Source organism: Trachinotus anak, unplaced genomic scaffold (assembly GCF_046630095.1).
Source record: "Trachinotus anak isolate AG129_WGS33_773 ecotype Australia unplaced genomic scaffold, CSIRO_AGI_Tana_v1 ptg000025l, whole genome shotgun sequence".
In the NCBI taxonomy this organism is placed as follows: domain Eukaryota; kingdom Metazoa; phylum Chordata; class Actinopteri; order Carangiformes; family Carangidae; genus Trachinotus; species Trachinotus anak.
The window spans coordinates 937,169-1,080,485 of NW_027273876.1; the positions used below are offsets into that span (position 1 = coordinate 937,169).

Here is a 143,317-nt window from a genome sequence, read left to right on the forward strand (position 1 = left end):
TTGCTGACTCCTCCCATATGTTGAAGTGTCAGATAAAAAGGAGGAGACCCCCCGTGGAGAGGCGCGGCAGCTGTTTTCAGAGATGACTGATGCAGACGGATCCACACGCTGACAGATTATCAGCGGTCACAGAGGATGATGTGTAGGAAACAGAAGCTGCTGCAGCTTCGGGTTAAATAGGATCGCTCAGTGATCAGATCAGGAAAAATCAGTCGTCAGTGAGCTGGCTGAGCTTAAGCCTGTTCACGGCGAGTTTACACTCCACACAGACGTTACACAACAAGTACTTTAGGTTATATCTTAAGTGGGTGTATCCTCTTTCATTGATTGATTGATTGCCATAGTATCGTATGTTAATGAGGGATTATGTCTGTAATTATTAAAGACAAACGATGCAGTCAGAGCTGTTGTTTACCCCAAAATAGTACAGTAAATGTACTTGGTTACTTTCCACCAAATCCACAATTAACAACTATTTCTTTAATTGATGTATCAATTGGTTAATTTCATAAATTGTCTATTGATCATTTGTTCTGCCAAACATCAGAAAATAGTGAAGAATCTCTGTTGTAATTTCCCACCGTACTCGTCAACCTCTGCAAATTACATGTTTTATTCAATGAACAGTCTAAAACCTAAAGATGTTTAATTTACAGCTGCAACAATTAGATGATTAATTGATCAGTTGGTCAACACAAAATTAATCAGCAACTATTTTGATCATTGATCATCAGTCATTTTTTAAAGAAAAAATAAAGTCTTTGGTTTCAGCTTCTCCTCTGTGATTATTTGCATGTTTCCTTTGAGCTGTTGCTTGGACAACAGAAGACATTTGAAGACGTCGTCCAGGACTCTCTGAAACCGTGATGGACATTTAGACAGAACAGAAATAATCAACAGATTAATCAATAGTGAAAATAACTGTTAGATGCAGGCCTATTAAAATTTAACTTACTTTAATCTACAAAGACTTAACAAAGACAAACACAGCTTCTCACCAGGAACCAGAGAATATTTGTCATTTTTGTTTGATAATGGACTTAAAAGATAAACCGTATTATAAAATGTTTCTTAATTCATTTTTTCGTTAAAGGACTGCATGGTACCGACTCGATGCGAATCCTCTCGGTTTTGGTACCAGGTTCCTCAGATAGCAAAACAATTTTTACCCCCCCCCCGTTTCCATGGCCTTACAGTGTGATCGTCAGATGTTACCTCCACATCTGGACCACTTCTGGCACACACACAGAAAATCTTCCAGCTGTCAGTCAGTACAGGATAAGAGCATCTGCCCAGATGTGAAAGTATGTGGGCAGACATATGTTGGGCCAGACGTTTTATTTTACAATCTTTTTCCTCTGCAGGTAACACTCGTCAATGCAGCGTTGTTGCTATGGCAATGACACAAAGCTACCAAGACGTTATCTTCATACACAACACACACGAACCATGGAGGATGTCGATGGGAAACCAAACAGAGAAATGAAGAACGAGAGCTGGAAAAGGGCTGAAACTGTTTCCGCTAAAGTGAACTGTTTGAGCTGGAACATGAGTGTTTCTGAAAAGGACATTTTGGTGATTTAAAATTTTTACATGACAACAGCCTCGTCGATCTCATCATCGATCTCCAGCTGTCAGATACACGTAGAGGAGTAAAAACTCCTGAAGGTCCTTCTGAGATCTGCTGAATGAATAAACCTGAATTTGAATTGGTGCAAATGTTCTGCTGTTGTTGGTAAAATGCTGGTATTGTCCTTTAAAAACACAAGTGACTGCGAACAGCAGACAAGCAGGAGGACTTAAAACTGGAGCCATGAACAGGCGGGAAACCTACTTCACCTCGGACTCTGTGACCCACAAAGACTGAGGACAAGACAGGAAAACAAGAGCTGAAAACCACGTCAAGGAGCCAAGTTTCCCGCTGTTAACAGAGGAGAGAAGGAGGAAGGGAAGGAAGTAAGGAAGGAAAGGTGGAGGAGAAGTGGAGGAATCAGCTTACCAGTACAGTAGAGACAGCCCATCGAATCTCTCAGCCTCCTGAGGGAGTAATGTCATCGCACACACACACTCACTCACACACAAACAGCAGCCGCCATGAGACAGCAGCGGGTGTTTCCGCGGAGGAGACGGGATGAGATGAGACTGCGGCGGCGGTTCAAACCAGGTCGGTGTGTGTGACTGGAGAGAGGAGGAGAGGGATGGAAATCCGCCGAGACAGGGAGAGACACACGCTTACCTTTACTCACTAATCCATGCTGATACCCGACCGTCTCTCACACACACACATGCACACACACGTTGCAGAGGAAGCACGTTGTAGAAAAGGCTGCCTTTACTGAAGGCTCCTTTCTCCGGCTCAAAGATTAGAGTTTTATGGTAAAAAACGGCGGAAGGAGCTTAAATGTCTTGAAGTGTTGCCTCTTTGCATTTTCAGAAAGATGAATTACCTTTAAACATCGACACTGTGGAGTCTGCAGTGAAGCTTTTAAGAGTATGAAGCTACCAGACAGTTCAATCCAGTGCACATCCACTGAAATTCAAATTTTATTTGTCTGAGTACACAAATCATCACCGAAAAAGGCTGGGATTAAAAAGACAGACGGAAAGAAAGGGAGGAAAAGAGGAGGAGAAGGGAGTGAGAGCTGCTTTAGCTTCAGTCGTGGAAGGCAGAGAAGTCCTGACCCAGTCATGAGGATCGGTATCACGGCCAAATCAGGACATGCTTTACAGACCCCTCAATGAAAATCAAGTTAACCTCGTTAACATGTCCACATGGTGTTTTTATATGAAACAAGGCTTATCGCGAGAACAGCAAGGAACGCCATGACTGCGTATTCCACCTTGGACTGCAGTGATCCAATGACAGCCTAAAGAGACGATTCAGACAGCCAGGGATTCATACGTCACAAACTTAAGGAACCAATCTTGTCGGCTTGGGGGGGAGGTGGGCAAAAACCCAAAACCCTGTCAGTACAGACAGCAAGAGTTTGGATTAGCACAACCACTGATACAGCCACACAGAAGATGCGCGTAATTAACCCATAAAAAACTTCACCCAATGAGAAGCTCTTCACCCAATGGGGACAGTTGTGTCATTTGTGTTTAAGGCTGAGCTTTTCTATCTGTGTGCCGGAGAGCGTCTTGGAACTGGACTCAGACTCAGGAAATGGGGACTCCACTCTGACTCTTCCTCTGTGACTCACACTTGGACTTGGGTCTGAAAAAAATTCAAATTCCTCCTCTCAGCTGGTTTTCTTCATCTGAATTAGATTCAGTATTGTGAATATTGTAGTTTAATTAAAATCAGTTTTAACTATGTCTGCACTAAATGAAGCCAAGTATTCATGAGTCAGAGAAATTCAGACTCATGAATCATACAGTTATGTTATTGATAGAGTTATGTCATTGTGGCACACAGACATTTCAAGAGACACAACATCAGCTCTGGAAAATAACAATATGCTGATGCGTCACACACACAGCAACAATGTTAATTCTGCGGTTACAAAACTTCCCCAATTCTTTGCACATTTGTCTCTAGAAAGGAAGCCAATTTCAAAATCCTCCTCCTACGGTCCGTCCTGTACCTGGATGTGTCATCTGATTATACTCACAGCTCCAGTTAAACTCATTTCATGGGCTCAGTTCACACACCATCAACAAAAAACCTACTGTCCCACTCACCTCCGGCCGTGAACATGCAGGTGGCTCCAGAGCTGCTGCTGCCACCTCGGGACCCAGGAAGTGATGGAAGTTCATTCATCAGCTGTAAACACAGATGAAATAGATTTAGGGGAAAAATCAAAACGGCCTTTATTTTTATTTATATTTTCTTAGTGACACACGTTATTCCACAGATCTCAGCAGCTAATTTAACTGTGGTTTTCATTAGCTCTTATGATGGCTAAAGTTAGCAGCTAATCTGTCATGAACTTCTTAATGTTTGCCTAAAACAAACCATTTTAACTTTATATTAGCACTGAGCTAAGCTAGCATTGTGTTAGTATTTTGTTGTCTCTGTTGTTTAATGTTTGGTTACTAGCATGTAATATACTGGTATTTTAGCATAAAGCTAGCATACATGACGAGAGTTAGCAGCCAACACCACAGTTTAGTCTTAGCTACATGTCTGTCTTCACATTAGTTAAACTTAACAGCTAGCATCGGGACATGCTAACACTGCTGCAGCGAACCAAAGCTAACTGAGCGGTACTTGATTCTGTCAGGTTCATTACCTTTGGCCTTTATGCTACAGTTAGCTGCTAATTTCATGATCTGTAACTTAAGGCCAGGGGTGAAGATTAGCGGTAGGGCCCGGTACTCGCCCCACTAAAGGGTTCAGTGCCGGTACCGGGAGCGGGGAGAGCGGCTGCCTGCTAAAGCCGCACTTTAGGCCAGAAAACAGATCTGCTCGCAATAAGCGGTGTTGAACATCACTTTGTCTGTTTCTAAACTGCTTTAACTCGGTCCGAACTGCTTCTGAACCGTCCCTGCTGTGTTCAGGTCCATGTCCTGACACCTCTCTTCTCCAGCAGAATCAGCCGCTGTGTTTCATGTTACTTGGTTCAACTTCAGCGACACAGAGCAGCTGGAGCACGGCAAGTGTGAGCGGCCGGTGAACGTGACTGCGCGTGCGTGCAAGCGTTCGCTATTCAAAAACGTTCACACACGCCAGAACCCTAAAAATCTAAACTAATATTTTACCATATACATTGTCAAGTGTTTCTCATTTCTGTCTACTCCATACAGGTACGGTAAAGAACTGAAATGTTTTTGTTTGGTTTTTGACTTTGCTTTTTAAAATGCATGAAGTGAGGAGAGGTGAGCAACATGAAGCCATGAAGGCTTTGGTAAGAGTGAAACTACTTTCACCCCTGCTGCTGGCTAAAGTTAGCTGTAAACATTGCTGATATTTTACAAGCTAAATGTTAGCCCTTATGATGACTTGGGTTATGTGACATCGTGTTTTAAGAAATAAAGTTGTAGCTTTAGCATTAGAATGAATGAATGAATGAGTGAATGATCCTTTATTGTCACTATGCAAGACAGTACAATGAAACTCTGTTGGGCCACTCTCAGTCAATTCAGTCCATCAAACAAGTAAAATCTCAACCAATAACAAGAGTCACAACTCTAGCAACCACTAACTAACTAAACCAGCAGCATGTGTAAAATTATACTTATAAATAAATTAATTAATAGATTAAATAATGACATAATAGATTAAATAATGATATAGATGACAATATGTTTAGCAATGCAAAGTTAACTAAGCTACAAAGCCAGCAGATTAAATGTTGTTGCTTTTCATCACCTGTAATAATTAAAAATCTCATAATTATTCATAATATATTTCCATCGCTGGTGTTATTTCTTATATTTGAAGTTGATTTGATGTATTTTACCTTCTTCGCTGTGCTCCTCTTCTTCTAAAAATAGCACCACTGCACTTGTGCAATGCCTTGAGAAACTGGCTTTACGCAGGATTTTTTAAAAAAAGTTCAACTGTGAACCAGTGGAAATGTTGTAAGTGCCTGACCAACAGCAAACATGATGGCAGAAACACAGGAACACCCTCCTGTAAGAGACATAAATACAGGAACAAGATCATACATCCCTCCATTCCTTCCTCCAGCTGTTCATGAATTAAATCCTTCATACATCTGACTGGTGAGTAATATTAATATGATTCACTCTATTATAAATAGTGATTATTATTAGATATTATATATATATAGTTAAATAATATTGTTGGATGGTTTTCTAATGTAAAATATGAATGTGTTTAATTTGATTTGTTGGGGTTGCTGTATGGCATTTTCATAGATTTTTTAATGATTGGATATTAACAGGTTGTCAGTCAGTAATTTTTTAATTTGGAAATTGAACATTATTAACATGAAATTTCTTGTCAGTCAGAAAGAACAAATGTCCAGGTGCAATTGTAGAATATCTTTAAATATTAAATATCTTTAAAAGTGCACTTTAAATAAAAATAAATTATTATAATTATTATAATAAACCACATAAAAACTTTAATTGTGTTAATTGTTAATTTAATTTTGTTAACTGTTCATTTTTAGATGAAATGCTTTCTTATTAGAGTATTATTAGATATTACTGGGTTCATCTTGTGTGTCAGGATGGTGTCATACCACTGTTTTCTGAGACTGTACTCTCTGACCTCTGGAAAGAGGAACCGGTTCATGTCCATTAAAAGCGTGTTTTCTGTTTCTTATGCACAGACTTCATGCTACAGAAAGAAAGGAAGAAGGTGAAAAGAGGAAGCAGCAAATTTCCTGAATCTTAAAACTTTCCTTGTTGTGGTCATTCGGTTTTTTTCTTCTCATTCATATCCTGTTGTTAATAGCAGCACATAAAAATTACTTATTACATACTCATACAAAAAATTTCCACCAAACTGATTCATCGTTTTGTTCAGACAAACATTTACTACATCAAAATGCTATCAGAGCAAAGGGAAAACTTCACCACCACAATTTTAAACTTCACAACTCCGGCCCCTGCTGGCGGCAGAGGCGGTGGCTGCCCACCAGTTGGTATTCAGCTGGAGGGTGTGGTCCTGCCCCCGGTCCTCACCATTGATGTCATACTGGGGCTGCTGGGAAACATAGTCGCCCTGTGGATCTTCTGCTTCAAACTGAAGGCCTGGAACCCCAACAACCTGTTCCTCTTCAACCTGGTCATCGCTGACTTCCTCGCTCTCGTGAGTCTGCCGCTGAGGATCGATGCCTTGCTCAGGGGCTACTGGGTGTTTGGCGATGCCTTGTGCCGGCTCAACCTCTTCCTGATGTTCTCCAACCGCTCAGCCAGCATCGCTCTAATGACCGTGGTGGCAATTTACCGCTACTTCAAGGTGAGGAACTCCCGTCTCCCAGGAGACTTTGATCAGTGACTATAAGGTCAAAATGATGCATCATCACTGTCCTCTCCTTCCAGGTGGTCCACCCTCACCACCGGTTCAACCGTATGACCAAGCGGCAGGCTGTGTTCGTGTCGGCGTTTGTGTGGCTGCTGGTGATCAGTCCTCGGGTTCCCATGCTGGCCTACAGCCACATCAAGGGCCGCGGCAACGGCACCCAGTGCTTCTTCTTCACTTCTTACAAAGAGGCGTCCCGCGGCATCATCATCCTGGTCGGCATGCACCGGATCCTGACGGTGGTGGAGTTCATCATCCCGCTGGCCATGCTGCTGTTCTGCTCCGTCCGGATCTCCAGCTTCCTGAAGGGGCGGCAGATGGGCAAACCGGACAAGGTGCGAAAGGCGATGCGAGTGTGTGCCGCCATCGTCGTGGTATTCATGGTGTGCTTCCTGCCCACCACGGTGACAACCATCGGGGTGTGGGTGATCCGCTCATACCGCCCGTGGGACTGCACCGCCTTCTACACCTTCACCCAGCTCACCATCGTATCTTTTGGGCTGAACTTCCTGAACTCGGCCCTGGACCCCATCGTCTACGTCTTCTCCAGCTCCATGTTCAGGAAGGCCCTCTGCAGCTCACTGCCCCGCGCCCTCCGCTGCGGCCAGGACGCCGCTGAGAATATGTTGTCCTCATCAGGAACTCAATCAACCACCCAACAGGAACTGAAGTCCATGAGAGCCAGCAGAGGGAGTGAAGACATGTCTTAGCTTTTCTAGTGTTTTGCTGAGTTTCGTCTGTTTTGTGGTTTTTTGATACTGTTGAATGACATCTGTGATTTTTGTAAACACATGAGAAAATTTCAATTATGATCATTTGTTGCATATGCATGTAAATATACTTAAACAACAAATACAAATGTGGGTTTTAATTAAATGTATTATTATGTGTATTATATGTATTAATTGATTCTCTGAGGAGCTTAGAAAACTGTCTGAATGTATCAGATACATATTCCAGCTCTTCACTGAGGCCTCGAGATGATTTTAGACACAGCCAGGATTCATCCCACAGTATTCGGTATCTTCAGAAAGATGCCATCTCGAGTAGAAATAGAAAGTTCTGGGGGGGTCTGAGCTGTGAGGTGAAACCAGGATTCACTGAAAAAATGGCTGAAGAAGCGGCAGTGAGTCAGAGAAAAAAAAACCAGCTGCATTTTTAGTCTCAGTTAACACAGAAAAGCCTGAATGTGAACTTTCACTACACCTCACTCAGAAATGTTCCCTTGCTCGTCAGATGGTGATGGACAGAGTCCTCCATCTAGTGGACAAATCATCAACTACATCAGCTGATCAGTGAGTTCTTCCTACAGCTTGGTTTGGTTCGGTGATGAGCTGATCAGATGGACACAGACAGGAAGTCCTCATCATTTCCTCTCATGGTCTGCACTGTGAACAGATTCTGTCCTATAATAATATGATAATAATAATAATTAATATAGTAATAATGTCTCATCTGACTCTGAGTCACCTTCACACCTTCCTCACTACATTCTCTGAGCCTGTTTACACAGCACAACCATGTGCTCCTGTGTCTGTAAGCTCGGTGCCACACATGTAAGGATTACTGAACGGGCCCCTTGAGGCTTTGGGCCCCAGAGACTCTCTTTGAAGTGACTTTGACTCAATAAAACCACAAAGAGACGCAAAACAAGCTTAAAGAGAAACACAACGACCACAAAGAGACGGAAAATGGGTGGGGGTGGGGCTCTTACATGTCTGTGCCCAGAGGCCCCGTGTCTCATCATTCATCTATGGAGACACATGATTCAGTGCAAATTCAGTTCACTATAGTTAAGCTATTATTATTATTATTGTTATTATTGAGCTTTTATATTCATTTTGACACAATTACATTTTTGATTTGTAAATATGAATATGATCATATTTGTCATGATGAAGTCATGTGACTGTTCTTTCTTATCTATATCAACACAGTATGAATATGTGAACTACATGCATAAACAAGGTCATGTTTCCCAGCAGTGTGACTGTGATGAAAATGTGAAACTCCGAGACTCACAGACTCTCATAAGCAGGAGCACCTGAATGCAGCATCAGACCTGTGGTGCATTCAGGGTACCCAGGTCTCTGCTGCCTTTCCTCGTGTCTTCTCTCTCTCTCTCTCTCTCTCACGCACACACACACGCACAACCCTGCGCAGACTCAGAACACAGCGCCCCTGCTGCACAACACAAGAGCTGTCTGCAGAGCGCAGAGGCCGGGAGTGCGCTCGATTTATGTCCCTGCAGTGCACGACTGAGAGGGGCCTCCCCATCAGAGCTCAGTGGAATTTAGCCAATCACAGTAGCTGTTTTGTGTTATTTCTGGATATTTACTGAACAGTAAACACAGGATTTATTGATGAGCACAGTTGTGATCATTGTGTTCACTTTGTGGATGTGTTAACCAGGGGTCCGAGCAGTCAGGGGCCCCTGAGCCAGAGCCTCTGTATGACGTGACTGTTCAGGTTTGTTGTTTGAACGTCACAGAGCTGAGTTCAACACAAAGACACAAAACAACCACAGACGACCATACACAGACTTTTAGTCCTGTGTGGAACAAGATAGATAGATAGATAGATAGATCGATAGATAGATAGATAGATAGATAGATCGATAGATAGATAGATAGATAGATAGATGACTTTATTCATCCCTGAAGGGAAATTAGGTTGTTACAGCAGTCTGGTGTATTAGAATACAAAAATACAATAGAGTAGAATATTGAGGTAGACAGAATAGAAATAAAAATACAGAATGGCAAGATATAAATACCATATATAAATACCATAAATAAAAATATACTATGAATATGAATTATATATAACTCCTAAAAGGGCCCCTACTTATATATAAGTAGGGGCCCTTTTACCTGTCAGTGCCCAGGGGCCCATTTTCTGATAATCCATCCTGATGCAGGAAACCTCTTGGTTTTAAATCGTCCTCATACTGTTCAGGATAACGGGGGAGCAAGTGGAAAAGCATAAAAACCATTTGAGCAGCAACGATCAGTCAATTTATTGTTGACAGGAAGTTGATTAAATCTATAAATGTGTTGGAATGAATGAATCTTCAGTAGTTAGAACATATTTTTGTATTAATGTGCCAACAGGAAATGGGAAGCACAGTTTGAGGGAGAGAAGAAGAACAGGAGCTGGAACCTAAAGCGATGTCTGATTATATTAAACACTGTTTGCTTTCATGCATGAGTTTTAATTCATCTTCTGATGGATTGACCTGAAATCACTGATTGTAATTTTATGAATTTTAGTTATAAGAAAATTCAAAATAATTAAATAAATAGAACAGAGCTCTTATCAGTAACGGGATGATACAGGTCTATAAATCATTATAAAACGCACCTTGTATATATTTTCTCCATAAAACATCGCAGGCCTGTTTGCTTCTAGAGGAGATGATACAAATCTTTTCACAGCCCGTGTTTTCTATGAGGAACAGTAGCTCCGCCCGCTCGGCGGAGCCAGGCCGACAGATCAAGCCATCCTCAGTGCTTGTTTGGGGGGGGGGGGGGCTGTTCCGGACATCGGCCCTCCTCCCTCAGTCAGCAGGTTCATCTCGTCTCTGTTCATCAGATCCGCGTCTTTACCTCCGTTTATTACACCTCTGTCCCTCCGTGTCGGTCTCTGGGTCCGGATCAACCTGCCGCCCTCCCCCCTGAAGACCCGCTCCCGGGCGCGGCGGAGGAGGAGGATGGAGGGCCGGACCCGTGTGCCCGCCAGCCGGGGATGATTTGATTCATCAGCCGCGGTATTCAGCAGTATCCCGGTGAGAGCGCCGCAGGGAGTCTCTCAGGCCCTTTGTTGTTTCAGGCCTTATTCTGATGTCCACTGCAGTGTCCCCACGGTGCTGGAGACCTTCTAGTGTATTTATCCTCTTTTATAGACCCTCTGTGCAGTAATGCACTGCTGCTGCATTACATTAAACCTGATTCATGTTGTACTGCACCTCCACAACATCTCAGCTTTATCCTGTCATCAGATTTTTACAGGGACCTGTACTGTGTTATTACATGGCCTCTCTGCAAGATATAGATTTACGGTGTTTTTCATCTGTGTAATCTCTGTATGATCAGTGGTGGAGAGTCAGCTCATTCAATCAGTATTTCCATTTTATGCCAGAGCTCCTCCACTACACCTCAGAGGGAAAGGTTGGACTGACCACTGCACTACATTTAACTGACAGCGGGTTTTCATACCACACGAGCTCATTTTTAATCTGTCATTTTAGTTTGTAACTAAGTCCTTAATTCTTATTTATTAACAAAAGGTTTCAGGTATTTCCTAAAATCAACCTTCATTTTTTCTTAAATCTAGTATTCTTCTCTGAGCCCCTCCCACTTCAACCCAGTGGGAGGGGCTCAGGTGGGGATGTCACAATGTGATCAAACGTCACACACACAGTCCTGATAACGAAGATTAGATTCACAGAAATAGAAAGTTAATAAGAAAGAACTAAGCCTGTGAAATGTTGCGTCTTTATTTTTAAATCACCCATAATCCTCCTGCTCTTCTGTCGTCTGGTTTCTTATAGGTTCCCGTCTCTCTTCAGAGACCGCGTCCCGTCGTTCTGAATGGCCTCAGTGGCTGCAGGGTTCTGGGGTTCAGCCGCCTGCTGTTCTCACTCCAAACTCTCCAGAACCGGCAGCCTGAAACTGGGACGAGGCCGTTCGCCGCCGTCCATGTTGTCCGGCCGGAGATGTTCAGGAGTGTCCGGTCTGGGGGGCGGAGCCGTGTCCCCGGGGCCTGTGGTGGCAGAGGTGGTGGTGGAGCCCGGCGGTGGTGGGACGGGGGCCGGTGAGGCCAGCAGGGAGCTGTTTGAGGCCTGTCGGAGCGGGGACCTGGAGAGGGTTCGTAAACTGGTGACGGCCGAGAACGTGAACAGTCGGGACACAGCGGGGAGGAAGTCGACGCCGCTGCACTTCGCTGCAGGTGATGGTGATGTTTTATAAACCTTATTCTTACCTCTGTTTCCTCCAGATTCCAGAATGAAAGCCGACTGTGATCTCTTCCTCTCCTGGAATCAGAGCTGGACTCTCTGTATACGCTGACGACCTCCTCCTCTTTGTGTCACACTCTCACAGCTCACTTACATTTATCTGCGTTTTGGAAAGACATCAGAGAATCAAGTACATTCATCAAAAAGCCTTGTTGACACGTCACTTTAATCTGTTCCATTCATGGGGACACATGCTCATATCTATGTGTCTGAACAGGAGTATTAACAGTTTGTTAAACACATGGAGCAACGCTCAGCACTTTCTTTGTTTCTGGCTTCCAGAGTAAGATCATTAAAGTTCAGGTGACCAGCAAGGAAATCAGACTCCAGCCTCCCCAGTAATCTGATGAATACATGTTTCACAGCTTCACAGCAGGATGCTGAGCTGTTGACCTGTGTGGTGGAAGACGTGTCAAAGGGGTGATTGATAAGTTCAGGGCCCAGGGTAGAAGGAGAGGAGTTATACAGCTCTTTCATGCACGTCCAGTTCAACTCCAAATAATTCTTAAAGTTTGATGTTGATAACTTTGGAGATATTTCTGTTTCGGGCAATCAAAAGCTGCAAGAATGGACAACATCAGCCTCCATGCAGTCAACCTCCACCTCAGTCTCGGGGGATAAACACACATCCACCTGCAGAACAGTCCTGTAGGTTTCTGTCGGTGCTTCTCCACCTTGAAGATAATGGTTTTATTGTTGAATCTGCTTCATCCCTGTGAAGCCTCGTTAGCGGCTGCAGCGCTCTGCTTTCCTGTAAATTCACTGAATAATTTATTGTGACAGAACAAAACGAGACACAAAGACGTCTGAGGGATCAGACAGTGTATGAATAATAAACCGCAGAGCTCTGTAATGTTTTCTGACTCTCCCTCTGACTCCGCAGGTTTTGGTCGTAAAGACGTGGTGGATTTCCTCCTCCAGAACGGAGCCAACGTCCACGCCAGAGACGACGGAGGGCTGATATCCCTCCACAACGCCTGCTCCTTCGGCCACGCTGAGGTACAGCTCACCACCCTGAGCCTGTGACCAGCTGTGACCCAAACTTTAAAGACCTTTATAATGTTGTGTTGTGTTGTTTTTGTGCAGGTTGTGAGTTTGTTGCTTCATCACGGGGCGGACGCAAACGCCAGAGACAACTGGAACTACACTCCTCTCCATGAGGCAGCCATCAAGGGCAAGATCGACGTGTGCATAGGTACAAAAACACTCCTGATTATCAACAGTGGACAACAGTGTGTGCACCTGGTTGTGTAGATGTGAAGGTAGTTTTACAATAAGAGTTTATTTTAATGTCAAAGCAGCTGCAACTAATGATTAGTGATACTCAACATGATCTGCTAGAGCCCAAGGTGACATCCAACTGTGTGTGTCTGTGTGTGTGTGTGTGTGTGTGTGTGTGTGTGTGTGTGTGTGTGTGTGTGTGTGTGTGTGTGTGTGTAGTGTTGCTGCAGCACGGTGCCGAGCCGACCATCAGAAACACAGACGGTCGAACTGCTCTGGATCTGGCAGAACTCTCCACCAAAGCAGTGCTGACAGGTGAGGAGCTCATGGAGACGTTAACGCAACTTGGTCATTTCAAGCTACAAGACAGACAAATGCTGAGGAGACGCTGCACAATGATTGGACGTCAGGAAGTGGATATGTGACCTCACTGCGGCTGAGCGCAGCCTCACAGAGCTGCTGCAGACTCGTCGCTTTGAGCTCGACCTGGTTCAGTCTGAAACTTTGAAGAGTGTCGATTATCTAAATGAGCTCAAACTCTTTGAGTCATTTTTCCAACACACGCTGACAGTGACAACATGTTGTGTCTGATTTTGTGTTTTTCAGGTGAATACAGGAAAGATGAGCTTCTGGAAAGTGCGAGGTACAGTCACGTTCATTCAGTCTCTCATAAATTCTGTCATCACGTTGTTTCCTCTGACGGAGAACATCACAGATGGATCTGCTCACACAGAACTCAAACATGAAATGAGTCTGATGAAACAGTTACTGTCTGTGATGGTCCCACACGTTGCTGATGTTGCCCCCACAGGAGCGGGAACGAGGAGAAGCTGATGGCTCTGCTGACGCCGCTCAACGTCAACTGTCACGCCAGCGATGGACGAAAGGTGAGCAGCAGCTTCTACAGCCAACGCTGTGGAGCGGCCGTGTTATAGATCAGGACCGAGAGGTGACTGAAAACATCGTCTGACGTTGTTAGCATCAGCGTCTAATGGAGAGCTTCAGGCAGCTGTGGTGACATCACTGCAGGATTTCAACATACAAGAATCTTCCAGATGTTTCTGGAATCTGGATCTGATGCAGCTCCAGTTTGGAGGTCTCAGGCCAGATGTGGGCCGGTGTCAGCATGTGGTTTGACCCCCAGCCCCTCCTGTCCACACGCAGAGGTCAGACCAGCACCTGGTCTTCAGTGTGGAAAGGGCTCAAGCCTTTCACTGACAGCTGCCTTGATTCAGTGTAACTCAGTACTCGCTGTACTTCATGGTTCAGTCACACGTCTGCCAGCCACACACACTGCATCACAGCTGCTGTTTGGCTGAAGGTTCACTCTTTTGTTTCCTGTTTGGGTTGTTTTTCAGTCGACGCCCTTACACCTGGCGGCGGGCTACAACCGGGTCAAGACCGTCCAGCTGTTACTGCAGCATGGCGCTGACGTGCACGCCAAGGACAAGGGGTGAGTGTGTTCCTTTGCAGGGTTTTACCAATTTGACTCTGACAGTTGTCTCTTATCCAGCCGCCTTTGTCTCAATGAGAGAAGAGAGCAGCTGATGAATGTATTTACCACCACGTGTCCACAGCCCTGAGCTTTAAGAGCTGCAGCATTATGGGATTGTTTAATTCAATTCAATTCAATTTTATTTGTATAGCGCCAAATCATAATATACATGATCTCGAGGCTCTTTACAGGGTCAGGTCAAGACCTTACTTTGTTACAGAGAAAAACCCAACAGTTCCCACAAAGAGCAGCACTTAGCCCCGAGTTTCACCTCTCAGGCTACAGCCAGAGGTTAACCATGTATAAAGTGTTTACTACTGCACTTCACACGTTTCTAATTTCTGCAGCAGCAGTAGTAGTCATACTAACAGTGTGTGTGTTTCAGGGACCTGGTTCCTCTCCATAACGCCTGTTCATATGGTCACTATGAAGTGACTGAGCTGCTGGTGAAGGTACGTGTCACTTCATGTCTCTTGACTCGTGTTATTTCTGTCTTCATCTGGTATGACTGTGTCCTGGACAGGGATTCCTCCTCTCTGCTTTCTCCCTTTGGATTTTTTCTTCTCCTGCTGAACAGACGTTTGTCCTTGTTCTTATGAAAACAGGTGAAGTGGCGACCTGTGAAGGTTTTTAAACCCTTTGAGTTAAATTTGTTATTTTGGTCTGATTAAACAAAATGTACTTGACTTGTTTGTCTTGTCTTCTCCAGAAATGAAATGTTGTGTAGGAGGAATAATAATTACCAGTAACTATTTCAGTGTTCATGTGGGTGTATCAGTGTTTTGAATTGAAGACAAGCACAATGAGTTCTCACGATGCACATTTGACTGTGCAGGAAAAAACGATGTATCAGCAACTAGAACAGCACCAGTCAATCCTGCAGCTGTCTGTCAGTCACAGCTTTAACATGTCTGATGCTTCACATCAAGATCCAAACATTATTTCTTCAGAAATGTCTTGTCTCATAATGTCAGACAAACAGTTCAGTAGTTGTTGTGTAATCCTGCTGACAACAAATAAAAAAACAGACAGACAGACACAGTGATAACACAGCCTCAGGTTCCAGATCAAATCTACTTACAGTAACTCAGAGCGACCACAAGAGGGCGGCACACTGATGATGTTTCCCTGTGTGTGTGTGTGTGTGTGTGTGTGTGTTCAGCATGGAGCCTGTGTTAATGCCATGGACCTGTGGCAGTTCACTCCTCTGCATGAAGCCGCTTCCAAGAACCGTGTGGAGGTAACGTTTTGACAGCAGCAGTGTGACCTTTGACCTCTGATCAGTTTTTTATTCAAGCTAATTCAACCACAGCGCAGTGAACAACACAAACACTTGACTGTACCTGTGTGTCTGTGGTCAGGTGTGTTCTCTCCTGCTGTGCTATGGAGCCGACCCCACCTTCCTGAACTGTCACAATAAAAGCTCCATCGACCTCGCCCCCACCTCGCAGCTGAAAGAGCGACTCGCCTGTACGTCCTGTTTCCTGCTGAGTTCTCCTGTTCACCTGGAGTTGTGTCGAGGCTGAGCTCACTGATAACACACATCACAACACACATTGTAACACACATCACAACAACTACACAATAAGAAATGAAATGAATCAGACTTCATTTAGTTTATTCACTTTAGCTCCACATTTCTAAACAAACTGATCCTGGTTCAGTTTGTGAGGCTGGTTTAAGGCGGGCTTTTCACAATAAACCTGCTTCCTGTTTGATGTTGACAGATGAGTTCAGAGGTCACAGACTGCTGCAGGCAGCCAGGGAGACAGACATGGTGCGAGTCAAGAAACACCTGAGCCTGGAGACCATCAGCTTCAAACACCCACACACTCAGGAGACGGCACTGGTGAGAGAGCGTGTTAGTGTTTGTCACGTGCACAACATCACAATTTGATCATCGAAAAGAAAAAGCATCTGTTCTCTGGTGGGAGTCAATAACTGACAACAAACTGTTTTATTACAAACTGATGCGTGTGCGTGTGTCTGCGACTCAGCATTGTGCGTCTGCCTCTCCATACACGAAGAGGAAACAAGTGTGTGAACTTCTGCTAAGAAAAGGAGCCAACGTCAACGAGAAGACGAAGGAGTGAGTAAAGAGGAGTCCGATGGTCCAGCTCTGGTTCAGCTCTGGTCCAGCTCTGGTCCAGCTCTGGTCCAGATCTGGTCCAGGTCTAATGTGACCTTGTTTCTGATCCCATAACGTCTGTGTCTCCGTCAGCCTCCTGACTCCTCTCCACCTGGCGGCAGAGAAATCTCACAACGACGTCATTGAGGTGTTGGTCAAACACGAAGCCAAGGTCAGAACCAGAGCATGCTGGGAACATGAGATGCTGTCGACCTCTAACATGTGGCTGTTTGTTTGCGGCTCTGCAGCCTAATGACTGAGACACTAACCTCTCCTCCTTCCAGGTGAACGCCGTGGATCACCTGGGTCAGACGCCGCTGCACCGCGCCGCTCACTGCGGGCACCTGCAGACCTGCAGGCTGCTGCTGAACGCCGGCGGCGACCCGCTGCTCACGTCACTGCAGGGCTTCTCTCCCTCACAGCTGGGCAACAAGAGCGTGCAGGAGATACTGCAAGGTGCTGTGCTGATCACCCATCATGCAACAGTGTTATCAGAACCCATCAGTAAGGCAGACAGTATTTCCACTATGTAGCCAAAAGTATGTGGACACCACTGTTTACTCCTTCTGTGGAGGGAAATCTTAGGGATGTTTGAGATGAACTCTTCCTGTTCAACATGTGAGAGCAGACCTCATCACTAACATCAGTGTTCAGTCTCACTCGTGTCTGCAGTGAATCTTTGCAGCAGCTTCAGCATCTGCAGAGCCAGAAGAGAGGAAGCTATTAGAGCAGCACATTAATGACCAGTGTGTCCACATACTTTTGGCCAAATGGTGCACATATATAACAGTCTTCATTTATTTAATTGCATAAAAAAGAAAATAGGATTCTTAGAAATCTGTGATAAAAAAAGAATGTAGTTTTCTAATGTTCTGCGTAGAACCGTCACCTCACTGTGTCTGTTCCTCTCAGCAGAAGGAGTTCTCATCGGGAACTCTGAGGTCGACCGACAGCTGCTGGAAGCCTCCAAAACTGGAGATCTAGAAACTGTCAAGGTTGTGAGACTGTTTCAGATGTTCTCTGTGAAATGTTAAAGCTCTGACAGTTTCCTGCTGCAGCAGAGCCTCCATAGTTACAGTGACTGAATCTCTCCTCCTTTATTTATCTGTTCAGGTGCAAATAAAATAATTTCACTTCCTCTCTGCTGCTTGTTCCTCTGTGACTCACTCTCTCTCTCTGTCCACTATTGTGCATCTGTGTCTCTCGCCCGCTGTAGAAGCTGTGCACCGTGCAGAACGTGAACTGCAGGGACGTGGAGGGTCGACAGTCGACGCCGCTGCATTTCGCTGCCGGATACAACCGTCTGGCCGTCGTCCAGTTCCTGCTGCAACACGGAGCTGACGTGCATGCCAAGGATAAAGGGTGAGGGGAGTGGGAGGGGGAGGGGACTGTGGTGAACTGAGGTCATGTCTCTGTTGTGATGGGGAAGGAGAGTGTGTTAGTTTTTTGTGTGTGGATCAGACTGAAGTTTCTTCACTGTGACCTGAGCTGGGAATCAAATCCGTGTTGTCTCAGTACTGATTGAACCCTGGGATCATGGTGAAAGGCATTCTGGGAAATCTTGAGGTAGACTGTCTCAGTGAGATTCAGTAACGTGACATAACCATGACTCAAGATGAGAGTTTCCTTTGTCTTTTCTTAGCTTTTATTCTGAAAAGCTGCATCTTGTGATAAAAGCTGCTTCTTAAATAAAGTGAATAATTATGATTATGATTATGATTATTATTATTATTATTATTATTATTATTATTAGGGAAATTACATGTAAATGTACCAAGAGAGTAAAAGTAACAAAATCATGGGATGATAAACATGTAGAAATTATATTTTATTTATATATAATCACCTTCAGAACAGGACGTGTTGAGTTTCATTCACTGGAGCTAAACAGAGAGAAAACAGAATAGAATCAATCAGTGTGTGTGTGTGTGTGTGTGTGTCAGAGGTCTGGTCCCGCTCCATAACGCCTGCTCATACGGTCACTATGAGGTGGCTGAGCTGTTGGTTCTTCACGGAGCCGTGGTCAACGTGGCCGACCTCTGGAAGTTCACCCCGCTGCATGAAGCCGCCGCCAAGGGCAAATACGACATCTGTAAACTCCTGCTGCAGGTACGCACAAACACACACACACACACACACTAGCTGAGGCTTCAGGTGAACACTCTCAGTAATGTCATTTCCTGTCTCCAGCACGGCGCCAACCCCACCCGGAAGAACCGGGATGGTAACACCCCCCTGGACCTGGTGAAGGATGCCGACACGGACATCCAAGACCTGCTCCGGGGCGACGCTGCCCTGCTGGACGCCGCCAAGAAGGGCTGCCTGGCCCGACTGAAGAAACTCTGCACACACGACAACGTGAACTGTAGAGACACACAGGGGAGACACTCGACACCGCTACACCTGGCAGGTATGAGAACACACACCTGAACAACCAACAGCACTGTGCATGGGTTAAACTGAACACACGTGTGACCTCATCAGCACAAATAATCTGATTCAGTAGAAAAGAGGGAAGAGAAGGAAAGAAAACATCTTCTCAAACAAATATCACTTGTGTAGGGAAATAAACCCCCCAATGTGTTGTGTGTTGGGGTGGGAGGGGTCACACCTCCCTCGTGTATGAAGCTTGGTGACCTGAGCAGAGGTGGAATCAGCCAGAGTGACAGGAAACACCTGTGAAGGTGTGCAGGGTGTTTAAGATTCCTGTCGCTGAAACGAACGCACCTCCACCTGTTAATCAAAGAAATGATCTGAACTGATCCTAGGGGCCAGGGCCTTTAATTTATATGTGTGTGTGTGTGTTACAGCGGGCTACAATAACCTGGAGGTGGCTGAGTACCTGCTGCAGCACGGAGCTGAGGTCAACTCTCAGGATAAAGGAGGACTGATCCCTCTGCACAACGCTGCCTCCTATGGGGTGAGGAGGGGAGAGCACACACACACACACACACACACACACACACACACACACACACACACACACACACACACACACACACACACACTGTTCCACAGTGTCCTCTGATTGATGAGCTGCTGATTGAAGAGACAGGAAGTGGACACACAGTGATGAAGGGTGAAATGTTTGTGACACTGGAGACTCAGTCATCATCTTCATCTCTCCTCCTCTACATCTTCATCTCTCTCTCTCCAGCACGTGGACGTGGCAGCTCTCCTCATCAAGTACGACGCCTGCGTCAACGCTACCGACAAGTGGGCGTTCACGCCGCTGCACGAGGCGGCTCAGAAGGGCCGGACACAGCTGTGTGCGCTCCTATTGGCCCACGGTGCCGACCCCACCCTCCGAAACCAGGAGGGACAGTCCCCCCTGGACCTGGTCACGGTGGGTCTCACTGATTTAAAGTGACAGTCATTAAACAGACGATACTTGCTGGTTCTCATTATCTCTCCTCCTCCTCCTCCTCTTCCTCTCACTCCCCCCCCCCCCACCCCCCCCACCCCCCACCCCCCCCACCCCAGGCTGATGATGTCCGAGCCTTGCTGACAGCAGCGATGCCTCCCTCTGCTCTCCCTGGTTGTTATAAACCTCAGGTCATCAGCGTGGCAGCGCCAGCCTCCAGTTCTCCAACCATTGCTGTCATCCCGCCACTTCTCTCCTCTTCCTCTTCCTCCTCCCCCTGCCCCGCCCCTCCTGTCCTCCTCCTCCCCTCTTCTTCCTCGTCCTCCTCCTCCTCTTCTGGTCTTGACACCACAACAGCAGCTACGACCAGCAGCGGTGCCACCACTGTTCCTACTGCATCAAACTCCTCATCTTCGCCGCCGACGCCAGCACCTTCATCATCCTCTGCGTCTCCTGAGATATCGGCGCTGCTCTCAGCCGGCGAGGGGTCAGTGGGCGCTGAGAAGAAAGAGGAAGGTGGGTGATGATGATGAGGATGGAAAGTTAAGACGAAAAAAAACAGTTTCTTCCAAAATGAGCCATGTGACTGTGTGTGTGTGTGTGTGTGTGTTTGTGTGTGTGTGTGTGTGTGTGTGTAGTTCCAGGAGTGGAGCTCAGTATCTGTCAGTTCCTGAAGAACCTGGGACTGGAGCATCTTCTGGAGATCTTTGACAGAGAGCAGGTGAGATCAGATTCATCCTGTCACTTCCTGTGAGTGGATGATGTAACACGTACTGACACATTTGAACTGAAACCAGCTCAGGTGTGACGTCATCGTTCACAGCTGCAGGACGACGTCTCCTGTGCGTCAGGTCACAGAATAAAATAAAAAATAAGAATAAATAAAAAACAGCTCCATCCATCCTCACAGACAAGATACTGTGAAGCTGCTTTTGTTGTTAAATGAGAGATGAAATAATTTAAAGTTGTCGGCAGCTGGTTCACCGATGTCAGAGTGAGAGGAGACATTTATATAGAGAACACATTATTGTAACAGCTTCCTGCTGCTGGAAACACAGACTCAACGAAAACTAGGAGCTAAAAGAGGCTAAAATGCTGCAGAGCTGGAGATAAATGTCTGAGGATTCATCACAGTGAGCAGCAGCTCTCACTCATCCTGAATATGAGAATATTGATCAGAGCAATTTCAACAACTTAGTGGGTTTGATGAGCAGAATTTAAACCATTGAGTGTCTTAGACTGATATGAAATAGGGACTTGTAATTCAGATACTGTGTGTGTGTGTGTGTGTGTGTGTGTGTGTGTGTGTGTGTGTGTGTGTGTGTGTGTGCAGATCACTCTGGATGTGCTGGTGGAGATGGGTCACCGCGAGCTGAAGGAGATCGGCATCAACGCCTACGGACACAGACACAAGATCATCAAAGGAGTGGAGAGGCTCATCAGTGGGCCGCAGAGTGAGGACACACACACACACACACACACACTTAAACACACAAGCCTACATATTAATCATGTCCTCCTGTAGCTATGACTTTTTTTGTGAAGTAATATGTTGCGTTATGATTCTGTGTGTGTGTGTGTGTGTCAGGTCTGAACCCTTACCTCACGTTGAACACAGCCAACAGTGGGACCATCCTGATCGACCTCGCAGCCGATGACAAGGAGTTCCAGTCGGTGGAGGAGGAGGTACACCAGCTGAAACAAACTCAATCTGACCACAGAACAAACGTAGAAAGAAACTAGAGAAGTGACGACGTCCTGTTTTCTCTCATGACCTGCAGCTGTAAACACTTGCTCTTGTTCCTGTTGCTCAGATGCAGAGTACGATCAGGGAGCACCGAGACGGCGGCCACGCCGGAGGAGTCTTCAGCAGATACAACCTGATCAAGGTAACAGCCTGGTGCTGCAGGTTTGTACGAGACGTTCACGTTCAGACGAGGGAGAGTTTCACTGGAGCTGGGAGAGTATGGTGTGCAGGAGGGGACAAGGTCAGGAAAACTGATCTGCGCTCTGTTCCCTGGTGTTCCAGATCCAGAAGGTCTGCAACAAGAAGCTGTGGGAGAGGTACAGCCACCGCAGGAAGGAGGTGTCGGAGGAGAACCACAACCACTCCAACGAGCGCATGCTGTTCCACGGTCAGCGTCAGCACCATGAGGAACTCCTGTAGTGATATTATCATCACTGTTTGTACTGATCATACTGACTCCTCCCCCCAGGCTCTCCGTTCGTTAACGCCATCATCCACAAAGGTTTTGACGAGCGTCACGCCTACATCGGCGGGATGTTCGGCGCCGGGATTTACTTTGCCGAGAACTCGTCAAAGAGTAACCAGTACGTGTACGGGATCGGAGGGGGGACGGGCTGCCCGCTGCACAAAGACCGCTCCTGCTACGTCTGCCACAGGTGCACCACCAGGACTCCGCCCCCTCACTCATCTACAATTCCTACTCATTTAGTTCATTGGTTTCAAATTAATAATTCAAATATTTAACTTCTTTCTGAACTCTTGTTTTTTACTTCTTTAATCTTTTATTTTGACAGATTACATCCTGTTTTCTCCCGTGATCACAGTCTTTGTGCCTTTTGCTTTTCTTGTCCCTCCCAGGCACTTGTTGTTCTGCAGGGTGACTCTGGGTAAATCCTTCCTGCAGTTCAGCGCCATGAAGATGGCTCACTCGCCGCCGGGTCACCACTCAGTCACCGGCAGGCCGAGCGTCAACGGCCTCGCTCTGGCCGAGTACGTCATCTACAGGGGAGAGCAGGTCAGCAGCTTCAGCTCTACGTTAGTGATCACAGTTCACTCTGGTGAACACAACATGTGATTATGCAGCTTTATTTCATCAGCCTTCAGGGTCACCTCTCTCCTACCTGGTGGGCTTTTAATGTGAAACATCTGCAGGAAGTGTTGAGTCTTAACTGTGATTGAAAAAATGTCAAAGTAGACGCAGCTGGAATCAGTTAATGAGAAACTTTGACTTTTGATCGTTCAAAGAAAAGAAAAATCTTTTATTCTACTTTAAACACGTGGACGCGCTGGTTAATTTATGTTGATGGCAGCAGTCGGGTCCAGTTCTCCTGTGAAGGGCAGAGTGGTCGCTGCATGAAGGAGCAGGATGACAGAGACTCGTTGTTTAAGTGGGGGGAGCAGCTTATGCTCAGACGATTGGACGTGTAATGTCTTCTGCCGTTCAGAAGTGGCACTTCACAGTCCGCCATGAACAGACGTCCACTCAGGCAATCAGCGCTGCTATTACTGTGTGAAATTACACGGAGCGTTTGCTTTTAAAGCTGATGGCTGGAGAGTAGCAGGACTGATGAAGATGAAGATTATAGCAGAGCTGCGGCTGCTCTTCACTGAGCCCGGTTATATCATCAGATCCTGCGTCTGTTCCTGACAGCGATGCTTCTCTCACACTGGCACAAATTGGAGGAAATTTGGTCGAATGGTCTCTCTCAGCCTCGACGATTAGACCCTAAACAAAACCAGAACGACACAACTCGACCTGAGGCTTTGACCCGGCTTTGACCCGGTGTCATGTCAAACTGTTTCCCCTTAAAGGAGTTTTTGCATTCTGGGAAATCCACTCGTTCCCTTTTGTGCTGAGGCTTCAATATTCAGATTGATACCACAAGCAGCAGCAAGTTAGCTAACGTTATATCTTGTTTGTTGCCTGGCAACGAGCATGATTTAATGATTTTAATCATTTTTTGTACCTTGAGTTAATTGGTCCATCTTTAAATACAGATTAAATCTATTATTATCTTTATAAAACTGATGAACTGATTGTAAATAAACAGTGTAAAGGTCTGTTGTCACACTCCAGGCTCCACTGGTCGTCATATTTTGTATGTTTTCCTCTGACCACAGACTCTTATTTCTGTATTCTTCTTCCTGTTTAAGCCTCAATACTGAGTAGATTCAGCTTAGAATATTAAAAGTTTTTGATTTTATTCATTGATTAACTCAATTGGTCTTTATTTCAGTCTTTACGTTCGAATGTCACATTGTTTTTACGGAGTGTCAGTGAACGCCTCTCTGCTGCCCACAGGCCTACCCAGAGTACCTGATCACCTACCAGATCATGAAGCCTGACTCTCCTGCAGACGGATGAAGGAGGAGGAGGAGGGCAACGTGGAGCTCATCTTATCTGTTGAGCCTTTGCTTCATTAACTGCATGCACAAAAAAAATTTTACTTATACAATGTATAAAACATGTAGGTTTTTATCAGATGCCTGTTTTTTTCTATTGTTTGTTTTCTGCACTAAACACAACCACAAGTTGTATCATAATGTGACGTGATGTGACTGTTGATTTTATCCTTTTCCCACTCAAACTGTTTGGTCCAGTGGTTTCAGGGTACAGCTGTTTCAGAGAGGACGAGTCAGTTTCATCACACGTCAGAAACTGTCGCCACAAAAACAAGGAAAATAAGAAATTTTAAAAAGAAATCTACAGAGACAAATAACTTTTTAATTTGACCACTGTGAATTTATGCTTTCAGAGTAAATTATTTTTATTTATTATATTTGTCTGACCATCAGTCAGAACCCAGAAACTGTGACTTTCTTATCATAGAAAACTGAAAAAACAGCAAATATTAACATTTGAGAAGCAGGTCCTGATGCTGTAAATAGGGTAAATAGGGGTCCAACAACAAATTGTTTCCCTGGGGCCCCTCAGTCCCGCCCCGTTCTCAATCCATACAACAGCTTGTAACTTTTAAACTGATGATGATGAAATGATCAAAACTGCAGTCAGATGTTTTCAAGCATCTATGAAATACGTCGTAGACCATGAGCACTGATGCTGGCGGTTCAGCCGGAGACGCACTGATGTGTGGAAACTGACTCATCGTCCTCTCTGAAGAGCAAACACTTGCTCAGTCTGACAAACATTTCCAAAAACAAGTCTATGTGTTGCCTGGCAACGTCCTAACGAGGTGAAGTATTAATTTTATTCTATGAAGATGTTGTGTATATTTATTTTTTGTACAAGCATGTAAGTTTATTAACATTTATAATGTGAGAAAAATGTCTCTTTGTTGGTTTTGGAGGTGTCTGAAGAGCTGATATTCTCTGACCAGTTCACTTCCTGTTTCCTGTATCAGCCTTAATGAAAATCAGTCTCTGATTGGCTAGCATTGTGATGATGATCAGTCCATGGTGCATCCAGACCATGTCCACACCACTGTCAGTCAGTGATCAATATTTCAGATCTGCTGCTGATCAGCTCATGTTCAGGTTGGAGCTACAGGTTGTCAACATTAAAGGAGCTATATGTGAGTTTTGCTACTGCTACATAGCTAACACTAGCATTAAAAGCTGTTTACTTCCCTGTGTAGTTCATCATCAAACTTCATCCTTTAATCACCAACATCTGTCTCCAGAGGTAGAAAGCAACTCTCTTATCTTCTCTTTGCTACTATTTCTATCACTTTTCTTCTACTGAAGTTAGCATGCTAACCAGCTAGCCCTGGCCCAGCTAATACCGAGTCACTGTGGCATCCAGTCCAGCGCCGCTCAGAGGACGTATTACAACCTCTGGTGTTGTAAACACAATGAACCGAAGCTCCTGCAAGACGAGAAGATGTAGCGATAGCAAAACCTGCAAATAGCTCCTTTAACTGGATTATCTTAATTAATGCTAACGTGGAATCATTTAGTAGCTGCCACTGAAAACTGCTCCCAGGACAGCTGATCACAGATCTGAACTCAACCTTTATTTATGACTTATTATACTTATTTATAACTGACAAATGATGAAAGATAAACTTCATGAGAAGGATTCAAATTTAGTAAAACAAACACTAACGCTACTGACTGAAGAGTTTTTGTTCTGTAACTAAATTAAAACAACTTGTACAGTTTTGTTAATGTCCACACACACATTTTATTTGTTTTCCGGCTGCGGTGACTCGGAGGTCTGGAACCAGGCGAACTCCAGTCTGGGTGAATCCTGGATTAAAGCGACGATGAAGTCTGGGATCTTAACAATACTCTCCAACATCACATTAATCACAGTATTCGTTTTGACCACATCTCCACAGCCTGTCTGTCAAGTCCAGTGTGGGCGCAGCTTGGTGTCTGTGTCCAAACAGCAAATCAGAGACAAACCTGATGTAATCACCCGCCTGTGGTTTTCTTCAGTGGGGCAGTAAAACCTACAGAGGAGGAAAAACTAAACTGAATGTCGTGCGTGTAAATGTACTGTGACTGTGCTGCTGTCGTCAGTCCTGTCTGTGATGTGACGTTGATGGGCTCTAAAGCATGGTGCCGTGGTGCTGACTGGCTTTCAGGGCAGAGCCAGCAGCTGAAGGTGAAGGGCTTGATTCCAAAGTGGGACAGTGAATAAAAAAGGTGCTATTAAAGAATTTGACGTCTGAACTGTTCATACTTACGACTCTGATCCTCTACGAGAGAAATATAAAATAAACTTCATGACAGGATTTGAGGCATTTAGCAGACAAACTCCTCACAGTCGAAGAGGAAAATATGAACAGGGTGTGTGGAGGGACTGCAGCTTTTTATTTCTACCCTGAATATACTGGTGCCTTCTGACGTTGAAGATGGAGCAGCGTGCTAACAGCTAGCTAGCAGTGAAACACGCAGTGATAAAGGATGAAAACAAAGCATGGTGAAACTAACTGATATCTGATGTCGAAGCAGGTGGGTTGTGAGTTGAAACACCAAACAAATGACTTCTGTTTCTATTCATGTCTGTAAATTAGACCAGACCTGCCACTCAAACTATATTATTTCCTGTTTTGTTTGGAAACCATTTTCCTCATCTGTCGGGGGGTCTCACAGACAAGCATCTTTATCCTGCTCATCAGGTACAAAAAATAAAAGAAATTACAACTGAAAATAAATTATTAAAAGAACATATTTGTCCAGATTGGCTGCCACAGTTTCTGAACGGTTTGAAGCCTGATGAAAAGCCTGGGTCCAGTCCCTCCACAGCCTGAAGTTAGGGAAGTGCCCTGAAGACCAAACCAACATGGACGCCACGACGGTCCGCCATGACCTGGAGGTCAGAGAGGCGGGCTTTGGACAGGGGGGCGACATGCTGGGCAGGAGGAGCAACTGAACACTTTCCTCTTCCCGTGAGAAAGATATTGTTGACGTGGGGTTGTGTGAGTTACTTTTCAGTATATTTTCAACCTTTCACCACTTTATCTTGCACTATCCTGAACTACTTCCTGGAACTACATTTCCTCAACCGCTGCACTACCGTGTTCCTACGCACAGGCGCGCCTTGGTCCTGTCTGATTCAAACGGCTGATGTGCGCAGTGATATAGTGCGCGCAGTAACGAGGCCTGTGCGTAGGAACACGGTAGTGCAGCGGTCCACACGCTGTAGTTCCGCAGTAAAGGACTGTCTGACGGCGGGTGAAGCGGTGAACATTTTCAAAATAAAGCCAACTCTTCAACTGAAATTAGCCGTTTTTCTGTGGACATATATTAAAGCAGTTTCTGTGGATGAGCGCGTTCACAGCAGCTGTGCTCCCGCTGCAGGTAAGTCACTGAGCACAGGTGAGGGCCTCACACAGCCCCACGTCAAGCACACTACACTAACCCCCTCGTTCGCAGGACACGGGGTTGGTCGTGTTTGTTGGACCTGACGACAGATGAAAAGATAAAGTACATTTCACCTGAAGGACAAATGTGAACCTGCAGGTGGAGCAGGAAAGGTCAGGAGGACTCATCCTGCAGGATTTTTTCAATGGCGCCACTTTTCATCATCACTTCATAAAACCACAGCAGCTAATATGGGTCACAGGCCTTCCACCCAGGTTAAGCTTAGAAAACCAGGTTTTAAACAACTTCTGTTTGCAGGAGAACTTTGTGTTTGAAGTTTCTTCACAGGATTTTTCAATCAGAAAGCCAGTTACGCTCCTGTCTGATCTCCATGGTGATGAGCAGCCTGTCCTGTGGGACGTTCCTCAGACACGCAGCATCAGCGAAAATCTGCTTAAGGTTTCTGTTAGAAAATCAATTGTTCAGTTTCCTGCAAAAAACAAACGAGACAAACACTTCACAGTGAAATAAATGATTCTCATCAGCTGAACTTTGCCTGAAGCGTCAACTGTTTGACCTCATGGTCCAGTTTCCTCACTGAAATCCTGTTGGTTCGCTCTTTTCCTGCTGTTTGAGGCTCAGCTTCATGCTTTAACACATGAATCCAGTTCTATGCTCTGATTAAGGCTGGAGGGTGACCCAGCATATGGAGTCAGTCTTTAAACTGACATGTCTGGTTAGTTTAGTATATTTTACTCAAGTTTTTCAAACTGAAATTTGCTTCAGTCCAAGACAAATTCTGCAAAACCCTGGATCACATCATGTCTTAGCCTCCTCACTGCAGCAGTTTGCTTCATGTTGATATTAACTGGGGAAATTTCAAAGAGAACTTCCAGTGTCAGTAAGTCAGTACCGACCTGTAGATCAGATATTGTGCACAGTACTTTCCACTATATTGACCTATGGTTCAATGAGGTCACTGACAAGTTGCCAACTTGTTTTTCCTGATAATTTAAACCCTAATACTACAAACCATTTAAACTAGCCTCTGAAGTTTTAAAAGTTCAAGCCTGACATGCAGAGGATCCAGCCCTGTAAACACTGGATTCAGTCAGTGTTACAGCAGTTACATACTGACTGAAGTCAAACAGTCAGGACAACAGGAACTTCAGAGTAAGAGCCACAAGCAAAAGTTCATTGTAATTTTTTATTTTAACTCTTCAAAAACTCATTCAGATGAGAGAACTGGTTCTACAAGAATCTGGGGATCCGTCACTGAGGTTACCCTGCAAGACAAGAGGGATAAGTGTTAGTTGTAATGAAGGTTTAGAGCAGCTCACACTTCAGTTTGACTTTTACCCAAGTAGCCCTTTCCTCCTTTGGACCCGGTCATTGGTGGAAGCTTGCTTGGAACTTCGGGTTCAGCAGGAGCGATGGGTGGCAGAGGGTACTCTGGGGAGTATTTCATGTGGGAGAGGAACTCTCTTGCACGCAGGTAGCCATTTCTGGTCTGGATGATGTAGGACGAAGGCAGCAGCGGGGACGTCTCGCTGACACTCTGCGGTGCTCCAGCCTGAGCCTCCCAGGCGCTGAAGTCTGGGAAAGGACGAGACGGCATCCAGGCGCTCGGGTTGGGGAGCGAGATGGAGGCTTCTCCTGCAGGCTGCACTTCCCATGAAGGAGAACCTCCACTGGATGGGTTCCCAGAAGAAACAGGGCCATCAAACCTCCAGGCTGGAGCGTTAGCATAGCGGGGGCTATCAGACCTGGAGGTGGCAGCCATATTACCAGCAGCACCAGGACCAGGCAGGGGCTGCACAGGCCAAACAGGAGGCCTGATATGTGAAATCTCAGCTTGGCTTCCGGGAGCACCGGAGGAGCTGGAATCGTAAGCCATGAACCTGTTTGGCTTATAACCCACTGAAGAGACTGCAGGCACACTGGGAGCTCTAACACCAGATGAAGAGCTGGTCTTTTTGGCAGGTGCCTCAGGCTGTGGCATGGACATCAGGGGAGGACGTGACCCTCCAGAAGGAAGGTTTGATGATCCAGGGCCACCACTGGAGGTGTAGGGATATTTATAGTCTGGACAAGACAGACAGGTGAGTCAGGAACACTTTAAGACCAGACCTCCATTAACTTCACAGCTTTTTAAAAATTTAACTATGGAAGCAGAGGAAAGTCATGTTTCCACAGAACATAATGAACTGAAGACTCAGGAGTAAATCTGTTGCATGTTTACTGATTTTTAGAGAATATGCCATGAAACTCAGAAAATTACATTTGTTCTCTCAGGGTCCTAAAAACTGTTCTGTCAAGTGAAGGAATGAATTTACCTCCTTTTGTTGCAGGAAAACCAGCAGCACTGCTGAAGAGCAGACAGATCCAAGAAACCCTGAAACACAGAGAGAGAAAGTTACTGCTGCTGCTGAAGGTTAGATTGAGCTGCAACTTGAAGATTGTTGAGAAAAGGGTTAAAGAAATAAGAAGTACACTGACCTTAAAGCGAGTCCAGGTACCATGTTTGACTCCAACACCACAGTTTGTCCTCAGCAGCTGATGAACTTGTAGACTGAAGGTCTGGTCTGTCAGCTGCAGGTAACTGCTCTGGTTTTATACTGCTGCTCCTCATGGGCTCTGCTGCAATTACACTCAGTAAAAACACCTGGAGCCCAATCAGGCCCAATCAGTCTGAGTCTGTGCAGAGAGAGAGAGAGACTTTAAAGAGCTGTATCACTGAGATCAACTTAAAAAACTTTTTGCTAATTAAATTTAGATGAAATATAAATGTTGTGGAGATAAAAGTACAGTGTTTAATTATAAAATGTCTTGTGTTGAACATTACAACTTTCTTGGCTGCACATCACAAAGAACTTCAAAGTAAAAGACAAAAGCAAGAAATTAATTTCAGACGCAACATAAATAAAACAGATGATCCAACGCGTAAAAGAATCTGTCTCCTTTAGTTTTAAAGGAGCAGTTGAAATAGTGGTTTAGTTTAGTTTTTATTACTCTACTTTTTGGAGTAATAAAAAGTACACACACACACACACACACACACACACACACACACACACACACCTGCACAGCTGCCTCTCATCATCTAATCAATCAACTCTAGGGGATGTCCTCGTTCTGATTCTAGTCTGGTTGCTTGTGATCTCCTTGTCTGTGCTTTTGTTCTGTTTAATCCTGTCATCAGCCACAACCAGTTCTGTCTTCATCATTCAACAACAGTCAGACATTTTCCCTCCGAATCCTCTGATTCGCTCAGTTCAGTTCAGAAAATACTGCATTTCACCGCAGTGAGATTCAGTGTGCAGGACTTTTACTCTCAGTAACTGATGTGTTTTTTCTGCACTGACCATGTGGCTGAGGTCAGTCAGTAATCTAACAGTAAGTGTTGTCTGCTCTGTGGCTTGTTGTTGGGTTGTTTACTGACTCTGTTGTAACTCATCCTTATATTTCTGCAGCGGTCAAACATCGTCTCACAGCAGAAGGTCACAAGGTCTTTAGCTCAGGTCACTGTCAGCTTTTATTTTTGAAGGTATACCTGACCATGAGATTTCCAATCATCCAAGCTGTCGGGTTGTGTTTTTAAAGTATGAAGTGACAATGAAAGTGTCTGTAGTGGTGAATTATCAGCTGAATCTGCAGCTCGTCGGTTTGACAGTGAGTGACTTTACAGTGAGTTTCAGCTCATTGTTTTTCTGCTGGATCACATCTTCACTGGTCTGGTTCACTCTCACTGCTCCCCCAGCTGCAGCAGCTGAAGAGCCAGAGGATGTTCACCTGAGGAGCAGGTGGAGACCAGATCCATCAGGTGACACAAACACCAAACACATGAATCATCATGATGCTCTGTTACTGCTGTCATTGATACTTGTTAAAAGCCGATTGGTCCACACTGTGTTCACTTTTCTGCTGAAAACCAGGCAACAACAGATGAGTTATTGCGGCTTTAAGAAAAAACATTGAACTGTTTGAACACTTGAACTATTTCAAGTCGATATCATACCTGAAATTGACTTTCAAATTTGTTTGTAATAGAAAATTCTGCAAAAACACTGAATAATTAAGCCCACAGTTCTCAAAAATGGAGAATCTCTGCCACACATTGTGCTTCACCTAAGATCTACACACAGATGCAGTGTGTGTTCTGCAGTGGTTTTGCTGTAAGCAGCAGTGCTGGCAGTCACACCGCTGCCTCACACTGTTTGAAGCTTTTGTTCCACTTGTTGAAGTATCGCTGCTGCAGCGAGGTCAAAGGTCAGGGAGCAAAACAGACAACAAACACTAGAGCTGTTTCTAACACACACTCCACTTTCATCTCTGAGAGAAGAAGGCTGGGATGGTGCTGGAGCCTCTTTCATTCGCTCTCTGAAGTCACTTCAGCTCAGTCTCATACAGCAGCAGCTTTGAATGACGGACTGAGACCATGAGGATGAGCACTGCATTTATCCTCTTCAGGATGTTTAACTTACCCTCAGCATAAATTTCCCCACACTGAGGGTGGAACACAAAGACAGAAAGACAAGATACCATTCAACTAAAGGTTGGCAGCAAAATTTTTCTGGAAAATACTTGGACTACATATTGTGTTTCCTCTGGCTCAATATCCGTCAGGTTCCTCGGCCCAAGTCTGGCCCACATACAGTTTTACTGACAGATGCTACTTCCACATCTGGACCAATTCTGGTGAACACAAAGAAAACCTATCTGGCTGTCAGCCAACTCTGGAGGGTAAGAGCCGGAATCACCCTAGATGTGGAGCTTTATATACGGGCAGACTCAGGCCGACGACCCAGGCATATATCGGACCTAATATTTAATTTTTTCTATTCCCAATTTGAAAACATGCAAAAAACATGGATGGAAATCTAAGTCTCCATCCAATGTTAATCAAAGCCTTTAGGATTCATCCTCTGGAGAGCATGAATATCTGCACAAACTTCCGTAACGATCCATGCAGTGGTTGTGTGGTTGTTCTGACACTAACACAGCCGTACTGCTAACCTGCCTGAAACAACATGTTGTTACTAAACTGATGATTTAACTAGCCAGCTGATTGTTTACTATTTTTCCCAAGAGTTGTGGACCTCCAACATGGCCGCCTGTCCTCTACAGTTTCCTAGCAACAGCTGGAGATGCAACCAGCGCTCCAGTTTGGCATTCGTTGAGTGCTGCTGGCTGAGAACCGGCAGCTGTGACCTTTGTGAAGAACCCTCGCGAGGGGCCAAGGACGGTGTCTGAGATAATCCAGTGACCCTCAGCTGGACCACACTGAGACATTCACCTCACTCTCTGCTGGACCTTTACAACACAATCCAGTCTGGATGGACTCAAATACTCGAAGCAGCTCATCTGATGTTGAGATCAGCTGAGCATTTATTCTGGCTTGGAGCCTCCACAGACTCCACAGGAGGGGGACGAGCACTCAGATAGAAGCAGCCTGCAATTACCTGAAGGGCCAATTAAACACTGAAACTAATGATGTAATTGTTATTAATTATCCTTCCTTGTTCTGTTGTCTGTCTTTAACATATCAAAGGCAGGTTCAGTGATTTCTGCAGGATAATGGCTGAGTGAACCTGAACACTCACATCAAACAGCTTTGGTTCAAAATGTTACTGCTGCTCACAATCAGATTAGAAACTGTGCAATTCATCTGTCAGAATAAAGCACGAGTCAGGGGTTATGAGTTCATGTTTTATAACAGAGGTTTTCAAAGACTGATACTCCGGGCTCCACTGGAGACAAAGTGGAGTGCAGTGCACCCACGGATGTTCAGACAACTATCGCTGGATCACTGTGATACTGAAGGAAACTTAAAAACATGAGGATTCTGAATGAAGTTCTGCAGAGATGAGGAGCCTATTTTTTATCTTTTCTAGGCTGTATGGACATTATTTCATATAGACAGAGACAGAGTGTGACTGAGTCAGGATACAGTGTGTGGTCGTAGTGATGAGGGAACATGTCACCCAGTGTAACACTGTGTCCCACTGATGTGTTTCAGCAGATGAAGACACACACTCACTGTTTAGAGTTTATTAAAGGGCTGAAATCCAATAAATGACACCGCTGCATATCTGACGTACAGTTTAGTTTTCAGCAGAAATATGATATTTGAAGTTATAATATAGATCATGACAGAAAAACAAAACAAAAGACTGTACTGATGTGAGAAAAGATTGTTACCTACTGCAGCTCATGATTTGTTCTTTATCTCTGCTGACACTTACAGTCTGCTCTCCGGGAGAATACTCTACAAATAAACACAGATGAGTCAGATCAGTGGTTCCCAACATGGAGGTCAGGACCCCAAAAGAGGCCACAACATCAATCTGAAAGGGAATTTGGAAAAAAAAATCCCAAAATCATTTCTCAGAAAATCCTTTAAATGAAACACTCAAAATAGTTTTTGGTTGAACTTCTCATGTCCACACTGAAACCGCCGCTTTGCTTTAATCCACAAAGGTTCGGAACAACTGCGGTTTTAAGTCATTTTGGCCTCTGGTATCATCAACAGGAGGTCAAAGGTCACCTGCTGGAACCCCTGCTGCCTGGTGCATGATATGGAGCAGACACAGAACTCACCAGCGGCCCTGCATCATGCAAAGAAGTGTGCTCACAAGTCCTGGATTTGACCCGGGATAACGTAACAGTCTGTGGGTCCGGACGAGTTGAAGGGCAACATGTCTAAAGAAATCTCCGCCTCGCACTCATACTGCAGGATGGCGGGAAGAAGTAAGTTCCTGTTGTTCCGGGATTCGTCTGAAATCACAGAAACTTTGTCGAAGTTCTGCTCCAGGTCTCCGCCGGTGTGGGGCGGCGGCGGCATGCAGGCGGCGAGTCTCTGCGCCCCGGGTCCCGGCGCGGCGCAGGCCTCCTTCTGCATGGTGGTGTCGTGGTGATACGACACCAGCTCGTTGCTGAAGTCCACCGTCTCCACCGTGGACGTGGAGCAGTATTTATTACAGCCCAGGATGGTGGAGAAGGCCTTCCTGAAGTCGGCGTTGAAGGCGTAGATGACCGGGTTCAGGGAGGAGTTGGCCCAGCCGAACCACACAAAGATGCTGAAGGTGGTGTCGCTGACGCACGGCTCTCCGACTTTGTCCAGGTGGCAGAAAGGAACCACGCAGTTCAGGACGAAAAACGGCAGCCAGCAGAACACAAACACCCCCATGATGATGGACAGAGTCTTTAAAACTTTGGTTTCCCTCTTAAAAGAGGTTTTGAGCGAGCTCTCGTCGTGCGTGGACGCGCGGTGGCGGTGGCTCTGCGCCCGGGGCCCCGCAGCCCTCTCCAGAGACGAGATCCTCCGGATCTGGGTCTGCGCGATGCGGAAGATTCGCGTGTAGGTCCCCACCATGATCACCACCGGGATGTAGAAGCTGATGAGGGACGAGGAGATGGCGTAGGTCCGGTTCAGGCTGGCGTTGCAGCCGTCCGGACCGTCCGCCGTCAGGTTGTCTGCGCGGTGCCAGTTGAGCTGCACGGGGATGAAGGAGATGAGGATGGACAGGGTCCAGGCGACGCCGATCATCAGGAAGGCGAACCTGCGCGTCATCTTGCGCTCGTACTTGAAGGGGCTGGAGATGGCCCAGTAGCGGTCCATGCTGATGATGCACAGGTTCAGGATGGACGCGGTGGAACACATGATGTCGAAGGCGACCCAGGTGTCGCAGAAGCGGCCGAAGAGCCAGACGCCGGCGACCTCGGACACCGCTCTCCAGGGCATCACCAGCACGGCCACGAACAGGTCGGACACCGCCAGAGAGATGACGAAGGAGTTGGTGACTTTGGAGCGCAGGTGGCGGAATTTGATGACCGCGGCGCACACCAGCGTGTTACCCAGCAGGGTGGAGACGATCAGGACGCACAGGACGCAGCCGGTCAGGGCGCGGAGGCTGAGCCCTCCACCAGGCCCGGGGCTGTCCGCTCCCGCCGTGACCACCTGGTGCTGGTCCCGGTGGTCCCGGGGGTCCCGGTGGTGGCTCTGGCTCGCATTGTAAACACTCTCCATGGATGTCCAGAGTCACTCCCTCGGTGCCATGTTCGTGTCAACCTGTCTGCTCTGTCCACCATCACCTGCGGCTCCTGGCTCCAGACTCTCTGCTGCTGTTTCCAACGCGCAGACGAGAGGAGGAGAGCCACCTGTGGCCCCAGGACCGGTCCCCTGCAGCGAGGTGTTCCTGCAGGAGCCGCTGCCGTCAGACTGACTGAGGCAGCAGATGGCGACCCTCACAGCCGAGAGTACATTCACTGTCTCCAGCCTTTCACTCATTCAGCCTGACGTTAGCACCATTACAACTGTCTCCTGATCAGCTGATTCATTTATCTTTAGAGATTTACAGTCCAAAGACTTTTAGGCTACAGAGATCAGAACAACTTTGAATGATAAAATAACTTTATGTGAGAAATTAACAAACTGCTGCAGAAAAACTAAACAGAAGACAAGTTTAATATAAAAGGAAAACTTTCCTGTGTAAACTCAAATCCTCAAATAATTAATGAGTCTGATGTCTGAGTCTGTCTCCATGAATAATGGAGGAAACTACGGGAGGGAAGAACTAAAGGCAGAACTGACGGATATTAAACAAAAAAATCAGTTTGTCTGCAGGGGCCCAAAACAAAGACTCATGCATGGATGTGAGTCAGGGGCCTGTTTCTGAGAAAATAAAGTTCTGTTGTCAGAGTGAAAAATGCTCTAAAATATCAACTTTAGGGAAACTTAGGAAAAAGTTTTAGTTGATATGTTTTTGGTTCAAGGAGTTTGTGACGGTAATTGTCCAGAAAATGTTTGGAGATATGAACTTTTCACCTGAGAGTAAAGAAGCTAAATTGATGAGCGGGTTCACTTCACTCAGTTATTATCCAAATAACACACGATTCTTGACCCAGTTTTTTTAAGTTTTACTGACAAACTGTCACAAATTTATTTTTAGTTCTCTGTGACATTCAGAAAGGACACACACACACACACACACACACACACACACACACACACATTACTAACAATCAGTAACATGACAGTCATAACAGTCATGTAAACATCTGCACTGGTTTTTTACTGCACAGACTTTGAGATGTTCCCAAAACACTCTGTTTCCATCACTGTGATAAAAGCGACACAACCAGTGAAGACAGGTGAGCTCTGCCCTCTCGTGGACAAAGACCCACAACACACCAACAACACCACAACACAAATGATGATCTCTGTGATAATGGGACAGCTTTTTACATCTAAAAAACATTGTTCCTGCTCTACATTTCCACATGATGGGATAGTTAATCAAATTCAATTTTAAATTTCTTTCTCTCTCTCTCTCTCTCTCTCTCTATATATATATATATATGTATATGTATATATGTGTATAAAAGCTTGTAACATGCACATTTAAAGCTCATACTAAGTGGTTCCCACTGTAAAGGGATGAAGGGATGTACACAGAACGACGCTGATGAGTTCACCCAGAGGCTGTGTTGTCTTCAGAAGGAAATCACATGAAAACAACAGCGTCACGTCCTTATAAAACACATACATGAGCAAATGTGTGTATTTTATTTTTATTGAAGAACATTTCTGCCAGGAAAATGAAAAAATCTATGCATGGTAAGAATAAAAATACTCATATATATTGATAATAATAAATAATAATGAGATGTGTAATAATAATACTCTACACTGCAGCCTAGTGTTATAAACTGTTTCCTTTCTGTTTAGGGCAGACTGTATTTTCTTTACTCATGTTCTTTGTTTATTCTTTTTTCAGTTCATTATGTCACAAACTGCCTTCAGCTAAGCTGAACCCTTCACAGAAACAGGGATTTCACAGGGATTCATTCAGTGTTTCTTTCAGTTGGATGAAAGTTGCTGTTTCAGTTCACATCAGATTCTGGTCATGAAAGAGTTATGTTTACAGTGAGGTGGTGACGTCAGTGTCAGCTGTGTGTGTGTGTGTGTGTGTGTGTGTGGATGATTCAGCAGCCACAGCAGCAGTCAGGCTCGTCCTCTGCACATGTGGCGGCTCTCCGGCGGACACACGCTTTATCTCGCCGTGTCTCCACTGCGAGCAGGTCGGGGGGGGTGAAGGTAAAACCCGTGGAGGTGTGAAGTCCTCAGCCGGAGACCCCGTGGCGGTGGAGGCGCTGAGCTGGTCCAGGCCGGAGCCGGAGCCGGAGCCGGAGCGCAGCGCCGCCGCTGTGTCCTCCTCGCCTCCCCGGGGATTTAGCGTCATTTCTCGGGACACCACGGTGTGTTGCCTCTTCTCGGACTCTGTCCTGTCGGATTTACCCCGAGCTCAGCCTCACTGACGCCCAGCTGCTTCCATTCAACCTTCCCAACTTCGACATTTCCGCATTTTGACGTCTGATGCTCCGTGTCCCCGGCAGGTGAGTTTCTCTTGTGAAAAACCAACATGTCGAGCAAACACCTGCGTCCAACGTCAGTCTAACACACGGGCTCATGTTTCCACCCGGAACATCTGACACACCGGCCTCGACCCGCAGGGCGGGCCGGAGAGCGCAGGGGCTCCTCCCTGCGGGCTGAGGCGGCGCACTGAGGCTCCCTCAGCGGGCTCACAGCTGCTCGGCCGCGCTGCTGTTGTCCGGCGCCTTGGTCATCTAACATATAATGATCTGGTCGTTATCTGTCATCTACACTGCTGGCTAACAAATATAAATGTAGATAAACCCTCACACCACATGTAAGATTTATGAAATAACAGTATAGTTTCCGTACAGTTTGTGTAACTAATACTTATTAACAGTAAATATTAATAAAGGCTCATGACGTTTAATACGTGGTGATTTCAATAGAATATTATTTGAGCAGGAACAACTGTTGATTGACAGGAAGTTAATCAACTATTTTGATAATCGATGAATAATTTCAGTCATTTTTTAAGCACAAATATCAAAACTAGTTTCAACTTCTCTGACGTGACATAAACTGAAGGACAAACAGCACATGAACAATGATTTAAAGATTTCTGTGGGAAATTATATCCAACATTTATCACTGTTTTCTGACATTTTATAGAAAAATCAATAAATGGGTTAATGTGGGAGATCATCTGCAGATTAATTCATAAATAATTAATACAATAATCATTAGTATCAGCTGTAATCAGTGTGTCCAGAGCTGGGTGTTTGTACAGCAGATTCTGTGCAGTTATGGCTGCAGCTCATTATTATCTTTAGTCATCATTTCTAAAGTGATTGATTAGTGATCATTTTGAAACAAAACTTGATTTCTGGTCATTATTTAAGGTTGTTTTGTTCAGTTGGCAGCTTATGGTTTGTGTTTACTGTCGTCTGGTCTGGTTCTCCTGTGGTTCTCCTGTGGTTCTCCTGTGGTTCTAGTGTTGTAGAAGGTGTCAGAGACAGTCCCCAGTGTTTTAGTGACGTCCTGAGGCCAGTGGCTGTTTTCATTCCACAGGGGACCAGTCACATTCCTCACATCTTTAGCCCCATTGTTTCCATTCTTTGGTTCCACGTGGTTCACTTCTTCAGTTCCAATGGGTTCTTTCTAAAGGATCACCGCTGGTTGTGTGCAACGCAGAACCCTGCCAAGCATAGAACCCGGTTCTCTGTGGTGGTGGTGGTGGATTGTTTTTACCTCTGCACCTCTTGGACCCCTTTGGTTTGGGTTTGGTTCTTTCTTACCTTTAATTATTGTTCATAGTTCTTTGGTTCTGCAGGTTATGTTCTGTAGTTGATTTGGTCTTTATTTAGTTGTTCTCCAGGGTCTGTTCTGTAGTTGTTTTCTTCCTTTGGTTTTGTTCTCTACTACACACTCTGTTGTCTGGGATCTGTGTTCTGCAGGTTCTGTTTTCTATATGTTTTATTTTGCAGGTTGTATTCTCTACTTGTTTGGTTCTGCAGGTTCTCTGCTGTAGATCTTCTGTTTGTTCTGTCCTCTAGTTGTTTTGTTCTCCAGGTTCTCTTCTCTGGCTGTTTTCTTAGATTTTGTTCTCTACTTGTTTTGTTTTTTTTGCCTCTTTTGTTCTGTGGGATCTGACCTCCAGTTCTTGTGTTTTCTAGGTTCTGTCCTTTGGTTGTTGGTTCTGCTGGTTCTCTAGTTGTTTGGTTTTCCACTGTTCTGTGGTTCCACTGATTTTCTGTCCTCTAGATCTGTTGGTTCCACCTGCAGTGTTTTCACTGACAGTGGAACAGAAGCTGCTGCTCATCTGGTGTCAGTCCAGAGGGGCCCTGCTGACACCGTGACCGATCAGAGTGTGTGTGTGTGTGTGTGTGTGTGTGTGTGTGTGTGTGTGTGTGTGTGTGTGTGTCTGGCGTGGGGCCAGTCGGTCCTTCCATCTGTCTCTCTCTGGCGTCTCTCCTCTGACTGATGACTCCTCAGCTGCTGAGAAAATAACGACACAAACCAACACAATAAAATCCAGTTAAACTGAAGAAGAAACTGTTGTGGTTTCACTGGTTTGCTGGTCAATAGGTCCAGGTCCAGGTCCAGGTCCAGGTCCAGGTCCAGGTCCAGGCTGTGATGGAGGCCTTTTGTGTGCAGCTTGTAGCCTGTACCTGGACCTCATGCTCCCAGGTCTTTGAAAGGGACTGTCCCTCCTGGAAACAGACACAGTGACGATGCAGAGGGAAACACAGGTGATGAGTTTGGGTCCAGCTGATCAAACATTAATCGTTTGCAGATTGTTCTGGAAGAGCAGAAACTCTCTGGTGAATAATTAATGCAGTGAGTGTCGTTGTGTCTCTGCTGGCGGAGGAGGGATTTCACTTCATGTCTTCCGTCTCTGGCAAATCCCACATTTCTCCAGGCAGCAAACACACCCTCCTCCGCCCTCCCACAAAGATCAGGGTTTAAACACAGATAACAGCAGCTGTTCTACCAGTTCTGGTGGGTAAATGAAGGCATCATTATGAAGGTGTGAGTCGGGAGGGAAACATGAGAGTGGTGCTGATGTGAAGCTGTGACCTCCCTGTGTCCTCGAGCTTCTTTAGTCTCTGTGGTTTATTAGTGAGCAGCTCTCAGCCTCGACTCTGACGACCTCACTTTAAAGCAGAATCATCGTTTAGCTTCCCGGCTAATGATTAATCCTGTTAAGACGAAGCTCTGAGAGGTCCATCTCTCTCTCTCTCTCTCTCTCTCTCGCTCTCTCTCTCTCTTTCTTTCTCTCTCTCTCTCTCTCTCTCTCTCTCTTTCTTTCTTTCTTTCTTTCTTTCTCTCTCGCTCTCTCTCTCTCTCTCTTGTCATGTTGCTGACTCTTTGCTTTAATGACATAAACTGACTTTTCCTTTTCGACCTCTGTTGATTCACCGTCTCTCTCTCCTCCTCTCTTTTACATGGAGGTTAAAAGTCGGCTCTAAATGAGGAATTCCAAATATTTGCTGTTGTTCAAAATCCAACAGTGGAAGAACAGACAGAAACACACCACAGTGTTGGCGGCCCCAGACTCTGAGGGGCCCCTGGCAAAAAGCCCATTTTCTACTGTACCAGTGAGCTGAAATGTTCCTTAAAGAGCAGATTCTACAGGTTCAGACTTTACATGAGGAAACTGTGGAGTGAAGAGGATGTTTTTAAGGACTTTAATGCACCACATCTGGAATCACATCGAGTGATAGAAACACAACAGATGATTTTTGGATTACATTAAACTGTAAGATCATTGGTTAGAAGAGCTGCTTGTTTTGATGAATTTCTTACAACATGACAGATCAATCAGTCAGTCAATCAATCAATCAATCAATCAATCAATCACCTGATGTAACTCAGCTTGTCACCAGTGTAGTTGGAGGATGGTTTGTCATCCTGTGGTCTCAGCTGTGTGATGCAGGGCCGCTGCTCAGTTTCCTTTAATTTAATACTTTAATTGAATACAACTAATATTAGATGATGTAAAAGTGTCATCATTTGGCTTCATGACAGCAGAGGTCAGATTTATTTCTCCTGCACAGTTCAGGATCGGACTCGAGGACGTGTCCTGGTTGGATCAGCCGTTTCTAAAAGAACTGTGTGTAACCACAGACACACACACCTCCAGGCTTCTGATAGTGTAATGTGTCCTAATGTGGAAACACATTAGGACACATCATCCTGCCCTGATGATGTTGATGTTTGCTCATAAAAACAACAGTCAGCTTAAGATTTATTGATTTGAATTCACTACATCAGAGATCGAGCTGTGGTGGTAATGATTCGATCCAGTTCAACAGACAGAGAAAAGTCACAAATCTGTTTGTCCTCCTCCTCCTCCTCCTCCTCCTCCTCTGATGTGCTCGGCCTCTCAGCCGATGGATGTTGGTGGCAGGAAATGTTTGGTGAATCTTTTCATCTCTGTGTCTGGTCTCTGGTCTCTGAATGGGTGGCGACTGTCTGCAGTGTTTCCTCCCTCTGATCAGATCATCTGAGCTGCTGCTGCTGGACCAGTTGTATCTACACTGTGTGGATCTATATGTAGTTTTCTTTTCCTCAGTTTTTCAGACCAAACAGAGGTGTTTTTGTGCTTGTCTCAGTCAGATCAGTTGGTTCCTTTCTCCTTCACACTCCAGAGACAGTCTGTTAAAGAAGCTGCACCAAACTAACCTGTATTTTCCTCATTAACGGCTGACGTCTCCTTAACCACCACACCTTCTTAAACCTTCCTCCACACGCAAGCTGCTGCAGTAATTATCATAACAACAAACCAAATCTAAGACAGTAAAAGTGTAAAACTCATTAAACAGTTAGAGACGTAGCTGGGAGCTGTCACAGCAGATGGCACAGATGGTTGTGTGTTATTAAAACAGCATCAGGAGCAGATGAGAGATGTTATAATATTCTGTCCATGTGGCTCAGCTCAAACTTTTATAGGAGCTGAGTTTGATTAATGGATCTTATTTAAAACGAGGCCAGTGTTTTATAAAGGTGTGTAACTGATGTGGTGAACTCACTTCTTTATCATCTGCTGTAGTTTCAGTCCTACAGTGTTTTTATAATCCGGAACCCAACGATAGTCAAACGTTTGATGTTTTTAATTGATGAAGGAGTTAATGATCAATGAATCACTGAAGTTATTGGTGATTAATATCCTGTGTGACCTGATTAACCAACACTGACTGACTGAAAAATGTCCGTATCTGTAAAACCTGTTTTTATTATTTATTCATCCTCATCAGTTTGATTTTCTCAGACACAAAATGTTGCTTTAAACCAGGAAACATCTAATGAAGGTCGACACAAACAAAACTAAAGAATCTGACCTGAGATTCACTGCCAACATTTCTTATGTAATATTCTCCAGACTCAGTGCTTCTTGATACTGTTCTGCTGTGACAGTCCTGTTACTGCCTTGCTCAAGGGCATAAAATAAGAGGACTAACAGTCTTGGCGTCGTCAGGATTTAGGCCACATGAACCGTCTGCAGGTCGAGCCAGTCTCCGTCTGAAGTCCAGGAGCAGGTTTCAGGACCGTGGTGGATTAGAGGAGGGAGTTTACTTGTCAGGAGTTTAGTGCGGAGCAGCAGAGAGAAAGAGCTGCTTTGTGGCAGATGGGGGGGGGGGGGGTCCAGAGCTCCTAGCACAACAGGGATGTTGTCAGTGCCAACTTGCTCTGAAACCCTGAGGGGGGAGGGGGGAGGTGGGGGTGGGGTGGGGTGGGGGGTTGTGGAGGGGTTGGGGGGGCCCTGGCAGTAAAGGGCTCCCAGGCAACGAGTGCAGCTTTCAGCTCACGTGTTGGACGTGAGAAGATGAATTTAAACTAAAGAAACGAGTGAATTTCTTTAACACGAGACCTGCGTGTTTTCACTGGAGATTCATAAACTGAATTTATCATCTTATTAAAGAGCAGAGCTGAGACAATTATTTTATTGATTATTTGATTGATCAACAGAGAATGAACCGATTTGTAGCTGAAGTTTTCAGCCTCTCAGATATTGAGATCTTTAGGTTTTAGTCTGTGAGTCTCCTCAGACTCAGATAAATATTTTATAAAGGAAAAAATAATCAGAAATCAGATGTGATTTGTTGATATGAACAAAAACATATAAACACAGTCACAGTAAAATCCTGACACATCAGAGAAATGATTCATATGGGTTCACAGGGACCGACAGCAAAACACTGAAACTGTCTCTGGTTTCAGACTTAACTCAGCAGCAGGCACATCTCAACCAGTTAGTTAGTTAGTTAGTTAGTTAACCAGTGTCAGCAGGTTTTAGAGTGTGGAGGTGAAGCTGCAACGTCTGAGTCTCACATCAGACTGGAGACGCCTGAGTGTGGGCGAGGCTCATTCAGGCAGTGTGTGTGTGTCTGTGTCTGTGTCTGTGTCTGTGTCTGTGTGTGTCTGTGTGTGTCTGTGTGTGTCTGTGTGTGTCTGTGTGTGTCTGTGTCTGTGTCTGTGTGTGAGAGTGAGAGTGAGTGAGGAGGGTGTGTGTTGGTTTAATGCCCAACAAGGCAGGGCATTCATGTTATGTGTGTCATATCTGGCCTGAAGGGGTGTGTGTGTGTGTGTGTGTGTGTGTGTGTGTGTGTGTGTGTGTGTGTGTGTGTGTGTGTGTGTGTGTGTGTGTGTGTGTGTGTACGTACTCTGGGACCTAATCATCAGCCTGAATTTAAATGATAAAGTCATGAAATCTGCAGATGTGATCACGAGTCACTCAGAGGAAACAAACAGGATCAGAACTAAGAGACAGTGGATCCTTTTCTCTTGGTGCAGATTTAAAGTCTATTTTAATGTAACAGGCACGATACACCTGAGAGCTGCGGGATGTTTTTATTATGGTGGACCTGATTTTATATCATGCCTGGTAATGAATAGATAGCAGGTCTGTTTCAGGGCTCTGCAGGGAATAAAACATCTGACACATGTAGAAACAGCTGGATAATCAGTGTTAGTGTCATTTCTCCAAATCAAAGACATGAAGTAAAAGGTAACTAATGATTAAAGATTCATGTTAATTCAGTAACCTTCTGATCGGGAGATGTTTCTGAATCAGGTCAGAGCTTCACTTTGACCTGATGAAGTGAGTCTCTGAGCAGACGACAGCAACATGTTTCTTTTTCTGTCTGACTGGATTTGTCGGCTAACTGTGAGCGTCTGGACGTCAGGCTGGGAGGAAACATGTCGCTCATGCTCCACAGATCAAATATCCTCCTCCGACCTGATGACACGCTCGGTCGACCAGACGCCCAAACAACACCTTCGTCCAACCAGCAGCCATGAATAAAACAGCACAGCGGCTAAATGTGGCGCGGTCGGAAAACACTCTGATGACTGACTTTAATTTCTTATATTTTAACAGGCAGCTGCTTTTAGAAATAACCTGAACCCAGATGATGTTCAGCTGTTTACATGTATTTGTTGACTCATTCCCCAGTTTGCTAATAATAAGTTTTGATTTATGTAAGATCTCGCACTGCATCCTGTCGACCAATGACATAAGTGAGAGCCATAAAAATCCAATAATATATCAGCCGGCGTTATTTTCCTTCTACAGAAAGCAAAGACAGATAAAGATAAAAATATGATGGAAAGATACGTGATATTGTCAAGGATGGCAGTAACAGTAAATGTAATATTGTACATTTTATTAATTAATCAAATATAGTTTTAGTTAAAATATCATATTGAAACTAAAATGAAAAAAGTTTAAAAAAAAGTTAAATGTGTTCTATTTTTTCCGTAACAGCAGTAGTTTCCCAAAATAGTTAGGAATGTAAATTGCTTTATTATTAATGCACCAACCACAGAATATTATATACAGCACCAGTCAAAGGTTTGGACACACATATATTAATGTATATTAACAGATTGTTTTGCTCCTATGAGGAGGCTGGGCGAGTTTTCATTCACTCATCTGAAGGCTAGAGACGTCTGTTCGTAGCCTGTAAAACAGAAACAGCCTGGATGTTCTGCTGGTCAAACTGGTTCATGTCTCTGTTCTCTGTTTGAGGACATCGATTGATTGATTTTAGTGACTAAATCAGGTTGAAACTGTAAAAGACGGAGCCTAATTATTTGTTTGGCTGATGAAGTGAACTTGTCGTGTTTCTTCAGCGTCTGATGAAATAAGTGAAGAACAGGATGTGTCAGATATCTGCTGTCTAACTGTAAAATGAACATGTGTCTGATGACCTGTCTGCAGCTGTGCTGTCTGTTTGGAGCCTAATGAGCTTGGTAACGATGGCCGAGAGAAGATATGAGAGGAGGAGCAGGTTATGTTACTCTGCCCTCTGCTAAGAATATCTGTCCTCCAGAGATGTGATGTAGAGAAGCTGAGACCACAAAGAGGAGGAAACAAGGACATGATGGAGGGAGAGGAGAGAGAGAGATGATGGATGACAGCTGAGCTTCAGCACTTAAATACTTCAGAGCACTGGTTAGTTTGCTCTTCCTGGCTTTCAACCATCTCCACCCTGATTACCCATAATGCTTTGCTGTTTGGTTCAGATTAGATCTACTGTCAGAGGAAGCTGCTGCTGCTGCTGCTGCTATTTGATGCTATCAGCGTCGTTTTTCTCACCTGGAGAAAGTAAAACAAAAACCGCAGAGTTCAGATTAAGTTGACTTTATCTCCAGAGCAGCACCAGCAGACGTGTCCTCACCGGTGCAGTTACATCACGTCTGCCCTTTAAACGCTCCACAGCAGCACAGTTCACTTTATCCATGTTGTTGCTTCAGGTCACATGTTACACAACAGACAGCTTCACTGCCGGAGCTGTTCTCAAGCATCTTATCCTGGACAGACTGGATTTGATTTACATGTATTTATTTCTCCATGCAACAGTACCTGGTGTCAGAAGATGTAGTGACGAAACACAACAAGTTACAAACTTACTCTGGTTCCAGCGTCTCTGATGTGAGGAGCTCTTCTCAGTTTTAGTTTCTCTTAAACCAAACGTCTTCGGGTTTGTGACTGTTGATCAGACAAAACAACACATTTGGGAAACTGTGAAACTTGTGTGAATATAAACCAAACAATCAATCAGCTAATCAGGAAACCAATACACTGACAGTGAAAAGAATCGTTTGAAGGATCCAGAAACTGTTTTTAGGTTGTTAAGTGATGTTTTTCTGAGATTACAGATCCTGGGATTTTGTGCAGTGTTTGTGGCTCAGACTGAGCAGCAGGCAGATGATCAGGTTACTATTGATTCATTTATCACTGAGCGATGATGGAAGATGATCCTGCTGCTGCTGGAGCTGCAGAACTTTGGCCTGTGAGCATTTTTCCCCTCAGCTGCAGAGAGCTCGTCTTACACTGTTCAAACACACAGAGCAGCAAACACCAGACAACTGCTCTGGATGGGAGAGAGAGTGTGTCTGTGTCTGACTTTACCTCCCACCCAAGATTAATGGTGTCCAGTTACACACACAGTGGGTCTGTCCTGAACATCTGTTGTGTTGCTGCTCCATCTGTAAGTTCTGCAGCTTCTTGGCCTTTTCTCAGTGAATGAAATGTGACCTCACAGAGCGGAAAGACTCACCTGAAGCACCTGAGAGAACAGCCTCTGTGAGGAGACGATGTCGTCACTGAGAGATGAACCCGACAGGCTGCAGCAGGACATTGTCCCCTTCATTACACAGCAAAATCCTTTTTCATTCTCAGTCTGAACCATGAAACCACCAAAGCATCATGGTCTCATCTGCCTGTTCACTCCAGAGCTGAAACTGATTATCAACGGTTCTGTTTTTGGTCAATCGCTAAACAAATTTAAATAATAATAATAAAAAATGATAAACCTTCTCTGGTTTCTCAGGTGTGAGATTATGCTGCTTTCCTTTGAATATATTTGGGTTTGAGGTTTACTGTGAAACCAGGAGACTTACAATGGAAACAGAGAATAAAATGACCCAGTTGGATGGATTTGACCCTTTCTGGCTGCCAGCTCTTGATTTCTCTCAGCTCAGTGAACAGAGAAGTAGAGCATGAGGACATCGATGACCCAGTGTGAATGAACGACGTACAGTACGGGAGGAGGGGGAGATGAAGGGATAAAAGTGGGCTAATGAAAGGAGAGGAGGAGAAGGGAGGAAGAAGATGGGGGTCAAATGGAGGAGAAGGAGGTCGAGGATAGGGAAAAAGGAGGAGGAAGAGGAAAAGAAAACAAAAGAAGCTGCATAACTATGGGTTTGATTTGGACTGAATCAGATCAGAGTGAGGCCTCTTTTCCTCTAGAGAGGATCTTTGGTGGAGTGTAAACACTGGTCTGCAGAGTGCATGGTAACCTGCTAACGTCACATCAACATATTAGAGGAGATCAAATATTTATCAGTCAGCTGGAGCTGGGTCCTGATCAGAGCAGATTATTTTCATTATGATCAACCTGCCGATTCCTTTTCAGATTATCGATTAATCGTTAGTCTGTGAATTCTCTTAAAATAAAAATGAGACGTCTTAAAATGTCTCATAGATTATTCTGGCTGCAGGTGTGACTGTGCAGGTGAAGCTGCCTGATGAGCCGTGAACTCCCTCAGTGAACGTGACCTGTAAGCACACGTCAGTGTCAGCTCATCATGGGATCCTGTTATTGATCCAACCCGATCAATAACACTATTATATAATAACAATAACACTAAACACTATTAACTGTAGTCATTTTTTTAATGTAGCGCCACCATCAGGTCTCATTGATCATTGTCTGATTCTTTGGTTTACGACCAAACACCTGAGAACCTAACGACGACGTTCCCATCAGCCTCAGCTGTTTTTATGTTCACTGCTAATTAGCAAATGTTAGCATGCTAACAAGCTAAACTAAAATGGTGAACATGGTAAACATCAGACCTACTCAGCATCAGGAGGTCAAAGGTTACATCTGGTGTTTTCCTGTTTGTAGGATCAGTTCATTGTTGGTGAGGGATTTAATGACAAGAAGAGAACACAGCGGATCAGCAGTGTGTTGGTTCTGAGTCAGAGAGATGCTGCAGGTCTCCACAGTTATCATCGTTTCATTTCCATTTCCACACACGAACCTCGTTTGTTTTACACTTGAACTGTCACTCGCTCATTCAGATGGAGTCTGTGGCTCGTGGCCAGAGACTGAAAGCTTCAGTGCTCGTGGTGAGACAGGAAGTTACCAGTGTCGTTCAGGGTCAGCTGACTCATCAAAGTGTGTTTCTCTTATCTAACACACACACACGTTCACATTATGATGTAGTCGTTGAAATCAGCCAATGCCAATAAAATCAAATTGGATTATTGATGATGCATAAACCTTCCCTGCTGGGAAATCAGATGAACATGCACATCAGGCTGTGGGTCTGAAAATCTGACAGAAAAATAAACTTTATCTTTAAAAGGACAAACTGGAAACATCAGCTATGAATGTGTTTTATTTCTGTTCAGTGTCTTTTTCTTTCATGTGGTTAAAATTACTGCTGTGGTTCTGTGTGTGTGTGTGTGTGTGTGTGTGTGTGTGTGTGTGTATAAAGTAAAGAAGTGACCTAACTTGAACTTTCACTCTCAGTGGTCACATGCTGACACTTTGACCCTCCACATGTTCAATAGGAAGATGCCACGTTTTCCCAGCGTACCTGAAAGCAGCCTTTCACCTCCACCTATTTAAAGCTTGTGAACCCCCCCACCCCCCATGTCAGTTCCTCTGTTCCACTTAACGCTCACATCAGGGAAACTGTGAACAACTGACTAAAGGACACAGAGACTCAGACTCTTATCACTCAGTGTTTCCTGGAGTTGACTGTGGAGCTGTTTTCATACAGTGATCTTTATATTTCTGCACCATAAAATCAGGGTTAGAGGAACATCTCAGTGCCTTGTTGAACATGTGGAAGCAGTGCAGCCAAGTTTGCTCAACAAGCTTGAAATTCACTGTGAAGAATGTAAATTTATGTGGAATCTAATAGTTACACACATGCTGGAGACATGGACGTGACCTTTTCATGTTATTCTGGTTCATTTATTGTTTTTCATGCTTCTATTTAAAGACTGAGTGTTTAAGCTGAAGTCTTCAGACTTTATTTCCTGGAAGCTTCCTGCACAGTGTCCTGCACACATCATGAGACATGAGTGTCAGAGCTGCAGGACGTGTTACAGGAACATTTTTAAAAACCCAGACTGCCAGAGGTGGAGATGATGGATGTGAGGACAGCCAGACTCTCAGAAGAATAATTCATGTTCATTCTTTCCTCTCTCTCTCTGTCTCTGTCTCTGTCTCTCTGTCTCTCTCTCTCTCTCTCTCTCTCTCTCTCTGTCTCTCTCTCCCTCTCTCTCCCTCTCTCTCTCTCTCAGACCCACGATGTCTTTGTTATAGTTAATGAGTAGATTTATGCTCATGGTTTAATGATGTGTTCTTTATTTTGACAAAATAAAACGAGTCAAAGCTCAAGCTAAACAACACGAACACAGAGAGTCGGGACTGTGGCTGACTCCAGGTGAGAGAGAGAGTTATCATCCTGTCGTGACCTCGTTCATCAGTCTTAAATCCTGCTGTGTCCTTGGTATCACAGCAGTGATTCTGCTGCAGTACAGCAACACACACACACACACACACAGTGGAGGAAAACATGGCTGCAGCACCTGTAAGGTCATCATGACTGTCTGTAATTTGGTTCTAATGAATTCAGAAAGCTGCCAGTTTACTGGAGCAGGTCACTGTCAGGTAACAGGTAACTTAGTTAACTGTAGTAAACTGTTGAACCTGATGAACCACAGGTGGGACTGTTCCTGTTCTTGGTCCAGGTCCCGGTCTGAGTTGTGTCTGCTGCAGGTCTCGAGGGCTGTGACGAGTCTGTGGATGCAGCTTCTCTGTGACTGTGACACAGCAGAGAGGAAGTTGTGACTCAGCTTAATGCGGAGTCTTATGGGAAACACTTTATTAGTTTATCTTCCTCTTTTGAGTCTGTGTGATGGGAAAATGTTGAATAAATTGAACTCTCAGATGATTTATGGTGCCGGGTCTCTCAGTAAAACACAGCTGATGAATGAATGTGTGAGTCTGTGACTGACCTCAGGATCATGTCCTCTGCTCTGGAGGTTTTCTGTAATGTCCTTCAGGACGTGCAGATGATCGTTTAAAAGAATTCAGTCATAATGTTTCGACTTTTCTGCTTCTCTCACACTGAAATCACAAGTTTTTCAGCTGCGTTAAGAGAAAGGACGTCAGTTGTTTTGATTCAGACTTCAAGAAAAGCTCGTGATGCTCAGGTTAGATTAGGATATGGTGGCCTGGAGGGGGCAAATGACTGAGGTGGTTTTTTATTTTTCTCTCTGGACGTCAGCGCCGTGTGCTCAGACCGCAGGGCCAGAGGAGGAAATGGAAAAGTTTCTGAGAAAAACTGATCAGTTGTTTTTAAATGAAAGAGTTAACAGTTCAGTCTGTTATAATTAGCTTTATTTTTACAGTGAAGTGTTGTCACTGTGGCCTCGACTGCTGCTGAAGAGAAGCTGAAGTGACGCTCCACCCAAAATCTGCCTTTTTAGTGTTAAACACTCTCACACCCCCGTAAACCTGAAACAGGCCGGCCTTGTTTCTTCCTGCCTCAGGGTTTGTATCCTGTCTCACCTGTGTGTGTGTGTGTGTGTGTGTGTGTGTGTGTGTGTGTGTGTGTGTGTGAGAGGATATAATGGGTGTGTCTAATTGCTGTCTGTCATCTTCTGCAGTAACAGCTGATTGTTTTTATTAGGGGTGTGGTGTGTGTGAGAGACAGAGATAGTTAATGAGTTAACTCCACACACACACACACACACACACACACACACACACACACACACACACACACACACACACACACACACACACGCACACGCCTGAACCCGGCCAGCTGCCACTTGTTCCAGCTGTTAATCACAGTTTATGTCAGAGCTGCTGGATTTTCCGGTTCCCTCAGTCCTGTAAATGATTTTCTGTTGAGGCCTCTGTCTGAATCAACCAGGACCAGGTTCATCAAAAACTGATGAATTTCTTTTTCTCCCAACCTGTGAAAACAGTCCAATTTAATTTACTATAATTTAAACCAGAGAAAACAGTAAAACTGCACATTAAAGCTGAAATCAGCAAACTTTTTTCATCATAAATGACTTAAATTATATAAAATACTTGCTTAGTGTTGATGTTGATGATTAATTTTCTCCAGATTGTTTCAGTGACACATTAAACTTTCTCTGAAACACATGTCAGGTGTGTTAACCCATAAAGTTCGTGAACCTGTAGCTTGTGGCTCATCAAGATGAGTTCAGTGTTTCTGTTTGATGTTAAAATAACCAGTTCATACACTGATGCTTAATATCAGTCTCAGTCTTTTTCTCTCTTCTTCCTCCAGCTCCTCTTGCTCAGTGTCTCCATGGTGAAGTGGGCAGGGTCTGATGTCAGCCCCTCCTCTCGTCGACCCTCCTGCCATGCCCACCATGGTCTCTAGACTTCCCAAGTTCAGCTCACGTCCCAAACCTGCCGCAGCCTCCAGCGGAGCTCAGACAGGTCCAGCTGCTACCGCCAACGCCGGCACCTTCACCAGCGCTGCTGCCTCCAGCACCCGCCTCACCAACGGGTTCTACCATCACCCCGGCCCGGCAGGGGTCAACGGCAGTTTAACTGCGCCCCCCTCCTCGGTTAAGCAGAATGGATTTATCAGAGTACCGACCTCCCTGAAATGGACGAGAGAAAACGGGATGATGGAGGATGGAGGGGCGGATACAGAGAGGGAGTGGAGAAGAGAGAAGGGCGGGAATGTTGTGCAGAATCGCCCCGGTAACAACATCCATCAGTATTATTCCCAACAGCAACGGGGAGCACCAGTGATGTCACAGGGCGACGTCAAAAAGATGAGCTCCACTGCAGGAAAAGGGCGTGGTCTGGGCCAACCTGCAACATCCTCATCATCTCCATCGCTGCAGTCCGGCCCCAGAACTCTTCCTGTTTCTAAAAGTGGATCTGTCGGGTCCAAACCGAGCCAGACTGCATCCAGGCTGAGCAACGGCACTAAACAGACCCTCAACGGTCTCCCTGGATCTAAACCACGGCGTGGAGCCAGTGGATCTCTAAAGCAGCCTCAGAGTTTTGCTCGTCCTGGTGGTTCTGGTCCTGGTTCTCGATCTGGTTCCCCCTTCCAAAAGAAGCCACCGGCCAGCCGTTCGCACTCCAGTGACAACCTGGGGTCCGCTCCGTCCGTCCAGCTGACTGAAAGCGACCGGTTTCGGTCACGTAGCCTCACCCAGGTCCGACAGCAGCCCTCCCCCACCCTGTCCTCCACCTCCACCTCCACCTCATCCCTCGCCCGCTCCCCCACTGTCACCCGCTCCTACTCCATCAACAGGGCCGCAGAGCGAGGCCTCAAAGAACTAACAGCTTCCTCTGCTCCGGATCCACCCAGAGGCAGCTTGGCAAAATCGCCTGTAAGCAGCCAGACTCCAGAGGGGCAACGTGGAGGGGTCAAAGTTCAAAGTGCTGTTGCATCTGGGAGGTCAGGGGTCGGCATCCTCTCCCTCCTACCCCCCTCTGCCTTAAAGAAACCCCTCATACCCTCATGCCTTGGCCCTGCCTCTAAGCCCAGCGGCATCAGCTACAAGATGTCACGCCCGTCTCTCATCAAGCAGTCCCGCCCCCTCCGGGTGACCACGGCCCCTGTGTCCAGAGGTGACCAGGAAGTGAAGCGAGGACTGACAGGACGGAGGAACTCAGGAGAGATTCCTTCTACCACAGAAAACAGCCCAGGTGTGAGATTGTTATCAAAGTTTCACACTTTCAACCTCCTCTCATCTCAACATTGTCATATTTTATCCCTCATGTCTCATCTCATCCATTTTATTTTTCATCTCAAACAACTAACTCATCACATTTAATTTCACCTCATCTCTTCCCTTCAGTCATTTTAAACCTCATGAAATCTCATATATCTCTTTTTTCATGTAAATCTCTAATGTCTCATCACATTTAATCTCATTTTATCTCTTCCCTTTACTTCTGTCACCTCTCATAACTCATTCAATCTTAACATGGTCATATTTAATCCCTCATATTATTACTCGTCACTCGTTTGATATTTTACCTCAGATCATCTCATGTAACCTCTTTTCCACTCATGTCATGTTTTTTCATTTCTATTTCTAATACTTCATCTCAAATCTCATACCACTTGTCATCACTCATCTTCTCTTTCCATATCTCTCTTCTTCTTTTTCTCTTCTTCTGAACTTGTTTCTCATCGAATCACATCATTATGTTGTACTTGATCTCTCAATTATCATCACATCCTTCAATTTTCCAATCACTTATCTTTCCTTTCATGTCTGCTCAAATCTCACATTTCATTTAATTGTATTTGTCGTATCTCTAATATTTGGTCATCTCTGGGATCTGGTATCTCAAATCTCTCATTCCAGTCCTCCCTCATCATTCACATCACATTTTATCGCTTATTTAGTTTTTTCCATTTTATCTCTCTGACATTTCTCATCTCAAATCTCTCATCTTATTCAATCTCGTCTTCTCGTTTCATATTTTCTTCCACTTCATCTCAAATCTCATAATTCATCTCATTTCATCTGTAATCCTTCATCTCAACTCATCCCATCTGTGACATCTCTGTCAAATCTCTCATCTCCCTCATCTCATCTGTTTGCTCTTTTCACCTGACATATCTAACCTCTGATCTCTTCCCCCTCCCCTCCCTGTCAGAGAGTACCCCAGAGGCTCCAGAGACAGAGGGGCTATCCACAGAGCCAGTATCCCAGCCAGAGGTGTCGATTGTGGGGGAGACACTGGAGGACATGTCCCTGTCTTCCACCTCCTCTCTGGATAGAAACGACACCAGTCAGGAGTATATGGACGACTTTGACAACCTCGGTAAAAAAGTTCAGAGAAACTCTGTCTTTTATAATCATCAACCAGTTTCCTTCCCTTGTTCACTGGAAACCTTTGACCTCTTGTGTCTGCAGGAAACGGAGGAGTTGGGATAATGCTCCTCTCCTCCAAAAACGATGAAGACGACTCAGGGCTCGACCAATCATGTGCCAGGTTTGATGACGACAAGGAGGCCATCAATGGTGTCACCAAGGCAACAGGACTGTGTTTTCTGGATGACGGTATGGACTGGGCCGGCATGAGACTGAGTGGTGAGTTTAAAATGCTTAATGTACAGGTCAGGAACAGTCTGGAAACATTCAGAAAACAAACTTTTAAAAACGTCTGTTTCTCTCCAGGCGATCGCGGAGGCCATCGTCTGACCCAGCTCTCACGCCAGAGACAGTCCAGTCAGCCGGATTACCATGAACAGGTACCGTAAAACTCCTGAATCTGAGATTTACAACATCATGACCATCTGTAATCTGTTCACTCCCCGTGAAGCTAAGAAGCTGATTAGGTTTCCATTCCTCACTGTTTCCTGACTAATATGATTTTTCAGAACAATAAAACCTTGTTAAGAAATTAATCTGTCACTCGAACTTTGATTGGAGCCACTGAAGCACGGTCTCCCAGCTTGTTATGACACGCAATTATGATTATGATGTAATGTTACAATGCAAATGTGTCATGATACTTGACTCACAGTTTACAGGAGCAGCCGCTGTCGTTGGACCGTTGGACCCCACCCAGAGGTGGTTAGATAGAGTTACACGAGTCACATGGTTCACATGTTTACTTTTGTAGCTGTATCAGTCAAACTGTATCTGTCTGATGACTGATAAACAATGAAATGATAAAACCAGTAAAACAGAATAAAATACATTTAAAAAAAGACAAAATAACAAGAAGACAATAACAAATAAAATAGATCAGAGATTCACTGTTATAAATTCCTCTCTGGTTTTTCCTCTGCAGGGAGGTTCGTCCCTGGACCTGTCCCCCTCTGACAGCTGTGGGTCCGGAGGAACCTACATGTGGGACGAGGAGGGTCTGGAGCCACTGGGGGGCGACGTCACGACCGCTTCCATCAACACCAACGGCAACACCACCCACCACATCGGGAGCTTTGACTCCGACCTCAACAGCATCGTAAGGCCTGTGTGTGTGTGTGTGTGTGTGTGTGTGTGTGTGTGTGTGTGTGTGTGTGTGTGTGTGTGTGTGTGTGTGTTAATGAACCAGAGGCTGACGGTGGTCAGAGGAACAGAAAAGCATCACAATAAATAAATAAGAAATATTTTAAAGTTTTATAAAATCAATTAAATGATTAAAGAATGAAATGTTAACTGAAATATGAAGATTAGGGAAAAGTGATGCTGTGGACAGACAGACAGTCAAATAAAGGCAGATTAAACTATGATACTGTGAGTCGCACCAAGAAAATGTTTTATTTCCTGAGGTTTCATTGTTGTTTTTACAAAGAAACCTTGTGTGACTTTTCCATCAATGTTGGTTAAACAAAGTCACAGCAAAAAAAATTCATTTCACTTTTTTACATTCAAGCTGATTGATTGATTGATGTGCTGTAATAATATATATAAAGTTTATTTAATCAGGTCTCGAACAACCAGCAGAACAAAGGCAGACGATCACAGTCGACTGAAATGAGCAGATCTGAGGACAGTTTGCAGTTCATTTCATTTAAAAGATCTAAAGCACCTAAATCAGGTTCTGCTTAGATCAGTTGAATAATTAGTTGTTGCTAAATAAGCTTTTACTGTTTTTTCTCAGTAAAACAAAGTGAGTGTTTGATATTCCAGCAGCGTCAGCTCCGTCCTTCCTCTCTGTTCTGCATGAGGCCGGTTTCTGGCTTCAGAACCCACCAACCAGAAACCAGGTCAGGGCGTCTCGCGGTTGGCAGAGGACGGCAGATGGTTCGGTTCCAATGAGCCAAGTGAAAGAAACAAGCTGCACATGGAACAGGCAGAAACAGGCCGTCGCTGATGAAGTGAAATGTCAGAGCGTCGCTGCCGATCACAGTTGGCACTTGTTGCACATTTCTGGAACCAGTCTGAACTCGAGGACTCAGAGGAGCTGAGACCTCCTCCAGGCACAGCTGCTGCTTCTAGAACCATCTCATTTTACAACACTCGAATGCAAATGAGTCCCAAACGTCTGACTTTATCACCAGTGCAGAAACAGTCAAGTCAGTTCTGAGCCTAGTTCTGTTTAATCAGATCTGGTTCTTGTCAGTTCTTGTGCTGGTTGAATCCAGGTTCTGATCCCTGTCAGATTATTTAAGTACAAAATCACAAGGATGTTAAAATATGTTCAAACGTTGCTTTCAGGGATCGATAAACAGAATAAAAAGCAGATTTCCTAACGGATCCTCACCTCTCTTAAATCAGGAGTCAGACCTGCATCTCGCTGGTCTCAGATGTCAGAGATCAGACCTGGATCACGTCTCAGAGGTCGTTCATCTTTAAATCATCAGCTTCCAGAGATCAGGCGTTGACATCCGACTTCGTTATCAGGCCGTTGAGTCTGAGTGAAACTCTCTGGCTCCCTCTTGTGTCTGAGCTGTAAACCTGTCAGCTTTTATTTTCAGGCTCACTGTGCTGTATGAAGGTGACCCAGCTCCAGGGTTTTACTGAAATGCATCTTGGGAGTTGTAGTTGCCTTCTGGTCCCTCTGACGTTTTATCACAGAACCAGATGTTTTGGTGACCTGATGGCAGAACGGTTCCGGCGTGAACCACATGGGCCCCTCAGCAGTGAGAGCTCTTTTCATTCAGCTACTTCCAGAGGCTTTTTTAAAGTCAGTCTCATTGATTAAAATCACACTAATAATTTTTCACTCACAGTGTTAAATCGTCCACAGTGGATTGAAGACTGGTCAGTGTTCAAGTGTCAGTCTGCACAAACCAGGACCACAGGCTCTGCTCCCGTGTCCTGTTCAGTTCTGTTACTACACCTCCTGAATAATGCTGAGTGGTCGTTAATGAGCTCCTGTCCTGACGTGCCCTTTGTGTTAATGAGCTGTGGGTCTTAAAGAGTGATTGACCCCAATGAGCCTCAGGGCCTTAATGATCTGAGGACATTAACGAGGAGTGGACTGATGTCTGGAGTCGAAATATTCATGACACCTGATCGTCTCCGACTTTGTTCATAAAAGTGAAACATGAAACGACCAGCAGGGGTCAGTGTTGCTCTGTGTGTGTGTGTGTGTGTGTGTGTGTGTGTGTGTGTGTGTGTGTGTGTGTGTGTGTGTGTGTGTGTGTGTGTGTGTGTGTGTGTGTGTGTGTGTGTGTGTCTGCTTACGGCTGAAACTGTGAACACACTGTTACAAACCAAACAGTTGGTCTCGGGTCAAACAGCCTGAAATCAGTGTAAAACTGAGAAGCAGAGGATCAGAGCGGAGGAGGAGAAACAGGAGAGGTCAACAGACGAGGCAATGAAAACTGTGATGAAACATAATCAGAAATATTTTCTCATGACAAAAACAAAACTATAACTAAATAAAAATCAACCTTTGTGAAGGAATATAATGATTGAAGAGTGAAACAGTTTCCTGTTGTCTCCTCTACAGGAGTTTATTTAGGTCTTTTATTGCCGCCTGTTTTTCAGGCTGATGTTAGTGGTTCTCAGGAGGTTAGAAGTTGCGCATTTATGGAATAAATTCAGCTGTTATGTTGCTGAAAATAAAAGGAAGTGGCAACAAAAGAGCAGAGACAGACTGTGAACACATGCAGGAGGCGTTCTGACATTTCTAAAACTCTGAGATCTGGTGTGTTTATCAGCGGGAGTCTGTGCAGGATTAGATGTTCACTCAGGGAATATCTCTGAATAAATCCTGTCCAATGTTTTCACTGCTCGTCTCGACAGTGAAAAACGCTTTAGTGCATCCAGCTTCTGATGAAAACATGATCACAGCTGGACTCACACATGGCCACAATAACATGGTACCGACAGGTAAACTGTGCTGCATTAACACCTGTAACTGTGTCCTGGTCAGGTTTGTCTGACCCTGATCCCTGAGCCAGGCCTGTAATATCAGGTATCTGCCAAACGAGTCTGATCCCGTGCTATAATCTCCTCAGTGTTGATTACATATGTATCTGACACAGTGACATAAAACTGAAGCTGTAGTAAAGGTGAAAAGGAAAGAAAGAGAGAAGAGAGGAGGACAAGAAGAAAGGAGGAGGTTTGGAAGAAAAAGGCAGAAAATAAGTTTACTGAAGAGAAGATGAGAAGGAAGGAAGCTGGGAGAAAGATGAGGTGAAGAAGGGAAAGAAAGAGAAAAGGTTAATAAACAGGAGGGAAGCAAAGAAATGGAAAAGGGAGAAGAAGTAAGGTGAGAGGAAAGCAGAGGAAAAGAAAGGTGAGGACAGAAGTGGGGAAGGATGAGAAAGAAGAGGATGGGAGGGAGGGGAGGAAGATGAAATAAAGGAGGAAAAGAGATAGAGAGGAGGAGAAGAGATTAGGAGGTAATGTGTTGATGTGGATGGCTGCTTCCAGCCACCGGGGACAGGCTGAGTTTCTGCAGGTGTGTGTGTGTGTGTGTGTGTGTGTGTGTGTGTGTGTGTGTGTGTGCAAATGCAGCAGTTACTCAGGGTGAACGTTTGGTTTCCTCTCAGTTCACTGTGCTGTGACTAAGCTTCCACAGGCAGGAAACATCGCAACAAACTGTGTGTGTGTGTGTGTGTGTGTGTGTGTGTGTGTGTGTGTGTGTGTGGAGTCAAACTCTCCATCTCTTCGTCATCTTCGTTTGCACAAAACAAACTCTCTCTCAAGCTAAAGTTTGCTTTTGATTAATGAGTTCAGGAGGAAGTTTTGAATTATTCTCCAAAAACAACCTACAGTTCAATTCATGAACATTAAGACAAAGAAAAAGTGATTCCTCTGTTTTCTGTGAACTCTTACATTTTCTCACGTCCAACTCAGCTGTTATTTTATATTTTAAAAAACCCAAACCTGCAGCCAACATACTGCACACACACTGTACCTGGGATAAAGAGAAACGCTACAGAAACAGAACATCGGGAAAAGATCATCAGGGAAAATTTGAATAAATATAATTCCAGCTGAAGTCTACAAAAACAAGTTAGTTCAGCAATTTGTCTTGTTGAATATGATTTAATTCACTGATAATTTCAAAAAGGAATGATGGTAGTTCTTGTGTTTCAGGTTTCTAAAGACATCTGTATTGAACCTGCAGCCTCTCCGTCACTGTACAAACCTACAACCCTCAAACTGCCATTGACCTTCTCTCAGTAACTGGAAGGTCTTTTAGGCTTTTGTCAGCATCTGGTTGAAGCTCACTCCATTTTCTTGTTAACAGAAAGGGAAAAAATAATTTTGTTTTCATTTTCTATTTCTTTGTGTCTGCATTTGTTCAAGGATGTTAGTTTGTGCGAGGTCAAATAGAGCTTGTTGTTTGTGTCTGTGTCAAAGTGTGGCTCATTTCAGCAGCTAAACTGTTTAGTTCAGGTGCAGCGAATGGTTGTATTCAGCTGCTGAAACATCTTATTTTTCCTGACAAAAAAGAAACAGCTCATTATTCAGTAGCATAAACTCCACTGTATAGTGTATTTGTCATTTCGTTGTGCTTTTCATTTTTTTAAATTTATTTCTTCAATTTTTTCACTGTGTTCAAGTATCAAACACATTTCCTTGTACAATAAACAAGGACTGGAAATATCGCGCAGCAGATAAAAGGCCGTGTATGTGTGTGTCTGTGTCCTTCAGGACATCTTGAACAACCTGGACTCCTGTGATCTGGAAGACGACGATCTCATGCTGGATGCAGACTTCGGAGAAGACGCCTCGCTGCACAGCGGTACGTCAGACGTCACAACTCATGTAAAGAAAAGTTAAAGATGCCACCAAGGTTTTAAGGAGTCGTGATGATAGGGTCAGCTTCAAAACAACACATGCTAACCAAGACAGCAGAATGAATCCTGCCCATACTGGCGCCACATGCTTGTTTGTCCACGGCCCAAACCTGGCTCACATGGCAGTCAGATGCTACGTCCACACAGAAAGTCTTCCGGCTGTCACACAGTACGGGAGGCGAACAGCCAGAGTCAGACGGCATTTATACACCAGTAACATCTGAAACTACTCCTCTTCAGGAAACAGCTCCTCTTAGCACTTTAAGAGTTTGGTTCAAGTTTAATAGTTTTAGTAAAAGTATAGAAACTAAGACATTTAAGTATAGTTTAGCTAACCAGCTAGTTTAAACGGTTTAGTTCAGGCTAGCTAACAGACAGTATGGGAACCAGTTCAGGGGCTAAAGCTGTGTGGTTCAGGTCAGCTAACAGCTCAGTTTGGTTCATTTGTAATTAAGGTTCAATTTAGGATCTTCTTCTCTTTAGCTGCTGAAAGGTTTCACTAAGGAACTGTAGGAACTAAAATAGTTTTGGTCCAGATTAGCTCACATTTCTTTTAGCTTAGCAGCTTTGTCCAGGTTAGTAAACAGGTAAAGCAGCTAGCTAACAGTTTAGCTTCAGGTCTCCCCAGGAAATAAGCTATTATCAAGCGCTGATGCTGAATGTCAGTCTCGTCCTCCATCCATCCCTCACCTCTGCTGCTGGAAAACTACATCTCTCTTCCCTGCACTGGTTTACAGATGCAGGTTTTCTTTTATAAAACCCTCTGTTTGACCCTGCTGCTGATCTGAACCCTGCAGATGGAGACGGGATGTCCCACATGGCTCAGTGGAGGAGGAGACAGCTCTGCTGGGGGACGCAGGATGTCCACAGTGAAAGGTGCTTTTCTCTTGTCCTGAATTAACCTGTTATTTTCGGGAGCCTTATTGGGGTTTTAACAAAGAAACTTTTGCTCAAAATTATTATGAATAAGTTTCCAGAGATTGTAAACTTTTAACAATTTAAATACATATATATGGAAATATTCAGATTATCATTATTTACTTTTGCCAGAAGACACTTTGGAGACTTTTGCTAGTTTTCGAGCATGTTCCTGATTATACAGTGTAGTGCTGTAGTTCAGCTGATGGTGGCAGGAGGAAAGGTCAATGGGTCAGCCAAGATTAACAGTTTTCTGTCTGTTCGTAGCATGAATGTTATCAGCAAATATCACCCGTTCCCCCACTGAGGGCTCGGGGTCAGAGAGGGTCGGGTCAGAGTTGAGAAGTTTGAGCAGGTCATGGATGCTCCAAATCAATAGGTTTCTTTCTCTATAGAGAGCATGAATGTGTGCAGCCACATTTGTGTCTGATTAACAGTCAGCGTATTAGAAAACTGAAAGACTGGTCTGCTTAGTGGGTCCAGAGGGCAAGTCACAGGGCAACAGAAATAATAGTTTTCTGATTGAATGTGTGGAGCAGATTTAGTGTAAATCTGCAGATTTCTGTGGGATATTGTGGTCACAAACTAACAAAATGAACAGGAAGTGGTGATGTCATAACCTCTGCTCCTTGGAGGAGGGAAAATAAGTTGTCGCTTTGAGCGAAAATTAATATTTAAAATATGAATATGAGATTTCAGTAATACAGAGCAGCAGGGAATACTTTAGCTGCATTTTTAGTTTTAATGATTCAGTGACTCACTAAAACAAACTCTAAAGAAAAGTGATTGTGCTGTATGGTTAACTATAAACTCCCCAGTAATAACACACTTCATGTGTTTTTAATACAATACAGGAGTCATCCAGGCTGACGTGCACCTTTAGCATCCAACCCAAATTTCATGTGACATTTGTTAACAATAACCAAGGCTATAATGAAACCTTGTGTTCATCGGGCTGTGTTCCCAGTAGATAGAAATTATAGAAATGTCAGACTCGATATCTTTAGCATTCTTTGTAAGTCTATGAAATGTTCAGGGCTATCGTAAAATAATGATGCTCCTGCAGGCACAGGCCTCGCTGCTCATTTAAAAACCTAAAGTTACCTGAGCCAGGTAGTGAACCCAGAGTGTCACTGCCTGTGTTTGCTGTTAATAAGACACATTTGATTTGGAAAATCTGTGTTTTATCAGTGTTACTGAAAATTAATACACTTTAATTGACATAACGTATTTCCAGAAAAATAAAATATCAAATCCTGTCACTGAGCTTATTCCTTTAGTAGCATCATGTTCACAAGCTTTTCTGCTGTCTCCTCAGTGATTTCCAGTGTTACAAGCTAACTGAGGATCCTGGAAATAAGAGGACAGAGATAACCAGGGACAGTGACCTGATTCTGGACCTTTGTCCTTCAAGGTGACTCAGCACAAACATCTTCAGTGTCCCTGTGCACTAAAACCAGAGCCCACAGGTCACTAGATTAGTACATGAAGGTTTGAAGCACACTGTTGCATGAGTGATCAGCCCTGAAATAATAACATTCTTTTTAATTCCTGACAGTTTCACAGTCAGCGTTGGTATAATATTCATTTTGAGCTGCCAGTCTCTTTGGCAGCTTAATAATTTTATTATTATTATTGAGTTAATTCAGTGGAGTTTCAAAGCTCATATGTGAGATTTATAAAGACTGAACCACATATTTAAATGTCTGTTTTGTAATTTGTACCAGAGGCCATAGAAATGTTGAGATGAACACAGCAGCCTGAGGGGCATTTACCAGATACTGGTGAGCTGTAACTGTAAACACGCCTGTCCTTTTTCCTCTCAGGTCTCCCTGCCTGTCTCCTGGTAGTCCTGGTTTGGGTCTGGATGTGGAGGAACTGGCTGAGGACTGCTCTGCGGTGCGATCACAGCTGGAGTACCTGCAGAAGTTACTGCTGCAGGTGAGAGGGGAGGAAGATGAGCATGAAAACTGCATTTTGCTGTGAAAATCAGATTTTAAAGACGTGTAGTCCCTTTGTTTTTAATGTGGTCATTGTTTATTGAAGAGATTTAGTCAATGTTGCCAAAGATTGCAGACATAGATTAAAACTTAATGGCTGGTCTGGCTTCACTCTATATTTTTGTTACTGTTAAAAAAAAAAACCCTGAAAAGACCTAGTCTATTTCCATGATTAACCAACTCTTCACTGATTTGAGATTTGGTTTGTTTTCAGCTACTGTAAGATGATCTGATGAACGTGGTGTGTGTGTGTGTGTGTGTGTGTGTGTGTGTGTGTGTGTGTGTGTGTGTGTGTGTGTGTGTGTTGTACAGGAGGAGGATGTGGACGATGACACTCTGACCACAGAAACTCTGAGTCCTGAGACCAACGACTCGTCCCACAGCTCCGACACACAGGTGAGGTCACGTTTCAACAACCTTTATTGACACAGCTGAGGTCGACACAGCAGCAGCCTGATTCAGTCTTCTGTTACCACAACCCTAATGTGTGTGTGTGTGCTTGTGCATGTGTGTGTGTGTGTGTAGGTGCAGGCTCTGCTGCAGGAGGTGCAGCAGCTCAGAGAGGAGCTGAGGAGCAGAGACCGAACCATCGCACAACTCTCACTGCAGCTGGTCTGTGTCCATGTCTCTGTGTTGACATTCTGACTGTGCGCACTGAACATGCTAACCTCACCGCGGTAACATGTAGGGATAGGTCATGTGACTGTGTATGATATAATCACAACCACAATAATAACTAATAATCTGCAGGTCTGATGTTTAAAACTGTGACAGTTCAGATGATTGAGTGGAGCAGAATTCAGCTACTGACTGTGTGTGTGTGTGTCTGTGTGTGTGTGTGTGTCTGTGTCTGTGTGTGTCTGTGTGTGTGTGTGAGTAGACTGTTCCCATGGTGACCGCCAGGTGTCATTGCCAGGAGGTGACAGGAAGGATGGATCGACACACACAGACGACTGTGGCGGAAAGAGAGAGTGTGGCCTCGCAGACGCCCTGGAGAGAGCACACTGTGAGGACACATACACACACACACACACACACACACACACACACACACACACACACACTTTTGATTGATCATTGTTCATGCAGAGATGCAGCCCAAAGTGCTTCACAAGACAGAATTAAAAACAGCGTTTAGCAGAAAACTGAAACTTCAGAACTTTAAAAATAAAATAAAGGAAAAATAAAAAACAGTAGAGACTAAAATCTTAAAACCTTTGGCTCTTTGTTTTCTTTTATAACTTCTTTTTTTTGTTTGTTTGTTTTCTGGGTTATAGACTTGTCTTCTCTGTCTCTCCTCTTCTTCTGTCTTGACTTTGGGTTATAAAGTTTTCCTGCTTCCTGTTGTATGAGCCTTCACAGACCGGCTGGTTTACTGAAAGGTTTCTGGGTAATGTAGTCCTGACGGTTTAAACAGCTGCCTCTAGCCAGTGTATTTGGGACCTGAGGAGGTTTCTGGTGCTGTATATATTGTTATTATGCAGCGTGTGTGTTTTTGGATGCAGGATTTTTCCTTTTTGAAGCCGAACGTCAGTATCCGTCTCCCTCCCAGCGTCTTCTTTTCATCTGTCTCTTCGTCTTCCTGTCCTCTCTTCTCCGTCCTCTTTCTCCCAATGTTATGAATCAGCATCCTTCCCTCTCTCTGTCTCTCCTTCCCTCTGTCTCTCCTCAGGTTTTTCCTCCTGTTCCTTTCCTCTCTCCACCCTGGCAGTATCAGCGCTCCAGGCCTTACAGGGGGAGGCCGAGGCCCAGCATCCCCTCCCACCTCGCTAGAAAAAGTGAGTCATGTGACCCCCCCACCCCCACCCCCCGCCTCACCTCAGATTCCACCTTAACCTCTGTCCACACTGCTGACTCTTTTCTTCATCTTACCCTTATCTTCCTCTTCATCGTGGTCGTCAGAGCTGGACTCATGTAGATCATCCCACTCAGCTTTTTTTTTTTTTTTGGGAGGGGGGGTTTATGCCTTTATTATAGCTTAGTGGAGACTGACAGGAAAGGGTGTAGAGAGAGGGGAATGGCATGCAGGAAAGAGTCGGACCGGTCGGGAGTTGAACCGGTGACTGCCTGCTAAGAGCGTCGTGCGCTCAACATGGTACGCGCCCTAACCACTCGACTGCCGGGCCGCCCGGCTCATTATATTTTATGTATTATGTCGCTGTGTATTTCAAATAATGGGAAAAAAACTGATGAAAATTGAAAGAAACAAAACAATACTGCAAAGAAAGTAAAGTAAAACCTTTTAGATGTATAAGGGCTTTAAAATCCACGTTAAGCAGTTTCCATTTCTATACAATTCTTAGTAAAAAGAGAAAATACAAAAGGAGCCACAGCTGCACAGTCTAGTCTGTGGGCAGCAACTTAATTCTCCAACATTCACGGTAACCAGGAGTCAACAGGTGAGGGGTCAGAGGTCAGAGGAGATGATTTTAACGCAGACTGCTCTGCTAACATGAAATGACTTGAATATTATCCTCAGAATTACCCTCAGCTGAGACGCCACCACCCTGAATCAGAGCTCCAGATTAGAAGTTCCTGTGTGACACAGGAGGTGATTTAACTTATTCATGGGGAGCGACTTCAGAGGGAACCTGAGTTCACACATGGCTTTAATCTGCCGGTCACTTTAGGGCTGTTTACTTCACTCCAACCTCGTTTTAGTTTTAATTTAGAGTTTTTTAACCTCATTAATCTGGACTCAGCCCATCATGTGTTTACTCCCAAATCTTCTTTTCTAACTTTTATTCTGTTTCACACGTCCTTCCCTCCATCCTCCTTCCTCCTCATCTCAAATCATTGAACCGTATCTCTGACTCCATCACAGCCCATCCACACTGTCGTGTCTCAGACAGATCGTTGTCTTCACTACACCTGAGAAATTCTTGAGAGTTTTGTTTTTCTTCTGGTGTATTTTCTCCTTTAACTGTCCTCCCTCTGTCCTCTGTGTCCTCTCCTCTCTGCCCTCGCCCAGGAGTGGAAAAACTAGTGCTTTACTTCAGTGACACAGCATGGTACAGTAGCAACTTTTTTATCTTCCTCATGCTCCTCCTCCTCTTCCTCCTGTTTCCTTCTTTCCTACTTATCCCGTTATTGAACAAACACATCAGATTATTAGAACCTGAAACACTCGGTGGCACAAATGTAATAATAATGTAAGAGTGGGTAAGTATTCATATGTAAAACTGTCTGGACTGTTTTACCCATGATCCATCGCTCCCTGTAGGATCAGGTCACACCTTCTCCTTCACACTGAAATGAGCCCGGTAAAGTCCTGAGGCTCGTTAGAAGGCAGCAGCGGGATAAAATTATCCTTATAAATGGCTCTTAAATTTTGCATTAGATGAGGAGCACTTCACTTCAGCTCCTTCAGTCAATTGAGGCAGTCAAACCACTGGAGGTGACGTCACTCAGGACACCCTTCACCTCCTCAGCACAACGGAGCGAAGCTGCTCCGGGAGCTGGTGTCATGTCCGAACATCGCTGAGGACTCTGGCTGCTCAGATTATTGGTTACCACGGTGACCTCTGAACTTGATGTCAGGTGTTTTCTGGATCATGAGGCTCCACCTGAGATTCACTAAACACCTTCACAGCATCTTAGATCCTGTTCTGCTGCTCTGCAAACAAACCTCTACACATGTTCCTCATGTTAGCAACACCTGATAATAAGAGCGTGAGGGTCTCTTCACACAGAGCCTGTCACGTGATTTATAACAACATGTACAAGGTCAAATTTACCTCATGTTATTTCCTCTGAGGTTGAATTTCTCCTGTTCTTTAATTTTTGTGACGAGGCTCAGGTCACAACGAGCAGCATAACACAAAGATTTAAACTGCATCACGTCAGTTTCAGGGATCACTGTCTTCAGTTGAATTTTAATTCATATCTTATCATCAGTTTACGCTGCATTCACATGGTGTCGGAATAATCGGAAAAATTAGTTTCCTCAAGTCAGAACAGCAACTCTGAAAGTTGCCAAAAATTCTGATGCAGGACTTACAGAGTTGCTGACGTTATACAGTCAGAAACTTTTGATTTAAATTGTACAAATTCACGAATTCCTTTTTCTCTTCTTCTTTTTGACACTTGAAACATGGTATTAGGTTGTAACCGTAGTAGTAGTAGTAGCTATTTATTAACAGTAATCATTATAATAAGTAACACAAATACTGGAAACAGCATCGACATGTCGTCTTAATGCTCTGAGCAACAAGTCTTCATTGTAGCGTCCAAGTTGTTTGAGTTACTTCCAAACTCAGTATTTTAACCAAGACCTCCAGAACTGGAATCAAGTGACTTATGAGAAAATATTGTGTCAGATTTAGTATCTACAGTTTGAATCGGTTCATACTGAGTAAGAATCTGATCCGACTCTGATTCTGCAGTTTCACAATATTAAAGGACCAGTAATGATCAAAAAGGAAGGTTTTCACTGCTCAATGGGATGACGCTCAGACACCTGCATTATTATTCCATTGTTGAACCATTACTTAAAGTAAATGAGTCCTTTCCCCTCCAGCTCTCTGCCCTCGGCTCACAACAACGACCTCATGTTTATTCAATATTGTTATCATTTTAATAATTGAGCTAATTGATGATGCGGCGTGAGGCGATATTATTCATCTAACGAGCCTCCTGGGGCCGGTGACAGGACAACAAGAAGGTGGGGAGGGGGGCGCAGTTTGGGTGGATCAGCACTTTGTGCGCCAGAAAAGTGTGTGTCTGTGTGAGAGTGTGTGTTGCTGTGGGGACGTCCTATAAGTCGTTGTCAGGGAAGCAGAACACTGAAAAAAGAATTGGCAGTCGATTGGTTCCCTCCGTCCAACAGAAGGTGAATTCTCCTCAAGAACAGCTGCATGTGGTCGAGGACACTCTCCATCTCTTTTCATTTCTCTCTCTCCTCTGTCTGAGAGTCTCCCATCCTGTCCTCCTCCTCTTCTTCTTCTGTTATTCTCTCTCTCTCTCTCACTCTCTCACTCTCTCACTCACCCTCTCTCTATGCTCGCTCTCCCATCCTGTTTATCTTGTCTTTCTTTTCCTCATCATCTTCTTCACTCTTTCTTCCTCTCTCCCTTCTTTCCTCCCTTTCTCCTTTACAGTCTTCCTCACTTCATATCTTCCTCCTCTCTTTCTCTCTCTGCCCATCTCTCCCTCTCTTTAATCTCTCCATCCTGTCATGCATTATTTATGAAGGATGGACACAGACACACTTTAAGACATTGGAAAAGGAGACAGACAGGAAGACAGACATGCTGCAGTACCAGTGTCCACCACCAGGTGTCAGTGTTCACCAGGGAATGTTTCCTCCCTATAAGCTGAGTTTCACTGCAGATTTACATTCTACTGAGAACCTCCAGATGTTTTCAACAGATTCACCACTATCCTCACATCTGGTTATATTCCGTGTTTTTCTTATTGTTAACAAATCCCATGAAAACCAACAATAAAATGATGAATTAACTTTAGCTTCCAGAAACTTCATCATCATCAACACCACACTGTAGTTCATTTTGAATCAATCCATCACAGACTGTCCTCACTAGAGCAGGGAATGTGGATTCATCCACCACTGAAAATAGTCCCCAACAAACGCCCAGTTTCCTCCTGTTTGAGGAACATTTGCTATAAGCTGCAGTGACCAGCTGTTGTAAGGAAATACTGAACCTTGTCTTTTTGGTGTTTTCATTGGATTTGTTGACAATAGAAATATAGAGAAATGGTTTTAAAACACATTATTTGATGCAACCTAGACACGTCATCAGTGATGTAACCTGGGGTCATCAGGTGTGTCAGGACATCAGACAGCCTCACCCAGGTGACCCAGCAGGGGTTGATCAGGCCCTAAGTAGCTTGTGTGGCCCATGAATCTTTGTTCTGGATCCACAGCCATGTTGACACCTTCTCTCAGCAGCAGTGATCTCTTCTTCTGTGTACTCCTCTGATTCTCACCTGACCTCAATGCAGTCGCATCAAGTCCTCCATCCCAGCATTCGTTTACCAGCCCTCCTCCTCTCAAACACCTCCTCCATCCTGTGTTCCCAGGGTACAGTCAACTCTAGCAGGACATCAGAACCAAATCCAGTCTGAGCATGTATTATCATTGAGGTTGGTGCACATTCAGACTGCTTTTATTTTGGTGGGAGATTGGGTTTGACTGGTAATCGCAGGGTTGATGGTTTGATCCAGCTCCTCCTTGAGTGAACCTCAAAGGACAGATGAGAAGTCACTTCAGATAAAGGTACCTAAGCAAATGAAACCTGCAGACAGGCTGTAGACATGAAGGCTGACTCCTCTCTGTAGTTCTGCAGATTGGAGTTTATTGTCCGTGCAAGATGGTAGAAATGTTCAACACTTACTGTATAAAGGTGGGGAAAGTTGAACCCAGCTGATTAAAGACAAGAAAATAGCCTCTTCAGGGAGAGTCGGGGTCAGTCTCTTTGTTTTGTCTTTAGAAGTATACAATAGGCTTTTGACTGAAGTCTCACTGAGCTTAACACAACAGCAGCTGACGTCGTAGAGAGGAGCAGTGAAAGACTGAACCAGAGTGTGGTTATGTTACAGAAGCTGTCAGGATCAATGAGAACACACTGGATCTCATTGAACATCTTTTTTTTTTTTACGATGAGTCTCTTCAGTTGACTCCGGTTGAACTTTAGAGAAAGAGGGTGAGAGTTTCCTGAGGACAAACAGTTCTGTTGATGATGATCTGAACCTGTAGTCCTGCTGCTCGAAGAAGAAGAAGCTGTTCACGTCAGAGCGTAGACTGTAAATGTTGAGTTTGGAGAAATCAAGCTTTACAGCAGGAGCTCAATCAAAGTGGCTGTAAACTGAACACCTTTGGGGTTTTTAACTGTTGGTTGGATGAAACAAGACGTTTGAAGACGTAACTTTGGGCAGCAGGAAGTTGTGAGCGGCATTTCAGATTTTTTCTGATGTTTTACTGACTATAAAAATAACAATAGTTGTAGTTCTAGTGAAAAGCATCTCCTCTCTTTGTAGAAGAGTATTTTTACATTGTCTCTGACAAATAAATGAAATAAAGCCAATAAGACTGAAGTGAATGTACCGCAGACGTAGAACAGTCTGTGCTGAGTTTTTCTAATGCAGAACATGACATATGATTATCGAACCACAACACATCAAAATCTACAAAAAGTACTGATGGCTGGTGATGAACACATGATTCATAATCTGGTTTAGTTCTTTGATCAGATTCTTCCTGATTTAAATAAAAATTTTGCCAATTTTAACTGTATTTCTGTATAAATTAATAATAAATAAATAAACTATAAATTTATTAATTAAATGCCTGAACATGAATGGTTAGTCCTGTTTATACTGAGGTAGTGGTAACTACAGCCTTCCCTTTCAGGGCCTCCGTATTTTATTTCTAAAAGTAAAGAATCAGAAGTTTCGATAGATCAGTGCTATTTACCAGACATTTGAAATGACCTCCTGCCCTTCAGAAAATCCAGATATTTTTAAACATGAGGATATTTTTGCAAAACCAGATGTCGCTGTCCACTTACATTTTGTTTTGAGAAGTGAGGACAGAATTGTCTCCAGGTGTAATTAGTCGTCACAGACACAGAAGAAGAACAGCAGCTTAATGTAAGTGAGTGTGACTGATGCAGATGCATTAAACTTCTTGTTGCTCTTCACACTTTAATCCTGCAGCCTGATCTCATCTACTCACTGATAATCTGATTCACACTGAGGATCAGAGGGAAGATAACACAAATCCATCATGTGCTATAATCTTTGTTTATTGATCCTGGAAACTTGTGTGAAGTGATAACTCGTCTGCTGTTCTCACCGTGCTGCTGCTGCTGCTGCTGTGAGTCTGTGCCTGTGGAAATTCACTTATTTTACAGTCTTATTTATTTATGTCTCCTGTAGCTGGGTCATTCTATATATATGAATGCTGAGATTCTTCACAGAATTCTTCACTATTAATAATGATGTCCACACCCGACCTGAGCCAAAGATATTGTTCTAGGTTTTAGACTTGGAGGCCAAATCCCATATATGAAGTTTGGAGAGTGTATCAAGGACACAGCTCTCGATAGATTTGGCTCCTACGTCTTTTATTTTCTGTTTATATGTTTCCACATTTTTCAGAAATACTGTATTGATTTTCACACGTATGCTGATGATACACAGCTATATGTTGTTAACCCTGATGAGACTGTAAAGATAAACCAGCTCACTAATCGAGCTGAAACCTGAAGTGAAAGCTCTAGTAACAACAGGTCGAAACCGACTCCTCCAGGGTTGGACGGTGGGTTCAGGTGGGTGGAGCTTGGGGCGGGGCTGAGGGCGGTGACTGCTTTGTTGTGACATCACAAAGTTGCAGCAGTCCTGACGGCTTGTTTTAAGGCTCAATTTCTGAATACTAAAATTTAAATTATATGAAAGTCATTCATACCTCTGTCAATTTTAGAATTGATTTAAACTATTTTTAAAACTTTTAATACTTTGCATGGTCAGACCCCTGGTTACATGTTAATCCTTTATGAGCCACAGCTCAGCCTGAAATCCTCAGGCAGCGATGTCCTGGCTGTTCCCACCTTTTCTGCCTGAAGATCTCAGGTTTAACAGATCACTTCTTCAAACTCACTTTTATCAGATGAATTTATACCTGTGTTTATTCCTGTGTTGACATCTTCTGTGTCGTACTTTAATTCTTCTTGTGATGTAATTTATATTTAACACTTTCCCTGACTGACTTTTTCTGTTCTGCTCTGTTTTCTGTTCAGCACTTTGTAAGTCTGTTAGGGTTAGTAAAGTTCAGTATAAGAAAAGTTGTTACTTATATATTTGAAGACGGAGCTGAGAGTTATAACAGTAGACGTTGTAATAAAATGGAATAAAACCTGATAAATAAAGATGTTGTGTGGAGCAGAGATGAGAACAAACAGGAGAAATATTGTTGTTGTCAGGTTGAAGCGTTTTCATCACGATGTGAGAGTCAGATTTGTTTTAGGCCTCATGCTGTTTGTGTTGGTCCAGCAGTTTGACTTTCATCAGTGTTTCTCACCAAAGTTAAAACATCAACAACATCTCACTTATTTTTATTAATATTTTTTTTATAACAGCATAATGTACAGTTTTTCAGATTCAACACACCCATACACAAGTAACACAGCAGGACATGGATCAAAAGCAGCACACACACACACACACACACACACACACACACACACACACACACACACAATAACTCTTTCTTCCTCTCTTGATTTCAGACATTGAGTTTTTTTCCATCTCATCACCAACAAGTGATAAATTATAAAACAAAGGAGATTTGGTTTCTGTCTCTGTTTCTGTGTCTTTCTCTCTGTATTCTATTTAAACAGGCTGAGAACAAGAGCTGAATCAAACTCTCAGTATCTGTGTGTTTACAAACCAGCAGCAGAGACACATGAGCCCTGTTTTACAGTGAAGCACATACATGAGCAGAAGAAGAAGCTGATATTCTCTGATTTGTCATGAGAACATGGAGGTTATTGAGAAATCATCGTTATCTGATGTTGTAATCATCATAATTCCTGTTTACATGATAAAATACACAACAAAATAAAAAACAAAAAAAAACCAAGCACAGTCTGAGATACTGTGAACAAAAAGACATGAACCCAAATCAAAGACTCTGTTTAAAGACGAGTATCAGAGACCCAGACTGAAACTGATACCTCGATTTCAATACTGATTCTTCACGACTGTTTTTTCAATACTAATTTTATCAAATCTATTTTAACAAAAGAAAAATTACAACACACATCAGAGTAGAAATTTCAGTTTTACTAACAGCCAATCACTGGCTTTATTGGATCTTGTTCTAAGTGTGCTGCATGCTGATTGGTTCACTGACACTGATGAGATTTTCAGTCCCCAATAGTGTTAAACCATCAGTCTGGTAGCAGCTCTACCAAAGACCTCAGCAGTCAGACACCAACATCAGGGACTACGTTCACTGGTGAAATCTCAGGTTTGACAGTGGAAACACTGGAACGACCTCCACCTGGTCCCTGATTCAGTGTTTGGTAGTTTGGTTTCACACTTTTAATGAACTATCAGCCACATCACATGGTCTTCATCAATAGATGTTTCCCTCTGTTTTCAGTCACAGATACTTCACGCCTCCTGCCAAGAAAGCCAGGAATCACTGATGGACCGAGTCCCAACGCCACCGCCAGCCCAAGCTCCAGCTCCAGCTCCAGCTGACCCCTGCTCTGAGACCCCTGCTGACCCCACCGCTGACTCCACCACCGAGGAACGAGAGGATGACGGGAAACGATCAAGGAAGGAGGACAAAAGAGAGACAAAGGAGAAGAGAGGAGCCCACAACAGATCCCTGAAGCCCCCCCAGCCCTCCAAGCTCCGCCTCTTCCTGTCTCAGACCTCCAAACCAGACTCCAGCTCTGGCTGTGCCTCCACTGCTGCCCCCCCTCCAAAGACGAGGGCACCCAGGCCACTGTCGACGCCTCACGACCCAGAGAGCAGCGGCGCCTCTGGGGTAAAGCTCAAAATGCCAGCCTTCACCTCCGGCTCTTCTCGCCTGCCCAAGCCAAAGAGCCACTGAAGAGCTGTTGGTCTCAAACCGCCTTCCTAACACGCAGTGACATGAGCCCACGAACCGCAGGTTTCCCCCCGCCTCATTCCGGTCGTGTTGAATCTGTTTCAGTCGTGATTGATCCTAAACTCTGCCTCTGAGCTGTTGGAAACGTCCTGTTCTCTTAAATTCTCACAATAACAGACTGTGGCCAGAACGATCAGCACGTTATTTAATCCGTAAATGATGTTGAAATATCGACAGTTAACTTATTTATTCTTCTGTTTTGAGCACTGTGGTCGACGAATAAAGGTTTAAAACTCTTAAAACAGAGGAGCAGAAGCTGGTCGTTCTTCCTCAGTAGATGAGATCCAAACCTTCTCTGGGCCACCCGTTCACTCGCTGTGTGTTAGGAACCAGTCGGACTGTCTGTGCCTGATGGACTGACTCCACAGAGGGAACCAGTCGAACCTGGCTGCTCTTCATCCATCATCCTTCACTTCCCCAAAACCTCCTCCAGCAAGTCTTCCTCACCGAGGAGTCGCCCAAACACAGAGACCTGGATCCCACCAAGACCTCCAGCCCAAACACTGGATTCCATCTCTTCATCAGTTCATCTCTTCATCTCTTCATCTGTCTGTTCATTGTAGACCAACTGGCTCAAACCTGCTGTTCTGCAAAACAACTCGTCTCCAAGGTCAGAAAATCCAACTTTTATTTTTGTCCCGTCTCAGACAGGATTCTCTCTGTGTCCTGTCACTGTCCACGTCTTCACTCTGTGGGTTTGACATGTTCTTTACACAGTGTTTCCACATCACAGCCGTTATTCACTGGAAAAACCTCCCGCCTCCAGGTTTGATGACTATTTTGTTGTATTTATAAAACCTGTTCAGCAGGTGGAGGAGCAGTGAGGTTTTTCTTATTTTTCAAGAGTCAACATGTAGGAGGTGAGAGGTTTTTACCAAACACTGATGATTTGACCAGAAGCCGTCTGGTTAAAGACCAGATAAAGACCGGTTAAAGACCGGCTAAAGACCGGTTAAAGACCGGCTAAAGCCTGGACGAGGTTAAAGGTCTCAGAATGCTTCAGACGAACCGTCTGCAGTTGGGATGTAACTAAGCACACTCCTCGTGCACAGGTCGTTGTGCTTTACGTCATTATTTCTGTTTCCACTTCAGTTCAGAGAGGTCGCCATCTTCATGCAGGACTTGTTCAGGCTCATTTATGTGAAACATCATAGATGGATTTGAAACTGCCTGAAATTTCAGTGATTCATTGCAACAAGAGCAGAAAGACACAAAAGACCCAGTGATTAAAGGAGGCTGAAGCAGTTTGACGTGGTTGGAAAAACAGGTTCGTCTGACGTAAACTGAGGCCTTTAACTGACCGAAGGCTGAAATCATTACTGACACTCACACAAGCAGAAACATCAGTGTATTTTAGTCTCAATATTCAGCAGAGGACTAAGACTGTAACTCTCCTCTGTCATTTTTCCTGCTCTGAACGCTGCGTATCATCACATTTTAGAAACGAGCAGCCAGGAGACATTAACAGGATCAACAGCCTCCTCCCTCACTTTAACATTTCCTCAGCATCGCACCACGAGTCAAAAGCAAATCCAGCACCTGGATGAACCCACTGACATTTACTCTCCACCGACGAATCACTGACAAGTCTGACAGGTGAGCTATAATCTCATTTCCATCAGTGAGACAGAGACTCTTCACCCAGCGCTGCTTGCTTCGATGTTATTAACAGTATATGCAAAGATATGCAACACAGTCGCAGGTCCAAGCCCCTAAAACACACCCTTTGTCCTGCCTGTGTGCCCTTGAGCAAGAGTGGAGATGGTGTTGAATATATATGCAAAATCAAACTTAGCATAGTTTCACATTTCACGCAGCGAGTAAATCTCCAGACAATCCCTCAACAAACCTGCCGTTCTGTTGGTCAGAAATCACACAGGCGTCTGTGCAGCTGAGGAAGCAGCTGTGACAAAAAGTGACAGAACCACAACAACAGCTGTGTGAAAAACAACAGCAGCAACAACAGTGATTTTAACAACAGACTCACTGAGTCTTTAGGCAGAAAGAATCACTCAGAGGTGAATATTTGGTGACTGAACATTTCAAAACATCAACTTCTAGACTTCAACAATTCATTCATCAAATAATCAGTAAGATAATCAATAATGAAAATGATCTTTAGTTCCAGTTTGAGTCAGTAATCAAATCAGAGAAACAGGTGACAGACTGACAGGTAACTCAAGCCCTTCCTGGGCTCTCTTTGGTCGTCGTAGTGAAAACAGAAGCTTTATTCAAATTTTATTTTGTCCTGAGACAAAAAGCATGTAACTGGACTCAACACAGCATGAACCATGTGAACAAACCAGCAGCAGCACAAAGGACCAACACTGAGAGTCGATCCCACTGTGGTCGGTGCAGATGAGATATTAAACACCAATCTCCTCTGTCCACGGCTTCACGTGAAACGTTTTTAAAAACTCTCGTATCTCATGTCGTCTGCTCAGCTGTTCTGAAAATGAGCTCACACACTTGAAACATTCAGGTCCAAGAGCATCATGGTGTGTTTTTATTCCTTCGTTTATTCAGCTTCCATCAGATCAATCAAACTCAGGTCAAATAAATCAGCAGCAGAAAGATCAGCTGACCAGCTGCTGATCAGCTGATCACTGCCTGACTTTTCTCCCAGTGTGACACAAGAACCCAGAGATGACAGTGATCACAGTGCGGAGGAGCATCGTCTCCTCCGAGTCCAGGTCTCTGTCCTGCTCCTCTGTCTGAGAGTCTCCCATCCTGTCCTCCTCCTCTTCTTCTGTCTCCTTTCTCTCTCTCTCTCTCCCTCCCTCCCTCCCTCCCTCCCTCCCGTCATCACGTTGTCTTCCTCACAGATATGACAGACCATGTCTTCTCTCTGTGTGTCCACCTGCTTGACTCTCCCATCCCTCGTCTCTCCTCTGTCCATCCATCATCTGTGTGAGGAAGCTGCAGCAGGGAGGATAACAAGGTCAACAGGGAGAGGAGGAGGAGGAGGAGGAGGATGAGGAGGAGGAGGAGGAGGAGGTGAAGAAGAGAGAACACTGTAATTGGTCTTTTTTTTTTTATCAACCAGCTTTGTTCTTCTCTCCTCCTGTTGTCTTAACTCATCTTGTCTCCTCCTCCTCTCTTTCTGTATTAAATGACCAACCAGGGGCCTCAGACCTCCAGGGGCCCCAGGTTTACCCCCTGTCATTTGGGTCGAGTAGATGAAGAAATTAGCAGCTGTCAGACGTCCTCTTTTTGTTATCAATACATCTGACAGGTTAGTGATCAGGGTCACTAGGGGCCGCAACAATTTTTTTCCCTGGGACCCCTCAGAAGCTTAAACTGACTCCTTCATCCTCCTTTCCTTCTCTTCCCCTCTGCATTTCCTTAACTATCACCTTATTTCCTTTTTCTTTTCTTAACACACACACACACACACTCTCTCACTCTCACTCTCATACACACCTGAGAGTAACAGCAGGTACCACTTAGGTGTTGTCGATAAGCCCAGTTGCCATGGTAATACAGCCGGGCAGCCTGGCAACAGCACTGGGATTTAGACAGTGTGAGAGTGTGTGTGTGTGTGTGTGTGTGTGTGTGTGTGTGTGTCTGTGTGTGTGTGTGTGTGTGTGTGTATGTACTTGTACTTGCTACATAGTAAGGACCAAAAAAAGTATTTTACTAACAGAGTGAGGACATTTTGGGAAAGTGAGGACATTTTGGCCGGTCCTCACTTTTTGAGACACCTTCAAATCACATGTTGAGGGTCAAGACTTGGTTTTAGAGTTATGGTTAGAATTAGGTTTAGGTTAAGGTCAGGGTTAGGGTTAGGGTTAGGCTCTCAGGTGTGATGGTTAAGGTTAGGGTAAGGGGCTAGGGAATGCATTATGTCAATGAGTGTCCTCACAAAGATAGAAGTACAAGTATGTGTGTGTGTGTGTGTGACTGAAGGTTGTTGGTGTTTGGATGAACTGAGGAGACATCCTCCATCTCTTCTCCTTTCCTTCCCTACCCTACCTCTTCATTTCCTTCCATACATTCTCATTTCCTTTCCTTCTCACCTTTCCTCCTCTTTAGTCTCTCTCCTCCTTATCTTCCCTCACTCCTTCTTTCCTTCATACCTTCTTCTGTTCCACCTCCTTGTCTCTCTCTCTCTCTCCTTTTTCTTTCTCTCCTTCCACCTCATCTTTTCATCTCTTCCCTTTCTTCTTCTGCTGTCTTTCCTTTCCTACCTCCTCCATATCTTACCTCCTTGTTTTTGCATCCTTTTCGTTCCACTCCTCTTTCTTGCCTTCCTTCTTCTTTTTCTTTCTCCTTCCTTTACCTGCCTCTTTCTTTTATTACCCTCCTGTCATTTGTGTCCTTCTCTGCTTCCGCAACCTCCTACCTCCTTTCCTTCCTTTTCTTTACTTCCTTACAGCTTAATTTTCTTACTTTATCCTTCACTTTTTTTATTCCATACTTTGTCTTTCTTTTACCTCCTCCTTTACTTTCCTTCTGCCTCCCCTCTTCTAAACTTCCTCTTTTCTTTACCCCCTTTGTTTTTTTTTAATCACCCTCCCTTCTTTCCTCTCTCCTTCACTGCCTCCTCATTGGTCACATTTCTCCACCTTCTCATCTCCTTCCTTCGAGGCCTCAGACACCTCAGGGTTAAATTACTGAACCTGCCCAATCTAAAGTTTATTGTCCGTCAGCGGCGGCTCGTTTGTTAATGAGTGCTGTGTGTCATCATCAGCCTCTGACCAGGGGAGGGGGCGGGGGGGGGGGGGGGGGGGGGGGGCAGATTAACTGTGTATTAGCTGAAGCTTACACCGGATTTACCAGGTGCAGGTTCTCAGCCCGGAACAGGCTCTGAAGACCGGCCGCTGGCTGGCCGCTGGCTGGCAACCTGAAGGTCATTTCATCTTAACGACGGATTCATTAACAAAGAAAAATAACAGTTAATCTGCCTCCCAGCAGCCCGCCGGCCAATTAAAATCCTCCGCTGACGAAACAGCTGGAAGCAGCTGCTGACATCTAACAACAGGACAGAGTCTGTGTATTTAAATGGATTTATTCTTAAAGTTTGTATTTATTTATTTAATTCCAGATAAGTCTTGATCTAAGTTAAGTTGAGCTCAGTTTTAACTTTATTCAGTGACATTTAATCAAATTCAGATCCAGATCTTTCAAATCTGTCATCGACATGTGATCAGGAGGCAGAAACACGACCACGACGGCTTTCAGCAGCCGCCCAGTTAATGAACCATCAGCTGTCGTCTGATGATCTTCACCAAAACCTCCTCAACCACAAAACACAATTAATGTTAATTAGCAGCTCTCTTAATCACCATAGTCGACTGACAGTATATATATTATATATTTTTATCTTTTATCATGTCTTAACGTCATGCTGTGTCACAGCCGAACATGGTTAAAATTCATCATCAAAACCACTGCATCTCCTGGGAAACACACACACACACACACACACACACACACACACACACACACACACATATCTGTACATGTCGGTTGATTCCACAATACAACACAATAAATGTATTAATGTATTAATGCCCAGTAAAATCTGATCTGAGATGAAACGATATGAAACAAGACAAAAACATAAAAGAAGAATATTAATTTAAAATGAAAGAGGAAGTTGATTAAAGTAACTAAAAGATTTCGCTTCATCAAAACGTCTCATCCAGGAAAAACAAAAAACAGGAAACACGTCTGAGTCGAGGCTTCGCTCGGCCGTCACGTCTCTTCATGTTTCTGTTGTGACTCTGAAAAAGGAAGGTCTTGAAAGGTAGAAAACAGCTTGTTAATGACAGGATGAGTCTGTGTGAGAGCACAGCATCGACTCCATCAGGGTTTGGAGAAGAAAATCCCCCCGACCGCAGGAATCCAGATTTTTCATTATTTACAATTATGAGCAAAGTTTAATGGAGTCGTGATGTTGGTTTTCCTGCAGAGCTTGTTCCTGCTGTTTTAACTTTGTCGTTAAATTATTAACAGAGTCTCCAGAATAATCTTCTTTTTTACTAACGATCAACACGTCACAACTCATTAACTCTGCTCATGATCAAACCCACGATTACATGATTACTGTAACACCTGGAAACACCTGGACTTGTTTTATTCAAGGAAAGCTGAAAACCACCAATCAGGCAAATCAGCTGCTGGAAATAAACTAAATTTCTAAATTTCCTTCATTTAAAAAGAAACTTCTCTCGTTTCCATCCGCTCACGCTCGTCTGCTGCTGCTGGTCTTTGATGTTCCAGGTGTTCGACTCCCGCCCCTGAACACCTGTCGGTTAACCTGAAGCTAAAACATCTGTTTTTACCTGTTGCTGTTGTTGTTGTCGACCACACTCGTGTTGTCTGGTTCTCGTCCTGAAATGTCACTGAAATCCAGTTTCAGAGGATTAAAGACTGAACATCGTCACCGAGACAAATTATTCCTAAAGTGTTTAATATTTATTCCTCATTTCCTTTGAGGTTTAATTTATTGGACAAAATCTGCACGAAACTCCACCTGCGGACATGTTGAAATGCTCCGATGAAGATGATGATGATGCTGCACATCTGCAGAGCAGCTGGATGTGACAGAAACTGATACAGCCACAGTCTTATCTCTGAACTCTGTGTTTTTCCACTGGTTGTACTGATCTGATCAGCTGATCACACCGTGTACGACTGTGTGATACTCTGTCATGTGTCATATTTGAATTCTTTTTTTTTCTGTTGTCTTACATTTCTGTTGAAAAGTGACCATTTAGTTTTCATTTGTGATAAAAACAGATTTTACCAGGTTTGACAGTGAAACACTGAAATGACCTTTGAAAAGTTTTGGGTTTTAAATCAGAAAATGATCAAATATTATAAATTCTCTTCACTTGTAAGTCACTTTGGATAGAAGTGCTTTCCAAATGAGTAAATGTAATGTAAATTATTCAAATAACCCCTGCGTCACATAGTAAATTTATCATAATGTACATTTTCACACTTAATGCTGTTCATTAATTAATTAATTAATTAATTAACCTCTATCTTGTAGACTTTGCCGTTTCTTTAATCCCTTAAGTTTTTAATGATGAATCTCAATACTTCGCAAAGATATTTCACATTTAAAGTTTCTAGGAAAACAGAGATCAACTGTTCGAGCTGCCACAAGACTTTTAATGTGAAATACCTGTGCAGGAAGTCTTGAATTTTATTCACAGTAGACAATTAAACAATCAAAAAGATGGAAAAGTAGAATAGAAAGGGGATAAAGTTTCCTCCAAAAAAGGCCTTAGAAAGTCATAACAACTCTTAAATGTGACATAACTGTCAAGTAATTAATGTAGTTAATAGATAATTGTCTTATTGTCATCGTCTCTACTGGTTTTCTGTCGTTCTTTGACCAGTATGAAGTCTTTAAATTGTTACTGCTGCTAAAAAGGACTTAAAAAGTCAGAAATGTGGTTGGGTGCCCCCCCCCTCAAAAGAAACCTGGACCTGTGTTGATAATGAGCCAGTGCTGTGGAAATGTACATTATCCTGAGTTTATTAAGACAACAGGTAAATATTGAGGAAGTGCTGTGTTTGAGTGAACGGCGAATGAAAACAGGAGCAGGTCGTTCTCCACAGGTTCTCGTGTGTTTGAGGTAAATAAAGGTGTGAGACACGGTGTGAAGGTCAGAGTTTCCTCCTTAAGCTGCTTTGTTGTTGATAATATTTCAGTCTCTGTATTTAGACGTATTTAAACAGACGTTTATCATGTAGTTTCTCCACAGCTCTGCCGTAGATAATCAGAATAATACTCACTCCACATATCTGTACAGTATCTGCAATATCCAGTCCTGCAGTATATCCACTCTGCTGTGTCCTGTACTCTACTCTCTCTGTGTCGTCTGGGGAAATAGTCTTACTTTGAAAAACTTGAAGGACACGTATTTTATGTTGACAGACATCCTGTTGTTTCCTGTGTCACCTGCTGGTTTTGCAGAATTTGATTTTTGTGCAATAACTCTGCAGAACTCAGTGTTTTACCTCTCCACCGCACTAACTCTTATTTATGTGATAAACTGTACAAAGTCTTATCCACTGTAATTATCATTATTATTATCATTATTATTATTATTGTTATTAACACTGAATTGTGTGCTTGTAAAGCATCTCAGTCTGAAAATGCACTTTAAATGAAACGATGTGGGGCTTCATTCAGCTTGACTCTTAAAGACGAAAATGTCTCAACTGCTGCGTTTCATTTGTTTTGTTGTGTTTTAGTTGTTGTTTGCTTTTGTTTTGGTTTTTTTGTGTCTTTCTCGGCTCATGAAGCTGCCACTCTGCATCCATGCTGTGTTCAGGTCATATGGATACAAACACAACACATGTTAAAGAGATTCATCCAAATCAAATCCGGTCTTTGAAAAGAACAAAGTTTCATGACTAAAATTAAATATTTCACAAATCATTGTGTGAACAGCAAGAAAAAAAACTGGCCAACAAACTTAATGTTTAGTACTTTATTTTTAGGTTCCCCATCTTTTCATATCACGCACAATGAATCTGGAAAACACAAACTCTGTTCTAAACACACAGAAAACTACAATCATGGCGTCCTGACAGTGACGTCCCCACGTCTCCATGTGATGTAAATGCAGCATGTTTGTCCAGGAGTTAGCTTGACTCTCATCAGCCCTGCTCTCACTGGTTGATACAGATGCACAAATATAATAATAATAACAGTAAACTCCTAAAGTCTGATTTCTGCTCTGTGACTGATAAATATCAAATCTGCTGAATATTTCCTGATCACCTGCGTCACACCTGTGGACGCTGAGTGCTGAAGGTTTCATTGGACGTCTGCATTCCTGTTATGATTGGCCGAAACAGCTCCCTGTTGCTCACTGGTTAATATTTATGGCCTCTTCTGTCATTGGCTGTGATGTCTCTGATGCTGCTGAGAAGCCAAATGCTGAAATAAATAATCAACACTGAAGCTCAGAGTTTGGTTCATTGATGCTGATTTTTTTCCCTTGATTTATTCGTCAGTTGTCATCGAAATGTGGTTGTCATGGTAACCACCAGAATCCTGCTCATTCAGAAGCAACTGTTGATTTATTCATAAGCAGAAGCTGAGTTTAAATAACTCCTGGTAGCAAAGTGTTAGAGGAAGAACATGAAACTCTTCCTGTACATGGTAAGATGTTAATGTATCACCTAGATGCAGATCATGTAGTACTTTTAATGTGAAACATCTCTGCAGGAAGTACTGAGTTTTACTGATGGGAGATTAACAGCTGTTAAAAAAACAGCAACTGGAATTAATTAGTGAATTAAAATAAACCTGAGACGACTCTGTTGTAACGGTGATGAGTTAGTGCTGCACAAATGTACATTATACTGAATTTGTTTATTTTTCTACCCAGTTAAGCAACTTATTCCTTTAATGTGCAGAGAAAATATTTAGGTTTACGATTTTGGTTTTATTCCAGATCCTTAAAATCTAACAGATGATTAATAGATAAATTAATAATAATAAGATTTTATAAGATTAAACTGTAAATCACACAGACTCACAGAGGAAAGACGTGTTATCATCATGTGAAGAAGTCGTGTAAATGTTTCACAGCACATCGACATGTTTGTCTGTTTTTTGAGCTCTGAAACTGAACTACACACCCAGACACACACACACACACACACACACACCCACACACACCCACACACCCACACACCCGCTGACTAACTGCATTTCTTTGCTGTTTAGACTTTGAATGAACCTGAAGCAGAGGAGCTGCTCTCAGTTACAGTCATCTCCCCCTGACAGTGTGTGTGTGTGTGTGTGAGAACAGGTAAGTGTAGTAAAGTTTCCCTGACATCCCTCCTGATTAATTCCTTTCCTGCCTGAATTCTCCAGGCTGCAGGTTTTCATCCTGTTTCCTGCTGCTGAAGATTAAAAAACAAAAAAACAGACAAATCCTGAGGGTCTCACACACACACACACACACACACACACACACACACTCACTCACTCACTCACTCACTCAGCTGGTCGTAATCCCACTCAACAGGAAGCTCTCTTCATTTTGCACCCCCCCTCCACCAAGGACAAATCCAACAAAATAAAAGCCCAGTTTTCTGATCTGACGCCTTCAGACTGTAACAAACAGAATCTGTCCCATGACAACACCTGGTTAAGGTCTGGTTAGGTTGAGTTCAGCACCGTGGTGTGGGATTCTGTCCCTGTTGGACGTAAGACAATATTCAAGCACAGCAGGAGTGTGAGGATGAGGTGTCCAGGTTTGACTGAGACACCACTGATGTGTGTCTCTGTGGAGTGTAGAGAGCTGTGGGTCACCAGCTGTAGGAGTGTGACTGCCCTGACTGTGAGAAGCGGTGAAATATTTCAGAGCAGAGCTGAGTCATCCTCCACTTCCTCTGATGTGTTCGTGTCCAGCCTCCTCCTCAGAGTCTCGACTTTGATCGACCTCTGACTGCAGCCGTCCGCCCCGTGACCTCTCCCAGCTGTAACTCTGTCTAGACGCTGGGTGTCTCCTGACAGCCCACTGCTCATCCTGACCTCAATAAGTGTCCTCGTCTGTCACGGGGAGCCCTCGCCACGTCCTCGCAGACGTCCTCCCCAGTCTTCAGCGGGACTTTAATCTCCGAGCCTGACGCTGGACTAACGCTGAAAAATGTCCCCATTTGTCCCCTGACACCCTGAACGCAGCAGGACTGATGGTCAGCGGAGACGTCGCTCCATCTTGATGCTGGAGGCCGAGCTGAGAGACAGCGAAGACGATGATGATGATGATGATGATGAGTTGTTGCTATGGAAACAGGAACTACAGACGTGTTATTGTGAGGATGTGAAGTGTTTATGAGATTATTTAGTTTTGACTGTTTTGTCTTAAATTTGACAGTTTTCAGCCAAAACCAGGAAGAGATTTTACATGAATCAATCAGAATTCAACCTGTAAGGAAATAAAATTATAGAAAATATATTTTTACAGAACATTGTAAACATGAGAAAGATTTTAAAACATTTTTAAATTAATTATTATTTCTGAGTTTATATCAACCTCATATCAAACAAACAAAAAAATAATTCTGTCTTATTGAACATTATGATGTTGGTATAACTTTCTGTCTATATCTCCTGCACTTCTACCCATAAATAATCAGATGGAGAGTTTTCTATTAAAATTAAGATGAAATTTAAATTATCCTCCTGGTTTCTAATAACTCACTAATTCTAATAATTTACAAGAAACTTTGTAAAGCACTTTTTCTATTTTCTTTCCAGTTATCAGGCAAAACACCTCCATGCAAACCCAGTTAAATATTTCATTTATTATTTATTCATTATTGTAAACTTCAGAGGGAATTGTACAAGCAGGATGTGCAGTTTATGACAGTAAATATTTGTATGAATGGAGAGTAAAATGTGCTGTTTGTAGATGTGGGTGTCTTAGCATTTAGCAGTCATGCTAACAGTGTTCAGCCTCTTCATCCTCTCTCTCCTCCCTCCTCCTCCTCCTCTCCTCCTCCTCTCCCTGTGTGAATAATCATTTCATTTTTCCTGCACAAATGTTTTCACCTTCTTATCTCCTGCTGGACGTTTTCATGCAACAGGAGAATTAGAGGAAGATGGAGTGCGATGCTGCTGTTGTTGCTGTTGCTCCTGTGAGATAAGGCCGCGTTACGACAGGAAGACGAACGTCCTCCCATCAGCTCGTCATTACCACCTCCAGCTCTGCATTATAGAAACAGCTTATACTGCTTTTCTAAATCCTGAGCGTCGTCAGCCATTTTCACCCCAACAAAGGATTCTATTAAAATGATCTTTTATTATGACGAGCCGAAAGCAGCACTGTCATCATCATCATCATCATCATCATCATGTCTCTGTCTGTACATTTGTGGCCGTCCTGTATGTGCAGCGTGGAGGTGACTAAATGTGTTTTTAATGACTCCGGTTCAGCTGTGATTGGACGTGAGGAGGTCAGAGAAGCTGCAGCAGAGAAGCTGCAGATAGAAACTGATTATTAATGAATAGATGTGAGTTTAATGAACTGTGCTCAGCAGTTATCTCTGGTTATTACAAACAAATACTACTGAATCTTCTCAGAGCACTTTGTCCTCATGGATGGTTTGGTACAAGCACCGTGTTCTCGTTAAATGACTGTCACTTGATTCACTGGTGTAATGACGAGCGTCAGGACTAAATAACATCAAAAACTACAGCTGATCTCAATGAGTCTGACAAACACATCTGTATTTAGTCTCAGCAGGTTCAGAAGTCAAACATGGAGACGTCTGGGTTTGTGTGATGTAATGAGAATGGGTGATAAAAGTGAAGCAGTTTAAAAAGCCCATGAGCAGCAGCAGCAGGAAGCGACAGCAGCTGCACATTAAAGGTTCTGTAGCAGGTGGTCTCCCGAGCCCGACCGCCGCCGTCACACACTAAAACAAAGGTTCCATCAGCAACAAGAAGCACAACTGAATGAAGTTTCCCTGTGGACACGACCACATTTATAATATTGGTAACAGCAGTCAGCTAACGTTAGCATGCTACTGTAGCCTCTCTAATGAAAACAGACATTAACATTATGTAGCATCGAGTTACTGACACACGAGGAGAAGAAAGTTGTGAGTCCAGCTGGACTTCAGCAGCTCGTAGGTTCTCGGCCTCAGCACAGCACAGACCAGGACTGGACCCACGTCGGACTGGGAGAGAGATTCAGCTTCGGACTGATCCCCTGGGACCTGCTGCATGAATGACACTGATGGAGCTGGTAAAAACTTTTTGGATGTTTTGAAGGTCGACCAGAGACCTTTTTAGATGAAAACGTGGTTTCTTCAGTGGAGGGAGTTCTGTAAAGTCACCTTAACCTGAACACTGTCAGAGAGCAGAGGAACTCAGATTACAGCACACACAGAGGGGGTGTGGCTTGGCTCTCTGCTCAGGACGCCGTCACGCCACAATATCTTCACACAGAAATGATTGTTTACAGCTGTATTAATGTTTAAAATCTTCCTTTAAAGATACTATAAAGTAAAACTGAAAATCATTTGCACATTTCTTTGTTGTGTCTGCATTTGGCCAAGAGAAAACAATCACACATTCATACTGACTCAGTATAAAGTGGAGTTTCTCATCGTTTCTTTCTCACCATTAAACAGATGCTGCACATTTTCTCTCACATAAAATCAGCACAGGAGTTGATTCTCAGTAAGAAGAACTGGATGATTAAATTTCCAAACTTTCCTGCCACACCATCTATTCTCTCTCCTTCAGTTTGGAAGATGTGAGGCATGAAATGGGACTGCTGGGGAAGAAATCACCAATCCGCAAAGACAGACAGCTCAGGAAGAAGGAATGATGTTAAATGGCTGCTGAAGTTGAGTCAAATTAAACTGACACAGAAAACTCTGTGAAATGACAGAGTAATCTGAGAGGTGGTTTGTAGTGTAGTGCAGCTTTTTAGCCTCTTTTAGCTCATTGTTTTGGTCCTGTCTTACCGCTCTCATCAGCCCTCATCAGGTGAACACACACAGCTCCAGAGAGACCTCAAAGAAAAACCAGCAGCAAAGTGAAGCTGCGTCAGGTTTAATTCCTGTCAAATCTCGCCGTGCAGCCAGCAGCCTCGTCTGAACACGAGTTAGTGGATTATGGTTTGAAATCTGTGGCTGAAATGTGTCACAGTAAAGAGTGTGGAGACAGAAAACCAGGAGTCAGCTCACACACAACAAACCTCTATTTCACTTTCCCCAAACTGGTAAAGAGACAAACCTGTAACCACAAGTGAAACACACAACAACATGAGTGTAACACAACAACACACCAACACAACAGCTGAACATGACAAGCTCCACTGGTGTGTGTGTGTGTGTGTGTGTGTGTGTGTGTGTGTGTGTGTGTGTGTGTGTGTGTGTGGATGAATCAGTGAGGGACGTGGGATGGTTTTCCCTCTGCAGTTTTTAAACTTCTTACCTCTCTCCGTACCTGACGACTCAACTTGGAAAGAAGAAAAACCAAAGAAGAAGAGATGAAGTGGAAAGACTTCAAAAAAAATGAACAGGTAACAACAAGAAGTAAAAACCCATCAGGGGAGAAAACATGTTGTTGTGTCTGAACTCTGGAAAATAACCTGGGAATGAGTCTCGGTGGATGTTTAAGTTCTGTCTTTATCTCAGACTTTAAAATGAGTTAAATACATAAATAAATTAGAAGTTATTTCCAAAGTTATTTTCTGTGTCTGATCTGAACCGACACACGACTAGAGACAACAGACTGTCTCCCTCTGCAGTCTCCAGAAGATTCTCAACGTGCTGAGCTGCATATGATCATGGCAACATTTGAAATGTCTTAAAATGTGAGCAGGGTTTAGTTATGAGAGCAATTCAACCTTAACCTTCAGATTTGATTTTAAGAAACAGTATTCATATGATGGACAGGGTGAGGTGGTCGTCACAAATTACATTTAATTGGATAAATTCACATAGATAAGATAAGATAAGATAAGATAAGATAAGATTAGATAAGATAAGATAAGACAAGATATTGCACAGTTGGTGACAAAAAAGAATATGCAATAAAAATATTTAATTTTTAAAAATTTTCAATTTTTTATCTGAAACAGTTAAACTGAGACCTGAGCCTTTTGGAGTAATTAAGCATCAAAAATCCTCTTTTTTTCCTCCTGTAAAACCTTGAGATATTTTCAGTGACTCATCCTGCACCATCCTGTTGTTACACAAAGATTTACTCAATCAAATTCCTCCTCAGTCGAGTGTGGTTCTCTCTAACACAACACCACACTGGACTGTGAGCTAGAAGAGCAATATCATTGACGTGACTCGGCAAAATCTTACTTTGATTTCTTCCTTTTCTTCTTCTTCAGTGAAGGAGGTGTCCTCCATAGTTCTCTAAGCCAGCCCAATCTTAGAGATCCAGGTGGTCCCCGATCAATTTAAAAATCCCTCTCACAGTGAGACCCCACCCACAATCTGAGGAAACATGTTACATTATGGAAGCAGCTGCTGTTTCACCACAACTTCACAACTGTTAAAGAGCAAATAAAGGGGATGTTCAAGGTTAATCTGTGAATCTTGCATCCTGTTGAACTGTGCAGAACCACTGAGTGCTGACAGATAAACCTGAGGAGCGACTGTAGAAGACAGGTGGAGTTTTCCTTAAAGGATTTGTGGCTGCATTTTTCCAGTGAGGAAAGTGTGACGAGTGTGTAGATGAACCACTGACAGATTTTTTTTTGCTTCCATTTTCTAATCTTAGTTGTGCCTCTCATCACACCTTACAGTGCAACTTTACACACACACAGACACACACTATGATGGTCCCTCCAGTCCACTGTTACCTGTCAGCTGTAATATCACCTCAGTGGTAAAGCAGGTTAATTTCCAGCCTCCATTTCCTGCTTCCATCTGGTGGGGATCAACTGAGGTGTGTGTGTGTGTGTGTGTGTGTGTCATGGACTGTGAATCCAGGAAAAAGCATAAATCTGTTGTTAAGCCCAAACGATTATTTTTTTTTCTTTGTCTTGCAGTCGGGGCTCCGGGACTCACTTGTCTGAGGAGATCAAGACTGCAAACTCAGTCTTGTCTTTTTAATCACTCTGAAAAATCCACTTTTTAAAAATTGTTTTGTACCAATTTTCTTCTTAAAAACTCTATAAAAACTTTGAAGCATAAAAAAACCTGACACACAAAATAGGAAACTGCTTGTTACCAAAATGAGAGTCTGCTATTTGTAAGTAGACCATCTGCTGCCCCCCTCACCTCTAAAAAGAAAAACACATAGTCTTGCTCTTTAAGCCAGTCTTTCTCTGACTCTCTCTCTTGGTCTGGTAGCAATGTGTTTATCGACCATCTGCCCACTCAGGCAGGCCAGACATCTGCAGTGTGAGTGGGCGTCTGGCCTCTTTTCAGACACTAACCGAGAGGGCAGAGTGTTTACTGACCTCTGATTGGTTAATTAGCGTCTGCAGATGCATGGTTCCAGGTACTGGAGTGTTAACAGAGTAAATGCAGCATGTGTGACACACTCTCTGAAACCCGCTGTGGTTGGCCTGAACCCAAACGCTGCAGCAGAGATCATCATGTGATGTCCTGAGATCTGGCAACTCTGACAGATTTCTGCTGTTATCAAGAGCAAAAATATCACAGGAGGGGCAGACACTCCATGTTTCATCCTCAGAAACCTCTGTCTGCCAAACTGGAGGAGGTTCAAATTAAATTATCATGAAACAGTGGGTCTGTTAAACTAATTACAGTCTCATGTTGCATGTGTGGCTTAACAAGGTCTTTGACATGGCTAAAATAATATTTAAAGACGGACCAAAGAACTGAGATTTTGGTCTAACGTTGTCATCCCTGATCGTCAGCTTGATGTTGTTTTGGGCGCAGATGGAAGCATCTGGAGGCAAGAAATTTACCCAAATGAAATGATAAATTAGATCATTTGTTATCTCTCCTAGAATGACCCATATAAGCATTTTCCGATCAGATACTGATGTCATTTGTCAAGTCAAAGTCTCACATCCACACTGGGTATCATTTTTACGACCTTAAGGAAAAACAAGTCATGCAGAAAATCCAATATTTCAAAAGCCTGTTAATGAAGACAGATACAAACGCATTAGACACAGCAACTACTAAATGAAATATGGGATTGATAGACTAATATTAACATATTGGGCCAGGTTTCTATTGTACTTTGTGGCTTTTAGGATACAGGACCTCCAGAGCCTTTATGCAGAATAGTCTAACGTCCATTTCAATGTACAATGTAGGAAATTTTCAATTTCCTTTCTTCACTTTCAGCACAAATGAGGTTTCAATCTATTGAACATGGAGGATAACCACTGGGTTTGTCTTGAGCTTTATCCTCCCAGAAGATTAGGATGGACCATAGACTGTGCACCCCCCCACAGACTGTATACAGTCATGGCGGACAGGAGGGGAAAGAGGACCCTGAATTCCATTAATGTTACATAAGACCCACAGAAACCCTGGATAATCACAGCTCTGGACATGCAGGCGCTTCCCTTCTGGTTATCATATATGAAGGAGGAGAGGAAAACCTGGTGCCGGGGAATGTGAAGAAAATGAGAATCATTCAAGTGCCAAAGAAAAATAAAAATAAAAAAATAAAGTGGAAAAAATTAATCAAAAATACATTAAATTAAAAGATTAAATTAGATTCATATATATTTTATCATTTCTTTGGTAGAAAATGAAAAATGAAGGTTTAGCTAAACTAACAGGCTACAGCTTATATTTCTTTCTATGGCAACTCTTAGGGGACAAACTACCTCAAATACAGAAGCACCATCGTGACCGGCTATTACAGTGATGACAAAACATAATTATATTTATCAGCGTTTCAGTCAGACTTTCGAGGAGCGCGACAGCCTGTTGGCGCAGGGTAAAGGACACGGGTAAAGGACACGGGTAAAGGACACGGATAAAGGATACGGGTAAAGGACACGGATAAAGGACACGGATAAAGGACACGGGTAAAGGACACGGGTAAAGGATACGGGTAAAGGACACGGGTAAAGGACACGGATAAAGGACACGGGTAAAGGACACGGATAAAGGACACGGGTAAAGGACACGGGTAAAGGACACGGGTAAAGGACACGGGTAAAGGACACGGATAAAGGATACGGGTAAAGGACACGGATAAAGGACACGGATAAAGGACACGGGTAAAGGACACGGGTAAAGGACACGGATAAAGGACACGGGTAAAGGACACGGGTAAAGGACACGGGTAAAGGACACGGGTAAAGGATACGGGTAAAGGACACGGGTAAAGGACACGGATAAAGGACACGGGTAAAGGACACGGGTAAAGGACACGGGTAAAGGACACGGGTAAAGGACACGGATAAAGGATACGGGTAAAGGACACGGATAAAGGACACGGATAAAGGACACGGGTAAAGGACACGGGTAAAGGACACGGATAAAGGACACGGGTAAAGGACACGGGTAAAGGACACGGGTAAAGGATACGGGTAAAGGACACGGGTAAAGGACACGGATAAAGGACACGGGTAAAGGACACGGATAAAGGACACGGGTAAAGGACACGGGTAAAGGACACGGATAAAGGACACGGGTAAAGTTCAATTGACAAAAATAAATAAATAAAGGTTCTGAGTAGTGACGGAACAAACATGGCGGACGCAGAGGAAGCGGGAGCACGTCGGGTCTGATATTCGGCATCGTTCTGGTTTTAACGGACCGGTGGATTAAACTGTCGCGGTTTGGAAACTTCAGGAAACAGAGGTACCGTGGGAGCTTTACTGATCAGCCCTGACACTTTCACCGCCGGAAACCTCGGAGGCTAACGGTGAAACTAGCTAACCGCGGCACGGCTAATTTGCCGCCTTGTAGCCGGCGGGTGAAGCTCATGGCGCCCCCGGGTCTCCGGACCTGAGGGAAGCCGGGAGGCGGCTGCTGCACAGAGGGAACTGACTGCAGTTTATCCCGCTGTGCTGTAGCTCTGAGCCGGCTGCCAGAGATGGCTGGGCTGGACTGCATTATATTCAGACTTGTTCCCGATATTCTGACCCTCCGTGTTTATAAGTAGGGAGGACAAACATCAGAGACCAAACCTTATCCACTATAAGTTATTATCATCCATTACCCTTTAGGGTGTTGATTATTTTATCAATAAATCGCTTAATCTTGCCTAAGGTGACATCTTCAGATGACTTGATCTGTCTAAAAACCAAAGATATTCAGTTTACTATGATGTAAAACAAAGAATATTTGGCGCCTTTTCCTCCAAAATGACTAAATTTTTGATCAAAATATTTGCAGACGATCACTATGATTGTTTTTCACCATTTCTAGATGTGAAATGAAGAACTGTAATGCTGATACAGTAACAAGAAGACCAAAGGGCATGTAAAGATTTTAAAGAGCTGATTTATGTAGATTAATTTATCAATGGAAAAATAATCAGCAATTATTTTGATAACCGATTCAGTCATAAAATACCAGAGGTTCACTGCTTTCATAGGATTTTCTTTTCTGGCCACATTTTTGTCATTTATGATTGTAAACTGAATTTCTTTTAATTTGGATTGTTGGTAAATACCAGGTTTTGTTTTTTTTTTGTGATTTCAGCCTTTTTTTTTCAACCAAATGAGTAATTACTAAATCCAGAAAGTAATCTACAGATTAATCAGTTTGCAAAATAATCATTAGAGTTAGACTGAGATTAGATTTTTAGCAAAAGTGTAAATCAACTTAAAGTGAGCTAAGTAATTTTTCACTGGTTAGTCCAGTCATCTGGTTTCTGCTGCCTATCTGGGTCCAGGTCACATTAATTCAGTTAATTATATTATCAGGAAATATTGTTCTATACTGCAGAGAAAATAAAAGTCCTACTGGTTTTCCATCAAGCTGCCCAGTGGGATCATGAAACAGATTTTGAATTATATTCTGTCTGCTATTAAAATGGTTTAAAATGTCTGAAATTTAACTTGGCGGAAAATCAGATTTCAGCTGGAGATTTTTTATATTTTTACTCCATTCCAGTAAATCTGACAACAGCTGTTACTGGTTACTCTGCAGAGGCATATTTAACTGTATACATCAAAAAATGTGGTTTCTGTCTGGTAAGAAATGACCAAAATGATAACTTTTCAGGAACTCTGAAAGATGAGCCTTGTTTTAGCTTGATGGTATAATAGGTTTCACATGTGGTTTGAGTGTTTGAAAATCCACAATATTGTAGATCTGACGTCTTTACTCCACAGTTTGACACTTGAGTGTAGTTTAAAACTGTCCAGCAGAGTGATCGGTCTTTTCTTTCATCTTTGCTCATGCTCTGTTTCCCTTGTCATTACGAACACACACACACACACACACACAGACACAGACACAGACATAATTAAGACAGGATGTACAAAGAGCTTCCAGTGTCTTTATGTCTGTTGTGATTGGGAATTAAATAATCACACATCAGGAGATTTGAAATAAGGTGATATAAAATGGTGATGAAAGAAAACAGCTTTAGTCATCCTCTTAGCAGAGGTGTGACAAACATGTACACTTCAGTTTCCTCTGACTTCAGATCAGTTGTCACAGTGAGAGCCACTTTAAATTTGTGTGTTTAAATGTGTAGGTCATTTTTCAAGCGTGTGGTGCCAATAGACCTGTAACGTTTGGGTATTAGACTGTTGGAAAAACAAGATTTGGAGGATTTAGATCCTTGTAACAGGAATTTCATCCAAAATTTTCAGACATTTTTAAACCAAACAATTCATCAATTCATTGAGCAAATACACAGCAGATTACCGGATAATGACAATAATCGTTAGTCTCAGCCCACGTTTGTTGTTGGTCGTAAAATTTTAAATACTTTCAAACAGACGTTATGTGAGTTTGAATAGTGATACAAAAATACTTAACTTACATGTTGTTTTCCATTTAACAAACAAAGCCTATATTCTCAAATGCTGAAACGTTTATGACCAAATGTCATGAAAATTGGGTTAGAGTTAGTTTAATTGGAAACTCCACTGTATTTTTCCTTTTCTGTTTCTCTGGCTCTTCACATGTGCACTTAATGCAGCACACCTGAGTTCATGTTACCTGAACTCTGCAGAATCAAACTGAGGGAAGACAGATCACCACGAGGATGCACAGAAACACGGAAGAAAACTGAATCTGAACCACATGATCATCACTTCTGAGCCACAACTAGATGCTACCAAAGGTAAGGAAGCTGACACTCTGAATGTGTGATGTGTCTGTGTGGCTGTGTTCGACCTGGGACTGCTGCTGTTTTCGGTCGCTGTGCCAACACCTGACTTGTGGCAGAAGTTAGCATCATGTGAGCTGTTCCTTAATGGCTGGTCTGGTAGTCTGTGGTTTTGGTTTGTTGATGCTGATGTTGGTGCTGACTGGTTCTGCTGGTGTTGCTGCAGCATCGTCTGCACGCACTTCCTGTCTACATGAACAGATAAGGCTTGTAAAACTTGCTCTGGGTGCTTATTGTCTTGTTATGTGCTGAAATATTTTTTGTCCTCATAAAAAGACAACAGACCCCTGGTTAACTTCCTTCAGCCACTTCCCTAAACTTTACTGGTCTACTGGCACTGGTAAATTATAAAGTCACTTTATTAATCAGTTGATTCACTGCAGTGGCAGCTTTTTGTCTTTTTCCAAAGGAAATCAAGTCATTTTGTTAAAGAAACAATCAGTCGTTAGTGAAGTTGTGTCCCCTCCACTCTGGGCTGTGATCCCCCCCGTCAGGACATATAATGCAGTTACAGTGAATAGGGTGTGTTCAGACCCGGGTTGCTCTTTAAAGATAAAGATCAGCTGATAAATCATTTTTTGGTATCAGCCTCAGAAATCCAGTATTGGTGTAAGACTTGTTGAAGCATTTGTGAGTTTTGGCAAAACTCCCTCATCATAATGCAGATTTTTACTGGACCCTCTGCTTGACATCTCTGGAGCTAAGATCAGGAGAAGTGTTGCACAGATGCTTGCACTGCTTGTGTATGATGTAAAAAACAGTTTAAAAAAGTGCAGCAGTGTCAGTTCTTACAAATCCTGAATCCGTTCTGCAGACCATGTCGTGTTTGGAGTATTGATCCATCTGGACCGAAGCTGCTTCATGTTCTTTCATTGCTAATTTGTCCTCTTCTCACATGTGGCAGTGTTTTTTCATGCAGTGAAACACAGGAAGTGTGTGTGTTTGTGTGTGTGTGTGTGTGTGTGTGTGTGTGTGTGTGTGTGTGTGAGATGCGCTGCTGAGACCTGAGACAACATGATTTACATTTCATTTACATTTAGATGGCTGTTGTTGCTGCTCTGTGATTCTGCTGTGTTGCTGTTCAGTGTGGAGGATTCAACCTGTGTGTGTTCAGTAATGATGGTGACACATGCTGAGCAGCTTTACTACACTGCTGCATGTTTTCCTCTGTCTGCCTGAAATTTATTTATTTTTTCCTTCTGTTTTCCAACTTGAATCCTTCTCCTCTTGTCCATCACTGCTGTTTGTTGCTAACAGAGTCTGCTGGAAAAAAAAACCTGCAAGCATAAAACAGTTTATTTTAGATGTTCAAAAATAAATGCACCCAGTATTAAAAGTGTATTGGTTGTGTTGTCAGAGAGTCATGTTGTTGTTGAGCTGTTTCTGTCAGATGCTTTAGGTCACAGGTTGATAAGATTACAGTCAGACAACAGGTTTGGTTGCAGTTTCACATTTTAAACTCTGGCAGGGGGAAGACTGAAGAAGTGTAGAAAGAGATGAATTTATGGTAGATGGTGGTTTTGGTGTTCGTGACTGCCTTGTTGCTGTGCTGCAGCTGGGTAAACAGGAAGACAAGTGTGTGAGTGATATCCATAATAAAAAAGAAATCTTTGATCAGTTATTGTTGGCCCATCATCTCAGACACTTCTGTTCTGGTTTGAAAAAATACACCAGTTAATGATGCAGTTTGTTTTTTTTCCTGATAAAATAGCACCTGAATGCACCGCTGTTTAATAGGAGACATGACATTAATAGCAGACAGATGATGACACTGAATGCAAAGATTGATCTCAGGATTTTAATAATCAATTCTGAATTATTAATTATTTTTAAAAAATCACGATGAATCAGAAAAGTGTGTGTGTGTGTGTGTGTGTGTGTGAGGCCACTGCTAAAGGCAAGGTTGACTTAGTCCCTGCATAAGTAATCACATGTTTATGTATGTGGCTGCCTGCGTGTGTGCACATTTCTTTGATGTCCTATTTATAAGTGTGTGTGTGTGTGTGTGTGTGTGTGTGTGTGTGTGTGTATATATGTGTGTGTGGGTGCAGTAATTAATCTGCAGTTTAAGCAACTTATTCATGTTCAACCGTCTGTCTGGGAGTCTACATTTTATTAGTTTTTTCTTGAATTTTTCCTTTAACAACTACTGATGTGTGGCGTGATAATGACTGTTGGAAGAAGTAATGTGTGTGTGTGTGTGTGTGTGTGTGTGTGTGTGTGGCGAAGCTGCAGCCAGTCATGAAGGTAATCTTCCTGTCTGTCTTTCCATCAGTGTGTCCATAAAAGACACGGCAGCTGTAAAATGGAGTGACGGTTTTAAGAGCTGCTGCTGATGATTTTTACTGCCACCATCTTTGTTTTGGGTGCGTGCACAACACACGCACACACACACACACACACACACAGATTGTATTACCATCGTTATCAGGGGATGTTTGTCGTCCTCTTCAGTGTGCACCCTCCTTCCGTCGTAAGTCCCGTTCACACAGGGTAAATCCATCCGTCAATCGATTTATCAGTTTATTTATTAACATTAATATTTATTTATCTTTATTTACTTATGATCAGGAAATCTGTTTCTGATGTAAAGCTTGGCAGTTTGTTAACTTTTGTGAAAATGGACATAATTAGATTAGAAACATCCATCTTGGTTAGAATGTATAATATCTTTAAACATGTTCACATTTGAGGGATTTAAATTTTCCTCAAACCTTCTTTGTGTTTAGTCTCATGCATGAAAATCACCAAAGCCTGTGATTTTCACTCTGCATCTGAGACATGTTTATAATGATGTGCAGTGTAGCAACAAAACAGTTCTCAACATTTAAATGTGTTTTAAACCAGAGGTATAAATGTGCACTAAGTGACATTTTTCAGAGTAAAACGTTCAGTCTGACAGCTTACTTGGGGCTCAGATTGTCCCCTGGGGGCACCTGTACCAGCAAACACCTTCGTTATTCCTACAGGTGGCTCAGCAGATGCTGTGTGTGACACTCATAGGCTGCGTTTTAAAATGAAACAGTTAGAAAAACAGGCCCTTGGAGCAGAGAAATAAGCAGAAACAGTAGAGATGTGAAATTAGATGTGATGCCCAGCAGATCTGCTGCCTTTTAGATGAATCTGTGAAGTGTCAGCAGCACTGTGGCAATAAATACACTCGGTGTGGAGGCCATGCAGACAGTCTTTCCAAAACAGATTTGATTATCTTCTTTATCACCACTCACAGTTGGCCTGCAGAACAGGGAAAACTAAATCATCTCTCTGATCTCTGTGAAAATGATTCAATTTGACTCTGGATCACACATTGGGGCATTTGTGTTTTACTTACCTTGAACGGCGACGAGCTCCACTGAAATTGGGTTTTGATGTGCATCGTGACAGCTGAAGGTCACGCTGAGTACAAGCTTTAAAAACTGACGCAGGGATAGAAATGAGTTTTAAAACGAGTGACTATAGAAAGACTTCATCTTAATGTGATTATCTTGACCTTTTAATGATGTGATTATCAGAATAGAACAGCCTCTGAGTGTTGCTGTATCCTCTTTAACACTAGCTCAGCGCTAACTCTTACATACTTGCTTGTGGTTGCGCACTACGTCACTGTTTTGCAGTGAACAGATGTGGCATCTCCAGCATTTCTGTTGACGGTTTTTTCAGCTGAAGTGCTTCTGTTTCTAGACAAACTTTCAGAGCATCCATCAGCCTTCTGAAGCTGTGCCACATCATTTCAGAGTTTTCCAGGAAATTGCAGACTTGTGAGATCTTCTGGCTTTCCAAGAAGGTGAGGTAATTATATTAGATTCCATCATCATTCCTAACTTCTCTTGGAGCGCTAATTGGACATATCTTGACCGTAGTGCCAGGTTCATCTTGGTTTGCAGAGCTGCTGTCATCACATCTCCTTGACACCCAGGTACTGAATGTTACTGTGACAACAAGCTTATGTGATAGGGTTGTTTCCCATTGTGTCTATGTTTATTCATGGTGGCAGTGAGGCAACAGCGCCACCATGAGGTGGTGAGGAGACCCTCTGCGTCTACATCATTAAATTAAATATGTTCCATTGTCTTACTGTCACTACATCTGTCTGTATAACTCATCAAATGATGCAACACTGTGGTGACCCGGTAGTCAAGTGGTTAGGGCGCATACCATGTTGAGTGTAAGACGCTCTTGGCAGGCAGTCGCTGGTTCGACTCCCGACCGGTCCGACTCTTTCCTGCATGTCATTCCCCTCTCTCTCTACCCCCTTCCTGTCAGTCTCCACTTGTCTATAATAAAGGCATAAAAAGCCCAAAAAAATAATTAAAAAATAAATGATGCAACACTGCTCCACATGTCATGCTCCATGACTCAGCCGGTGGTGTGTGTTTTGCACTTCAGTATTTTTTAGAAAACTCCTCTTTAATCCTACAATCATTCCTCACAGTTTTCCTTCACCTTTCTTCTTGTCTGTTTGCTGCTGTCTCATTGTAAATTATTCCGTTCCCTCTCATCCTCTCTGCTCCCTGACCTCTCTAGATCTTGGCCTAGAAATCACCTTTGATCACCTTCATCCTGGTTTAAGCCTTTGTTTTGATCATCCAACCACAGAGCCCAGCCTCTGCCTCCAACCAATCCCTTCTCTAATCACTGCAAATACTTATCCAATAAAACAGCAGAGGAGAAGCCCTTTATATATATATATATATATATATATATATATATATATATATATATATATATATATATAAAACATCTTCAAGGCTTGTGTCTTGTTTGGCTCATCGCTCTGGATTATGGCTCGATCAGAGGTGGTTTCATCAGATCCTCGCTGTTTGAAAATGTACTTTAGGCCAGTGTTGTTAAGCCTGTTTTAAACCCGCAGTATTTATTGGGATCATGATTGAATTCTGGGAAAATACACTCACACTGATGTATCTGTAGTGCGGTGTAGTTAAACATACACACACCGGACTAGAGTCTCAACAAGGTTTTCTAGGTATCAAGAGTGTGTGTTGTCCACAGTCGTGTGTGTACTATGAACACAGAGAAGGTACTGTTCTCAGAAGTGTGCTTTCAGAGTGTGTGTTGGCAGGGATGAGTCACTTAAAAGCTCCTGAGTATTGCACACAGATGAAGAGAAACTGGTTGAAACCCTTTTAAAGTTCAAAGACTCTGTGACCTGGTTCAGAGGCTGCACAGCTCTTAGGCAGTTTCTCTGCTGGGATCAATGAAGATGATCTGACTTTACCTTCAGTCTGAAAGCTGAATGTTCCGCAGCTTCAAACAGCTGTGGAACATTTGCCCAAGCTTGGGTTAAGCAATCAATAGTCGGTTTATCATTAACAGTTTAAAATCATTTCACTGTTACACAGTGACCAACCAGGATTTGTCCCAATCTGTCTGATGGCCAGTCTGACTATGAAGGGTTTTGTTGTTTCTGGGTGGTACACAGTGTTTCCCATAGACCAGGTAGCAATTTGTGGCGCTCCACTGACACCGTTGGGGGAATGCACCAGTGATGTGCTGGTTTTCCCGCGCACCGCTGGCATATGTGCGCTTGTCTGTGTGTGCGTGTGCCTGTGTCTGTGTGTGTCTGTGCGTGTCTGAGAATGACAGAGAAAGAGCGCTATGCAGAGATAAATGAACGGAACGATATTACGTTGAGAGCATAGACGAGAGGGAAAACAACAACAACAGGAAAAAAAACCAAAAAAAAAAACAGAATCATTCTGAATGGTCTATGTATGGGAAACACTGGTACATGCAGGGTGGCTGTCTTTAATTTTTTACGGTGGCTGGCTATAAAATGTATTTATTCTTCAATACATTGAACCATATTTGGACATATGTACTGAGAACAGGTAACAGACTGTGGTTTGTGTCCTTCACACCTCCAACTCATCATTAAAGTAAACTTTACTTTGATGTGCAGTGGAGAAACACCCCCAGCATGGCTGGACAGCTCTCGGCTGTTCACAGCGTGGCTCGTGGTCTGTTTACACAGTCGAGGATATGATAAATAAAAGATGCAGATGAACCTGTAACTATTCTAATCAGCTTTGATTTAATATTGATTCAGCTCAGATTCAGGTGGTTTTTTACATGACTTAACATTTATTTATCCAGGAAGCCTCACTGAGCGCACACCCGGGAGCTGCTCAGCACATAAGCAGGCTGATCTGCTGGTTACTAAGCAGCTCCACTGGAAGCCCTGCACCCATAGTCATCCTGCTGGTCCTGTGACTGAACCCACGACCCTCCAGGCAGCGTATTTGTTTTGAGTAACTACCTAAAAAAACTAACCAATAGAGATGATCCATGGAAGCTGGTTAAAATTATTTTTAATGGTTGGTTCTTTTATTAATGCTTGAAGAAACCAGGGAGTGAAATCTGTGGATCTGAAATTTTGGCAAATTTTTGTAGACTCAATTTTATGTTTCTTGTTTGTTTCCAGGGGGACTTGAATGAATGAACTTTATTTATATAGTATCCTTATGCAAACATTGCTGCTCAAAGTGCTTTGAAATAAATAAAAAATGAATAGGTTTAAAACTATACACATATATAAAGGTTTGTGCATGTTCTTAAAAAAATTGTGTTTTTATAAGTTTTAACACAGCCAATATTAGTATAGAATTAGTATAGAATATAGCATAAGGTTGTCTAGATAAATGAAGACAGACAGTTAAATAAATATGTTTTAAGCTGTCATTTAAAACTCAAAAAAAAAAAAAAAAAAAAAAATTATAATCCTGTCATGGGTTTTTTTTCTGACACAAAGGTCTGTCTCTCCCTCTCTCTCTCTCTCTCTCACACACACACACACACACACACACACACACACACACACACACACACACACACAGGAGGAGAGTTTTGATTGGAAGGATCATTTTTTGACAGTTGTATCAGCTTCTGATTAATTTTACACAGACCTTGTGTTGGATCTGAGATTGTGTGTTGATGTAGGTGTATCTCTTGTTTTCTGAAATGTATCTGTGCTCTCCTAGTCGATATTCTTTGGCAGGATTGAATGTACTTTGGGGTGGGCGCTGCCTAATTATAGCCTGTATGTGGGAAACACTGCTGTTTTCTCCACCCATCCCTTTTGTGTTGCGTGGAGTAGTGGGCGTTGCTGGTGTGCAGGATTCTGACCCGTGTCATTCAACCTTTAGTGAAGTTACGGTGCTGGAGTTTAAGCAGGGTCTCCATAAATTAGCTGACTCCTCAGACCTAGTTGTTAACATGCTGAACGCTCCCGTTCAGAGTGAGGGAATAATCTGCATGCCAAAAAAAAACACAAGACAGGAGAAGGGAGAGAAAAAAAGGCTTAATCTTTCATTTCCCATGATGCTGTTTGAATTTTTTAGTGCAGATGGGAGCGGCATGTTTCTGCAGGGCTGACATGTTCTTGCTCTTAACACAACAATCGTGTGTTAGAAGTCAGCGTTCGCTCTCCCCAGCCGCAGCCATACCTGAGACTGCTAAGTGTTGCAGAACCGACCTGAGCGCCCTGAGTAACAGCAGTAAAGTCAAACACACAAGCAGCACAATCAGCCTGAGTGAATACACAAGCAGGCTTTCATGTTTTCATGGAACGGTGAGCTGAACAAAATGTGCATTTGTATATTTGTGTGTGTGAAAGCTGGTGATTATGTTTATGTGAATGTTTATTCAAGTGTGTGTGTGTGTGTGTGTGTGTGTGTGTGTGTGTGTGTGTGTGTGTGTGTCACTGGAGGAAAACTTGTATCTGCAAAGTGCCTCAGTTTCATATTCAGCATAGGGAGCAGACTGAATATCATGAACACCTGAATAATTTAACACAGTCCAGTACAACAGACACAATAAATATACCAGGAACCAGCTGAGTTCCGAGCTACTAATAACCATACTGGGACAGAACTGGTTAAAGGTAACGGGAGTTAACTAGGGACTAAGACTGACACTACAAACATATGAGAAATGTCCAGTCACCTGAAATGAAGCATCTCAACACAAATGAACTTTCATAAATAGTTGAATTGGCTGATGATGATTAGAAAAGGGTTTTTCTAAACCCCTGTTTTGGGACCTGTTTGTGTGTTTGTGTAGACTGTGTGTGTCTGTGTGAATAGTTTACTGGGCTGAGGAATAAAAGACTAAACTGTGAAGAAGAATTGAACTTTTTCTCAGAGCGGCACTCTGTGAAAAAAAGACCCACTTACAGCTTGGCTTCATGAATAATGTTCAGACGATGTTAAATCAGGAGAGTCGGCTCGCGGCACAGCTGACCCTCCACTGCATCTCCATACCCCCACCATGCATAAACAACACAACACTTCTCACAAGTCTGCATCCTGTTTGTTAAAGCTTGAGGAATGCATTGTAGTGTTTGACCCAGGGAACGTAAACCTCGTCTGAGCCGGCATCATTTATTGCACAAGCACGTGGAAAGATGTTTGACCACAGTTTGTAGACAGACGTTTCACAGCTCTAATTTTCAGATAATGTATGCTGTAATGGGAAAACCTTTACCTCAGTGTTTGAATTGTATGAGGGCAAAGCCATATTAAATTGTGATTCTCTCCCACTTGAAGAAAAACGGGATGTGGTGTGAAATCAGCAAGATATTTATGCCTTTTTCACAGCATCTATAAATCCTTCTGATTCATAAAACAACACGGCGTGACTGTGTTTCCACATAGAAAATCTGTCCTAAATGCTGTTTGTCATTCTGTGGAAAATTCAGGATGCTATGGGTGGTCATGAATTGTGTAGCTTAGAAAATATTAGATCAGATTAGATTCAAGTCATTCATGTAGAATGGATTTACAGGAGTTCTTCTCAGTAATGATTCATATCATGAGTAATGAATAGCTTTTAGACAAATGAAACTAAGTCAAGTACTGTTTGAAAGCTTCAGCTTCATGTATAAATAATCCTATAATGTAAATTTTGCACACAAAGCTTCATCCTGTAATTGGATGAAAACGATGATTCAGTAGTTTGTTTTTGTTAGTTTTTTTATTTGTAGTTTGGTATTGTCTTTATTTTGGTGGAGGAGGGATGACATGCAACAAAAGGCCTGCAGATGTCAACATCTTTAACGCCTTACATGTCCCTGAGTGCCCCACTTGTTTGCAGTTTTTTTGGTGGAGGTAAAATGTGTCACAATATTGTTGTGCATTGTTGGTGCCATTTGAACTGTTGAATGGACAAAACAAAGATATTTCAGGAGAAAACTGTTGGCATGAGAGCAGCCAGAGAAACTGGCGACCAGTCCTCCCTCTGAGTCCTTTTAAGATCTGGTATCTGCTGATTCTGAGCTTGATTAGATTCTTATATAGTATTTACATAAATGCTGATTAAATCTGACACCTGATTTAACAGCTGTAGACAGGACTGGAGGTCCTGATCCAAAACTATCAAATTAATAAGATGAAATTATTGATATGATATGAATAAAAGATTAACGGGGAGAAAGTGGCTCTTTAAACTGATGTTATGCGATAGAATCAAGATGTCTTACTCTGGTTGGATTGATTTGAACTATCCTCTCGTAGTTGGAGTGGAGCCTCTTCCCTCAGAAAAGAATGTTTGACTGCAGACACATACACTGAGAAGTTTCATTTTGTTTTGTCGTCATGGTGAGTCCGTGAACTCTTAGTAAGTGCCACCATCAGTCTGAATTTACTCAGCCTCCAACATGACATCAGTTGTGCTGGAAAATATCTTTGCTTATTGACATGCAACTTGCATATTATTACATTCAGCTGGTGGTTGTTTAATAATGAGGAGGGAACAAGGGGAGACGAGTCACAGCAGAGTCTGATGGTGTCAGGTTGCTTCCACAAGAACAACCAACAACAGCATTCTTGTCAGTTTTATGAGTCTTTGTGTTGACAGAAGCTGCAGGAATGGCTTTGTCTGTTTTTAAAAACACCAAAGGTTGGAGAGAAAAATCACAGTCTTCACCTCTGAGAAATATATATTTACATTTTTCCACATGGAAGATGAAGCTTTTGGTCTGACTGCAGCCTTAAGCAAAGAGGTAATAGATGGTCTGTGGTATATGAGGTGTGCCACAGCTGGACACTGTCCTGTGACTCACTTATTGAGCGGTGACAGACAGGGAGATTCACACAAGACAGAAAAAAAGGTCTCTGCTTTTTGCTTTGTCTGCAGTGAATGTAGGAGGACGACTGGAGCCAGCGGGGAGGGAATGAGTCTGCATTCGGGAGAGTTCCAGACGAGTTACAAATCACTGCGCTTTTCAAATAAGAGAGAACTGTCAAAGTTTTTCAGACGTTTTCAAAGCGTGCCCCACAACACTTTCTATACAAGGGGAGCTGAGAAAAGGAGGAGACAGGCAGAGGAAATTTGACTGAACAGGAACAGACTGAGCAAATTATTCTTTAGAATACTTTGGTTGTGTAGACGACGTATCTCTCCAGGAGACTGAGCAGCTGAATACAGCCGGAAGTTTCATCCCTTTTGGATTAAACAGGGGAGTTTGAAGGACTTGTGAATCCTTGGCTGAGTGACACATGTGGTGCAGCGAGAAAGTTGGTGTACCTGTGTGGGAATGGTGGATTCAGTGCATTGTACATGTACCGAACCTTTCTGGCCTATGACACAACTTTGAGGACAAAGCAACAATATGAAGCACACCTCCTTCCTCATACAGACTCACAGGTGCATATTGTTCTTGTGACTGTGTGACATTTCATTCAGTAAACAGATAATAAAAATAATACATTTATAGTCACCTTTTTATTTATAGGCACTCAAGGACACCTTACAACACACAGATAAAATAGGAAGTACAAAGCATAAAATACATTAGATATTGAAGAAGGGAGAGCTCTGAGCTTAGCTTGGTCACACATTGCATTTAAAAGATGTATTTATCATCGACTCCCAACTTTTAACACAAACTATCCTTGTGTTGTGGAGCAGTTTATACTAGATCCAGTGGGCGTTGCTCCAAGAGGTCCAGGCCATAAAGCCCTCAGTGTCAGACAATGGTTCACTGTTAAGCTTCTGTTATAACTGATAGTGTCCAGACGGCGCCACCTCTATCCTCTGTAGCTATGGAAACCAAGGTCCTATAGATGAGGATGATGAGAGAACTGCCCAAATCCAGTTCCAGACAGGGATGAGTGAAGTGAAACGAAGGGTACGTAGCAGTAGTTAGGTGAGAAATGTTACTAAGTTAAGCGACCAATAGAGTCCTCAGACAAACCGACAGACAAAGCTGTAGCCTAGCCTAATTTGGGTATGGTACAGGAAATGTGTTATATTTGCTCTGTAGCTCCTGTATGACAATACTCTGGTTCACTTGCTGACATTGTGCAACTCATCATTTTCTCCTTGGTGTATCGCTTTCAATAAATACTTCAACCTTATAAAAGCCTTGCATGCTTTTCACTGTCATTTCACTGTCACACACAAATTTCCAATGTGGGAATAAAATCATATAGAGTTGTGGTGTGCTCCTGTCATCTCCATCGTTTGGTGTAAGGTAGTCATCTGAGTCAGTGTTTTTTTTAATCTTTAAATACATGATGGAGGCTTATGTTTTAGTGGTATGTTTCTGTGGTTGAAAAGGGTAAAATAATGTTTTCTTCATAATAACAAACCTGTAGATATGAGGGAGCACCCAGACGTTTACCTGACTGAGTGTCAGTAAAGAAAACAACAGTAAAACTCTCCAGAAATCAAACCATACATTTTTAATATCTTCAGTATGTCCCTCCTTGACAGTTTCAGGGTTACACTCATTTTTTCATCACTCACCGGCAACACGCTGCCGCCAGTGTTCAGCATTATTAATGCCATTTCAGTAGCTGTGCCGACCCCTGGCCTCACTCTGCCTGTGCGCCTGTCTATCCACACTTCATTTCCAAACAAGATACGAAATAATACCCGTTCCTCCTGCTGTTTCATCAGCCTGAACTTTGCTCTGCCGCTCAGTCAACCCTCCCTGGGCGCAGAGGCGCAGAAACAATGCTGATCTTTCAGTCACAGGAATATATTTCTGTGATCTCCTGGACCCACTGACACTAGCTGAGGTTCGGCCTTTAACCCCAATTTGTCTTCCACAATGGTCCTTGTGTCAAACATGGCAGTGTAGTAGAGACGCTGGACTGCTGGGACTGCTGGGACTGCCGAGTGCTTCCCTCCCATCATGTTATTTTTTGACAGGATTTTAAATTTCCCCAGCCTCTTGTTTGTTGATGTTCAGCTTTTGCCAAATCATGATGGTAATTATTAGACATGGGCTGTGAAATGCCATATTCTCTAATCATTAGAGTGAATAATCACACTTGAGATAACTTCAGTCCCACCTCCCTGTCATCACCATCCTGTCTGCTGTATTTTTCATCAAGGCCAATCCACACAGAGAGCATCTTTATTTTGATGAATGTGACTAGCCTGTGCCAGAGAGAACAGAATGTCCTGCTGTTTATATATGAATATATGTGAATTGTGAATTATTAATCAATGTAATGAAGGTTCCCAGTATTGCTATGAGCTTTCCAGTTTTACTGTAGGCAGACCCGCCCCCACCCGCTACAGTGGGCGAGGCGATAAACTCAGTGACTCAATGAAAACAATACTGATTTCGTCCTGTACAATCTACATGCAGCCTCCATGAGAACTTTTTTTATATCCAGGAACTATCTTACCAGCCTGATAAAACACTCCATGATGCTGATGTCAGGAGTTTGCGGGGGCCACACCATCTGCTGAGGATAGTTCTTATGACTCTGGCTGTGTGTTTGGACTCACTGTCCAGCAGCAGAATGAATCAGACTCAACCTTTGTCATTTTAACTGGTGTTTTCTACATTGAGAAAAAAGTGTCTGAGCTAAGTGAATTTGGTTATTTTGTGTACATTCAATTAGATTCAGATGGAAGCAGCTGTTGGAGGCAGACTGTATTAAAAAGATAAAGTTATCAGAGAGAGAGAGACAGTGTCTTATTTGTCTCCAACTTGTTGCACAGAGACAGGACTGTCTGATTAATGGATGGGTATATAGATAGATGGACTTTATTGGTCACATAAAGTGATTGCACGTACTCATTACTTCACCAAGGTCTCACTTCTCTTTCTTGAAATGATTCTTGCTGTGACACTCTGGCATGTCGAGCTCTTATTCCACTTATCCTTCCTCAAGGGATCACCATGAGTCTTGCTACCAGTTGAACTTCACTGGTAACACTTTACTGTAACGCTACCATTTGGAATTTATAAGCAGCATATGAGCATGAAATAAATGATTTATGACATCCCATAATGTAGCTGTTAGCCGATACATCAAGACATCATTTAAATTGTTAATGTACAGTATTTGTCAGCAGTTGTAATTTCTCAGCTGAAGACATGTTACAACTGTCTGAACAACAACTGAAAGAATAACACTTGGTAAACAGGAGCAGTCGTTAGTAAAACCTCTGTTTGTCTTGAGTTAATTAAACACAACATCCCCTTTGTTTCTTTGTCAGGTTTCCATGTAAGACACAGAGGACTCATCTATTCGTGTTTGCTTGTATAATATCACTGATTTAATCAGCAAGTTTCTCTCATATAAACATTAATTCTCCAAAATCACCTGCAGCTCTCGGCCTGTGATCTGCAGGCAGACGTGCTTCGTGACTGATTCTTTGTCTGAGGCCCAGAGGCTCGGTTCTCCTCTGCTGTTGACTCTTTACGGCTGCTCTGACTTTCCTCTGGCTTTATGAGTCCTGAAATGCCCCTGTCTGTTCCCATCTTCACGCTCAGGTGTCCTTTATGTGTCTTTGCACCTGCACAACACTTCCTGTCAGAATTTATGGCAGATGTCTTGTTTGTCCACGCAGCAGGTACAAGTTGGGTGATAAATGTGTGTATGTTCAGGTGCTCTTCCTCTGCCCTGTCTCTCCTGTGGAAGTTTATGAGTAAATTCAGACGTCAGATGTCCTCATACATTTATTTACCTGTGAGTGACTGGCAGACATTAATCCCTCTCTGTTTTAGTAATCACAGCAGGAATTATATTTCCTTCTCAGCTTTAGACACTACCAGGGGAAACATCTATTTTTTTGTATTCTGCCCAGTTTCATTCTAATGAGTTAGAATTTTTCTTAAACCACAGGCTTCAATTAATTTTGTAACAAACTGTGATCTTCTAAATGAGTCAAATTCTCAGTTACTTCCTGAGAGGAGGACAGAGTAAAATAAGGGGTGCATGATAAAACAAGAGAAACAAAAACATTAAGCTGTGTGAGGAACCAAGAGGCAGTTTGTAATGTGTGACACTGACGAGCTCCAAAGATGTATCTACAGATGTTATGTGAGAAATCATTGAAAAGTTGGGACGTAAGCTACAACAGTGAAAACTTTGACTTTTTCACATGGCCAATTATTTTTGATGGAGGGCCGGATTTGGCCCAGGGGCTGCTGTTTGCCTTCAACTGCTATTTTGCATCACACTCTTCACATTGGAGACATAATAATGTAACGTCTATGTCTTAGCTCTAAAAGACCTCAGTCTTCAGAAGTACAAATAAGTTTTTGTATGTCACACCAGATGTAATTTATACTCTGAGATAAGGTAGCATACACAGATCCGAAATATTCACTGGAGAAAATTAGTTCAAGCTGTGTATTTTAGAAAGTAAGTGCTGGCGGGCTCACTGCTCCCAAATGAAGTGGGCTGCCGAGGGGGAAGGGATCTCCAGAGCAGCAAAGACTTTTGGGGGCCACATGGTCCATCACTGAAGCTGCAGAGAGAGGCTTTGGATAAGGAGGGCAAGCCCAAAGCTTATTGCTGCTAGGATGCAAGTCAGGAGTTGATCAACCCCGGCTGGGTCACCTGGGCGAGAGCGTTTGATGTTGAAATACCCAAAACCCCTATAACCCCAGGAACATCACTGAGGATGCATCTGAGAGATGTATTTTGTAACCAGGAGGAGGATAAGGCCAAAATTATTTCTTGTTATTTTGTTGCATTAATAATAGAAATAATCCAGTCATGGTTGAACGTGACCAACACTGATGATCAGCAGGGACTGGGAAAACAAACTGGTCACTTTTTTACCCATCCATCCTGAACTCCACACTTTGAGATTTGTGATGATAACAACGTCCAGCTACTACTATCTTTTTCCTCGATGGGCAAGAGTCATAAAGCGCTCGACTGATACAGGTTTCCTGAGCAGAGACATTAGACATTTGGTATTTTATTGGTTTATTTGTGTATTTGTGTTCTCATGATTTATTCCCTTAAATATGAGAGTGGAGATATTCTGTGCATTTTCACACAGACACGGTGACAGAAACAGGATGGTGCTGTGTCTGCAGTGTATTGGGATGACAGAGGTTAGAAATAAGTCAGAGTGAGATGGAAAGAGGTGGAAAATAGAGAGTGCAGATATGTGTCGTATCTTCAGGGTTTATTCACAGCAGGTGGAGGTTAGTGAGAATGTAACAGACGGAGACGGTGCGGCAGAGGCCCGAGCGTCACGTCCAGGCGGCAGGGTGTTTTGATTGTGGAGAAGTGGACTGAGTCACGCTGAAGGGTTTGTGTAATTTAGAGTCGACCTCAGCAGCAGAGGAGTCAGACTCAGAGCTGAAGTGCTCTTCATTCAAACCAGAGAGATTTACCTGGGCTGAAGTTCGCACATCCTGATGATGCTGAGTGTGACAGGAGTGTATCTCTTATTTTTGATATTATAGCCATAACACCCAGGAAGGCATTTTTTAAAACTGTGATGATGAAGGTTGTGATAGTGAAGCAGGACTAACAGCAACACTGAACCTCCTATGATTTCAGTAAAAGCCCTGAATGTTAGCATTGGCTATGTAGCTGCTTGAAAACAAAACAAAACAGTGAAAAATGCTAATAACAAAAGCCAAAAATGTTCAATTTACTCTAAAGTAAAACAAGGACAAGCAGCAGATTCTCACACACGAGAAGCTTGGGCCATCAAATCTTTGACGCCAAATTAATCCATCATCAAATAACTACGCCAGTTTTCTGTCAGTCAACTATTTAATTGATCCATTGATTGTTGCAGCTGTAGTGATGAGTAACTTGCACCATAGTTACAGCAAGAGTTGTGCTGTTATTGAATTGTCAAGAGCTGGATTGTGTCATGTTGCGTCATTGATTCGGATTGATTCAAGGCCAGTAAACAACTATTTGGTTGTGTTTTACAGTAGTGCATTATCAGTTTGCAAATGAGCTTTGATTAATTGATAAATTAAAGAGGCACAGAATGCCAGAAATATGTAACTTCACGATAGAAGTACAGAAATTCTCAAATGCATCTATGTTGTGCAAGAAACATAACCTATGGTTCAAATTCAGTGGTACACAATTTGTTAAAACAGACACACACAAATTAAACAAAAGAAGAAGAATTTGATTCAAATATCAATGCACATATGGACAGTTATGAATATACATGCATTAAAAATACTTCACATAAATACAGAAAAATACACCTGAACATTGATATACTGTGTGTATGTGAAAGAAGAAACTGAACTTTATTCTCATGGTGCTTCAGTATTATTTATGAGTCTATTTTTATTGACTTCTGTGCAAAAAAGAAAAAAGAAAACTGCCTTCTTAATCCACAATCAAAATACTACTACAATAAAAAACTCCAAACTTTGTTCAGATCAACACAGCTTTGTTTTAAACTTCTCAAAGTTTACAGAAATACTCAATACGTCAGGCTGAATTTTGGAGAAATATGGACATGAAGAATATCTCTATGGGATGGAAAAATAAAAATAATACACAGTTTTTATTTCACTCAGTGTGAACATTGTGTAGCTTCTGTGTAGAGCTGGAACAAACTAATACACAATACTGCATGTATGATATTGTCAGAGAACAGTGGAACAAGATGATTTTAGTGCAGAAAGAAACAGTGTTTTATTAGTGAGATGACAGTGAGATCAGTGTCACCGATTCTGTCAGTTGTAGTTTTACTCTCTGAGAAGAAAGCGGCTTTAAATTGACCCGGCCGCACCTCACAATGGTTAAACTGCAGTCGATGACGGCGCCATCATCAGGGAGGATGAGTTACTGTATTCCAATAATGAAAGAGGGCTGAAACACAGTCAGCTGCTCTCATCTGACACATGTGTTTAATAGGTTTTCTGCAGAGCTGTCAGAAGCAGAAAGAAGAAAACAGTCTTTGCTGCAGCAGTGATTGATGCTCTGGGCTTGTTTCAGTGAGAGGTTGGCGTGTTTAGGAAGAGACTACATGCATTGATGTGATTCACAGATGTTGGATGTTTTCTGTTAACGTGGAAATGTTGTTGATACTGAATGTATCACTAAAATGTTCACAGACAACAAGTTTGTTTTCCACCAAACTCTCTGACCTTGCAGCACAGTCTCCACTTAGCAACGCCAGCATCATTAAACTGTTAATGGTTCTGTTGAGACTCTCACAGCTCTTGGTTCAGGTCAGGGAAACATCCTAGTCTGGTTCAATGCAGAAAAAGATCACAACCTATTTATTTACATGTGACCTAAACCACCATCTTTGACTGAGCCTAACCAAAGCTTTTGTTGCTGACTGAGAATGTGAACCTGGTCTGAACATTAAAACAGGTTAGTGGTTGTAATGATGTGGCTGTATACGGTCTAAACTGTCTTTCCAGGCCTCAAAGTTTTAACAGAATAGTTGGTTCTGTGGCAGGCAGCCAAGCTGAAGTCTCAACTGTCTGGTAAAATACTGAAAGTGGTCACGGGATTATGGGAATTTTCAACCACTGTGGTTGACAAAAATATTTTTCTCCTAGCTGCAAAGAAACACAGATTTGCTTCACCAAAAATTTGACCCCGAACTACAAAAATAAACAAGACTTGTGTAACGATGACGAAGGGTCCCTGGAATGGCCAAAATTACTGCTGAGCAGCTTGAAGAGCCGTGCTCCAAAATAAGAAATGTGTCAGCAGAGACGTCTGTAGAATGAAAGTGAGGTTTCCGGGTCTATGTCTGTTTTTTTTTTTTTTTTTCCCTCACTGCACCTCGTTACAAGATAAGAGGCAGCAGCAGAGCTTCATTAGAGAGTATCTGCCTCAGTGAGTCAGTATTTGAAGAATGGTGACATTGTCTAACATTTACTGTCAGAGGTATCTTCACACAGCAACTCTCTGATATGTCTCCCATCAGTAGCGCCGTTAAAAAGGCAGAAGCTTGAATATTTCTCACCTCTCAGATGTGAACAGCTCTCTGGTGGCCCACTCAGGATCGAGCAGAGTTTTAACACTGGGCTCTTTTCATGGCTGTGTGGGAGTAACACCTCTGTAATGAGCTGAAACCAGTTAAAAGGCTGTGGATCATAACTGGGTTTTAACACCAGCTCTGGCTTCAGACTGCTGTGGAAATGAGTCATCAGATTTCTGGGTTGTCTCTAACTTCTTGATGGTGTCAGTGTGGCTTTTATCAACAGAGATCTGTCCTGTCTGTGATTTAATTAGAAAATCTATAGGATTGTTTTGTCACTCATCATCCATCTCTGTGCAGTCTAATCTACCCATATTTACATTTTTAGCCATGTGAACAGTTTTTCTGGTGTTTTTTTCCAGTAACAGCTTTGGATCCATTTTTTTTTCTTACCTCTGTTTAATACTTAACTTCTCATTTAAAACCATGGTTAGTGGCTTAAATTGAAGAGGACCATTAAATGTATAGGCTTGAAGTTCTGGATGATTTTACTGAGCTCAAATTCACTTATTAAATCTGAATCCTCTCAGCTGCATTAATCAGATTTCACTGAGTTTAGCTTTCATCATTTTCAAGTCATCAGCTGTTTTTGGGCAAGTTTTTAGAGACAGCTACTAAATGAATCAACATTAACTTTAATGAAGCTAATTTAATATTGACAACCTGTAGCTTCAACCTGAACATGAGCAGCAGAAGGTGTTGATTATTGATTGATATATTTGTATTGATTGTTGTGAAATGACAGCTGGAAAGAAACTTGAAATCTGATCTTAACAGACTCCACATATTTGATATGATGCATAAAAAGCTGAAGTGGGAGGCGCCTATGTTTTAATGAGCTCTGATCAGCTGATTATTTCTCTGAAGGAGAATCTCAAACTACAAAAACACAAGCTATTAGAAGTTTATTGGAAGGATAAACCCTTGAGATGAATCATCTTGTTGTAGAGAGATGTTACAGAGTGATGTGTCTTCCCTCACAAACAATCTTTGGCAGAGTCCAGTCAGCACATTAACCAACAGACTGAAGTTTCTCATTAATTAACATTAATGAGTTACAGCTGATATAATCTAGCCGCTGACATCGTCAGAAAGTTACCTGACTGTTTTCTACGTTGGTCTTTGATATTAAAAATAATGAGGAGACACAAAAAGTTTGATGAGAGATTTGTTAGTGGAGCTTAACGAATCTGTTAAGTTTGATATATAAACGTGTTCTGGTTTTAACACATCCCCTTTTCACTTTGTCTCTTTCCCTCAAGTACTATAGCTTTACAGAATAAATCCTTTTCTTTTCTGTATGATGCTGTCAGATATATATATATATATATATATATATATATATATATATATATATATATATATATATATATATATATATATATATATATATATATATATATATTGTATACCTCATAGCACCGACTGAAGTTTATCCCTGTTAAACTAAGTGAAATATTCAGACCCAAGAATGAAGTTTTTAACAGCTGCTCCTTTAAGTCAGATGGAAAACTGTGGATTTCTTCTGTGGATTATTTTACACACTTTTATCTGAAATTTGTCTGAAGCATTTGGAGACTTTGACAATTCTTATTGCAGTGATATGCAGTCTTGAAAATAAGGTGGAACTTTTGTGGCTCATTGTAATTTAATGATGAATCCATTAAATTCATGTTGAGGCACTGCAACCTGATGAAATTCATTCAGTATGAAAGAAAGAAAAGACGTGGCGAAGCTTCCTGGAGCTCATGACGAGTCAAACACAGACACAGAGCAGGTTTACTGAGCAAACATGGCCACTGTTGAAAACCGCCACGTCCAGCCTGTTTGTGAAGGATGGCAGGGCATCACATCAGCTGCTCGGACAGATGTTTGCTTTGTGCTGCCCGCTGCTCGGATCTGAAGGTTTGCCTCTGCTCCCAGAGCCCCAGAACACTTCAGATCCAGCAGCTGACACAGCTGGCAGAGCAGAGAGAGCTGGACCTGATGACTAACTAAAACTACAGCTGCTCACAAACAACAGCTCCCCTGCCTCAGACTGTCAGAGAGGGCAGCACAGGACTGAAACTGGCACTGGTATCACCTCAGAAACAACTGCAGCAAACAGTCGTATGAAAGGCATCAGAACGTCACCACAGAAACCTACAAAGAACTGAAATTACTGAGTATTTAAAAACACTAGGTGATCACCAATGTATCACAAGAAAAAAGTGAAGTGATAGGGTAGTAGTGAAGAAATAGGGAATATGGGAAAGTCAGGACTTTTTTTTTGAAAGAGTGAAGACATTTTTTGGAAAGTATGGACCCTTTTTATAGGTACAGAGATTTTTGGAAAGAAAAGAAATTTTTTGGATCGTGAAGACATTTCTGAAATGTGAACACATTTTAGAAAAGTATGGACAATTTTTGTAGGTTCAGAGATTTTTGGAAAGACGTTTTTTTCAAGGTAAGGACATTTTTTTTTTTTTTTTTTAATTGCCTTCATTTTCTTGTTTTCCGAAGGGTACTTCAGGGTTAAGACTTGTTTTAGGGTCAAGGTATTTAGTAGCTCTGTTGTGTTCAGAGAGGAGGATGTGGTGCTATTTATTCCAGAGGAGTAGCACAGATAGTTAAATCTTGACTTGTATGGATGGTCACACTGGGCAACACTTCAGCTTATTCTCATAATTGAAAGCATCCAAACACAAACATAACACATGAATGTTTCATTTCGAGATCAGAGAATGAAAACTCCTCAATGTACACAGACTCAGCTCCTTGTGTTCCTCTCTGCAGCTCCTGGAGCAGGGAACATAAAAGCAGTGTTTCGGCCCTGACCATCCACCTCGTCCCCGGTGGAATAATTTGGAGCCTTTTAAATGCAATCACGGTCATCAAAGACATAATCTTTGCTGTCCACTGCCAGGAACCACAAGTAGCAAAGCGAAAAAACAAACCAGGAACATAAAACATAAAACACTCAGCATTATCTGTGCACGAGCTCAGGGGTTTTTACTGCCAACGCTGTTCAGACGAGGCCCAGCGGGACAGAGCGTCCCCAAGACAACCATAAAGCTTTGGTTGGCTTCCAGCAAAACCCTGAACGAGTTCCTGTTTGGCAGCAACAAGGCAGGTTTATTTGTGATTATGGGCCCTCTGTGTCTTGACAATTAAACTTTTAAATTTGTCAGCAAGTCTCAAAGGCTTCAGAGGGAGTGAGTTTCTCTCATAAAAGGTGGGAAAAACTTTGCATTCAAGTAAGGTAAGGGATAAAAATGAGGTAAGTTTTTTTTTTTTTTTTTTTTTGGGCCAGATCTTTGGCCTTCAAAATATTTCAAGATTTCAGAATAGAAATATGACCTCATAACAGATTGGGTTTTGGGTGTCTTTGTGTCCACCAATCATTTGTGTGAGTGTGTGTCATGTGCTGTGTTCAGTAATGTTCAGTGAAGGATGAAATAAGAACGACTTACTAAAGGGGAGCTTATTAAAATCCCCAGATGATTCAGGGACAGTCATCACATGGTGGAAATGTAATGACGTTGTTGTGAGAACAGTTTAAAACCTCTAACCTTCCTCCACCACTCCTCTTCAAGAGCATCACGACTGTGTCTGTACAAAGTTCTAGATTATAAGTGTTTCGTCTGTTGTCAAGTTGAGCCAGGAGAAACCTTTTCAGTTCATCAGTTGTTTATCTGAACAAGAAGTTGGTCTTCTAACCGTGAAACAAGATGATTAATTGTTTTGAAATGCTGTAGTGTTGCATGCTGGTAGTTGACTAAAGTACGTGTGTGGCCACTAAACCTACTAAAGCTACTAGAAGTTCCATATGCTTTGTCCTGTATGTTGTGCCATATGCTGTGTTGGTCTGTTGTGGTCTTTTTTTTTAAATTTCTGAGAAAGTCTTCTGAAAGCTTCCATAGAAGTCTGTCTTTGAAGAAAAAGAAAAATATAGCCTTGCAGTGTTTCCCACAGACCAGGTAGCAATTTGTGGTGCTCCACTGACACCGTTGGGGGAATCGAGTGTCACAGTGTCGTGGCGGTCGGTGGAGTCAGTCATTGTATGCAGAGCGTCTGCAGCGGGTGGCGTTCAACACTTTCTGAAGCTGCCATATGAAAAAAACTGTATCTATTGTTCTTCAGAGTCACCTGCTGAGACCATTATAAAGCTACAGCATTTGGAATTATTCAGCTCAATCTTACTTCTTTAAAAGTAAGTTCTTTAACTTAAAGAACTTACTTTTAAAGAAGTAAGAGATAAGAATAATAATAAGAAGAAGAATAGTTAATAAGAGAAGACAACTAAAAACATTTTTAATTATTAATAACAACTTTTAAAAAGTGCTCTATTCTTTTTGATTCGACTGTGGGCATAGTAGTCTATCTCAAATATAACCGCATCTCATTTTACGTAATCTGTGTTGCCAACACTGTCTACGCTGATTTCATTTCATATCATTACCTTTTCTCAGAGCAGGCGTATTTAAACAAAGTATAACTGACCTTTCGTAAACTCCAGACCGTCGCCGACCTTCTCTGTGCCAGTGCCAAAATAATCCACTGCGGCGGGTTTTCCTGTGATTGGTGCGTGCAGAGGAGGAGTGTGCCAATCAGACGAGTGTGTGTGCATGCACCAGTGATGCGCTGGTTGATTTTCCCGCGCAACGCTGGCATATGCGCGCTTGTCTGTGTGTGTGTGTGTGTGTGTGTGTGTGTGTGTGTGCGGGCGCGTGTGCCTGTGTCTGTGTGTGTCCGTGTGTGTCTGAGAATGACAGAGAAAGAGCGCTATGTGGAGATGAATGAACGGAACGATATTACATTGAGAGCATAGACGAGGGAAAACAACAACAATGGGGAAAAAAAAAACCAAAACGAATCATTCTGTGGCGCACCGCCACCGCCGTCTATGTATGGGAAACACTGCCTTGGTCTGGTCCCAGGTTCAGGTGTCAGGTCTAGTTTTTTAGGCCTGTGCAGAACTCTACTGAATAATCTAGTAGCTGTTTTGAATCCTTTGCTCAAAGACTCAACCAATCAGAAGATCAACAATTCAGTCAAGCAGCAAAAGCTTGGACAAATGTTTTTGAAATGTTCCTTTTGATATTGTGACATATTTTTGGTTTTGATAATTTCACTGTTTGGTGTCGGAGGGATGTTGATTTCCATAGAGATACAAAAGTGTAACACTGCTACAATGCAAAATATTGAAAGTAAACTTTCTTCATTTCTGAAAACTACACAGGTTTGTCATTTGTATTTATGCAGCGCAGATGTAACCCTGTGTCCTCAGAACCTCGACAGATAAGGAAAAACTCCCCAAAGAAAAAACATTTAAAAACAAACATATTCAGATGAATCTGACTTTACAACCCCTCCTGCTGGAGTCTCGACCTTTTTAGGACCTAAAAATTGAGACACAGTCTGGAAAAGGCTGAGAAAACCTTTTTTAAAAAAATTTTTTTTATTTGTATTTAAAATGAAGTTTTGTGTTTTTGATCTATTGTTGGACAAAAATGGATAAAAACATGAGGAAAAATGGAGGAACTGGAGGCTCTAACAGTGCTGAAGAGGTCAGCCTGTGTATTTTATTTTTCTCAGATGAATCCATGATATGAAAGAACAGTAAATGTCCAGCGGTCAGGTGATAAAGCAGCAGCGGAGCAGGAGAATAGATGTTCTGTTGTAACCAGAGGACGGCTCGTATAACAGAGCTGCTGCTGAACCTCAGCTGTTGGGCTCAGTTGTTTATTCACAGCTGCAGGGAGGTTAGATTTAAGGGGAAGTCAGAGTGGAATTGAAAATAAAACTTTAAAGTGCAGGTTTTGCACATGGAAAGCTGTAAATCAAACCTCATAGATTTAACCACAGTGGCCATATACATAAACAAGGTCTAGCTATAACGATAACCTTTTTAAGGTTCTTGTGAAAGTGTCAAACATCTGAGGTTTTTACTGAAATGGAGCGACAGGGAAAACTGAAAGCACATGACAGAGCAACGCAATGACTGCTGTGCACAAAAATGTAGAATAAAATATGGATGTATTTATGCAGATGTGTGTCTTCTGTCTGATATATTCTGATATGTACATTAGGATGGACATGTCATAATAATCCAGTTCAGAGCAACACCAACGCCAGAATGAAGAGACAGATGGAAAATATTTTTGACGCAGTGTCAACAAAAACTGAACAAAAACGATTATTATTGCATGACTGTTGAAATGGATTTTATCAGATTCTACTTGGTAAACTCAGTAAGTCACTATATGAGACTCGCACACTGCAGCTGCCCGCTTTTCTCTTTAAGTGAACTTCCATTGATGTTTTAAAGTTTGTATTTTATTGTAAACTTGCATGGAGGGATGATCTTATTAATTGATTAAAACAAATAATCAGTAGATTAATTGATAATGAAAAAAGTCTTTAATTGCAGCCTTACACATGATGCAGTTCAGTGCAGCACCACCACAAACTACAGCCTGAGAAATGACCACTGGTTGCACGCCTTGCAGATGTGGTGCAATATGCTGCATAATGTTGCACAGGTCCACCTCCTGTACAGGCTGACATGTGCTCATTGTATATGTACTTTAACTGTCATTTGAAATAATTTACTTTTCACACCAAGAAGAAAATATCTTGTAATAGAAACAGCTGCTCTGACAGAATATTGACCATTTTGTAACACAAAACTTTATTTGAGAAGGAAAATCACATCATTGGCTTAACTTCATCTTCCTCATCTGGTCCCTCCAGACCTTCATCCTATGTTTTAAAGAGGCAGGCTGCTAATGTCTCTGCTGCTGCTGCAGGCAAAAAGTTGTGCTGAATACAAATGGGAGATCAATGAAAGGAAATATTACCCCCCCCCATACATCCATCTCTCTCTCTTCTTTGCCCTTCATGTTTCTCTGTTTCTGTTCCTTCCTTCCAGCAGGTGAGATCGATCTCTGCTCTCAAAGCCGAGCACAGGTATGACAGAGGAAAAACAAAACAAGATTTAGTTGATTTGCTACAAATCAGCAGAGAAATGAGCAGCGTATGTATGTTCTACTTTTAGAGAGTTGCAAACTTTATAGGTGTTTGACAGAAAGTGCGAGTCGATACAGTGAGAAAATTTGAAGGAGAGTGAAATGAGTACAAATAAAGAAATGAGTGGAGTAGAAACAAACTGACAGCTACTGTCTGAAAAAAGAGAATATGTAATGCTGCAGAATTTACACCACGTACCAAATGATGTTAAAGCTCCATACGGATGGGATGAACATGACAAGGAGAGGTGGAGAACACAGATACTGTGAGAGTTGAATTAGTCAGAAACCTCCTTCTCTCAGTGATAACTGAGTCAGATCTGAACACAGCCATGAACCACATGCTGATATGATTCAGAGTGACTTCCACCCCGTGAGGATGTCATTATCTCTGATGTCCATCCAGAGTAAACCTCCAGAAATCCACTTCAAAGATCCAGAGAAAAGAGAGGCTGCAGAACTTCATTCAGAATCCTCATGTTTTTAGGATTTCTTCAGTATCACAGTGATCTAGTCATAGCTGTCTGTACATCCATGATGCACAGCTAACAGGAGCAGCTAATAGCTAATTCAGCTATTTTTAATGGGGACAAAAAGTAAACAAATATAGGCTTAAAAAAAATGGGGCTCAAATGACATTAGCGTTACCTGCTGGTATCATGTTGGTTTCCAGTCAGGCCTAAATGTTGGTGTTGGCATGTTTCTATTGATCAGATTTGCAAAAACAATTTTTGACTTATTCCACTGTCACATAAACATCAAAGTTCTCTGAGCTGATTAAAAAGTAAAAACAGTAGAAGGATGAAAAACAGAAGGTCAATATGGCTGTAATCATCACTGGGGTGGGGGGATAGGATGAAATCACTGTTAAACCATCCCACCTCCCCTACAGACAGAAATCAGGCTGCTGTAAATGTTAAGGTTAAATGTAATAATCATGAGGGTGAGATGTTACAACTGATGCTTATTGTCACTGTTGTTGTCAGTGAAACGGTGTAAATGAGGCTGAAAACACCTGTTGTAAAGGTTAGTGAACACCCAGTTAACACCTTCACAGTGTCCGTCCTCTACTGAGAAAATGATGAGGTGTTTCTGCCACTGAAGCTCCTGTTTGGCAGAAATGTTGGGATGAACTCACACCTTCGCATGTTGGCCTTGACAAGTGCGTTCCCAGATCTTCCAGGCGGCAGAGGAGGAGTCAGGGATAGGGTGACCAGGCGTCCGGCGAGAGAGTATACCAGAGTCCTATGTACACCATAGTAATTTATTGATATGCCGCATAATGTCCTCCTTTTTGGTGTTATGGAAATGGTCACCCTAGTCAGGGAGGAAGATGGCATGTCATTTGATGGTAGAGCTCCGTGCCCTGGAGTGCTCGTCCCTCTGATTAACACTTTTCTCTCATCTGTCTTTTACTGGGCTAATTAACTGGATGATTAGCAGAAATGATATATGGACACAGTAGATGTAAAAGCAGCCCTGCGTCCATGCTGCAACTCTCTTTGAAGATTCACAACACAGACTGTGATTTGTATTTTCTGATTCATATACGATTCAAACCCTTGGAGATGTAAACTCTGTGTATGGAGGCGAGCTCTGACCAAAAACACTGCAACACATATCAATTTTCAGACAAACAATACAACATTAGCATAATGTCATCTTAAAAACAGAGGGAGAGTTGAATTTAAATGAGCATGGCATTAAAAATACATGAAATACAGACCAGGCAGTAAATATCCACTCTGTGCTATTTTAACACATCAAACTGCCTGAAAGCTGCACGAGCAGAAAAGAGAAGAGAAACAAAGTTTGTTGTAAATTCAGTGACTTTATATAAACTGAAGGGTTTGGGTGATGTGCTTAAATTTTTCCAACAACTGATGATTGATGATATATTCATGCAGGTGTGTGTGCAGGGGTGAGAGGGTCCCAACTCCCCACACGTCATTTTCATCAAATGAAAAAGAACACAACGTCACCTATTTTGGTTTTAAACTGGATGCAACCGGGAAGGACCTAAACAAAGCAGTTTGTCGTCTTTGCAAATGTATAGATTCCAACACTACCAATATGCACGAGCATTTTCAAATATCCTATGCTATCACTGAACAGGCCCCACTTCAACAGCCCAAATTAACCCCCCAAAAAATTCACCATGTCTGAGGAAGATACCAAGGCTTATACAGATCATTCACTCTAAGTACAACTGTAGCATCATTTCAGCCATCTTTCCTCCAGGATGTCACAAGACTGTCTGCCCACTTCACTGCTGAGATCTGCAGCAACGTTAAGGCTTGAACAGCCAAAAATGTTTCTAACAAGCCTCAGTTTGACCAGTGAAGGTGAATTTTAGAGGAATGACTGTCCAGACGTCCTCATTCAGATCTTAGTTGGCGTGCTGCTGCACTTGTGCTGGACTCTGATAGCTGGTTCCACCATATTGCTCACATCTTCCAGCTCACTGTGGACGAAGTAACGCTGGGTTTCTCTTTCTTTGTCAAACTTTCCAAGACGTGGCGTCTTCTTTTCTTTGGATAAAGCTTTACTGGAATCAAAATGATTACAGCATATATTCAGCAAGTGTCTTTTAATTGATAGATGGAGTTGAAAAGCCATTACTTAGCCATTATTTTCCATTTTCTGTCATTACTATCCATCATTAGTTCAGCCTGTCTCCTCATGTGTCTGAAGAGGTTTGTTTTTATCAGTGGAGGCATCATGTTGTTCTGCAACAACATTAAAGCCCTGGAGATATTTCCATGAAAACACTCTGAGCACTTTATCTTTTGACTCCAGCACCAAATGATCACCATTTCTCTATGATCCTGGACTTCGATGCGATTCACAGCATTAGTCTGCTCCTCTATAGTGAAGTGAATTCAGAGGTATCATTTCTACTCATTTCTGCCTCTGATGATAGAGTGATTTATTCCATTTTAAGTGCCCTGTCCCACTCCCTCCTCTCCCCAGCTTCCCATTTCTTCCATTTCCTGTGAAATTGGCCCTGTGCTTGGCTGGGATAAAGGCCCCGAGAGCTGGTAACGGCCTCCAGACATTTTATCACATTTCCTCTTCTGTCTTAGCCTCCGTGAGTCCTCTCTCTCTCCATTGTCTGTCTCTGTCTTTATTACTGTCTTTCCGCACAGTCTGACCCAACATGTCGGACTGAATGGCTGTCATCAAGTGCTGTAATCTAAAGGAACAAATTACATAAACACCACAAGGAGCACATTACCAGACTGGTACAGATTGTGTTTGTGTTTGAACATACTAATCAAATGAAACGGTGCGTGGAGGTGAAGAGCAGGAGGAACAAAGCTGCGTAAAGTGGGAGGTCATGCAGATTGTCAGTCATCTTAACTGTTCTTTAATTAGCAGCATCGTAACAGTGATGGTAATTACAGCTCCAGCTCTCATGGCTCTGGTTTTATTCATGTATGGAAGGTCATAGCAACAATTTCATCAGTAAATTAGTTTATGGCAAAAATTACAGATGTGAAGTGCATCTATTCATTCAGATAATTTATGTATATTATCACTTTAAAATCAAAAGTGCATCCATGTTACATTAAGAGAGGCCAGAAGTTATTGGTTCCAGTGCAGTGCTTAATTATTTTACTCAAGTAAAAGTACTGTTATTTTTTAAAGTACTGTGAAGTTGTACTAAATTGTATTAATGGACAGAATCTGTATATGAAATATTTTAATTTCAGATCACCTTTATAAAATAAAGCACATTAACACATTAAATGAAAATGTGGAATTAACATACACAAACACGACATATCTCAAATGGAATAAAAATTAAAACAATATGAATTAATGTGCATTAATAAAATGTTAAATAAACATGAAATAAATATGTTTAAAAAACTGAATTATAAAGTACATATACATGATATAAAATAAAGCATACTAACAAACATTAATAAAGGCTCAGTTTCTGAATACAGGCTGTGTGCATTTCTCTGTGGACTTTGATACTTTCACGGTGTTAATATAGAACCTAGACCTGCTTTATAATCACAAACACATGAACATCTACCTTTAGACTGTGTGGAGCTTTAAAATAAAATGTTTAAACAGTGTTTCTCGATTAAGGATGCTGTATTTTAAGGCTCAGGCATGTGGTGCGCTCTCTGCTTCTTTCTGCACTCACACTCTTATACCTGCTGCGTCACCTGCGTGGCTCCTTGATGGACTGTGATTGTACTAATTTGCTCACTTGAAATGTGGGACGTCCTGAGTGCTGCAGACTGCACCTATAATTTATGCGCCTGCCTCTCAGCTCCGCACCTGGCTGTGCTTTAAGTAGTGTGTTTGTGTGACACCTGGAGTGACAGGTTTCTGGAAGTTTGATGTCACTAATGCTCGACCCTGTCTTCTTGTGTTTTTCTTTTCTTTGTTTATAGTGAAGCTCTGGTGTGTTTCACATCTATTGTTATTATTATTAACAGCTTAGAATATTGATATTTTTACAGTGCCTTTTGCAGTAAGTTCAAAATCTTTGAACTTTCACTTGAGGATTGGTTTGCTTCAAATGGGCTTTTAAAAAATGAAAAGATCAAGTGGCAAAGAGCAGCACTGCCCACAGGCCCGTGTTTGCCCTCCTCTCTAAAACAGAGGAACATGAGCTGAGCTCAGGACCCTGTCTTACTCCTCTCTGATCATCGTCCAGCTCCTGCTGTGACCCGTCTCTACACTGATCCTCACCTGCTCCTGCCTCCTCCATCCACAGACACAGACTCATTAAAAGTCCCAGCATGCATCTTTGATTGAATAATAATAATATGGATAACCAGGTGGCTTAACGGGGCCAGAAAGGTCAGACTTATGTAACTTCCTGTACTTTCCAGTTTGACGTGTTAGATGTCAGATATTCTAATCACTGTGGCTCTTTGTGTAACGTCTGGTCTGAATAAAGAATAAGAATAATGACACAAACATCTGGATGAGGAAACGATGTTAGGTGCTCCATGTCTGAAAAGTAATTATGAATAAACAAATGTACAACTGGCTGCAAAACAGTACCACAAAACATGAAGATGTTCTATAGCTGCAGCTTATCGCACCTATGATTTTAGAAAACTCTGTTTTTTAAACTCTGATTTTTTTTTATTGCTGCTATTTTAATACCAGCCTGGTTTTCTGATCACACATTTTCTGGTCATTTTTTAAAAGTTTGCTTCACAATCTTAGTTCCTCACTACGACTCTTCCCACTCCAGTCATGTGGCTTTCTGTCATTTTAAGCAGCTTTAGGATGCTTTGAGACAGTTTATACAGTAAAACTGTGACAATTATCATTATCAGTTTATTTTCTCAATTAACTGATTAAGGATTTCTCCTACAGAAATCAGATAATAGTGAAAAATGTCCTAAAATCGTACGTTTTTTTTCTCAAATGTAAGACAAAGAAAAAAGTCCCCTGGGACCTTCAAATGTTTGTCATTTTGTTTCAAAATGACCTATATATTGAGAATATATATAATAATATTTTCTAGTAGTGTGGACAGCCAAGAACATGTTATGTCATGTTGTGTTATTTAAATTACTTCACAAGTCACCTAAGCTAGAAGGCTCAGTTATTGGCAGGACACTGTGTCATCCTGTGCTGTATCTGTGGTAAATTACAGCAACACGTTTAAGAGAAAATACACTTGATGTTTAAATTAATTAACTACAAAAATCACATTTTCTTTAATCCTTTCCATTTACTGCTAAATCCATCACAGTGAATCAACACAAGTTTCTTGCTCTTTTTTAAACAGCATCCTGAAACTGATGGAAATGTTTTCTTATGTAGATGGAGCCACAAGAAAACCTGTTTCACAGTGACGACAGGAGGTAAATGTAGAGACAGTCACATCATGGTTACCACACTGTCGGAGGAAACAGCTTCACAACAGGCTGTGAGCTTGTGTTAACAGCAGTGAGTCGGTCACATTAAGTTGTTACAGCCACACAACCTCACCTGGAACAAAAGAAAACTTCAGCACAACAGAAATTCATGTTTTCTACCGTCTACCCTTTGTTTCCTCGCAGGTGACGTCAATTAAAATGCTTCACATTGTTTCTTCGTCATCACTTTAACGATGACAGCCAGCTGCCAAATGTAAAGCTTGATTTCCTCCCGTGTCGCTGCCCCTGGTGTCCAGGTGTGTACCTGTGCTTGTAAAGCAGCATATGGTGTGGGTTGACAAAATATAAAATGTTCAAAGCTTTTCTTTCAGAGCCTGAGGCGAGTTCAGGATGCAGACCTGATTGTGTATTCATGTCGTAGCTGCAGGTTTAAAGGAGCATTTTAACCTTTTCTGTGCAGCATCTGGGAAACCTCATAATGTCCAGATAAATGTCTTCTGGTTATCTTCAGAGTGCTCTACAGATGTAAATGTAGAAAACAGAGGGAGGATTTTTTTTCTTTCTTTAAAGCTCAGGTGTGGTACGTTGGTAAGGGATTGTAATCCTTTGATAGGTAGACCTATACAGTGTAATGAGGTCCAGACAAATCTACCTCTCACTTGTTCGTAGATCTGAATTTATATCGCAGCCCCTATAGCTCTCATAAAAAAAAATAAAAAAAAAGTATTGTATCTTTTTTCATAAACAAGACAAAAAAACCACATGCTTCATTTTTGTTGTCAGTTACCTGAAGACAGTTTTTTTTCTCGTGAAATGCCAAACACAGTCCACTCGACCTCCTCCTTTGAAAAACCTGATCTCACAGGTGCCATTTGGAGGTGGTAATTGTTCCTGCCTGTGGTCACTATGGAAACAACCAATTTATCATCCTTGTGATAGGCTTGTTACATAAGTTTGTTACATGATGTTGTGTAGTTGGATGTTGACGATGTGAGCAAATGTTGTCAACAAATGTCTGACAGAGTGAGGGAGGAGTTTTGTTTGGGCCGCAGAGCTGCTCTGTTGTTGCTAACGTACAGCTCCTCCGGTGGTCGTTAGCCGGTGGACACCACATGGTCGCTTTAATCATGAAAACAGCACGCAGGAAACGGCTCCATCCCTCCTGCTCTATTAGTCCTGCAGAGAGGAAACTAAAGAGGCCTCCTGGGACATTCAAGGAGTCATCTGCATCTGTCAGGAGGGAGGGAGGGGATGCTTGAAGAAGAGGTGGGGAGGGACGAGAAGGAGGAGGAGAGGAAAACAGGAAAAAGAGGAGACGAGGACAGAAGACAGGAAGTAAGAGGGAGGGAAAAATAAATAAAGTAGAACCAAAAAGAGACGAAGACTATAACTACAACAGTATTTACTTTATATTTAATGTCAGAATACCACCCAAGAATATAAGATAAGAAAGAAAGGACAGAAGAAAAGAGGAAAGATGGAAGGAGAGGAAAAAAGAGAGAGGAGGAAAGGAAGGGTGGGAGAGAAGATGAAGATAATGAAAGAAAGGAAGTTCAAGAGAGATAGAAGGAAGGAAGTAGGAAGGAGGAGGTTAAAAGAAGGAAGAGTGAGATAAAGGAGACAAAGATGTAGGAGAGTGGATGGAAGGAAGGAAAGAAGGAAGCAACAAGGGAGGAGATGAGCTAAAAATGGACAGAAAAATGAAGAAGAAGAAATGAGGGGAAAACGGGGAGAGAGGAAATGTGAAGGGGGAGAGGGAAGGGGGCAACACAAAGGACAGGGGGAGTTACTCATGTGCCAGTGCTCTGTGCTTTTCATCCCCCTGGAACGGACCCAGTTCTCTCTGCTTTGATGGAGAGAACACAGGGAGAGAGAAAGAAAAGAGGAGGAGGAGAAGGGTTTTTCTTAAGCTCTCTTAAACTGCTTATTTGATCAGATTACAGCAGTGGGAGAAACCCTCTGCTGCAAAGTAAAGTTTAAACGATTTGAAATTCTCTGCTGCTTTCAGATGTCTTCTCACATTTACATGACATTAGCTGCTGACTGAGAAAAGAAATGGTTTCACTATAAAAGCACAATACTTCCTGAAGCTCAGCTACAGAGTTTAGACCATGTTGGACCTGAGCTGGCCCGGGTCAGCTCAGTGTGAGAATCACAGCTCAGTCCAGGCTGGTTGAAGTGATTATATTCAGCCATGTTCCTGTTGTTTTGCCATAATCACAAACACTGGCTGCACATTTAAATGTTTTACTGTGTAAACGCTGATGATTCAGGAGACCTATGAACCCGTGAATAGTTGGAGCTAATTCATCAGGAGACCAGGTCAGAGATGTTCAATTAGCTCGGGTCGATAAACTTAACCCTCACCAGGGAATCATTTCAGCAACAGAATAAATGTATTTTCTTCTCGATTATGGTGATTCATTGTTCTCAGGTCCAGGAAACAGGCTGGTTGTCATGCGTCTTTGTCGCTTTACCTGTGTATTGTCACAACCTGGCTCAATGGAGGGAAGATCACACCTGAGTTTTAACTAAAAATACGTTTATTTTTACATATAACAAAACCAGTTTGTAAAAAACCAACCTGGAGTTGCAGCTGTAATCCCTGCCTCTCCTCTAAAGCCATGACTGAGCTGAGGTCATGACCAGCCATGGTTTAAAAGGAACAGAATAACAGATCTTCTGCTTAAATCTCCCTCAGAAACAGATACCTGACACGTCCTTTTCCTGACACACCGGGACATCTTCATCTCATCCTCCTCCTCCTCCGGAAGGTTTTGTGTGTCTTTCTTTCAGTCGAGAGCTCAGCCGGGTCGGAGCGCTATCTCAATCTGCCATTCATGCCTGTCGAACGGAGATTAGAGGCAGTTTCATTTGTCGATGGCACCGCCTTATCGGTGGCTGTAACAACCCCGGGGGAAGCTGAAGTGCTGCGGGTAGTCCTCTCACCAAATACACAGCGATTAGCCTCAGACGTCTTGTCCTCACATGTCGGAGGTGCAGAGAGGAGGCGAGAGGTTTCACATTCTGTGAAGAAGAGTTGGCCTGAAGAGCCGCCCGTGCTCACAGACAGAGAACTTCAACACAACCGCATCCTGGTGGTTTAATAAGACCATATGCTGCAGCTTTCTGCGCCAAAAATAAACACATTTTAAGACGTTCATATACATGTATTTATTGGAGTAATAATGAGGACAGATGTCAGCGTCCATCTGGAGTGTAGAGAGAATGTTTTTGTAAGATAAATTGCACAGTCAGCTACGTCATAAAGCATCATATCAGTGGACCTGCGGACGGTACGGTAGCCCAGCTGTGTCATTCTGGGGAGTACATTTGGTAAAAACTTTGTTTTTAAGCTTCACGCTGTGAAATAGGACAGTAATGTATCCTAAAGTAAATCCTTAAATCCTTTTTGAAAATACATTTTCAACTTTGAATTCTTTGAATTGTTTGCACTTACAGACACATAAAGGGAACCTACATGAGAAATGAGAAAAGAATGAATTGAAAAGATTGACACCAATCTCATTCTCATGCACATCTGCAAATATGAAGCTACAGCCAGGTGACAGTTAGCTTAGCTTAGCATTAAGACTGAGGACACAGCTAACCTGGTTCTGCCCTCTAGAGCTCTGACTTGTTTGGTTGAAATGACAAGTTGTGGTTTTAGGCGGAGTTCTGATCCAGACCTGTCTGTGGCCAGTCTCAGTAAAGTAAGGCAGGGTTAGAGTCAGGAGGTGGCTGCACTATGTTGAACTGCTCCTTTAATCACAAGGATTCTTCTACTGAATATCTTCAGGACAGCTTAAGTATTTCTTTTAATATTGCTGAGCATGTTACATCTTAGTTTCCTGCAGGTACAGGTATCAATATTTTAGTTTGATAACAGAAATAAATAACTGAACATTTTTGATAGGGATCCCTCAACTTTTTGATCAGTTGACCAAAATACGAACAGAGTGAGACATCTGTAACATCTAAAACATTATTTTATGGTCTTTCTTTACATTTCCATTGCTCCAGTCAACATATATGTTTACATGCTAACATAGAACATGTTGAAATGTTTCGTTTTTGTTTCTACATGTTGAATTTATTAGTCAAAGGGCGATTTTCTGTTGTTTACCTGGTGATTGTTGTGATTACTTTTCTGCATAGTTTCATAAACAGCTGTGTAGAGAGTCAGGGTTCAGTCTCTTTGATCTGCTACTGACCCTGCATCATATTTCATCCTCTCACCTTCACATCTTTGTGCTGTCTCACTCCTTTAGCTGAAGCCACACACCTACACCAATGCAAACTCTTGAGTGCTGTTTTCTGTTTGAAGCCCGTCGGCCCCCGTGGTCCAGAGAGATGAGCAGTAAGTGAGGGACTTTGGAAAGAAATCGAGGTGCAGAGGATGTGAGGAGGGAAAAGAAGAACCTGAAAAAACAGACAAAAGGCTGTTGTTTGGAGAAGAGACGGAGGGGACTGAATAAAGAGCGAAAAGAAAAGCCTCTGCCCAGCGAGGTATGAGAGAAGATGAAAAGAATAACAAGGCAAAAAGTGAAATGGTGTGTAATGTGAGAGAGACGAGCAGAAAGAAAAGAGGAGCGTCGATGAGAAAAAGACTCACAACTTCTTTTGAAATGTTCCTGGTTGTTGGTCGAGGTGTGTCCATCGCGCTCCAACATCAAACAGCTGCTGCCAAAAGCATATTTTCCAGCACCACATGGTTAGTCACAGCCACGAAAACATACATTTTATACTTATTCCAGCCTTTTCTTCGTCACACAATAGGCTGCTCCTGCATGAATAGTGCATGACAATGTGTCTGTAACCTTTTGAAACGTGCTGGAAAGAATGGAGAGCAGGAGGCCAAGGATGAATTCTGTACCCTCTGTTGAACTGCTGGACATCTTTCCTTTCAGTAAAACTTCTCCACCACAGTCTAATATCAACTTTATACAATATATGTTCAAGGCGGTGATATCCTTGTCCTGCTCTCCGAAACTGGGCTGGAATTAGTTTTTGTTCCCGTTAACAGAATCGTCTGCCTCGATTTCACACCACAGAAGAAAACAAGCTGGTATTTTCCCATCACCGGCTTTCAATCTGCAGAGCAATTTCCACAAGGCTAAAAAGTGTAAAAGTGATGAACCTGTCTGTGCTAACATGGTCCGAGCATGGTGGAGGGACAAAAGAACATGAGCCCTGTCTGTTTACTGGTGGAGCAGGGCCGACCATCAGAGCTCCAGGATTAATATCTCTTCACTCAACAGGCCTGTGCAGCATTATTAATTAGTAAACAGGAGAAGAGGGGGTTCTCCAGGAATTAGCTGGTTGGGTAGAGCGGCAAGGTGTATGGTGTGTGTCCCCGTTAAAAGACACGGATACAGATGTCCAGTTTGCGGTGGATTTATTTTGGCTGTGGTTAGTTACGGCATCGCACACACAGGTGTGGTGCATTCAATAACGTCGGAACGCCTATGGTGCGTTCACGAGCGTAGAACATATGAAAACTCACCGTAAAACACAATATAAACGAACAGTATTTAACTGAAAACACCTAAACAACATGGGCTTTCTAACAATTAGTCATCAGGTTTTCACGGGCTTTTAAATGACGTCACAAACCACCACTATATTGGAGGTTTTTAATGCTGGTTTTTAATCCTGGTGCTCAGCACAAATGAAAAGATTTCATGACTATCCAATATTTTGATTTACAGGTGTGCCGGTAAATCAGTTTCACTATTTACTCACGGTAACACCAGAGACATTTTCTATAGGGTACTGTCAACGCAGCACAGCCCTCCTACCTTCAATAATTCATAGGTTTTACCATATTTGGACAAACCTAGTTATAAATAACACCATCATATCCAACATCTGTTTGAAAAGGCTTTAAACTCTTGGACACTTGTCCTGTGGGGAAAGTTTCCAAACTTTTCTCATCACTGGAGGCTATCCTCTCGATCAAGAGAAACAATAACACATTCAGGGCATTTCCTGTTTTTCTTTGTCATATATTAAAAATATTACTGGGTATTTGACTCAAGGTGTCACATTTGGCGTTTGGAAGTTGTGATGGGCACTCTTGTTGCTGCTGGTTGATGTAGAAATGCATGCTGGGATACCTGTTAATTCAGCTTCCACAGTAAAGAGGAGTGAGTGTGGACAGTATGAGAACAGGACTGAGACAAACCTCCAGTCTCACTGACTGTCTCCATGCTCCTGAAACATTTCATCCTTGTCACTTTTGTGATTACAACTTCCTGTCTGACGAAGAGCACATACTCCTGACCAGACTTTAGAGTCAGCCACCCAGCACACAGAGGGCATCAACTACACTGGCAAAGTTTAACAGAAACCTGTGGCATCAGAATAATTTGGAATCACAACAAATCACATCTACATTTTATAGAAATTAGCTTCTTTGTTTTATACTTACATTTTCATTTGTATTACAGTTGGCACATGAAGTCTGTGATCTCTGACCACAGTTCAGTGAGGTACAGTAGAAACAGCTGCAGTGACCAGATCACTGACACTGAACAAAAGCCAGAAAAGCTCAGTGCTCCACAAAACCTTTCCCACCAAGAATTGCTTCCACCGCTGCTGTCTGCTCTTAGAGCAATTCACAAAAGGCCCCAACTGGACAGTGTCATTTTTTTTACTGTGGGAGGTCATGTAATGTCATTTCCACTGCTGCACTTCAGTGAATTGAGTCCCTTGCAAACAATGTTATTTGTGATTATTACAGGGCTTGCATCCTCGTGGGAGTGATAGTTACTGGACCAAAAAATCGACTGTATTCCAGCCGGTGCTCTCTTCCTCTGTCAAGTCCGGTACTGTCGGGATCGATGGAGCACTCTGTGCTGTAATTTTTGTTTAACTGCCTCCCATTTCCACTCTCACTGTGGATGCTTCCCTCCTCACCAGCCTCCGCAAGAGTCCCTCAGTGGCGACTTTCTGAGGTGAAGAAACTGTTCATGTCTCATATAGTTCTTCAAATTAAATCCCTGGTCATTTTACTGAGCATTACCATATTTAATTAAAATTGAAATCAGTGTGCAATGTCCTCAACATTTTCCTCTAATATACTTCAACTCTAGACAATAAAAGTCCGGACAGATAAATCTGACTCCACCTCCTGACTCAAGTTTTACTCTGGCCTTTCTGACCCACCCTCCCTGTCCTCCTGCCCCCCTCCATCATGTACTATCTCTTTGAAATGACATTAAAAAATCTTTTGATGTCACGCCATCCTTCGCCCCGTCTGATACCATCTGGCCTGGATGTTAAGATTGGAAATTGAAACCTGCAGTGATGCTGCAGTCCCCAGCAGCTCAGGCAGAGAGGCTGCAGGGTGTACAGACCTGATGACATGAAGCAAATGATTCAATTATCTGATATTATTATCTACACAGACGCCCATATCTGACTTCAAAGTCAGGAGCTGTGAGTTTTCTACCTGTGTTCAACCTGTGGTGCATGTACACTGACTGAAGGACTGACCGTTACCTGTTGCTAGTGGTTTTCATTTGATTTTAGTCTTTTGATTAATTTTTTTTTTAGTTACATTTTAGTCATTTGATTTTTTGTTGGTGCATGTTCATCACATTTCCATCATAGGTCTTAATGTCGTCGGTGTATTTTGAGGCTACGGCTGTCATCATGTTTGTGTACAGTTACCACGGTTACAGGTGTCTCTTGCAAGGTGTCCATGTCACTCTACAGACTGCAGTGTCTCCTATACACAACCTGTCCCCCAATTCAGGGGCTGCATCCTTTGGAGGGGGCATGGCCTTTGTAGCTGGCATAGACCGCAAAGGCTGAACCGAAATGAGACGGTCTGGTGTCACCAGCTGTGCCCACCCAGGAAACGAAGATCACTTGTGGTTGGTTTGAGTCTTTTCAGCTTTTTTGCATTTTATTCTGCACCTATTAGTGGTTGTTTTGCATCTCTTTGTGGTTGTTTTGTGTACCTGTGTTGTCTGGTCCTGCCTCTGGTTCATAGCAGTAAATAACGTCAATCAGTCCAGAGTTCCTTTTGTTCAGCTTTACCTCTCTTGAGCATCAGTATCTGTCTCTGTCTCTCCATGTGTTTTGATGTGTCTGCAGGCGTCACTGCTAACAGACTGACTCTCACCTACAGCTGCTGTGACGTCTTCAGGTGTATTTGTGTTGTTGTTTGGAAGCCATTTCTTCCTCTGCTCTCTGAATGTCCTCTGTGATTTCAGCTGTGACAGACCTGTTTTGTACATCTCCTCTATAGAGTGGCAGTTCCATCACCTGCTCTTATCCTCTGGAGAAAATTGCCTCCATGTTAATTTCAGAATACGTCCTCATGGTTTTTCAAACATTGATCTGTTTCCTGACCGGCGTGTTTGTGGGATGTGGTGGTCCTCTCAACAGTCTATCATTGACTTTGACAGCCCCACTGAAGTGTAAGCAATCTGTGTTCAGCCTCCACAGTTTGTCACCTGCATGTTGATTCCAGCCCTGCACAGACATACTCTATGATTTGACTCCATCATCACACGTAAAATGTTTCTCCTTTACTAAGGTGATTCTTACTATTTTCCCTTGAAGGAAATTATTTTATAAATTATGTTTTTGTTGATAGTATGCAGACAGAATATTACACCCATATGTGATATTGGTTTCAGTCTGGTTTGAGTGTTTCCACCAGATGTTGGACCTGCTGCGGGGATTTGCTCTCATTCAATCAGAAGAATGTCAGTGAGGTGATGTTGGGTGATAAGGCCCTGGCCCACTGTTCTAATTCCCCAATTACTTAAAATATATAAAGCCACTAGTGTTATCTGGGATCCCACTCTGGATGCTTTCCATTCAGCTCGCTCTGCCTCCTTCAGTCCTCACTCCTTCGTCTTGGACATGAAACTCTACCAGTTGAATATCTGTTAGAAAATATCTTATTCTTTGATTTAATGAAAAAGGGCTGTCGACATAAGAACTATGACTCCCAAGGTGCATTTCAAGCTTAAAATCCTTTAAGGTGCAGCACTAATTGCAGGCAGAGAAAACTCATGATACAATCTGCAACTTTAATCATTTTGCTTTTGCATTCTCGATCAGTTTTGGATGAATTTAGTGTCCAGGCAGAAAATCACATTGTTGGTTCTTTAGTATGGACCACAGTACAGCGCCTCCATCCTCTGTTGCCATGGTTACAAGCAAGCATCACCACAGTGACCATAATCACATCCCTGGTGAAGTAAATGGAAATCCTCTCTGCCTCCTCCCTCTCCCGTCTCTTTTCATCCTTTTTTCTTTGGCTGCGTTCTCTCTCGTTTTCTCTCTGTATGGACATGTCTGTCTTTACTTTTCTCTTTTCTCACCTGTTGTTTTCTGCCTCTTTTTTCCTCTAATTCCCTAAAAGTTTACCATAGATCTCACAAATACCTTTACATCTTATGTTTCTCTCCAGTTACTTGTGTTAGGGCTCCAATGATTATTTTATGTTCATTCATCATTCCTGAATTCCCAGTCTTTCTCTACTGGTTCTATTTAATAAAATGCACAAAAAAGATGTTCATTCTCAATTATTCTGCTGATGATTTTCTCGTTTAGGTGCTTAACAAAATATGAGAAAATGGTAAATTGAAAAGTCTAAGCTGATGTCTTAAAATTGCTTGAAAAATATATTCAGTTCTCTGTCATATATGAAAAACAAACCAACTTGAATTCACCTGAATTCAAAGGATACTCAAGTCTGGATGACATGAATTCAGTTTTAGCAAAAACATACCTTGGCTAATTGTTTCCATCTGCTAGATAGTGGCCTTCTCCATTTTTATTGATGAGCTCAGTTTTTTTATGATCAACAAGGCAGCAATAGGTCAAACTGAATGTTACTGATGCAAACTACTTCAAACAGAACAGACTGAATTCAAACTGTTCTCTACAGTTTGAATGTTAATATTTTTCCCATGTTTGACTGAATCTAGAATAAAAAGCCCTCTGCTAAACTAAGATTAGCTAATCTTCTGACTCCAGCTCAGACACTAAGGTGGTGTCGAGGGGGGAGGAAAATAAGACATGGAGGAAGAGGAGAAGGAGAGAGGAAGAGCTGCTGACTCCAGCCGACCAGAGCAACAAAACATGAGCTCTTACTTCAGCAATTCATTTATCCAGCTTCTCTCAGCTGGATAAATGAGAACAGCTACAACCAGATGGATGGAGTCTGGATAGTCCACAACCCAGAGGACATGACCAGGGGAGCAGGGAGGAGGACACACACAGGTGACAGGACAGTAATAACAGGAGCAGGGAGTAAAATACTGACCTTAAAGTGATCCATGTGACAGATACTGTACCACAATCCAACATCAGTCTGCACAGCACAGACAGTGATGGTTCAAGGCCTCTGTGCCTTTGCCAACAGCTCCACCTGGCCTTCAGGTACACACCTGGAGGAGCCTGATGTCAGTGCAGCACATTGAGGAGCGTCTCCCTCCTCGAGGTGGAGATAATAGAATTCAAAGAGAACAAACTGTCGGAGTCTGAAGCAGCTCAGCAGCCGAGAGGTGAAATGAAACCAATACTGCTGCTGGACAGTGGAGAGAAAATATGAATGAGCTTCACAGAACAAATGAGACTCTCAGATGTGAACTATGTCAGATGAGAAAGGAGATGGAGGGAGGAGGGGGGGGGGGTGTCCATGTAACACAGACTCACAGACCAAAGTCCAAGAAGTCCTGGATACTGACAGAGGAAAGAGAGCATGTCACAAACACAACATTAAAACATCACTGGAGGTGACAAATGATATATATGGAGCACACACACACACACAAACACACACACGTATGGAACACACGTATGGAACACACACACAGAGCCATGCACAACACACAGTTGTTGTTGTTTTTGCTTTGCCATTTTCTTTTTTATCAATTTATTTATTTTATGTTTTTTCTCAGCTCATTATCGAAGTGAATTATCCTTGAGGCTTTGGCAGTATTGTTCACCGGCATTCATGCCAATAAAGCTCAAAGAATTGAACTGAACTGAGAGAGAGAGTGTGGGTGTGTGTGTGTGAGAGAGAGAGAGAGAGTAATAGAGCTGTCACACAGTGCACTTATTAAAATAGACTGAAATTACTCATGTGATTTATAATCATGTAACTTTATTCTGAGTGATCCAGCCAGCGGTCCTCGGCATTGGTAATTATATCTGACAAGCTTTGACACACACACACACACACACACACACACACACACACACACACACACACACACACACACACAGCCTCAGTCTGCAGAGTTCATCTATCACACTGAGAAGTTCTGTGCGACTAAGAGAGGACGGTGCGTCACGTCCAACCCCCCCCCACTCATACAGGCAGAGTGGGCGGAGTTAAAGGTGTGACATGCGGCATTTCACCATCAATTCATCGTGACCACGTTAAACTGAACGATGGCGTAACGTTGCGTGGTTCCTCTGAGGTCGTCCCACAGCTAACTCCACCACCGCCTCCCTCAGCTCCTACATTAAAACAAATGAACTGTTTTGATCTTTAGACCTTTTAGTGACTTCATTCAATTTTCAAGATTTTATTACGTCTCAGGACTTTGGACAAATACCAGCACTGAACAAATAATTGCTTTTATATCAAAGTGGTGCCTTCAAAGAGGAGAGAGAAGCTTTTGGTTGATTAAAAAATAACTTCCATGTGTCTCAGTTGTGTCTGACCAATCAGATCTATTTTAATCAATACACCTGTCTGCATTAGGGCTGCAACTGAATCAATATTTTCATTATTGAATAATTGGTATATGAACTGTCCATAATTGTTGAATAATTGTTCAGCTCTAGGCTGCATGACAGCTTGTGTTTCACTAGAATCATATGAGTAACTGCTGCTTTAAAGCTCCACCCAGTCCAAAGGTAGGTGTCCATGTGTTTGTGATTATAAAGCAGGTCTAGGTTCTATATTAATACTGTGAAAGTATCAAAGCCTCAGTCCACAGAGAAATGCACACAGCCTGTATTCAGACACTGAGCCTTAAAACCAGCCGTCAGGACTTCTGGAACTTTGTGATGTCACAAAGTTGATGTCTCAGCCATGTTGCAAGCCCCACACACCTGGACCCACCATCCAACCTTGCAGGATTTGGTTTCTCTGAGTGCCTACCTGAAATCTGCTATATTCTTATTGGATCACTCAGAAATCAATCGGCCAATCAGAGGAGAGGCCCAGACCCTCTCTTCTGATTGGCTGACTGACCTGTTGTTACTTGAGCTCCAGAGAGAAGCCTGAGAGAGGAGATGTAAAACTACACTGAGATGGTTTTTGCTTCTTAAAACCACAAATATATCTTCTGATGGAGATCAGCACTTCAGATAAAACACAGGAGAAGAGTAAAACATGAGACCTTTAATTCTGAATACTGAGTGTAAAATATCCACATACATTGTGAGCTGTTACGACTTGTTTTCTACTCGCCTGGCTGTGCATGCATCCTTGAATCCCAGTGTCTACCTGAGGTTTATTCTGGTACAGAGGTGCTGGAGAATCATCTGGTAGCAGACAGGTGAAGTCGTTTTCCTGGAGAAAATCCAAGTTGTCATCATTACGACGAGGCGGAGGACGACACTCACCATCTGCTCAGGTCACCTGCAGCCTCAGGCCTCGGCCATCGTGGAAACATTTTGTTTTTCTCTTCAGTTCACCGAGTTTGGTCTGCAGTTCCTGTTCTGTTCTGTTAAATCCTGGTTTGTATCTTCAAACTGTTTTTCTGTCGTCACCTCTGTGCTTCTGTAACTTCTCTGTTTGTTTACCTGTGAGAAACACCTGAATGACGACATGGGGGAAAGTGCAAGAACAGATTTCCACCAGACTCTGTTATAGATGAAGATCAGACACACGTGGGAGTATTTGAAGTGAAAATTGACCACTTGCTAATGAACCTGATCATAATTGGCACCATAACAGCACCTAGCCCCAATAACAGGAGAGATTAATATTCTTTATAGGTGGCGTCTGTAATTACTCTGAACCCTGTGTGAGGCTGCAGCTGTTGTTTGGCGAATCGGCCTCAGAAATGATGGACCGTTGACATCGAGAACAACAGCCTGCCTCATTATACCTGGATCTTCTTTTTCAAAATGGCTGGTGAGGTTTGAAATGGGAGGCCTCCTGGAGCTCCAGATAAATTTGGTCTGTGACCTCTGTGACCTTGTCTTCTCTGCCTCCCCGTCAGATACAAGATAAGCTGCCTGAAACGATCAATAAATACGCTTTGACTTCAGTGGCGTCCAACAGGACAGAGAGGAGAGAAATCTAACACAACGTTCTCTGCTGCCCTCATTTACAGGATTCAGCTGATTTCTATCACCACCGTGTAGTTGCATTATATTTGTTGTGGTGGGAGAGGCTCTCTGTTGGTTTGAAGTGTGCCTCAGCTTCTTTCATTTGCTGAATCTTACTCCCCATTTATCTCTTGTTTTAACCATCCAGCCTTTTCTTACCTCAACTTTTCCTCCCCAATCCCTCCATCCCTATTCCGGCCTTCTCTCCTCTCCTTTCCTGCTCTGTCCCTCCATCCCTGCTTCCTTCTCTGCCCCCCCAGGGGCCAATAGTTCCTCTCTGGCTCCTTCTAATTGACAGCAGACCATTAAAAGCCCATCTGAGTCACATCTCACTTGACATGCGCAGCATTAGACAGAAAAATGTCTCTTTATACCTTCAGTCTCAAAAACTCCATCACTGACCAGGGGAGAGGGAGGGGTGGGTGGGGGTTGATATCTTACTGTGTGTTTACCTTTACATACCTGTGCATGTACCTTTTGTATTCAAGTCATTACTGCAGTGTTTACAATATGAGGGTCCTTAAAGTCCTTGAAGGATTATGGATTTGATCATCTGGCAAGATTGATTTTCTCATCCACCTTTGCATCAGCTGTTACGCAACCTTTGCAACCAGTACCCAGGTTGCACTTTGTTGAAAAGGTCTGAATAAAGGGGAAAGTATATTGGGAAAGTTTCCCTCGTAAATCCAAGGAGAAGAGTTGTTATCATGAAGCCTTTTCTCTGGTAGAAGAGAAACATGAAACACAGTTGTACTTTAAACCCACATTAGTGTCTCTTGTCTCTCGGTCGCAGACTCTCCCTCTCTCCTGTTGAAGGTCAGAATCATTTTCTCAGACAGGTTTTCAGACTTCGGTCTCTCTGAGCTCATCTTCTGTCACAGCTGTGGTTCTTGGCTGTTTGACAGATTTTCTCTCTGGTTCACTTCTGCAGTAAAGACGTCAGAGATGCTGTGAACTTTTTTCACTCATCATAAATTCATTTAAAACACGTAACAGCAGTCGTCAAATTGCTGCAGCTTAAACTGGACCAATCAGACACAGCCCATAATGCAACACTCTGCAGAAGACCGTGTTACACTGGTTCTCTAAAAAGAATATCTGATGTTGTGAACCAATTGTTTCATAGTTGAATATGTGACGATTCAAATATTTTCAAACCTCATTTCTAAAAACATTAATGTCTTATATTCAGGCCTGTACAGTACGTGTGAGGTCTGATGTCTGAAGTCCATTGTGAGTGTTTCAAGTTCTGTGTTTTGAGTTGTTGTTTTGTGGTTGTTGTTGTTTGGTTTAGCTAGCTACCTGACGCTCATGCTAATGCCAAACTGGACTGCATTAAGTTTGTCATTGATGTCATTGATGAAATTAAATTAACAGCATTTGTCGAGAAGATCTGTCCCATCTGTCCCACCAACAGCTGTAGTAAGGTTAGCTTCAGTGTTCAACACACATGACTCCCACCATGTAGATAAGGTGTGTGTCTTATCTTATATAAATACAAGTACAACCAGTGTGTTGTGGGATTCGGTGTGTAATGATGTAGGAACCAGTGTGTAATGTTATTTGATAATATGACGGGTCGTTTATGATTTAGTCTGACCCACTGTTTGTTCTCCAGTGAAGCCTGGAGAAATATTGTTGTTTAACTTTTTCAGAAAACAAAGAAATTCACTTTACTGTCATGTTGGACAAAGACAAGCACCAGACGCTCAGGTTCGAGAAGCTGGAGCCAGAAGTTTGTTTGTAATTTTGCTCAGAAACTAAACAGTTGTCAATTTTTGTCTTGCAGCTGTACTTTTGAGAGTGCAGTTTTATGTAACTGGTAAAAACGATGCACCAAACTATGAAATTAGTTGGGAGTTTTTCTTGAATCCAGATGTGGCTGAGTGGTGGCACACCAAAGCCTGAAAACATCAGGAAGTCTCAGCAGATCAACAACCACTTCAACTCCCCTGTAGATACAATGGAGCTGTTTAGTGCTTCAGACAGGTAGAAATCTCACTTAATCCATCTATAAGCTCTGCAGCATCCGTCTGCAAAGATGAAGTGGGTTTGACAGCCTGGAGATCAGCCCTGACGACAAGGGGGGTCTGGTAACACCTAAGATCTGCTCGTGTCACACAGGAAGTAGACAGCCAGGGAGACAGAAGACGGAGCCCTGGAGAGTGACAGTGGGTAAGAAATTAAAGCAGCAGCAGCAGAGATGGAGACACATCTGAATTCAGAACAGCCGACTGTCGAGGAGGAGTAGGAGGGCTCATGTTTTTCCATGTCATTAAAGCCTGACAGAAGTGAAAGAAACTGCAGGGGAGGAGGAGGAGGGAGGCGTCCAGAGACGGTGGGTAACAGCGGCAAAGTTTTCCTTCTCCCTGCCGTGATTTGAACATGAATTGCTGTGAAGGTGAGAGACAGAGGTCTGTGTGGAATAAAATGGGTTTAGCAGCACAGTCCTGACGTTGCTTAGGCTCCACTACCCTGAGGAATCCAAGCGCCGAGCTGGAACAGAGGTTCAGTTTCCTCCTCTCTGTCTGCAGGGAGCCACAGACACAACGACGAACCAGCTTACATCACAGTCGACGCTTATTAACCTCCTGACCCTCCATGTCCCCTTGAAATCTTAGCCATAGCAGATATGTACATCTGGTGCAGTTGTGAACTTTATTTTGAAGTCAGAGCCTAAAGTTTCCAAAGAGACTGAATCAACAAACAGTGAGAAGAAACTTTTAAAAAGATGTCATTGGAGACTTCTGGTTTCCAGTTGTTTCCAGTTGTTATACCACACGCTGAAAACCAGTGGTGGAAGAAATACCTTCAGAGGAGATGTTTTACTTAACAGAATATAAGGCTTCATTATTGATTCTTTAGCCAATTAGTTTCTTGATTACCTAATGAGATGAACTGATGAACTGTACTGTCTGTAGTGCCGTGGCTTACACACAGTACTGTGTAGAAACAGACGGAGGACTGGAGCAGCTGCTCTCTCTTCGTCTCCTGTGTAAACTGTTTTATTCATGCGTCTGGATGCTGTGATGGAAGATGACCTGACTGTGACCTTTTTTGCTGCTCTATATTTACCCTCCATCATTTAGTTTGTGTCTGAATTCTGTGTAACATTTATCCACTACATGTCTATATATACTTTACAGTTGTGTGACTGTACAGCTGTCAGCGATGATGAGCAGCAAGTGTCTCAAATCTCCGTCGACAGCAGGACTACAGCTTTACTACAGACCGAGGCAGAGAGGGAGCTACTGTAGCTAGCAGCTCTGTGAGGCTGACACAGCCGAGCTCCGAGCTGCAAAGGACCAACCACCATGACAACGTTTACATGTTGATGTTCAGCAGAATTCATGTTTACTACGTTCAGCATCTTTGATTGGGATTTTAGCTTGCTAACATTTTCTTATTGGCACCAAACCCAAAGGACAGCTGAGGCTGATGGGAAGGCCTTTAGTTCTGCAGATATTTTTGTTGGATGAAGTGAAACTTTGACCTGATGGTGGCGCTAGAAGAAAAGCCAGAGCATCACCAAAGTTATTACAGTTGATCCTGATCACAATGCATCCAACAGCTGATGAGATATTTCACTCAAAACCACAAACACGAGCCTCATGGTGGCACCAGAGGAAAATTCACAGGATCACAAATGTCAGTAGGATGTGTTGTCAAAGGACCACAGATATCTCTACTACATTTCACGGTCATTCATCCTGTAGTTGTTGATATTTCAGTGGAGGACTGACTGATGGAAGTCAGGTATATAACATTAGAGGCTGCTGGTGCAGTGGTCAGTGGAGATGGGTGTTTCATTTTTAGTAAGAAACACCTGAAATGTTTCTTAATGTGAGACTCAGATCATCAGAGGAGTGTTCAGCTGTTAGACGCTGAACAATACGAGCTGTGTTTAAACTTCAGCATCAGCAAACAGCTGCAGGAGAAAGTAAGTGTCTTTCTCCCCTGAAGCAGAACACCACTTGTCATCTCACCAATTCTTTCTGTTCTTTTGTTTCTCCTTTTTTCATCCGATGTTCTCCATTTCGCCTCCTTCCATACAACTTCCCATCAATAGCGCTGAGATTGATTCAGCGGAACAATGCGACGAAGCAGCGAGCAGCTTTTCTCCATCGATAGCTCTGTGATTTTAGCTCTTTGTATCTCTCCTCTAATGCTCCTGAGCGCCACGCCGAGCTGCTGCTCAGCTCGTTTGGGCGATAAAAGCCATTTTAAAAAACCTATTCATACTCATTGTCAGCTTTGCGTGTGTGTGTGGAGGAAA

General features: G+C 42.9%; 6 protein-coding genes and 3 long non-coding RNA genes across 17 annotated transcripts in view; 4 read left to right on the top strand and 5 right to left on the bottom strand.

Annotated features, from left to right (window-relative positions):
- stxbp4 (syntaxin binding protein 4) overlaps positions 1-2,055 on the bottom strand; it is a 40,370-nt gene extending 38,315 nt beyond the window's left edge. For both annotated transcript variants that reach the window (XM_071462735.1, XM_071462736.1), the window contains exon 1: positions 2,000-2,055. In XM_071462735.1, coding sequence (XP_071318836.1) covers positions 2,000-2,055 — 56 coding nt within the window. The remainder of the gene's footprint in view (positions 1-1,999) is intronic.
- Positions 2,056-5,533: 3,478 nt separating this feature from the next.
- On the top strand, positions 5,534-7,832 carry LOC139608723 (hydroxycarboxylic acid receptor 2-like). Its single transcript, XM_071462737.1, has 3 exons — positions 5,534-5,670; positions 6,246-6,877; positions 6,961-7,832. The coding sequence occupies exons 2-3, from the start codon at positions 6,464-6,466 to the stop codon at positions 7,648-7,650; spliced, it is 1,104 nt and encodes a 367-aa protein (XP_071318838.1). The 5' UTR covers positions 5,534-5,670; positions 6,246-6,463; the 3' UTR covers positions 7,651-7,832.
- A 1,994-nt stretch (positions 7,833-9,826) lies between these two features.
- LOC139608219 (poly [ADP-ribose] polymerase tankyrase-2-like) lies at positions 9,827-26,537 on the top strand. Of its 2 annotated transcripts, none has more exons than XM_071461699.1 (30): positions 9,827-10,727; positions 11,493-11,890; positions 12,841-12,956; positions 13,044-13,152; positions 13,398-13,493; positions 13,785-13,821; positions 13,990-14,065; positions 14,537-14,631; positions 15,059-15,125; positions 15,836-15,913; positions 16,035-16,143; positions 16,401-16,522; positions 16,671-16,762; positions 16,895-16,973; positions 17,086-17,257; positions 17,714-17,796; positions 18,018-18,163; positions 18,745-18,910; positions 18,992-19,211; positions 19,612-19,721; positions 19,959-20,147; positions 20,285-20,681; positions 20,804-20,886; positions 21,499-21,619; positions 21,754-21,851; positions 21,980-22,054; positions 22,195-22,300; positions 22,382-22,568; positions 22,771-22,927; positions 24,215-26,537. In XM_071461699.1, the coding sequence occupies exons 2-30, from the start codon at positions 11,533-11,535 to the stop codon at positions 24,275-24,277; spliced, it is 3,807 nt and encodes a 1,268-aa protein (XP_071317800.1). In that variant the 5' UTR covers positions 9,827-10,727; positions 11,493-11,532; the 3' UTR covers positions 24,278-26,537. The 2 variants fall into 2 exon arrangements, with proteins under 2 accessions (XP_071317800.1, XP_071317801.1); XM_071461700.1 differs by having other exon boundaries at positions 17,717-17,796.
- LOC139608224 (uncharacterized) lies at positions 11,670-17,817 on the bottom strand. Of its 2 annotated transcripts, XR_011684994.1 has the most exons (6): positions 17,691-17,817; positions 17,071-17,498; positions 16,299-16,519; positions 16,017-16,204; positions 11,924-12,057; positions 11,670-11,799 (listed from the first exon to the last, which is right to left on the bottom strand). It is a non-coding gene; the product is annotated as an uncharacterized lncRNA (long non-coding RNA). The 2 variants fall into 2 exon arrangements; XR_011684993.1 differs by having other exon boundaries at positions 17,071-17,789.
- On the bottom strand, positions 20,543-21,871 carry LOC139608225 (uncharacterized). The gene is made up of 3 exons (XR_011684995.1): positions 21,768-21,871; positions 20,845-21,560; positions 20,543-20,663 (listed from the first exon to the last, which is right to left on the bottom strand). It is a non-coding gene; the product is annotated as an uncharacterized lncRNA (long non-coding RNA).
- Positions 26,538-28,877: 2,340 nt separating the features above from the next.
- Positions 28,878-30,342, bottom strand: LOC139608222 (uncharacterized). The gene is made up of 4 exons (XM_071461707.1): positions 30,184-30,342; positions 30,021-30,079; positions 29,044-29,769; positions 28,878-28,970 (listed from the first exon to the last, which is right to left on the bottom strand). The coding sequence occupies exons 1-4, from the start codon at positions 30,204-30,206 to the stop codon at positions 28,966-28,968; spliced, it is 813 nt and encodes a 270-aa protein (XP_071317808.1). The 5' UTR covers positions 30,207-30,342; the 3' UTR covers positions 28,878-28,965.
- A 141-nt stretch (positions 30,343-30,483) lies between these two features.
- LOC139608223 (uncharacterized) lies at positions 30,484-33,779 on the top strand. Its single transcript, XR_011684992.1, has 3 exons — positions 30,484-31,080; positions 31,445-31,507; positions 32,774-33,779. It is a non-coding gene; the product is annotated as an uncharacterized lncRNA (long non-coding RNA).
- Positions 33,780-33,815: 36 nt separating this feature from the next.
- Positions 33,816-35,716, bottom strand: LOC139608221 (D(5)-like dopamine receptor). The gene is made up of 2 exons (XM_071461705.1): positions 34,285-35,716; positions 33,816-33,952 (listed from the first exon to the last, which is right to left on the bottom strand). Exon 1 carries the CDS (start codon positions 35,711-35,713, stop codon positions 34,316-34,318), a length of 1,398 nt encoding a protein of 465 aa, XP_071317806.1. The 5' UTR covers positions 35,714-35,716; the 3' UTR covers positions 33,816-33,952; positions 34,285-34,315.
- Positions 35,717-37,681: 1,965 nt separating this feature from the next.
- ccser2b (coiled-coil serine-rich protein 2b) lies at positions 37,682-82,828 on the top strand. 6 transcript variants are annotated; one of them, XR_011684991.1, is made up of 15 exons: positions 37,682-38,082; positions 51,923-53,310; positions 54,274-54,441; positions 54,534-54,710; positions 54,798-54,871; positions 55,417-55,590; positions 60,186-60,276; positions 61,129-61,207; positions 62,568-62,663; positions 63,076-63,190; positions 63,562-63,645; positions 63,775-63,861; positions 64,130-64,255; positions 73,376-78,959; positions 79,253-82,828. XR_011684991.1 is itself a non-coding variant. In XM_071461704.1 (15 exons), exons 2-15 carry the CDS (start codon positions 51,966-51,968, stop codon positions 73,474-73,476), a joined length of 2,823 nt encoding a protein of 940 aa, XP_071317805.1. In that variant the 5' UTR covers positions 37,682-38,082; positions 51,923-51,965; the 3' UTR covers positions 73,477-73,621. The 6 variants fall into 6 exon arrangements, 4 of the variants coding, with proteins under 4 accessions (XP_071317805.1, XP_071317804.1, XP_071317802.1 ...); XR_011684990.1 differs by having other exon boundaries at positions 73,376-74,501; positions 75,333-82,828; XM_071461704.1 differs by lacking the exon at positions 79,253-82,828 and adding an exon at positions 64,922-65,027 and having other exon boundaries at positions 73,376-73,621.
- Positions 82,829-143,317: the final 60,489 nt, after the last annotated feature.

Bases quoted from the DNA above. Each gene is read 5' to 3' on its own strand.
- LOC139608222 (XM_071461707.1), bottom strand. From the start codon at position 30,206: ATGGTACCTGGACTCGCTTTAAG. The intron at 30,080-30,183 runs GTCAGTGTACTT...TCTGTGTTTCAG, and splicing joins GTACCTGGACTCGCTTTAAG to GGTTTCTTGGATCTGTCTGC. The intron at 29,770-30,020 runs GTAAATTCATTC...TGTCTTGTCCAG, and splicing joins TTTTCCTGCAACAAAAGGAG to ACTATAAATATCCCTACACC.
- LOC139608723 (XM_071462737.1), top strand. From the start codon at position 6,464: ATGCTATCAGAGCAAAGGGAAAACTTCACCACCACAATTTTAAACTTC. The intron at 6,878-6,960 runs GTGAGGAACTCC...CTCTCCTTCCAG, and splicing joins CAATTTACCGCTACTTCAAG to GTGGTCCACCCTCACCACCG.
- LOC139608219 (XM_071461699.1), top strand. From the start codon at position 11,533: ATGGCCTCAGTGGCTGCAGGGTTCTGGGGTTCAGCCGCCTGCTGTTCT. The intron at 15,126-15,835 runs GTACGTGTCACT...GTGTGTGTTCAG, and splicing joins TGACTGAGCTGCTGGTGAAG to CATGGAGCCTGTGTTAATGC. The intron at 22,569-22,770 runs GTGCACCACCAG...TGTCCCTCCCAG, and splicing joins TCCTGCTACGTCTGCCACAG to GCACTTGTTGTTCTGCAGGG.
- LOC139608221 (XM_071461705.1), bottom strand. From the start codon at position 35,713: ATGGAGAGTGTTTACAATGCGAGCCAGAGCCACCACCGGGACCCCCGG.
- ccser2b (XM_071461701.1), top strand. From the start codon at position 51,966: ATGTCAGCCCCTCCTCTCGTCGACCCTCCTGCCATGCCCACCATGGTC. The intron at 54,711-54,797 runs GTGAGTTTAAAA...GTTTCTCTCCAG, and splicing joins GGCCGGCATGAGACTGAGTG to GCGATCGCGGAGGCCATCGT. The intron at 63,191-63,561 runs GTGAGAGGGGAG...TGTGTTGTACAG, and splicing joins TGCAGAAGTTACTGCTGCAG to GAGGAGGATGTGGACGATGA.